The sequence below is a fragment of the Oncorhynchus gorbuscha genome, linkage group LG01, assembly GCF_021184085.1.
Source record: "Oncorhynchus gorbuscha isolate QuinsamMale2020 ecotype Even-year linkage group LG01, OgorEven_v1.0, whole genome shotgun sequence".
NCBI lineage: Eukaryota > Metazoa > Chordata > Actinopteri > Salmoniformes > Salmonidae > Oncorhynchus > Oncorhynchus gorbuscha.
Window position 1 is genome coordinate 29,196,357 of NC_060173.1, and position 144,179 is coordinate 29,340,535.

The window sequence follows — 144,179 nt, forward strand, 5'->3', positions numbered from 1 at the left end:
TTCCTTTTCAGTAGATGCTCTTATCCAGAGCAATTTACAGTAGTGAGTGCATACATTTTCATACTGGACCCCCATGGGAATAAAACCCACAAACCTAGCATTGTAAGCACCATGCTCTACCAACTGAGCCACATCATCACAAATCATACAAACTTAAATGACCAACCTATTTACATTAACGATTATAAGGATGGTCAATTAATACTGCACAAAACGTGGTGGTTGTCCATGTTTTTTTATTCAAGAAAAATATTTAATTTGATGTGGAAGTTTTGTATCTTTGCACCTTTTGATATAAATGTTTGAGGACAAGGTTTTGTTCTTTCTGGATTCCATTAGAATGACAATCACAGAGAAAGGGACAGGGCAACAACTCATACAATTCTAACTATTGAATCCTGCAAGATACTGTTCTTAACTATACAACCAAAAAGTATTTTGCCTGCTCTAGAGGTATATATATATAATAAATGTATTCTGATTTTTCAGGGGGTGCTGGCAATGGACATCCCCCAAACAAACGGACTCTGGGAGAATGAGTGCACAACTGCAAACAAGTCGACTATAAATATGTCAGTCAGGGGGATAGCCTCTGGCAGAGACTTCTATTGGCCGAAACTGGCAGTAACGTTGAAGGGCTCTGGTTAGTATCACTTAGCTTGCTAGGAGGAAATAAGAGGCTAACGTTAAACGAAGTCTAACTCAGCAAGAGCAAAAACTACACAACTAAGTTCTCGTAATAACTTTGCTTTACAGAGAGTAGGCTACTACAGAGACAGACAGTGGGCGATATGGCACTCAGTGGTGAGGCGGAGGCAGGCTGCAATGCATGCAGGAGGAACTAGAGGAGACAGAGACAGAGAGGAAGCAAGCAGAGAGAGGGTCAGAGAGGTTAGTGTAGTGGTTCCCAAACTTAGGGTTGGGGTCCCCTGAGAAAATCTGTACTAATCTTATCTCCACATGCAAAACCTGGACCTGTACAAATCAGCTGGGCTAGACAATCTGGACAATCTGGACGTGTAACACTGTGTTGTTGTATGTGTCGAACTGCTTTGCTTTATCTTGGCCAGGTCGCAGTTGTAAATAAGAACTTGTTCTCAACTAGCCTACCTGGTTAAATAAAGGTGAAATAAATAAATAATAAACATGGCATATCTTCTCTATAAGGCTACATTAAAATGCAATCAATACAGTTCTAAAAATGTAGTACATTTTAGTTTCGATGCTGATGCTACATGTCAGTGTGAATAATTTATCATGTTTCCCCCCTTTTCAGAGGTATAACATTACAATTGTATAGCTAATAGGCTGTGTTTGTAGATCGACTGAGGTGAATAAGCCTACAGCAGCCAAGGTGATAATGTCTGGGGTCATTTTTTCTTGTTTTTGCTATTCTCCAAATACCATTTTAAAGTTGTTTTAATTGTATAGAAATGCAGTAAATGAGCTTCAACTTAAAAAAAAAATATCCTCCTCCATCCCCTTCCCGGCCTCATTAAAACTGAAACCCTGGTTACGGCCCTGCACCTGTTGTCCACAATGGATGCCACGTGAGGAGGAGGCTGTCACACAGCTTCTCCAGTCAAAACAAACAGTACTCGTATTACTATCTACCCGTAGGAACTGATTTAGGATCAGTTTTCCCCTCTGGTCCTGATCTTCCCACTGTAAGCTTCACAATAGCACTGGCCCTTTTCCAGCAGCTCAGCACTATTTCCCGAAGCAGGGACACACTGGCCAACTAACTTTACTAGTTTTCCCAAATATTTGGAAAAAACTCCAGTAGTGTTAAGTATTGACCTAAAGCACTCAGACACAGTTATATTTACACACACTATTTAATTTAGTGATGTCTTAATTGCTTTTGCTGTTAAACTCTCTCTTTGATCCGGCCCAAAGCAGAGAGTAGAATGTGAGTCTTGAGTAGTTTTATGGAAGCAGTCTTGACAACACAGTAGGGGCAGTAGTGAGTTAGTGAGTTATATGGCGCCCCCAAGTGGCATAATATTGCCACACCACCACAAAGTTGGAGAAAGTGAAGTGAAAGATGATACATTTCTTCCATTGGAGAATAATCCTTGATTGGACTCTACACGCTTTCTTTATATCTTAACAAACCTGGATAGATTCAAACTCTAGAGATGTGATTTAACAACTAAGACATTTGATCTTACTAAGCTAGTCAAGATCAAATTGTTCCATTAAAGGAAAGATTTGTTGATCAAACTATGTTTTTATTTAAGGTGTGGATAAGGTAGTACTTGTGAATAAAAACAGTACAAAATGTCATTCAAACTGAAAAACACATATATGAGACATGTGAAACACACTTAAGTCCCACAAAAATTCAGCATTGTGAAAAGCATACTAATTCAATTTAAAGGCCATTCCAAGAAATATATCTTCGACCAAACTATAAACCTTTTCAAATAGAGCTGTTGTCCTTAGTAAAGCCAATGTGAGCTCAGTATCAGAGTCATTGTCAGTACTGTACTGTGCTGAGCTGAGAGAGCAGAGGGATGCAGGTGATTCTCTAACTGTCCATCAGAGGAAGTCAGAACACTGAGATAGCAAGTTCACACTTGGATTCCACAGCTTTTATGTTCCATTCTCCAGGTGACAGTTGGATGTAATCCAGCCCCCAGGGTCCTCTTTCCTAAACATAACAGAGGGAGACTTGTCACTGCACTCTAAGGAAGTCTTCACATCACAAGTTGGCTCAGCTCAGAAGAGCAGGGACCTGGAGGACAATCTCCATCTCTGCCTCAGCTCCTGTTTTGAGTGTTCCCCTCTCAGGAAACAATCCCAGACAGTGTGTGGCTTAGTCTAAGTGAGAGTTCCCCCTGCTGGGCTGGAGTGTGAGACACTGTGGCGTTTTCTGCAGAGCTGCCTTGGCCACGTGAGGACGCATAATGGCCGGCCTCCCTGGTGGTCTGCACAAGACAATTGGTTGAAGCCCATTGACAGACTGCACATAAGCTCCACCTGTTGGTGACCTGAGCCCTCTGACCAGTGGGCTGGAGGCTGGCCTGTGGGGCATGTGGTAAGTAGTCTTGGGCAGCAGAGGGACTTTAGGCCTCACAGCCTCCTGGAGCCCCTGGCTCTCCAAGATGCGGACTCCTGTGACCGTCTCTGAGTCTGTATGGTCTTCAGCAGGCCTTACAACAGCCCCAGCCACCCCACCACTGAGCCTCAGTCTGTGTGCCCGCAGCACTGACAGCCTCCGGCTACCAGGGGCTGATGTGGCACTTTGAGGGGGAGAGGGCGACAGAGTGCAGTCAGGGGACAGGGAGAGCCGGGCCACTTCAGGGGATTTGGCTTCTCTCGGAAACACATCTATAAATTAAACAGTTTATTAGAGAACATTTCAGACTGTGTTGTGGTAGTGTGATCTCAAGTTATTCTGTGTTCAAATCCCTGGATTTATATTTAGGTTTCTTGGTTTTATATTTTATATACTGAGTAGGTTTGGCATGTTTGATAGCCTTCTTAACTAGAGATGAGAGAGACTCGCCTGGAGAGGGGGACTGGGAAGAGGAGTCTGTCGAGTCAGTGTTTAACCAGTGACTCAAACCAGCGCTCTCTTTTTTTCCCTCTTCTTCCTCCTTGCCACTGAAAATGCTGAGACTTTCATCATCCTCCTCTTCATCACCATTGAGGATGGTCAGTATCTGAGGCCCATCCCTCTCCATGGCTAATAGACGTCTGGAACACAAAGCAATAGAAAACAGTGAAAAGTTGGTTCAGTAATCTCTCACACAGACAGTGAGAGGGTAAGTGAGTGAGTGAGTGAGTAGGTGGTCAGTACTTGTTATGCTGTTCCCTCCAGGCCCTGAGCTCAGAGAACACATCACTGCCCTGGCATCCTTCTTGCTCCTCAAGGTCATAGTTGTGCTCCGGAACATGGAGGGGCGGGGTGCTAGGAGTGGACACAGGGGAGGGGGCTGCATTCTGCATAAGGAAGCGGTAAGGGAATTTGATTAAGCTGGCCCGGGCGCCTAGGTAGGCGGACTTTGCACCGGTTGAAAAGTGATTGCATTCATTTTTGAACCAGGCTGCCTTCCGGGCATGAGCCAGGTGCCCCGTTATGGCTGGCGGCGAAGTCGGCTCAAAATAAAATTGACGTAGTTTAAGCACGTGGAGTAATCAGTAGCATTCTGTGTTTTCACATACAAAAGTTATTACTTTTCATGAAAATGTATTATCTGCATTCCCAATGAAAATAAGTTGAATTCTAACAGATATTTTATGCTGTACGTTTCTGGGCTAAACCTGGTTGAATTAACGTGGTTTCCACATCATTCACCCAAAAAATACAATGTGTTGGACGTTGAATCAATATGGAAAACTGATTGGATTTGCAAAAAGTCATCAAAGTAAGGGAATTTTTTATTTTTTTCAGATAACTTTTATCCTAAATCCAATGACATAGTGAATTATTTTGTTGATTTAACCTTGAATTCATGTTAGTTGACAACTCAACCAAATGTAAATCAAAACTAGATGTTGAACAGTGGGATGCTACCTTGTTGACCAAACGACAGAGATAACTGTTCGATTTCCGCAGGGTGCGCCTCCCTCACCGGCTTCGCCCGATCACGTGACGGTCATAGCCCGGGTCAACCCTGGCTAGCTTAATAAAATCCCCTCAGTAAGAGAGAAAGATGGATGAGGTTCACGATAGAAGAGGGATAGTGAGACGGAGGGAGCCAGAGACTAATAGAGGGATGAAGAGATAATACAGAGGGAGACAAAATACAGAGAAGATCTGAAAGAGAAATTAGGGATAAAGATTAAAGAGAGTGAATGACAGCTCAAGAGAGAGAAAAGTGTGACAGCAGTTTGAGAGTGAGTGACGGATGGCAGGTCTATAGAGATGACAAAGTGACAGATCGCCTGGCATTGGCAGTACTCCATCTGTCATGTCACTGGGGCAACAGCTGCATCCCTCTATCACCCTCCCCTCCTCTCTCTGACAATTATCTCCTTCAGTTCATCCTGACATCACATTAGAGAGACAGGGGGAGATGTCACGTCACCCAGTCATAATGGCCTGTCACAAAGAGGGGTAAACCTGCCGTTCTACCCTTGATCAAGTGTGAGAGAAAAAGTACATATTTACCTGATTTATTTGATATTAACGGTTAACAATTCATATTGAACTAATAGTAAGACATTTATGTCCTGCTAATGTGTGTTAAAAAAAAAAAGTCAGCTATATAAAGAACTCTGCATTTGTGTAAGGGTTAGGTTACTCGGTCCAACACTCAAGTGTTTTGGGTCAACCAGCCTCATTATTGCAATAATTAATCAATATTGAATAAAGATAATTGTTTGAAGAAATGACAAGGTCTCTCTCACTTGATTAGAATATTCCATGACACAGGGTAGTTGACCCCAACAACAACTGCTCCGCTGGTGACACGGTCATCGATTAAGGCAGCCCCCCGCACCTCTCTTGATTCAGAGGGGTTGGGTTAAATGCGGAAGACAAATTTCGGTTGAATGCATTCAGTTGTGCAACAGACTACATATCCCCTTTCCCCTACACATAACTACTCCCCTTCACTCTGGGTCATTTTCCCCTGAAGCTGGAAGACTGTCAAATCTCTGCTGTGGTCAATGTGCCAGAGAGGACTCAAGTTTGTCAAATAAGGATTGAGATGCTGCAGTTAATTAGTTTCATGCTAATGATGTGTCAACAAACCCTCATCTTCTGTCGCCTGGCTCTGAGGGCCTGGACAGGGCTCCCACAGAACAAGACCTTCCCTGCACCTGGAGAGAAACAAAACCATTTCATTACAATGGAGGATAGCCAATCAGCCAATTGTCACAATATAGGAATTTTGAAAAATAGGCATAGTATGCCTGAATTCTGAGGTTGGAAAATCAAAGATCTCTGATTTAAAAATACACAATGAATCTTCAGACACTGTTACAAGATGTCCTCATGGTGGCAGTGTTGCATAATTATACAGGTGAACAGTACTTATTCAAAAATTAGTAAAAAATAAATCAGAAACGGCTAATTAACACAAAAAGGATACAAAACAATAAGCCTGATTCATTATATGGACCTATTCAGGGACATAAACTGAAGCTTTATATTTGGAGACGGTAGGGCTTTCAGTGCCAAGGACACCAATAAAGTGTCTCACCGTGCGTCAGAACGCTAGCGTCTGGGTCCACAGAGACTAGATCTGCATCAGCAGAACCAGATCTGGACCCGGGAGGGGAGAGGGCTCTGTACCCAGCCGCTGATAAGGGTCGCGACCCAGAGAGGGGTCTGGAGCCGGCTGCTGAGAGGGGCCTGGCAGTGACTGGTCGGCTGGAGGGACGGGAACCGGAGAGGCTGCTAGCTAGGTGCTGGCCAGAGCTGGGTCTGGAGTAGACACACACACTGGCTGCTCTCTTCTCTATGGCCAGACATGGAAGAGGGAAAATATTGCATATCAAACACAGAGTAGAAGAACTGGCCTGGAACTGGCCTAGAAGAACTGTTCAGATACAGTGCATTTGGAAAGTATTCAGACCCCTTGACTTTTTCCACATTTTGTTATGTTACAGCCTTATTCTAAAATTGATTTAATTATTTTTTCCCCCTCATCAATCTACACACAATACATACCATAAGCAAAAGCAAAAACGTTATTTTAAATGTTTGCAACAAATGTATAAAAAAATAAAAAAAGATCACATTTACAGAAGTATTCAGAAGTATTCAGTATTATTCAGTACTTTGTTGATGCACCTTTGGCAGTGATTACATCCTTGAGTCTTCATGGGTATGATGCTACAAGCTTGGCACACCTGTATTTGGGGAGTTTCTCCCATTCTTCTCTGCACATCCTCTCAAGCTCTGTCAGGTTGGATGGGGAGCATCGCTGCACAGCTATTTTCAGGTCTCTCCAGAGATGTTCGATCGGGTTCAAGTCCGGGCTCTGGCTGGGCCACTCAAGGACATTCAAAGACTTGTCCCGAAGCCACTCCAGCGTTGTCTTGGCTGTGTGTTTAGGGTCGTTGTCCTGTTGGAAGGTGGAACTTCGCCCTAGTCTGAGGTCCATTCTGTACTTTGCCCCGTTCATCTTTCCTTTGATCCTGACTAGTCCCTAACGCTGAAAAACATCCCCACAGCATGATGCTGCCACCACCATGCTTCACCGTAGGGATGGTGCAAGGTTTCCTCCAGACGTGGTCAATTCAGGCTAAACAGGTCATTCAACAGAGAACCTTGTTTCTCATGGTCTGAGAGTCTTTAGGTGCCTTTCAGCAAACTGCAAGCGGGCTGTCATGTGTCTTTTACTGAGGAGTGGCTTCCCTCTGGCCACTCCACCATAAAGCCTGATTGGTGGTGTGCTGCAGAGATGGTTGTCCTTCTGCAAGGTTCTCCCATCTCCAGAGGAACTCTGGAGCTCTGTCAGAGTGACTATTGGGTTCTTGGTCACCTCCTTGACCAAGGACCTTCTCCCCCGATTGCTCAGTTCGGCCGGGCGGCCAGCTCTAGGAAGAGTCTTGGTGGTTCCAAACTTCTTCCATTTAAGAATGATTGAGGCGACTGTGTTCTTGGGGACGTTCCATGTTGCAGACATTTTTTGGTACCCTTTCCCAGATCTGTGCCTCGACACAATCCTGTCTTGGAGCTCTAAGGACAATTCCTTTCGACCTAAAGGCTTTGTTTTTGCTCTGACATGCACTGTCAACTGTGGAACCTTATGTGTGTGCCTTTCCAAATCATGTCCAATCAATTACATTTACCACAGGTGGACTCCAATCTAGTTGTAGAAACATCTCAATGAAGATCAAAGGAAACAGGATTCACCTGAGCTCAATTTTGAGTCTTATAGCAAAGGGTCTGAAAACTAAGAAAATAATATTTTTCAGTTTTTATTTTTCAATACATTTGCAAACATTTCTAAAAACCTGTGTTCGCTTTTTCATTATGGGGTATTCTATGTAGATTGATGAGGGAAAAATATAATTTACTCTATTTTAGAATAAGGCTGTAACGTAACAAAATGTGGAAAAAGTCAAGGGGTCTAAATACTGAACACAAATGCACTGTACACACACAGACAGATATGCACACAAGCAGATGCAAGCACATAGATCCACACACACACACACACACACACACACACACACACACACACACACACACACACACACACACACACACACACACACACACACACACACACACACACACACACACACACACACACACACACACACACACAGATGCACAGAAGCGCACACACACACCCTCAGCTGTCTCTGTAGAGCTGCAGTCTTTAAAAGACTCTCTGAGCAGGGCCCAGTCTTCCCCCATGGAGCTGCTACAGCGAGACCCCGCCTCCTCCCTGGCATGCATGTCGTCTAGGTAACGCAGCTGCGGGACCAGCTCCCTCACTGATGACCGGTAGCAGTACCCCTCCTCCTCCTCCTGGGAAAAGGAGAAGACAGCATACACAAAATAAAAAGGGGGGGGGGTTGGTTGTATCCGGAAGAGAGCCCAGCCCACACCTCATTGAACGAATCATGTTTCATATGAGCAGATGAGAAGTTGAATTAGGCTAAGTTTGATAAAACAGGGCCCACCTCTGGACGACTGTGATAAAGAATGATAGGTGATACAGTAATAGGACTGCATAAAAGGGTTCAAGGTTGTACCTTTAGTTGTGATTTGAATGGTTGTTAAAGGCCAAGGTAAGTCCAACCTTTCAAAGTTAGCCTTTCAATGCCAAACACACAACACTTAACACCAGTATACCATAACATAACACAGCATAACATAACATAGAGCTTTAAGGCACAATGAATGTGTAACTTCTGTTCAAAGGAGGAGACAAAGAACATGGTTCTGAGTGGGCAGATAACAGAGTACTAATAAAGGCAATAATCTGCACTTTGTACTGTGCTTTGATCATTTATAAGCACTGAGAGAAAGCTCAGAGAAGAAAGGGGAGAGAGAGAGACTATTCTGCTGCTGCTGAGAGATCAAACCCACAGAGAGAGGGAGTGAGATTTTAGAGAAGGGGGGGGAGAGGGGGTTAGAGAAGGGAGAGAGAAGAGAAACCCAAGGACCCCACTCTCAGTGCTTGGACCAGCCCTAATGCATATTCAGATCAGTCTTCCCTCCCTCACTGCCCCAGTTTCCTAAGTCCTGCTGCTGACTGGGTAGGTGAAAATAAACACATTCACTCTGTCCCAAAAACCCTACAAAGCACTCACAGCCTCACAGGCCAAGCTCCTGGGCTCTCCTAAAAACCCACAATTGGTAAACAAGATAATATGTGGCACAGGAACTAGACTAAAACATGGAATGATATGGACAGGAAGCATCGTTCAGTCATACCACTTCATCGTGTCATTGTGTGATAGTAAAATTTTAATAAACCACTTTAATATGGGCTCAATCCCATCACTCAAAACATATATGCTAAAACCTTACTACAGTATATTCTCCACCCTGCCCAGTTGAGCAAGGTTTATACTAACCATCACCACAGCTGGTACCTTCCCTACTTACACAAGCAAAACAAAGTTAAGCCTAAATGAAATACAGTGTCGGATAAGAAACCCCAGGTGCATAGGCTCCCTAGGCCTGGACTTTGTCAAATGAGAGTAGCCTGTTTTGGTGTTTGTTTTGCTTTGAACACCACTTCCCTGTTCCCTGCTCTCCAGTCCCACTCCATTCTGTCTGACAGACAGATAGACAGACAGGGACAGACACGGACAGACACACCGGTAGGTGTGTCAAACATTTGATAGTACTTAGCACCTCTGAACAGAGTGTCGGCAAACTCTTTTGTTTACACACAGCAAAGACCTTGAAAGTTGTCAGCCACTCAGCCTTGTTAAAATACTACAAACCAGAAGGTGGCAGTAGCGTTGTTTGGCAATGCATATCTGTGCATGGTCTAGATTCCAAGCTTTCTAAACTATTGTTTCTATTTTGTAGAAAGCCCTTGATGATACTAGTCAGATGGCCACAGCTAGTTAACTACCTAGCAAGAAGACAAGGGAACCATTTAATTCGTAATCCCATACTGCCAGTGCCAGCCCATAGCCAAAATGTTTAGCTAGATAGCTAAGGTTAGAATATTCGCTAGCGAGCAAAACAGAGCTAGCTAGCTAAGGACACTGCACTAACTCAGCAGCTAACACAGGAAACTATCTAACCCGTTGTGATTGAATTATTATGTTAACACTAGCTATAGTGGTTAGCTAGCTTGGGGGAAGTATTTTGTGTTGTGTGCATTGCGTCTGTGCACTTACAGTGCATTCGGAAAGTATTCAGAGCCCTTTCCTTTTTACACATTTTGTTACGTTACAGCCTTATTCTAAAATGGATAAAATAAAATACATTTCCCTCATCAATCTAAATTGAGCTCGAGCACTCGAAATTGAGCTCAGGTGCATCCTGTTTCCATTGATCATCTTTGAGATGTTTCTAGAACTTGATTCGAGTCCACCTGTGGTAGATGTTATTGATTGGGCATGTTTTGGAAAGGCACACACCTGTCTATATAAGGTCCCACAGTTGACAGTGCATGTCAGCGCAAAAACAAAGCCACGATGTCGAAGGAATTGTCCGTAGAGCTCCGAGACAGGACTGTGTTGAGGCACAGATCTGGAGAAGGGTGCTAAAACATTTCTGCAGCGTTGACGGTCCCCAAGAACACAGTGGCTTCCATCATTCTTAAATGGAAGAAGTTTGGAACCATCAAGACTATTTCTAGAGCTGGCCGCCTGGCCTACTGAGCAATTGGGGGAGGAGGGCCTTGGTCAGGGAGGTAACCAAGAACACGATGGTCACTCTGACAGAGCTTCAGAGTTCCTCTGTGGAGATGGGAGAACCGTCTCTGCAGCACTCCACCAATTAAGCCTTTAGGGTAGAGTGGCCAGACGGAAGCCACTCTTCAGTAAAAGGCATATGACAGCCCGCTTGGAGTTTGCCAAAAGGCATCTAAAAGATTCTCAGACCACGAGAAACATGATTCTCTGTTCTGATAAAACCAACTCTTTGGCCTGAATGCCAAACATCACGTCTGAAGGAAACCTGGCACCATCCCTACGGTGAAGCATGGCGGTGGCAGCATCATGCTGTGGGGATGTTTTTCAGTGGCATCGACTAGGAGACTAGTCTGGATCGAGGGAAAGATGAAGGGAGCAAAGTACAGAGAGATCCTTGATGAAAACCTGCTCCAGAGCACACAGGACCTCAGACTGGGGTGAAGGTACACCTTCCAATAGGACAACAACCATAAGCACACAGCCAAGACAACACAGGAGTGGCTTCAGGACAAGTCTTTGAATGTCCTTGAGTGGCCCTGGCAGAGCCCGGACTTCAACCCGATCGAACATCTCTGGAGAGACCTTAAAATAGCTGTGCAGCGATGCTCCCCATCCAACCTGACAGAGCTTGAGAGGATCTACAGAGAAGAATGGGAGAAACTCCCCAAATACAGGTGTGTCAAGCGTGTCGCGTCATACCCAAGAAGACTCAAGGCTGTAATCGCTGCCAAAGGTGCTTCAACAAAGTACTGAATAAAGAGTCTGAATACTTATGTAAATATGATATTTCCATTTTTTGTATAGACATTTGCAAAAAATGTTGAAAAACCTGTTTTTGCTTTGTCATTATGGGGTATTGTGTGTAGATTGATGAGGGGGAAAAAATGATTTAATCAATTTTAGAACAAGGCTGTAATGTAACATAATGTGAAAAAAGTAAAGGGGTCTGAATACTTCCGAATGCACCGTATCTAGCTACCATCCCATAGCCTGCATTGCATATGAAGTGTGACTAAACTAATCCGTGAACATACAGAGAAAATTACCATTTGTGCTCGCTGATTGGCTAAAAGTCAAGTTGTTGGCCACTGACAAGCATTGGTATATTCGTTGCTACTTTCGTTCTAGCAAGAGAAGGAACGGCTTCCCACTGTGATAAGTAGCTATCGGCAGTGAGATTCTTGGTGTATTTCATGCTTTAAAGCAGCCTGGGATCACAGCCAGACTCACTGCATTTTGGCCAATATCATCTGGGCCCATCGGAGAGAGCATGGCTCACAGCCAGAGCCCGGCATGGCTCACAGCCCCCCATACACACACATACACAACTTGAGTAACTATGAGGATTCAGTAATGAATGCAATAATATACATGATTGTGGAATTGTGGTGAGGGTTAGGGTAAGAAGATACAGTAGGAGTTTGTATAGGTACCTGTGTGGCGTTGGGGTGGGGGCACATACAGACGGGGTTTCCCTCCAGGGTAAGTGTGCGGAGCTGGGAGCAGAGGCCCAGGTACTGCACCTGCACCAGGTCATTCACATCATTCCCTTCCAGGTCCAACAGCTGTAGATTCTCCAGCATGCTCACCTGACTCAGGTCCGACACACTGTTGTAGGCCACATACAGCTCCTAGCGTAGGGAGGGAACATACCAACACAGGTTCAGATTTAGTGTCGCTCAACTGTTATTTGCACATAGTCAAATACATAAAACTTCCACTTTTGTTGAATTGTGAGATTTTCACAGGTGAGCAAGAAGGGTAAAAGCCAGGTGGATTAGGCAGGTGGAACAAGTCTATCCTCTAGTTCATGATGGTCCACTCCAAAAGTTTTCCAGTAGCAACTCTACCTTGAGAGAGGAGAAGGAGGGGATCCCATCCAGGTCTGCCAGGTTGCAGCGAGACATCCACAGCACCTGCAGAAGGGACAGCGTGGTTCCCAGGTCCCTGGGAGACATAGACAGCCATGATCCAGAAGCAAGGGTGGAATTGTACCAACAGAACATCAGGTGCTGCGACATATGGTTTATGAATTTATAAAATGTGAAATGCAAATCCAGGATGGAAAGAAAATAAATTGCCCTGTAACATGAGTCCTAACTTTTGAACGTGGCATTTTTTTTAAATGGTACACTACATGGCCGAAAGTATTCGGACACCTGCTCGTCGAACATCTCATTCCACAATCATGGGAATTAATATGGAGTTGGTCTTGTTGGAAAGGTGGCACGTTAAAAGCCGCTGAGCTCTTCAGTACAGGCCATTCTACTGCCAATGTTTGTCTATGGAGATTGCATGGCTGTGTGCTCGATTTTATACACCTGTCAGCAACAGGTGTGGCTGAAAAAGCCAAATCCACATACTATTGGCCATGTAGTGTATCAAGAGGCGGTGGTACAGCGAATCCTAATCAGACTTGCCCGAGCTCAGGGTTGGGTAGGTTACTTTCGAAATGTAATCCATTACAGTTACCTGTCCAAAATTGTAATCAGTAACGTAACTTTTGGATTACCCAAACTCCGTAATGTAATCTGATTATATTCAATTACTTTTAGATTACTTTCCACTTAAGAGGCATTAGAAGAAGACAAAAATGTATGTTACCAATTGAACAACATGTATTGCAGGATAAATCAATGTTAAAGTTTTCGTAGCTGGCCATATATGGATGTTAAATTGTACTTTATGGGCTGGTTATATGTAGGCTTCTTCTTAGTCATCGCTTTGTACCACATATAATAATATGATTAAATGATATATATTAATGTAAAGATAAATCACAAAATGGATGTAGCAACTACAGATTACCCCTTTAAGTCTATCAAAAGTTTACGAGTTTAAGCATGTGTCCATTAGGCCTATGGAACATTTTTATCAGCATGAATTAGTTTGAGCAATAAAAGCCTTACTTTTATTCCATAGTCTGGGATTTGCACTATGCAGCTTTTGCATTTTTTCACTGGCTGTCCACTGGTTTCAAAAACAATGATTGATTGGCAGCTTAAACTTCTTGAATTCAACCATTATTGTGTTCAAATACACATTTAGATTTGTGAACAGCCATCCACAACAACCACAATATGTAAGGTGCAAATAGCTAAATGAGAGAGCAGCAGTGTGATTCACATCAATGCACTATGTAGATATCAATAATAAGTGATATCTGTATCGCCGTAGACTACACCACTGCTGTCATCCTGACCTCCAAGCGTTTATTCAAATTGGATAATCTTTGGATGCCGACAGCAGTCGCACCATTGGAAGACATACAAAACGCATATTCTTGCTCTTTTCCCACGATCCATCAAACACATTTGGTGTGTCATCATAGTGGTCTCTGACTTGTGGTCAGACTCGCTAAGGTCGAACAAATTTAAACATGCACCTTTATACAATGCTGATTTTAATGTAATTGGGAAAACATTTTTTTTCTGCAAACATCCTTTCTGAATTTAAAAGTAATCCTCAAAGTAATCATCTAGGTTTTCAAAAGTATCTGTAATCTGAGTACAATATTTTAGCAGGTAACGTAACGGGTTACAGTTACCTTTTTTTAAGCCTTTACTGTACATGTAACGGATTAAATGTCATCCTACTGCCCCTTTTCCCAATGAATGTCCACACTTGTATTTTGTATTTATTATGGATCCCCATTAGCTGCTGCCAAAGCAGCAGCTACTCTTCCTGGGATTCAACCAAATTAAGGCAGTTTATTCCATTTTAAAACATTACAATACATTCACAGATTTCACAACACACTGTGTGCCCACAGAGGCCCCTACTCCACCACTACCACATATCTACATACTAAATCCATGTGTATGTATAGTGCGTATGTTATCGTATGTGTGTATGCATGTGTCTGTGCCAATGTGTGTGCTGCTTCAGTCCCCACTGTTCCATAAGGTGTTTTTTAATATGTTTTTGAAATCTAATTTTACTGCTTGCGTCAGTTACATGATGTGGAATAGAGTTCCATGAATTCATGGCTCTATGTAGTACTGTGCGCCTCCCATAGTCTGTTCTGGACTTGGGGACTATGAAGAGACCTCTTGTGGCATGTCTTGTGGGGTATGTATGGGTGTCAGAGCTGTGTAGTTTAGACAGACAGCTCGGATCATTCAACACCTCGCATAAATAAAAGTAGTGAAGTCAATCTCTCCTCCATTTTCAGCCAGGAGAGACTGACATGTATATTATTAATATTAGCTCTCTGTGTATATCCATGGGCCAGCCGTGCAGCCCTGTTCTGAGCCAATTGCAATTTTCCTAAGTCCTTTTTTTGTGTCACCTGACCACACAACTGAACAGTAGTCAAGGTGCGACAAAACTAGGGCCTGTAGGACCTGCCTTGTTGATAGTGTTGTTAAGAAGGCAGCGCATCGCTTTATTATAGACAGACTTCTCCCCATCTTAGCTACTACTGCATCAATATGTTTTGACCATGACAGTTTACAATCTAGTGTTACTCCAAGCAGTTTAGTCATCTCAACTTGCTCAATTTCTAAATTATTTATCACAAGATTTAGTTGAGGTTTAGGGTTTAGTTCCAAATACAATGCTTTTAGTTTTATAAATATTTAGGGCTAACTTATTCCTTGTCACCCACTCTGAAACTAACTGCAGCTCTTTGTTAATCGTTGCAGTCATTTCAGTTGCTGTAGTAGCTGACATGTATAGTGTTGAGTCATCCACATAAATAGATACTCTGGCTTTACTCCAAATCAGTCGCATGTCACTGGTAAAGATTGAAAAAAGCAAGGGGCCTAAAACAGCTACCCTTGGGGATTCCTGACTCTAACTGGATTATATTTGATAGTCTTCCATTAAAGAACACCCTCTGTGTTCTGTTAGACAGGTAACTCTTTATCCACATTAAAACAGGGGGTGTAAAGCCATAACACATACGTTTTTCCAGCAGCAGACTATGATAGATAATGTCAAAAGCTGCACTGAAGTCGAACAAGACAGCCACCACAATAATTTTATCATCCATTCCTCTCAGCCAATCATCAGTCATTTGTGTAAGTGCTGTGCTTGTTGAGTGTCCTTCCCTATAAGCATGCTGAAATTCTGATGTCAATTTGTTTACTGTAAAATATCATTGTATCTGGTCAAACACAATTTTTCACAGAAATTTACTAAGGGTTGGTAACAGGCTGATTGGTCGGCTATTTGAGCCAGTAAAGGGGGCTTTACTATTCTTGAATAGCGGAATGACTTTAGCTTCCCTCCAGGCCTGAGGGCACATGCTCTCTAGTAGGCTTAAATTGAAGATGTGGCAAATAGGAGTGGCAGTATTGTCTACTATTATCCTCAGTAATTTTCCATCCAAGTTGTCAGACCCTGGTGGCTTGTCATTGTTGATAGACAACAATACTTTTTTCACCTCTTCTACACTGATTTTACGGAATTCAAAAGTATAATTCTTGTCTTTCATAATTTGGTCCGATATACTCGGATGTGTCGTGTCAGCATTTGTTGCTGGCATGTCGTCCCTAAATTTGCTTATCTTGCTAATGAAGAAGTCATTAAAGTAGTTTGCAATATCAGTGGGCTTTGTGATGAATGAGCCATCTGATTCAATAAATGAAGGAGCCAAGTTGGCTATTTTCCCAAAAATTTCATTTAAGGTGCCCCAAAGCTTTTTACTATCATTCTTTATATAATTTATCGTTGTTTCATAGAGTAGTTTATATTTATTTTGATTTAGTTTAGTCACATGATTTCTTAATTTGCAGTACATTTGCCAATCAGTTGGGCTGCCAGACTTAATTGCCATACCTTTTGCCTCATCCCACTCAACCATACAATTTTTAAATTCCTCATCAATACAAGGGGATTTAACAGTTTTTACATTTTATTAATGGGTGCATGCTAATTAGTAACAGGAATAAGTAGTTTCATAAATGTGTCAAGTGCAGCGTCTGGATGCTCCTCATTACACACCACAGACCAGCAAATACTCTTTACATCATCAACATATGAATCACTACGACACTTCTTGTATGACCTCTTATACACTATATTAGGCCCAACCTTTGGAACTTTGGTTTTCCTAGATATGGCTACTATATTGTGATCACTACATCCTATGGATTTGGATACTGCTTTAAAGCAAATGTCTGCAGCGTTAGGAAAAATGTGATGAATACATGTTGATGATTTAATTCCTGTTGACCCCTCCATCTGCCACTATCCCATCTCTCTCTCCCCTGCACTCTCTTCCCGCTCTACCCAGCCTCTGTTATCAGTCCCCCTGGACCTCCACTCAGCACACTCCTCACAGTCCCCCCCCCCAACTGGCCTCCAGAACCCAGCCAGCACACGGCACTCTCAATAACCCCTCCAGCATTCCAATCCCAACTCTTCCCAGCCATCACATTCGCTCCCAGGGCCATAGATTACATTTCAATTGATCTATGACTTATGGTCAGCACCAAATTTCAGCATACTCTCAAAAGTGCCCCCCCCCCTCAACCTTAGCCTCAGGAAGCACACTCTCCACTTTCCCACCTGACTTCTCACAACACCAGCAGCCCCAGTATCCAGTTGTCCCTGACCACCATCCTCCCTCCCCAACACTCTCTCCTCCTCAGCCCCGCAGCTCAGAGCAGGAAATGCTATCAGGGGCTGTTCACGTCCGGCCGGCCCTTAGCTGCTCATCACAGGGTGGGTCACACAGTTCTCCATCTCCACTCTGCTCCTCTCCTCTCTTATCCCTTGTTCATGTAAAGCTCTATCTTCCCTCTCCTCTCTTATACTTCACTCCCTCTACAGGACTCCCAGGATGTGTTACACAGGTATATTTCTTCCCTCTGCTCCTGTCCTTTCCTCTTGCGTTCTCTGCTTCCTGTTCCCCAGATGCATCTGACTTCATCTTCATCCTACAACGACAGGCTTTGTCCAGTAGCACCTTGTCAGTCTTGCCTGGTTCCCCGATCTGTGTGCATTGTACCACTATACATACGAATGAAAAAGGTTCTGGCTAAAGCAAAAACTGTTCTGGCAACCAGACTACTGTCTGTCTGCTGTGCGATTTACAGGTGGGGTGCATCTGCTCCACAGACAGAGGACCTCAGTCAGATTTGCTGCTCCCTCTCGTCCTACTGTCACAGCTCCCTACATCCTGCCTAAGTGGAAATAAAGACTCTGCACATGTACTGTGTGATGTTCCCATCCCATGCCCAACCAACAGGGTGTCGGTCTTCAAAGCACAGCGCTTAACCATATCCCTGTCCTCTAGAGCCTCCTACTCCAGGGTGTTTCCTGATGCAGACAACCAGACCAGGGTGAAGCGTGACAGGGATCCCCATGGGGAGACACTAGCTCTGGTTCCAATTACGGCTCTCTTTGTGGGAGGCTGGGATTGTACCATCTGAGCCACTGGCTTAATCCTATTCTTTAACTTTTATTGTTGGTGACGCCTGCTGCTACAGTCTAGTTCCACCCTCAACTTCTGGACTTGACTCTGTACTACTGTGCTGTTTGTTGCTCTTTGGCTATCTGCCAAACTATTTGGTTTTTACTTTTAATACATTTTACCTATGTTTTTTCCTCACTAATTTTTTAATGAAACTTTTTCACCCCAGACGCTTTATCTAGACATGGACCTACAGGACTTCCACTAGGCGAAAAAGCTAAGTAGTAACATTAACACTATGCCATCTAATTGCAGTCGCTGTACTCATAATATACAGAACTATTGCCTTATGGTGAGAATAGCTGTGTTGCAAGCACAGCTTCATATGCAATCGTTAGGCAAGGGCAACTTAAGGGTAGGAAAGGATGAAACAGCGTCTGTGCCACCAGTAAATTCAGATTGTAGTATTAACCCCCCCACAGTCCCCGCAGCCGGAACATATTCTCTAGGCTTCTAGAAAGAAATGCTGTCGGCATTCTCAACCGGTGTTGCTCATTCAGCCGACAAACTTTCAACCGGTTCTCCCCATTAAGCAGCGAGTCGGAGGCCAAGCCTTCTCAGGTCTCTCCTCCACCTGTTACGGTGTCTGAGCTGTCGGAGCCTCCCACCATTAGCTCTGACAAATTGAAAACCTTAGTCTTTGGCAACTCCATTACCCACAATATTAGAATTTAAAATAATTATCCAGCGATCATACACAGGGGGCAGTGCTTCCCGACAAAAAGACTAATCTGAAGATGGTGCTGGCTAAGGCTATTGTAGAGAATATAGGGATATTGTTATCCACGTCGGCACCAACGGTGTTAGGATGAAACAGTCAGAGGTCACCAAGCGCAACATAGCGAGAAAGATGTGTCGGCATCGAGTAATTGTCACTTGCCCCCTCCCAGTTAGGGGGAGTGATGAGCTCTACAGCAGTCTCACAACTCAATTGCTGGTTGAAAACTGTTTTCTGCCCCTCCCAAAATATAGAATTTGTAGATAATTGGCCTTCGTTCTGGGACTCACCCACAAACAGGACCAAGCCTCACCTGCTGAGGAGTGGTGGACTCCGTCCTAGCTGGAGGAGTGCTCTCATCTTATCTATCAACATAGACAGGGCTCCACAATGAGATAGGGTGCAGGCCGCAATCTGTTAGCCAGCCTGCCAGCTTAGTGGAGTCTGCCACTAGCACAGTCAGTGTAGTCAGCTCAGCTATCCCCATTGAGATCGTGTCTGTGCCTCAATTTAGGTTGAGCAAAACTAATCATGGCGGTGTTCGCCGAAGAAATCTCACTGGAATAAAGACCTCCTCCGTTACTGTCATTATTGAAATAGATTGTGATATCTCACATCTCAAAATTGGGTGACTTAATGTTAGATCTCTCACATCCAATGCAGTCATAGTCAATGAACTAATCACTGATCATTATGGGGTGGCAGGGTAGCCTAGTGGTTAGAGCGTTGGACGAGTAACCTGAAGGTTGCAAGTTCAACCCCCGAGCAAGGTACAAATCTGTCGTTCTGCCCCTGAACAGGCAGTTAACCCACTGTTCCTAGGCCGTCATTGAAAATAAGAATTTTTTCTTAACTGACTTGCCTAGTTAAAGGTCAAATTAAAAATAAAAATACATTCTTGATGTGATTGGCCTGACTGAAACATGGCTCAAGCCTGATGAATTTACTGTGTTAAATGAGGCCTCTCCTCCTGGTTACACTATCCCATATCCCCCACGCATCCCACAAAGGTGGAGGTGTTGCTAACATTTACGACAGCAAAATACAAATAAATGACTGCGTTTTTGTATTTTGAGTTTCTAGTCATGAAATCTATGTAGCCTACTCAATCACCCTGTTAACAGGCCTGCTGGGCAGTCCAACATGTCTCCGGACCTACTCATTGCCACAGTCATACCCTGGATCTAGTTTTGTCCCGTGGAATAAACATTCTGGATCTAAATGTTTTTCCTCATAATCCTGGACTATCAGACCACCATTTTATTACGTTTGCAATCGCAACAAATAATCTGCTCAGACCCCGACCAAGGATCACCAAAAGCCGTGTTATAAATTCTCGGACAACCCAAAGATTCCTAGATGCCCTTCCAGACTCCCACCACCTATCCAAGGACAGAAAATACCCACGCCCTGACTAGCTTGGAAAGACAGTACCATGCAATATTAAAGAGGCCTCACCACTGCTCGATAATCCTATTTTTCCAGCCTAATTGAGGAGAATAAGAAAAATCCTAACATTTATTTTTGATACTGTTGCAAAGCTAACTAAAAAACAGCATTCAACAAGAGAGGATGGCTTTCACTTCAGCAGTGATGAATTCATGAACTTCTTCAATGAAAAAAGATACATTTGTTAATTAGAAAGCATTCACCTTATGACATCCAGTGGAACAGCCACTTTACAATAGTGCATCTAAATATTTTTTGAACCTAAGTATTCCTTAAAGAGGTGGGAAAGCAAATTAGAAAGCAAATTACGGACTCCTCTTTGAACCTGCGTATTTCTTAAAGCGCAGTTGTCCTGAGTCTGCACAGAACTGCCAGGACCTAGGATCAACGGAGACACAAGTTTTTTAAATCCTGTATATCGACACATTCATGAAAATAGTCATGGCCTCTAACCCGTCAAGCTGCATACTGGACCCTATTCCAACTAAACTACTGAAAGAGCTACTTCCTGTGCTTTGCCCTCCCTTGTTGAAGATAATAAATGGCTCCCTATCCACCGGATGTGTACCAAATTCACTAAAAGTGGCAGTAATAAAGCCTTTCTTGAAAAAGCCAAACTTTGACCCCTGAAATTTGTCAAAACTAAATAGGCCTATATCAAATCTCCCATTCCTCTCACATTTAGAAACATTTGAAAAAGCTGTTGCACAGCAACTCACTGCCTCCCTGAAGACAAATAATGTATATGAAATGCTTCAGTCTGGTTTTAGCACCGAGACTGCACCGAAGGTGGTAAATTACCTTGTAATGGCGTCAGACCAAGGCTCTGCATCTGTCCTCATGCTCCTAGATCTTAGTGCTGCTTTTGACACCATCGATCGCCACATTCTTTTGGAGAGATTAGAAACCCTAAATTGGTCTACACAGACAAGTTCTTGCCTGGTTTAGATCTTATCTGTCGGAAAGATATCAGTTTGTCTTTGTGGATTTTTTTTATTTGACTATTTCACCTTTATTTAACCAGGTAGGCTAGTTGAGAACAAGTTCTCATTTGCAACTGCGACCTGGCCAAGATAAAGCATAGCAGTGTGAACAGACAACAACACAGAGTTACACATGGAGTAAACAATAAACAAGTCAATAACACAGTATAATTTTTTTTTAAAGAGTCTATATACATTGTGTGCAAAAGGCATGAGGAGGTAGGTGAATAATTACAATTTAGCAGATTAACACTGGAGTGAAATAATCAAATGGTCATGTGCAGGTAGAGATACTGGTGTGCAAAAGAGCAGAAAAGTAAATAAATAAAAACAGTATGGGGATGAGGTAGGCAAATTGGGTGGGCTATTTACCGATGGACTATGTACAGCTGCAGCGATCAGTTAGCTGCTCAGATAGTAGATGTTTAAAGTTGGTAAGGGAGATAAAAGTCTCCAACTTCAACGATTTTTGCAATTCGTTCCAGTCACAGGCAGCAGAGAACTGGAAGGAAAGGAGGCCAAATTAGGTGTTGGCTTTAGGGATGGTCAGTGAGATATACCTGCTGGAGCGTGTGCTACGGGTGGGTGTTGCCATCGTGACCAGTGAACTGAGATAAGGCGGAGCTTTACCTAGCATGGACTTGTAGATGACCTGGAGCCAGTGGGTCTGGCGACGAATATGTAGCGGGGCCAGCCGACTAGAGCATACAGGTCGCAGTGGTGGGTGGGATAAGGTGCTTTAGTAACAAAACGGATTGCACTGTGATAAACTGCATCCAGTTTGCTGAGTAGAGTATTGGAAGCTATTTTGTAGATGACGGTCGCCGAAGTCGAGGATTGGTAGGATAATCAGTTTTACTAGGGTAAGTTTGGCGGCATGAGTGAAAGAGGCTTTGTTGCAGAATAGAAAGCCAACTCTAGATTTGATTTTAGATGTTTGATATGAGTCTGGAAGGAGAGTTTACAGTCTAGCCAGACACCTAGGTACTTATAGATGTCCACATATTCTAGGTCGGCACCATCCAGGGTGGTGATGCTAGTCGGGCGTGCGGGTGCAGGCAGCGAACAGTTGAAAAGCAGGCATTTGGTTTTACTAGCGTTTAAGAGCAGTTGGAGGCTACGGAAGGAGTGTTGTATGGCATTGAAGCTCGTTTGGAGGTTAGATAGCACAGTGTCCAAGGAAGGGCCAGAAGTATACAGAATGGTGTCGTCTGCGTAGAGGTGGATCAGGGAATCGCCCGCAGCAAGAGCAACATCATTGATATATACAGAGAAAAGAGTCGGCCCGAGAATTGAACCCTGTGGCACCCCCATAGAGACTGCCAGAGGACCGGACAACATGCCCTCCGATTTGACACACTGAACTCTGTCTGCAAAGTAATTGGTGAACCAGGCAAGGCAGTCATTAGAAAAACCGAGGCTACTGAGTCTGCCGATAAGAATATGGTGTTTAACAGAGTCAAAAGCCTTGGCCAGGTCGATGAAGATGGCTGCACAGTACTGTCTTTTATCGATGGCGGTTATGATATAGTTTAGTACCTTGAGCGTGGCTGAGGTGCACCCGTGACCGACTCGGAAACCAGATTGCACAGCGGAGAAGGTACAGTGGGATTCAAGATGGTCAGTGATCTGTTTGTTGTCTAGGCTTTCGAAGACCTTAGATAGGCAGGGCAGGATGGATATGCGGACGACACACAGCTGTACATTTCAATGAAACACGGTGAAGCCCCAAAATTGCCTACCCTCAAAGCCTGTGTTTCAGACATAAGGAAGTGGATGGCGGCAAATGTTTTACTTTTAAACTCGAACAAAACAGAGATGCTAGTTCTAGGTCCCAAGAAACAAAGAGATCTGCTGTTGGGATCTGATAATTAATCTTGATGGCTGTACAGTCGTCTCAAATAAAACTATGAAGGACTTCGGCGTTACTCTGGACCCTGATCTCTCTTTTGACGAACATATCAAGAATATTTCAAGGACAGCTTTTTTCCCCATCTTCGTAACATTCCAAAAACCTGCAACTTTTTGCCCAAAAATGATGCAGAAAAGCTCACCCATGCATTTGGCACTTCTAGATTAGACTACTGTAATGCTCTCCTCTCCGACTACCCGGATAAAGCACAAACTAAACAAGGCTGCTAGAATCTTGACTAAAACCCCCAAATTGTATCATATTACTCCAGTGCTAGCCTTCTCTACGCTGGCTTCCTGTTAACCTATGGGGGCGCTATGTCATTATTGGATAAAAAAACGTGCCCGTTTTAAGAGCAATATTCTGTCACGAAAAGGATGGTCGACTATGCATATAATTGGCAGCTTTGGAAAGAAAACACTGACGTTTTCAAAACTGCAAAGATATTATCTGTGAGTGCCCCAGAACTGATGCTACAGGCGAAACCAAGATGAAACCTCAAACATGAAATGAGCTGAATTTTTGAAGCTCTGTTATACTATCGTCTCCTTATATGGCTGTGAATGTGCCGTGAACGAGCTTATGCTCTCTGCCGTTCGTCCAAGATGTCTGCAGCATTGTGACGTATTTGTAGGCATATCATTGGAAGATTGGCCATAAGAGACTACATTTGCCAGGTGTCCGCCCGGTGTCCTTTGTCTAAATTGGTGCGCAATTGTCAGTGGCACGCATTTTACCATGCGATACAGAAGGAGAAGCACACTTCCAGGAACAACGTTTGGCCATGTTTCAGTCGATATTATGGAGTTATTTTGGAAAAAGTTTGGCGTTATAACTGAATTTTCATTTTTTTTTGGTAGCCAAACATGACGCAGAAAACAGAGCGATTTCTCCTGCACAAATAATCTTTCAGGAAAACTGAACATTTGCTATCTAACTGAGAGTCTCCTCATTGAAAACATCCGAAGTTCTTCAAAGGTAAATGATTTATTGAATGTTTTTGCTGGTTTTTGTGAAAATGTTGCCTGGTGATGCTAACGCTAAATGCTAATGCTAAATGCTAACGCTAAATGCTAAATTCTAGTTTTGCTATGGTAGAGAAAAATATTTTTGAAAATCTGAGATGACAGTGTTGTTAACAAAAGGCTAAGCATGAGAGCTAGCATATTGATTTCATTTCATTTGCGATTTTCATGAATAGTTAATGTTGCGTTATGCCAACCCGGATCCGGGTTGGCTCGACGCAAGAAGTTAAGGCTAGGGCTGATTTCAAGGTTTTACTGCTAACCAAAAAAAAGCATTACATGGGATTGCTCCTACCTCGCTCCCCACGATTTGGTCCTGCCGTACATACTAGGGATAAACAATATCAGTAATCAGTGAACATATCGGAATCGGACGAAATTAGCTAAAAATGCCAACATTGGTATCGGCACCGTAAGATGGCGCCGGAGAAGCCGATTGTGTTTTTTGTTTTGTTTATTTGCAACTTGTTTTTTAAACTTATTTTGTACATAATGTTGCCGCTACCGTCTCTGATGACCAAAAATAACTTCTAGACACCAGGACTGCAATTACTCACCATTGACAAGCAGAATTATTTTGACTCTGACATGACTCTGACGAGCCAGACACAAAGGATATACTGCTTCCTCAGGAACAGGCTCGATCCCCGTGATCTGCGTGAAGAGGAGGCGGAGAATGAGGGGTCGAAGGTCAGGCTGCCTTTTGATAATTCGTAGGTAATCGAATAAACCCCCATTTCCCTCCATTCTGCAAGCATACGCGCAATTTTAGGAGAATAAAATCGCTGAGTTACGCAGAAGATTAAACTACCAACGGGACATTAAAAACTAACATCTTATGCTTCATGGAGTTATGGCACAGCCAAGAGCTGTGCTACAGATTAGATAAACTACTTCTATGCCTCGCTTCGAGGCAAATAACACTGAAACGCATGAGAGCACCAGCTGTTCCGGAAGACTGTGTGATCATGTTCTCCGCAGCCGATGTAAGACCTTTAAACAGGTTAACATTCACAAGTCCGCAGGGCCAGATGGATTACTAGGACGTGTACTGCGAGCATGCGCTGACCAACTGGCAAGTGTCTTCACTGACATGTTCAACCTCTCTCTGTCCGAGTCTGTAATATCAACATGTTTAGGCAGACCATCATAGTCCCTGTGCCCAAGAACACTAAGGTAACCTGCTTAAATGACTACTGACCCATAGCACTCACATTTATAGACATGAAGTGCTTTGAAAGGCTGGCAATGGCTCACATCAACACCATCATCCCAGAAACCTTAGTGCCAAGTCTTTGTCCAAGAGGTAGAAGCCTCTAAACAGCTTCTACCCCCAAGCCATAAGACTCCTGAACATCTAGTCAAATGGCTACCCAGACTATTTGCAGTGCCCCCCCCCCTCCTCCTCTTTACACCAAGAGGCTTCTGGCTTCTTAACCTCTCTGACCTGTAAGGGATATTTCTGAAAGCAGTGAAGCGGTAGGGTGGGTCATTCCGGTGGTTGTTTGGTCAAAAAGGTTGTGATGTAGTGTATTAACCTCTCTGGGATATGTGGGACGAGCTTCATTTGTTGGAACTCCAATATGTTCCATAAACATCACAAATGGTCCTTTTGTTCGATTAATTCCATCAATATATCCAAAATGTCAATTTATTTGGCGCGTTGGATCCAGAAAAACACCGGTTCCAACTTGCGCAACGTGACTACAAAATATCTCAAAAGTTAACTGTAAACTTTGCCAAAACATTTCAAACTACTTTTGTAATACAACTTTAGATATTTGTTCAAGTAAATACTCTATAAAATTGAAGACGGGATGATCTGTGTTCAATACAGGAGTAAAACAAACTGTAGCTAGCTTTCTGGTCACGCGCCTCTTTCTAACAGTACACTTCAAGTGACCCTCGTTCAAGATGGCCGTACTTCCTCATTACACAAAGGAAAAACCTCAACCAATTTCTAAAGACTGTTGACATCCAGTGGAAACGATAGGAACTGCAAGAAGGTCCCTTAGAAATCTGGATACTCAATGAAAACACATTGAAAAGAGAGTGACCTCGAGAAAAAAAAAGAAATCTGAATGGTTTGTCCTCTGGGTTTCGCCTGCTAAATAACTTCTGTTATACTCACAGACATGATTCAAACAGATTTTGAACCTTCAAAGTGTTTTCTATCCAAAATCTACTAATAATATGCATATCTTATTTTCTGGGGATGGGTTGCAGGCAGTTGAATTTGGACATGCATTTCATCCGGACGTTAACATCATCTACCCTAAGCCAAAAAAAGCCTCCGGAACATCTAGTCGAATGGCTACCCAGACTATTTGCAGTGCCCCCGCCTCCCCACACCACTGCTACTCTCTGCTGTCATCTATGCATAGTCACTTTAATAACTCTACCTACATGTACATACTACTTCAACTAACCTGTGCCCCCGCACATTGACTCTGTATCGGTACCTACTGTATATAGTCTCGCTATTGTTATTTTACTGCTGCTCTTTAATTACTTGTTACTTTTATCTCTTATCCATATATATTTTAACTGCTGTTGTATTCAGCGTATGTGACAAATAAAATTTGATTTGATGTCTAGTTTAACGCCCCGATGTGCAAAACCGTGTCAAAGCTGACATGCATACTTATATAACTTAGGTCCATGATGTAATGACACCACGTAAAATGTTGCGCTATACGTGCAACACAGCATTCTAAAACTAGCCCACAATGTCTGCTGTGTGGATCGAGCAGTCATTTGAAACAGTAACAACATTTCAGCGAGACAACTTAAAGACAAAATCCATTAATGCCAAGATAATGGAATTCATGGCCCTTGACAATCAACCGTTCTCTGACGTGGGTGATGTTGGCTTTCGCCAACTTAGGAGCACCGGTGCACACTACCAAGTGCGCTATTTTTCAGATGTTGTCCTACCGGAGTTACACAATAATAGTGTCACTGCTATTAGCTTCACGACATACGAACTATGGAACGCCTCCAAGTCGATGAACAGCATTCTCACCTCCAGGTGGGTTCCTGAGATTGCAGCTGTGGACCTATTTGGGCGGTCAAATTGGAGTGGGTCTAGGGTGTCGTGGAGGTGATATGGTCCTTGACTAGTCTCTCAAGCACTTCTCAGCTAAAACAGCCCACAATTGCTGTTGGGAACAGGAACGAAAATGGTGGCCCTGACTTGAAGCATTGGGAACAGCAGACTGGCTGGTCTTTGCGTGTCAAAAAAGATACAGTAGCACTGTCAAAGCTGTACAAAAAAGTCTGCAAACAAGCAAACACAGGCCAGGAAGGATTTGTTTACAATACCGCGTTGGTAATAAAGCATAAACTTGTTCTACCGTCATTTCTGGCGTAGCTAGCTTTAGCTTGGTACCTAGCTAGAACCAAGACAACCAGCCTAAAAACAATGACCAGTAGAACATAGTGGCAACCTAGCCAATACTTACATACAAGGATTCCTAAATCATTGCTAAGAATAATGAAAATGACTAAATCAAATCAAATTTGATTTGATTTCGTAATTTTCATTATTCTTAGCAATGATTTAGGAATCCTTGTGTGTAAGTATTAGCTAGGTTGCCACTTGTTGTTCACCTATTGAAATTGAACTTCAGTTCATGAAAATAAATAGCTAGTCAGCAACTTAACCCTGGTGCCCAAAATTAACGTTATAAGCAGAGAACTAGCTTAATCTGGCCAGTGAGGCTCGACCACACCAGGTTATGTGGAACAGTGGAATTTGTCGTTTGCCTTCAAAATTAAAGTCTGTCATTGACAGTAATGCAAATTAACACAAATGGTAGAATTATGCCATACTTTTATTTTGAAGGCTAACCGCCAAGTCCACTATTGTGGCTAATCCTTATTGTGGTTAGCTTCATATAGATGGGTCCGACCACCATAAATCAAATAGGAACAGTCTTATAAATTAGGGTTATTTTAGATGATGACACCTAGCTATATAGTTAGCTAGCTAACTATAGCTACTGAAACAGATGTTGTGTTATTTGACGTGCATCTTTTAAGACACGCAAAGACTGAAACGGTGTTCCATAGAAATCCTGTTTGAGAATGAAACGACTGATCAACGAAACAGGTTTTGATGATGTTTTACTGGTTATGGGGACATACGTAAATGCCAACAAAGTGTGTGTGTGTGTGTAATCTTTGTTTAACTAGGCAAGTCAGTTAAGAACACATTCTTATTTACATCCTGGATGACGCTGGGCCAATTGTGCTCCGCACTATGGTTGGTGCTCCGCACCAATCACGGCCGGATGTGCAAAAACCTGGATTCAAACCATGCTCTAGACTGCTGTGTCCATGTGTGTGTGATAACTATTTAACTGTACTAGCTTTAAAGGCCGCTAAAATTGTAAATATCGGTTATCGATATCGTATTTTTTTGAAAAGGAAAATATTGGATATCGGTATTGGGCAAAAATGTCATATCGGTGCACCACCAGTACATACCTACACGTACGCTACGGTCACAAGACGCAGGCCTCCTTATTGTCCCTAGAATTTCTAAGCAAACTGCTGGAGGCAGGATTTTCTCCTATAAAGCTCAATTTCTATGGAATGGTCTACCTATCCATGTGAGAGACGCAGACTCGGTCTCAACCTTTAAGTCTTTACTTAATTAAGACTCATCTCTTCAGTAGATCCTATGATTGAGTGTAGTCTGGCACAGGGGTGTGAATGTGAACTGCAAGGCACTGGAGTGATGAACCACTCTTGCTGTCTCTGCCTGGCCGGCTCCCTCTCTCCACTGGGATTCTCTGCCTCTGACCCTGTTACGGGGGCTGAGTCAGTGGCTTACTGGTGCTCTTCCATGCCGTCCCTAGGAGGGATGCGTCATTTGAGTGGGTTGATTCACAGAAGTGATCTTCCAGTCTGGTTTTGCGCCCCCTCAGGCTAGTGCGGTGGAGGAGATCTTTGTGGGCTATACTCAGCCTTGTCTCAGGGTAGTAAGTTGGTCTGTTGATATCCCTCTAGTGGTGTGGGGGCTGTGCTTTGACAAAGTGGTTGGGGTTTTATCCTGCCTGGTTTGCCCTGTCCTGGGGTACCTGTCCGGAGATAGTGTCCTGTCTGAATTTAAGTATGCTTCCTCTAATTCCGATTAGAGCAATTAGGCAGCATTTAAGTACGCTTCCTCTTCCTCTGATTTTTCCAAGATGGTGCAGCAGTTTTGTTTTTGTCCCATGTAAATACTCTTTTTGGTAAATTTTGAATACATATTTCAATCTCTTTTTTCCATTTTCAAATTAAATATACCTTCCTGCAACCCTCACCCAATGTGGTACGGATCTGCTATTTTTTAGACCTTATCACTGGAACCTCCATTAGCTACTTAGTTATTGGCTAACACTGCTAGCGGTCTTTACCTTTAGCATGGACACCAGCCGCTTTAGCACGGATAGCCCAGATAATACCTGCCAGTCTGCACAGCGCGATATCAGCCCTGAGCATATCGGACTGCTTATTTTTTCCACTATATCACCGGATTCCTGCCGCAAGTTCTGGACCATTACACCGGATTGTCACAGCTAGCTAGCTGCTACCGAGTGGCTATTGTGGCTAACGCCCTTGTCCAGAAGCATGCACAAGTTAGCCTCGAGCTAGCCTCGAGCGAGGCCCATCTCCCTGCTAGCAAACAAAGTACACCAACTATAATACCTCTCTTGCCAATTTGGCCTGGACACTTTGTCAACACGGAGCCCCGCCGATCCATCACGACTGGTCTGCTTATCTTCTAATGTAATTCAACTGATGTGCTCTCAACCGGCCTGCGTTGTGGATGTTGTGAAGATCCATCTGCTATCCCCGGCCTTACAGCCTTTAGCAGTACCCTCATCCTACTCATCCTCTGTTCCTCTGGTGATGTAGAGGTTAACCCAGGCCCTGTGTGTCCCCAGGCGCTCTCATTGGCTGACCTCTGTAACCGTAATAACCTTGGTTTCATGCATGTTAACATCAGATGCCTCCTCCCTAAGTTTGCTTTATTCACTGCTTTAGCACACTCCGCCAACCCTGATGTTCTAGCCGTGTCTGAATCCTGGCTTAGGAAGGCCACCAAAAATTCAGAAATGTCCATCCCCAATTACAACATTTTCCGTCAAGACAGAACTGCTAAAGGGGGCGGAATTGCAATCTACTGTAGAGAAAGCCGAAAGAGTTCTGTCATACTATCCAGGTCTATGCCCAAAAAGTTTGAGCTTCTACTTTTAAAGATCCATCTCTCCAGAAATAAATCCCTCACTGTTGCTGCTTGTTATAGACCCCCCTCAGCCCCAGCTGTGCCCTGGACACCATATGTGAATTGATTGCCCCACATCTATCGTCAGAGATCGTAATGCTAGGTGTGCTAATTGGGATATGCTTAACACCACAGACGTCCTACAATCTAAGATCGATGCCCTCAATCTCACACAAATTATCAAAGAAACTACCAGGTACAATCCCAAATCCATAAACATGGGCAACCTCTTAGGATCTCAGCGATCACCGCCTCATTGCGTGCATCCGTTATGGATCCACGGTCAAACGACCACCACTCATCACTGTCAAACGCTCCCTAAAACACTTCTGCGAGCAGGCCTTTCTAATTGACCTGGCCCGGGTGTCCTGGAAGGATATTGACCTCATCCTGTAAGGAAAGGATACCTGGTTGTTCTTTCAAAGTGCTTTCCTCACCATCTTAAATAAGCATGCCCCTTTCAAATAATTTAGAACTAAGAACAGATGTAGCACTCGTTTCACTCCAGACTTGGCTGCCCTTGACCAGCACAAAAACACCATGTGGTGTACTGCACTAGCATCGAATAGTCCCCGCGACATGTAACTTTTCAGGGAAGTCAGGAACCAATACACACAGCCAGTTAGCAAAGCAAAGGCTAGTTTTATCAAACAGAAATTTGCATCCTGCAGCACTAATTCCAAAATGTTTTGGGACACTGTAAAGTCCATGGAGAATAAGACTACCTCCTCCCAGCTGCCCACTGCACTGAGACTTGGAAACATTGTCACCACTGATAAATCCATGATAATCGAGAATTTCAATAAGCAATTCTCTAAGACTGGCCATGCTTTCCACCTGGCTAACCAAACACTGGTCAACAGCTCTGCACCCCCTGCAGAAACTGGCCCAAGCCTCCCCCTGCTTCTCCTTCACCGAAATACAGATAGCTGATGTTTTGAAAGAGCTGCAAAACCTGGACCTGTACAAATCAGCTGGGCTAGACCATCTGGACCCTCTCTTCCTAAAATTATCCGCCGCCATTGTTGCAACCCGTATTACTAGTCCATTCAACCTCTCTTTCGTATCGTCTGAGATTCCGAAAGACTGGAACGCTGCTGCGGTCATCCCCCTCTTCAAAGGGGGAGACACTCTAGACCCAAGCTGTTATAGACCTATATCCATCCTGCCCTGCCTTTCTAAAATCTTTGAAAGCCAAGTGAACAAACAGATCACCAACCGTATCTTCTCCACTATGCAATCTGGTTTCTGAGCTGGTCACGGGTGCACATCAGCCATGCTCAAAGTCCTAAACGATATCATAACCGCCGTCGATAAAAGACAGTACTGTGCAGCCGTCTTCATCGACCTGGCCAAGGCTTTCGACTCTGTTAATCACCATATTCTTATTGGCAGACTCAACCCTCTTGGTTTCTCTAATGACTGCCGCGCCTGGTTCACTAACTACTTCTCAGAGTTCAGTGTGTCAAATCGGAGGGCCTGTTGTCCGGAACTCTGGCAGTCTCTATGGGGTGCCACAAGGTTCAATTCTCGGGTCGACTCTTTTCTCTGCATATATCAATGATGTCGCTCTTGCTGCAGGTAATTCTTTGATCCACCTCTACGCAGATGACACCATTCTGTATACATCTGGCCCTTCTTTGGACACTGTGTTAACAAACCTCCAAACGAGCTTAAATGCCATACAACACTCCTTCTGTGGCCTCCAACTGCTCTTAAATGCTAGTAAAATTAAATGCATGCTCTTCAATCGATCGCTGCCCACACCCACCTACCCGACTAGCATCACTACTCTGGACAGTTATGACTTAGAATATGTGGACAACTACAAATACCAAGGTATCTGGCTAGACTGTAAACTCTCCTTACAGACTCACATTAAACATCTCCAATCCAAAATGAAATCTAGAATTGGCTTCCTATTTCGCAACAAAGCCTCCATCACTAATGCTGCCAAACTTACCCTCGTAATACTGACTATCCTACCGATCCTTAACTTCGGCAATGTCATTTACAAATTAGCCTCCAACACTCTACTCAGCAAATGGGATGCAGTCTTTCACAGTGCTATCTGTTTCGTCATCAAAGCCCCATATACGATCCACCATTGCGACCTGTAAGCTCTCGTTGGCTGGTCCTCGCTACATATTCGTCGCCAAACTCACTGGCTCCAGGTCATCAAGTCTTTGCTAGGTATAGCTCGGCCTTATCTCAGCTCACTGGTCACCATAGCAATTACCCACCTGTAGCACATGATCCAGCAGGTATATTTCACTGGTCATCACCAAAGCCAACACCCGCTTTGGCCGCCTTTCCTTCCAGTTCTCTGCTGCCAATGACTGGAACGAATTGCCAAGATTACTGAAGTCTGATACATACATCTCCCTCACTAACTTTAAGTGTCAGCTGTCAGAGCATCTTACCGATCGCTACAGCTGTACAAAGCCCCTGTAAATAGCCCATTCAACCAACTACCTACCTCATCCCCATATTTGTTTTTCTGCTCTTTTGTACACCAGTATTTCTACTTGCACATCCTCATCTGCACATATATCACTCCATTGTAAATTGTAATTACTTTGCCACTATTGGTCTAGTTATTGCCTTACCGCCTTACTTCATTTGCACACACTGTGTACAGATTTTTCTATTGTGTTTTTGACTGTACGTTTGTTTATCACATGTGTAACTCGTTGTTTTTGTCACACTACTTTGCTTTATCTTGGCCAGGTCACAGATGTAAATGAGAACTTGTTCACAACTAGCCTACCTGGGTTAAATAAAGTGAACTAAAAAATAAATAAATAGGTCCTCCCCTCCCGGAGGACCTGAGACCTAGCATCATGCCTCAGGACTACCTGGCCTGATGACTTTTAGCTGTCCCCAGTCCACTTGGTCGTGCTGCTGCTCCAGTTTCAACTGTTCTGCCTGCGGCTATGGAACACTGACCTGTTCACCAGATGTGCTACCGAGTCCCAGAAGTGCTGTTTTCGACTTTCTCTCTCTACTGCAACTCCTGTCTCGACCTCTTGAATGCTTGGATATGAAAAGCCAACTGACACTTCCTCCTAAGGTACTGACCAGTTGCAGCCTCTACAACCACTGATTATTATTTGACCCTGCTGGTCATCCATAAACATTTGAACATCTTGAAGAACAATCTGGCCTTAATGGCCATGTACTTCTATAATTGCCACCTGGCACAGCCAGAAGAGGACTGGCCACCCCTCAGAGCCTGGTTCCTCTCTAGGTTTCTTCCTAGGTTCCTGCCTTCCTAGGGAGTGTTCCCTAGCCACCATGCTTCTACATATGCATTGCTTGCTGTTTGGGGTTTTAGGCTGGGTTTCTGTATAGCACTTTGTGGCATCTGCTGATGTAAAAAAAAGGCTTTATAAATACATTTGATTGATTGATAGGAAACCCATACACAGTGGGTCTGCTGCTTTGTCCCCTATCATAGAGACTGAGCATATATAATTGAAGTCGGAAGTTTACATACACTTAGGTTGGAGATGTTAAAACTTGTTTTTCAACCACTCCATACATTTCTTGTTTACAAACTATAGTTTTGGCAAGTCGGCTAGGACATCTTTGTGCATGACACAAGTAATTTTTCCAACAATTGTTTACAGAAGGATTATATCACTGTATCACAATTCCAGTGGGTCAGAAGTTTACATACACTAAGTTGACTGTGCCTTTAAACAGCTTGGAAATGCCCAGGGAATTGTGTCATGGTTTTAGAAGCTTCTGTAAGGCTAATTGACACCATTTGAGTCAATTGGAGGTGTACTTGTGGATGTATTTCAAGGCCTACCTTCAAACTCAGTGCCTCTTTGCTTGACATCATGGGAAAATCAAAAGAAATCAGCCAAGACCTCAGAAAAAAAATGTGGATCTCCACAAGTCTGGTTCATCTTTGGGAGCAATTTTCAAACACCTGACGGTACCACATTCATCTGTACAAACAATAGTATGCAAGTATAAACACCATGGGACCACACAGCCGTCATACCATTCAGGAGACACTTTCTGTCTCCTAGAGATGAACGTACTTTGGTGCGATAAGTGCAAATCAATCACAAAACAACAGCAAAGGACGTTGTGAAGATGCTGGAGGAAACAGGTACAAAAGTATATATATCCACAGTAAAACAAGTCCTATATCGACATAACCTGAAAGGACGCTCAGCAAGGAAGAAGTCACTGCTCCAAAACCGCCATAAAAAACAGACTACGGTTTGCAACTGCACAGGGGGACAAAGATCGTACTTTTTGGAGAAATGTCCTCTGATCTGATGAAACAAAAATAGAACTGTTAGGCCATAATGACCATCATTATGTTTGGAGGGAAAAGGAGGATGCTTGCAAGCCAAAGAACACCATCCCAACCGAGAAGCACAGGGGTGGCAGCATCATGTTGTGGGGGTGCTTTGCTGCAGGAGGGACTGGTGCACTTCACAAAATAGATGGCATCATGAGCAAAGAAAATTATGTGGATATATTGAAGCAACATCTCAAGACATCAGTCTGGAAGTTAAAGCTTGGTCGCAAATGGGTCTCCCAAATGGACTATGACCCCAAGCATACTTCCAAAGTTGTGGCAAAATGGCTTAAGGACAACACCGTCAAGGTATTGGAGTGGCCATCACAAAGCACTGACTTCAATCCTATAGAAAAGTTGTGGGCAGAACTGGAAAAGCGTGTGCGAGCAAGGAGGCCTACAAACCTGACTCTGTCAGGAGAAATGGGCCAAAATTCACCCAACTTATTGTGGGAAGCTTGTGGAAGGCTACCTGAAACGTTTGACCCAAGTTAAACAATTTAAAGGCAATGCTACCAAATACTAATTGAGTGTAGGTAAACTTATGGACCATGAAAGAAATAAAAGCTGAAATAAATAATTATCTCTACTATTATTCTGACATTTCACATTCGTAAAATAAAGTGGTGATCCTAACTGACCTAAGACAGGGCATTTTTACTCAGATTAAATGTCAGCAATTGTGAAAAACTGAGTTTAAATATATTTGGCTAAGGTGCATGTAAACTTCCGACTTCAACTGTACAGGGCTACCTGCCTTTTTACTGTGAAGTACTGCTAGCAGTAGTATTTGTAGTACTTGGAATGCAGAAAGTGCTTTGTTTTACCTAGTCAAAGAGAAGTAAAAAACTACAACACATAACTATAATAGACATACAGAGACAGAGCACTATAGTGGAACTTTCCACTTACCTCACTGACATTATTATACTGTTGTTCATTTTCAGCTGCACCAGCTTGGGCAAGTAGGCACCTGCAAGATGATAAGATAGAGAGATGTTCCTCACACGTCACAGAGGGCAGATGACTTGATTGGGTCTTAAACAGATGGCTGGCTCCCTCCCAGCCATGCCTCAACAGGCCTATAAACTCCATTCATTAGCAGAGAGATTGAGAGTGAGATGGACTCTGCTGCTAGTGCACAAGCCAGACACACGTGATTCACCCCTGTGCAGACAAACTTCAGTCATGCCTGCACACGTTGTGCAACTGAGGTGTTCCTAAGGACATAGGTGAGCATGATGGTGCGGTTCTTTCTGGCCTTATCTTTTAAACCAGTGAGAAGAGAGGGGGAGGGAGTTGTACCCAGTGAGAGAGCTTTGGTACAGTACAAACCTGAGGGTGAATTTGGCATATTCTGTTTTGTGTGTCACACAGCCACAGTGTTTTTGTCTGGTCTTTATCTGTGTCTGACAAGAAACCATGTCTGAAGAGATTGTGACGGTCTTCATGTATCTATGCTATAAGTCATTACATGAACTCATCAAATGTGAGTCGATCAACCCTGTACATTTCCACATTTGCAGTAGGTATGGCATAACGCCCACTTCGTGTTGGATTAAAAACGAGGATTCACATACAGTACTATTGATATACACTTCATATACAGTCCCCTATAAATTCAAATACTGCATGCAAAAACATGTATATATCTATTTGTAATATAATACAAATACAGTATGGGCCTACACATGTAGTGGACTGAAAGGGTAGTGCATGCTGCTTGACCAGTGATTGTCTCTCACCAAAGTTGCCCAGAGTGCTCTCCTGAGTGTCCACACACATTTCCAGGGAAGTGACCTGAACTAGGTCTTCTGTTCCCGACAAGGCTTTCTGTGGGGTCAGAGAGAAATATGTCATGGTCTTTATCAAATTGATTCTCTTAGCTGACATTATGTAACAGCACACTGGTTGAATTAATGTTGTTTCAACGTAATTTGTCATCCTATTGTGATGTGGAATCTACGTGGAAAGCATTTGGATTTGCAAAAAATTATCAACCAGTACTGTTTATCTCATTTCAACCAGTGCTGCAAACATTGAAATTAGTATAAAACTTAACTTAAATAACCTGACTAACAGGTTGTTACATCAATCTAATTTCAACATAGTCACCAGAACTATGTATACATTAAAAGTGCATAGAAAATTCCATGTAGAAAAGTAAACAATATTTTTCATCCTATATACAATATACTTTATATTGGTTGGTTTAATTTATGTAGAATTTCATATGATTATTTTTATGTTTACCTTGTTTCAATGTTGATAGTAAAATGATATGTTTGAATCAACATTATTGTTTCAACGTCATGCCATCAACCTAAATAAAAGAGGTGTATTGAAACAAAATTTGAAGCCACAGTCAAACGATTCCTGACTGAACAGTGACTTGTGCTGGTTTATGAGGGATAATGAACTTCATTGAGAACTAGTCTTCCATCCAGATGCCTACCTCTAAGTATAACCTGGTCTCAGTGCCTTTTTGTATTATTCTGTACGTAAATCTGAGACACTCGTTTTAGCATGATATGCTACTTTTCGTATGGTATGTATTAAAATTGTGGATGTCCATTATGCATTTGCATGATACAGTATTATACAAATTCTAGCTAGCTAGCTAACGTTAGCTACGTTAGGGGTTAGGTTAGGGTTAAGTTTAGGAGTTACAGTGCATTCGGAAAGTATTTAGACCCCTTGACTTTTTGCACATTTTGTTACGCTGCAGACCTTATTCTAAAATTGATTTTAGATTTTCCCTCATCAGTCTACACACAATACCCCACAATGACAAAGCAAAAACAGGTTGTTAGAATTTTTGGTAAATGTATATAAACAAAACTGAAATATAAAAATTTACATAAGTATTCAGACACTTTACAAATGCTTACTTACAAGCCCTTAACCAACAATGAAGTGAAGATAAACATACATAAAATAACAAATAATTAAAGAGCAGCAGGTAAATAACAATAGCGAGGCTATATACAGGGGTTATCGGTACAGTCATTGTGCAGGGGCACCGGTTAGTCGAGGTAATTGAGGTAATATGTACACGTAGGTAGAGTTATTAAAATGACTATGCAAGAAAAAGTATGGCAAGAAAAAGTATGTGAACCCTTTGGAAATATCTGGATTTCTGCATAAATTGGTCGTAAATTTTTTGCTGATCTTCATCTAGGTCACATCAACAGACAAGCAGTCTGCTTATACTAATAACACACAAACAATATGTTTAATTGTCTTTATTGAACACACTGTGTAAACATTCACAGTGCAGGGTGGAAAAATATGTGACCCCTTGGATTTAATAACTGGTTGACCCTCCTTTGGCAGCAATAACCTCAACCAAACGTTTTCTGTAGCTGTGGATCAGACCTGCACAGTGGTCAGGAGGAATTTTGGACTATTCCTCTTCAAAAAACTGTTTCAGATCAGCAATATATCAGCAATATTCTTGGGATGTCTGTTGTGAACTGCTCTCTTGAGGTCATGCCATAGCATCTCAATCGGGTTGAGGTCAGGACTCAGACTCCAGGAGGCGTATTTTCTTCTGTTGAATCCATTCTCTTGTTGATTTACTTGTGTTTTGGGTCATTGTCCTGTTGCATCACCCAACTTCTGTTGAGCTTCAATTGGCGGACAGAGAGCCTAACATTCTGCAAAATGTCTTGATAAACTTGGGAATTCATTGTTCCGTCAATGAGAGCAAGCTGTCCAGGCCCTGAGGCAGCAAAGCAGCTACAAACCATGATGCTCCCTCCACCATACTTTACAGTTGGGATGAGGTTTTGATGTTGGTGTGCTGTGCTGTGCCTTTTTCCCCTACACATAGTGTTGTGTGTTCCTTCCAAACAACTCAACTGTAGTTTCATCTGTCCACGGAATATATTTTGCCAGTAGCGCTGTTGAACATCCAGGTGCACATTTTCAAACTTCAGACGTGCAGCAATGTGTATTTTGGACAGCAGTGGCTTCTTCCATGGTGTCCTCCCATGAACACCATTCTTGTTTAGTGTTTTACGTATCGTAGACTCATCAACAGAGATGCTAGCATGTTCCAGATATTTCTGTAAGTCTTTAGCTGACACTCTAGGATTTTTATTCACCTCATTGAGCATTCTGCGCTGTGCTCTAGCAGTCATCTTTGCAGGTCGGCTACTCCTAGGGAGAGTAGCAACAGTACTGTACTTTCTCTATTTATAGACAATTTGTCCTACCGTGGACGATAAACATAAAGGCTTTAAGAAATACTTTTGTAACCATTTCCAGCTTTATGCGAGTCAACAATTCTTAGTCTTAGTTAGGTCTTCTGAGATCTCTTTTGTTTGAGGCATGGTTCACACCAGGCAATGCTTCTTGTGAATAGTACTCATAATTTAGTGAGTGTTTTTTATAGGGCAAGGCAGCTCTAACCAACATCTCCAATCTCATCTAATTGATTGGACTCCATGTTGACTCCTGACTCCAATGAGCTTTTGGACAAGTCATTAGCATAGAGGTTCACATACTTTCTTCAAACAACACTGTGAATGGTTAAATAATGATGTATTCAATATAGACAAGAAAAATACAATTTGTGTGTTATTAGTTTAAGCACACTATGTTTGTCTGTTGTTGTGACTTTGTTGAAGGCCAGCTCGAATTTGACAACCAATTAATGCAGTAATCGAGGTCATTCTAAAGGGTTCACACTTTTATTTGCCACTATAGATAATAAACAGAGAGTAGCAGCAGTGTAAAAGAGGGGGGGGGCAATGCAAATAGTCTGGGTAGCCATTTGACTAGATGTCTTATGGCTTGGGGGTAGAAGCTGTTTAGAAGCCTCTTGGACCTAGACTTGGCGCACCGATACCGCTTACCCTGCGGCAGCAGAGAGAACAGTGACCATAGTGCCTTGAGTCTTCGACCATTTTTAGGGCCTTCCTCGGACATCGCCTGGTATAGAGGTCCTGGATGGCAGGAAGCTTGGCCCCAGTGATGTACTGGGCCGTACGCACTATCTTCTGTAGTGCCTTGTGGTCGGAGGCCGAGCAGTTGCCATACCAGGCAGTGATGCAACCAGTCAGATTGCTCTCGATTGTGCAGCTGTCGAACCTTTTGAGGATCTGAGGACCCATGCCAAATATTTTCAGTCTCCTGAGGGAGAATAGGTTTTGTCTTGCCTTCTTCACAACTGTCTTGGTGTGCTTGGATCATGTTAGTTTGTTAGTGATGTAGACACCAAGGAACTTGAAGCTCTCAACCTGCTCCACTACAGCCCCGTCGATGAGAATGGGGGCGTGCTCGGTCCTCCTTTTCCTGTAGTCCACAATCATCTCCTTTGTCTTGATCACGTTGAGGGAGCGGTTGTTGTCCTGGAACCACATGGCCAGGTCTCTGACCTCCTCCCAATAGGCTGTCTCGTCATTGTCAGTGATCAGGCATACCACTGTTGTGTCATCAGCAAACTTAATGATGGTGTTGGTGTCGTGCCTGGCCATGTGTGAGTTAACAGGGAGTACAGGAGGGGACTAAGCACGCACCTGAGGAGCCCCCGTGTTGAGGATCAGCGTGGTGGATGTGTTGTTACCAACCCTTACCACCTGGGGCATGCCTGTCAGGAAGTCCAGGATCCAGTTGCAGAGAGAGGTGTTTAGTCACAGGGTCCTTAGCTTAGCGATGAGCTTTGAGGGTACTCTGGTGTTGAACGCTGCACTGTAGTCAATGAATAACGTTTTCACATAGGTGTTCTTTTTGTCCAGGTGTGAAAGGGCAGTGTGGAGTGCAAGAGATTGCGTCATCTGTGGATCTCTTTGGGTGGTATGCTAATTGGAGTGGGTCTAGGGTTTCTGGGATAATGGTGTGGATGTGAGCCATGATCAGCCTTTCAAAGCACTTCATGGCTACAGACCTGCGTGCTACAGGTCGGTAGTCATTAAGGCAGGTTACCTTGGTGTTCTTGAGCACAGGGACTATGGTGGTCTGCTTGAAACATGTTTGTAATACCGACTCAGACAGAGAGAGGTTGAAAATGTCAGTGAAGACACTTGCTAGTTGGTCAGCTCATGCTCGGAGTACACGTCCTAGTAACCCTTCTTGTGAATATTCAGGCTCCCGAGTGGCACAGCGGTCTAAGGCACTGCATCTCAGTGTTTGAGGCGTAGTCTTCACTGCTCTGCCCAGCAGCTAGCCAGCTAGCCAGCTAGCAAACGTCCACCGATTAGCAGCACTGTAGAAACTATTACACTCAACTGAACGACTTGATTAGTGTAGTGTTAGCTAGCTACATAGCTGTCTTTGCTGTCTTCGTATCCAAGATAATTGTGTAGTTTAGAGTGTGTTGTCTTAGAGTGATTATCTTAATTTACAGAGGTTAGCTAGCCAGCTATTTGTCGTCCTTAACGTAGGTGACTCTGCTAGCTAGCCAACAGCTAGCCAACGTCTTCCGAATAGAACTTTGCACTCAACAACCCGGTCGCATTCACAGGTAGTATCACATTTTCATTTCATTTCATTACAGTACAACGGTTTGATTTGTTTGATCGTAGCTAGCTACATAGCCGTCTTTGTATCAAAGATAATTGTGTAGTCTAGAGCGATTTTCTAGGTTAGCTAGACAGCTATTGTCGTTCTCTTAATGCAACATAACGTAAACAACACTGCTAGCTAGCCAGCTAGCCCCCGAATAGCAGCACTGAAGAAACTATTACACTCAACGGAACAACTTGATTAGTGTAGTGTCAACAACGCAGCCACTGCCAGCTAGCCTACAAAGTCAACAACGCAGCCACTGCCAGCTAGCCTACTTCAGCAGTACTGTATCATTTTAATAATTTTAGTCAATAAGATTCTTGCTACGTAAGCTTAACTTTCTGAACATATGAGACGTGTAGTCCACTTGTCATTCCAATCTCCTTTGCATTAGCGTAGCCTCTTCTGTAGCCTGTCAACTATGTGTCTGTCTATCCCTGTTCTCTCCTCTCTGCACAGACCATACAAACGCTCCACACCGCGTGGCCGCGGCCACCCTAATCTGGTGGTCCCTGCGCGCACAACCCACGTGGAGTTCCAGGTCTCCGGTAGCCTCTGGAACTGCCGATCTGCGTCCAACAAGGCAGAGTTCATCTCAGCCTATGCCTCCCTCCAGTCCCTCGACTTCTTGGCACTGACGGAAACATGGATCACCACAGACAACACTGCTACTCCTACTGCTCTCTCTTCGTCCGCCCACGTGTTCTCGCACACCCCGAGAGCTTCTGGTCAGCGGGGTGGTGGCACCGGGATCCTCATCTCTCCCAAGTGGTCATTCTCTCTTTCTCTCCTTACCCATCTGTCTATCGCCTCCTTTGAATTCCATGCTGTCACAGTTACCAGCCCTTTCAAGCTTAACATCCTTATCATTTATCGCCCTCCAGGTTCCCTCGGAGAGTTCATCAATGAGCTTGATGCCTTGATAAGCTCCTTTCCTGAGGACGGCTCACCTCTCACAGTTCTGGGCGACTTTAACCTCCCCACATCTACCTTTGACTCATTCCTCTCTGCCTCCTTCTTTCCACTCCTCTCCTCTTTTGACCTCACCCTCTCACCCTCCCCCCCTACTCACAAGGCAGGCAATACGCTCGACCTCATCTTTACTAGATGCTGTTCTTCCACTAACCTCATTGCAACTCCCCTCCAAGTCTCCGACCACTACCTTGTATCCTTTTCCCTCTCGCTCTCATCCAACACCTCCCACACTGCCCCTACTCGGATGGTATCGCGCCGTCCCAACCTTCGCTCTCTCTCCCCCGCTACTCTCTCCTCTTCCATCCTATCATCTCTTCCCTCTGCTCAAACCTTCTCCAACCTATCTCCTGATTCTGCCTCCTCAACCCTCCTCTCCTCCCTTTCTGCATCCTTTGACTCTCTATGTCCCCTATCCTCCAGGCCGGCTCGGTCCTCCCCTCCCGCTCCGTGGCTCGATGACTCATTGCGAGCTCACAGAACAGGGCTCCGGGCAGCCGAGCGGAAATGGAGGAAAACTCGCCTCCCTGCGGACCTGGCATCCTTTCACTCCCTCCTCTCTACATTTTCCTCCTCTGTCTCTGCTGCTAAAGCCACTTTCTACCACTCTAAATTCCAAGCATCCGCCTCTAACCCCAGGAAGTTCTTTGCCACCTTCTCCTCCCTCCTGAATCCTCCCCCCCCTCCTCCCTCTCTGCAGATGACTTCGTCAACCATTTTGAAAGAAGGTCGACGACATCCGATCCTCGTTTGCTAAGTCAAACGACACCGCTGGTTCCGCTCACACTGCCCTACCCTGTGCTCTGACCTCTTTCTCCTCTCTCTCTCCAGATGAAATCTCGCGTCTTGTGACGGCCGGCCGCCCAACAACCTGCCCGCTTGACCCTATCCCCTCCTCTCTTCTCCAGACCATTTCCGGAGACCTTCTCCCTTACCTCACCTCGCTCATCAACTCATCCCTGACCGCTGGCTACGTCCCTTCCGTCTTCAAGAGAGCGAGAGTTGCACCCCTTCTGAAAAAACCTACACTCGATCCCTCCGATGTCAACAACTACAGACCAGTATCCCTTCTTTCTTTTCTCTCCAAAACTCTTGAACGTGCCGTCCTTGGCCAGCTCTCCCGCTATCTCTCTCTGAATGACCTTCTTGATCCAAATCAGTCAGGTTTCAAGACAAGTCATTCAACTGAGACTGCTCTTCTCTGTATCACGGAGGCGCTCCGCACTGCTAAAGCTAACTCTCTCTCCTCTGCTCTCATCCTTCTAGACCTATCGGCTGCCTTCGATACTGTGAACCATCAGATCCTCCTCTCCACCCTCTCCGAGTTGGGCATCTCCGGCGCGGCCCACGCTTGGATTGCGTCCTACCTGACAGGTCGCTCCTACCAGGTGGCGTGGCGAGAATCTGTCTCCTCACCACGCGCTCTCACCACTGGTGTCCCCCAGGGCTCTGTTCTAGGCCCTCTCCTATTCTCGCTATACACCAAGTCACTTGGCTCTGTCATAACCTCACATGGTCTCTCCTATCATTGCTATGCAGACGACACACAATTAATCTTCTCCTTTCCCCCTTCTGATGACCAGGTGGCGAATCGCATCTCTGCATGTCTGGCAGACATATCAGTGTGGATGACGGATCACCACCTCAAGCTGAACCTCGGCAAGACGGAGCTGCTCTTCCTCCCGGGGAAGGACTGCCCGTTCCATGATCTCGCCATCACGGTTGACAACTCCATTGTGTCCTCCTCCCAGAGCGCTAAGAACCTTGGCGTGATCCTGGACAACACCCTGTCGTTCTCAACTAACATCAAGGCGGTGGCCCGTTCCTGTAGGTTCATGCTCTACAACATCCGCAGAGTACGACCCTGCCTCACACAGGAAGCGGCACAGGTCCTAATCCAGGCACTTGTCATCTCCCGTCTGGATTACTGCAACTCGCTGTTGGCTGGGCTCCCTGCCTGTGCCATTAAACCCCTACAACTCATCCAGAACGCCGCAGCCCGTCTGGTGTTCAACCTTCCCAAGTTCTCTCACGTCACCCCGCTCCTCCGCTCTCTCCACTGGCTTCCAGTTGAAGCTCGCATCCGCTACAAGACCATGGTGCTTGCCTACGGAGCTGTGAGGGGAACGGCACCTCAGTACCTCCAGGCTCTGATCAGGCCCTACACCCAAACAAGGGCACTGTGTTCATCCACCTCTGGCCTGCTCGCCTCCCTACCACTGAGGAAGTACAGTTCCCGCTCAGCCCAGTCAAAACTGTTCGCTGCTCTGGCCCCCCAATGGTGGAACAAACGCCCTCACGACGCCAGGACAGCGGAGTCAATCACCACCTTCCGGAGACACCTGAAACCCCACCTCTTTAAGGAATACCTAGGATAGGATAAGTAATCCTTCTCACCCCTCCCCCCTTTAAGATTTAGATGCACTATTGTAAAGTGACTGTTCCACTGGATGTCATAAGGTGAATGCACCAATTTGTAAGTCGCTCTGGATAAGAGCATCTGCTAAATGACTTAAATGTAAATGTAATGTAAATGTCACTACAGACACACTGGTTCGAATCAAGGCTGTATCACAACCGGCCGTGATTGGGAGTCCCATAGGTTGGTGCACAATTGGCCCAGCGTCGTCTGGGTTTGCCAAATAAGTATTTGTTCTTAACTGATTTGCCTAGATAAAGATTTTTTTTAAGTGTACTTGTTTATCAGGTCTTATTCACATTGGCTACAGAGAGCGTAATCAGACAGTTGTCCCGATCAGCTGATTCTCTCATGCATGCTCCATTGTTACTTACCTCGAAGCGAGCATAGAAGTCATTTAGCTGAATTGAAGCTTGGCCTGTTTGATGGTTTTCTGGAGGGCATAGCGGGATTTCTTAGAAGCTTCCGGGTTGGAGTCCCACTCCTTGAAAGCGGCAGCTCTAGCCTTTAGCTCAGTGCGGATGTTGCCTGTAATCCATGGCTTCTGGTTGGGGTATGTCACTGTGGGGACGACGTCATTGATGCACTTATTGATGAAGTCAGTGACTGATGTGGTGTACTCAATGCCATCGGAGGAATCCCGAAACATATTCCAGCCTGTGATAGCAAAACAGTCCTGTAGCTTCGCATCTGCTTCATCTGACCACATTCTTATTGACTGAGTCACTGGTGCTTCTTGCTTTAGTTTTTGTTGTTTGTAAGCAGGAATCAGGATAGAAATATAGTCCGATTTTCCAATTGGAGGGCGAAGGAGAGCTTTGTACACGTCCCTGTGTGTGGAGTAAAGGTGGTCTAGTGTTTTTTTCCCTCTGGTTACACTTGCTGGTAGAAATGAGGTAAAACAGACTTAAGTTTTCCTGCATTAAAATCCCTGGCCACCTCTGGTTGAGCGTTTCCCTGTTTACTTATGGCCGTATACAGCTCATTGAGTGCGGTCTTAGTGCCAGCATCGGTTTGTGGTGGTATGTAGACATCTACGAAAAATACAGATAAATTATCTTGGTAGATAGAGTATCTCATGATAAGCTGTAGACCACACTATCTCAAGTGAGCAAAACCTTGAGACTTCCTTAGATTTTGTGCACCAGCTGTTTTTACAAATATACATAGACCGTCACCCCTTGTCTTACCAGAGGCCGCTGTTCTATCCTACCGAAAAAGCTTAAAACCCACCAGCTATATATTATTCATGTCATTGTTCAGCCACAACTTGGTGAAACACAACATATCACAGTTTTTATGTTCCTTTGGTAGGATATACGTGATCGTATTTCATCTATTTTATTATCAACGATTGTACGTTGGAAAATAGGACCGATGGTAAAGGTAGATTACCTTCTCTGCGACGGATCCTATCAAGGCACCCTGATCTTCGTTCACGATGCCTCCGTCTCTTTCTTCTGCAAATTACGGGGATGAGGACCTTGTCGGGCGTCTGAAGTAAATCCTTCCCGTCCGACTCGTTGAAGAAAAAGTATTCCTCCAGTATGGGGTGAGTAATCGCTGTCCTGATATCTAGAAGCTCTTTTCTGTCATAAGACACGGTGGCAGAAACATTATGTACAAAACAACGTGAAAAAACATACACAATAGCACAATTGGTTACGGGATCGTAAAACGGCAGCAATCTCCTTCGGCGCCATTGCTTGATCTGGCGGCTTCTTGGGTTTGACGCTACAAATTTAGCACACCTGTATTTGGGGAGTTTCTCCCATTCTTCTCTGCACATCCTGTCCAGCTCTGTCAGGTTGGATGGGGAGTGTCGCTGCACAGCTATTTTCAGGTCTTTCCAGAGATGTTCAAGTCCGGACTCTGGCTGGGCCACTCAAGGACATTCAGAGACTTGTCCGGAAGCAACTCCTGCATTGTCTTGGCTGTGTGCTTAGGGTCGTTGTCTTGTTGGAAGGTGAACCTTCGCCCCAGTCTGAGGTCCTGAGTGCTCTGGGGCAGGTTTTCACCAAAGATCATTCTGTACTTTGCTCTGTTCATCTTTCCCTCAATACTGACTAGTTGCCCAGTCCCTGCCGCTGAAAAACATCCACCACCATGCTTCACCACAGGAATGGTGCCAGGTTTCCTCCAGACAAGCTAAATGCTTGGCATTTAGGCCAGAGTTAGTTCTTGGTTTCATCAGACCAGAGAATCTTGTTTCTCATGGTCTGAGAATCCTTTAGGTGCTTTTTGGTAAACTCCAAGCAGGCTGTCATGTGCCTTTTACTGAGGAGTGGTTTCTGTCTCGCCACTGATTGGTGGAGTGCTGAAGAGACGGTTTTCATTCTGGAAGTTTCTCCCATCTCCGCAGAGGAACTCTGGAGCTCTGTCAGAGTGACCATCAGGTCCTTGGTCACCTCCCTGACCAAGGCCCTTCTCCTCTTGTTCAGTTTGTCCGGGCAGCCAGCTCTAGGAACAGTCTTGGTGGGGGAAGGATTTAGCTAAAAGTGTTAGGGTTAGGGGAAGTGTTAGCTAACATGGTCAGTAGTTGCAAAATAGCTTTTTAAAAAGTAGCAAGTAGTTGGAAAGTTGATAATTAGCTAAAGTTGATGAGATTCGAACTCACAACCTTTGGAAACAAGCTGGGCTATCATGTCAACACATTTAGACATTGATCAGCTTTCATACTAATTTTTGTAGACCAGCTAAATAACATTAAATATTAATATTAAATAAGTAACTAACTTGCCTTAACAAGCTGTCTGTGAATGTAAATTCAGAGGGAAGCTGGGTTTATGTAGGCAACATTGACATCCGTTTCGCCCAAATGACACCATTTCAAAGAGTAGCTAGGTATACTATCATTCATTCATGGTTGATTGTATCTTTAGAAGTAATTATCATTAGACATATAAATAGGATGCCAAATTAATGATATTAATAATAAACTTTCACCTTTGGATATTGTCTTTTATATGAAGGATGGTTAGTTGACTTCAAATGGAAGTTAATAATTAAGAATAGGACTAAATCAAACTTATTTCAAGCACATTATTATTGCTATTCTTTAACTTCAATTTTTGGTTGAGAAGGAGACATGAATCCATCTTATCAATCAACTGGATATTGAATTGTGAACGCAACCAAATATCAACGCTTCATGCTTGGATAATATATTTATATATACACACTACCGTTCAAAAGATTGGGGTCACTTAGAAATGTCCTCGTTTTTGAAAGAAAAACACTTTCTGTCCATTAAAATAACATAAAATTGATTAGAAATACAGTGTAGACATTGTTAATGTTGTAAATGACTATTGAATCTGGAAGCGGATGATTTTGAATTGAATATCTACATAGGCATACAGAGTTCCATTATCAGCAACCATCACTCCTGTGTTCCAATGGTGGTTGTGATGGTTGTTAGCTTATCCAAATTTATAATTTTAAAAGGATAATTGATCATTAGAAAACCCTTTTGCAATTGTTAACACAGCTTTAAACTGTTGTTATGATTGGCCCCAGAAGCAATAAAATTGGCCTTCTTTAGACTAGTTGAGTATCTGGAGCATCAGCATTTGTGGGTTTGATTACAGGAAACAAAGAACTTTCTTCTGAAACTCGTCAGTCTATTCTTGTTCTGAGAAATGAATGCTTTTCCATGCGAGAAATTGCCAAGTAACTAAAGATCTCGTACAACGTTGTGTACTACTCCCTTCGCAGAACAGCGCAAACTGGCCCTTGGCCGAGTTGCAAAGAAAAAGCTCAGACTCAAGACTGTCAATAAAAATAATAGATTAAAAATGGGCAAAAGAACACAGACACTGGACAGAGGAACTCTGCCTAGAAGGCCAGCATCCCGGAGTCGCCTCTTCACTGTTGGCATTGAGACTGCGTGTACTATTTAATGAAGTTGCTTTTCTTTCAAAAACAAGGACATTTCTAAGTGACCCCAAACTTTTGAACGGTAGTGTACATATTTCTGATAATTATGCTGAAATGATGTTAATGTAACAAATCTGTAAGTCAGTTTAAGTCATTGTATATAAGTTGAAGTTTTACCCTAATTTAAAATGTTTATAACGCTGGTTGAAATGAGATGTAAACAATACTTGCTGACTTTTTGCAAATCCAAATGTGTTTTCCACATAGATTCCACGTCACAATAGGTTGACATACGAGGTTGAAACAACGTTGATTCGACCAGTGTGTGCCCAGTGGGAGTGTTGTGCAGTAATGACTCTTGCTTTTGGAGAAAAAGAAACCAGTGAAAGCTTAACTTCCACAGGCGTCGACAACATTCTAAATTCTACTCATGACTGTGTCTATTGTCGGTCTGTCGCTGGAGGAGGTTGCCAGGTTCTAGGTTAACACCACAGATGATTGTGGATGGGAGTGTTTGCACACCATGCCTTTTGGCTCAGCGTAATCAGAACGGTGCACAGACACCAGAGATAAATCAAAACCTCCCCAATAGCTTTAATGGCCACATCTCAGTAGGCACACCTATGTCTCCTCCCTCCCAGAGACCAATCTCACTGACAAGGCTAACAGCATTCCCAGAGAGGGAAGAGAGGGAGAAGAGTGTTAGTTTGCGCAGTGTTTGTTTTGATAAAATGCTAACCAACAAACTCTGTTTAAAAGTAACACTGCAAGGAAAGATTCTCCAGTGTGCCATTCATCAACCTCTGATGCAAGTGAGACTTTTATGAATGTCCCCCCATATGTCCACTCAGCAATCAAGATAATGGAGCATGTTAATAGCTGTCAGAACAGTGTCACGTCGGAGTCATAGCTCATTCGCTTAGTCACGTGTCTGTTCATTCAAGCATCTTTTAAATGTATAGGAATATAGGAATGTACAGGCGTGGACAAAAGTTGAGAATTACACAAATATTAATATTCAAAGTCTGCTGCCTCAGTTTGTATGATGGCAATTTGCATATACTCCAGAATGTTATGAAGAGTGATCAGATGAAATGCAATCAATTGCATAGTCCCTCTTAGCCATGTAAATGAACTGAATTCCCAAAAAACATTTCCACTGCATTTCAGCTCTGCCACAAAAGGACCAGCTGGCATCATGTCAGTGATTCTCTCGTTAACACAGGTGTGATCGTTGACGAGATCAAGGCTGGAGATCACTCTGTCATGCTGATTGAGTTCGAATAACAGACTGGAAGCATCAAAAGGAGGGTGGTGCTTGGAATCATTGTTCTTCCTCTGTCAACCATGGTTACCTGCAAGGAAACACGTGCTGTCATCATTGCTTTGCACAAAAAGGGCTTCACAGGCAAGGATATTGATGCCAGTAAGATTGCACCTAAATCAACCATTTATCAGATCATCAAGAACTTCAAGGAGAGCGGTTCAATTGTTGTGAAGAATGTTTCAGGGCGCCCAAGAAAGTCCAGCAAGCGCCAGGACCGTCTCCTAAAGTTGATTCAGCTGCGGGTTCGGGGCACCACCAGCACAGAACTTGCTCGGGAATGGCAGCAGGCAGGTGTGAGTGCATCTGCACGCACAGTGAGGCGAAGACCTTTGGAGGAAGGCCTGGTGTCAAGAAGGGCAGCAAAGAAGCCACTTCTCTCCAGGAAATACATCAGGGACGGACTGATATTCTGCAAAAGGTACAGGGATTGGACTGCTGAGGACTGGGGTAAAGTCATTTTCTCTGATGAATCCCCTTTCCAATTGTTTGGGGCATCTGGAAAAAAGCTTGTCCGGAGAAGACAAGGTGAGCGCTACCATCAGTCCTGTGTCATGCCAACAGTAAAGCATCCTGAGACCATTCATGTGTGGGGTTGCTTCTCAGCCAAGGGAGTGGGCTCACTCACAATTTTGCCTAAGAACACAGCCATGAATAAAGAATGGTACCAATACATCCTCCGAGAGTAACTTCTCCCAACCATCCAGGAACAGTTTTGTGACGAACAATGCATTTTCCAGCATGATGGAGCACCTTGCCACTTAATTATCCCTTTTTCCTTATGGCTCAGGGAACAAAACATTAAGATCATGGCCAGGAAAAAGGGATAATTAAGTGGCTCGGGGAACAAAACATTAAGATCATGGCCAGGAAAAAGGGATAATTAAGTGGCTCGGGGAACAAAACATTAAGATCATGGCCAGGAAAAAGGGATAATTAAGTGGCTCGGGGAACAAAACATTAAGATCATGGCCAGGAAACTCCCCAGACCTTAATCCCATTGAGAACTTGAGGTCAATCCTCAAGAGGCGGGTGGACAAACAAAAACCCACAAATTCTGACAAGCAAACTCCAAGCATTGATTATACAAGAATGGGCTGCCATCAGTCAGGATGTGGCCCAGAAGTTCATTGACAGCATGTCAGGGTGGATTGCAGAGGTCTTGAAAAAGAAGGGTCAACACTGCAAATATTGACTCTTTCCATCAACTTCATGTAATTGTCAATAAAAGCCTTTGACACTTTGACGCTTGTAATTATACTTCTGTATTCCACAGTAACATCTGACAAAAAAAATATCTAAAGACACCGAGGCAGCAGACTTTGTGAAAGTTTAGATTTGTGTCATTCTCAAAACTTTTGGCCACGACTGTATATAGCTTTTTGTCTTCAGCAATGTCGGCAATGCAGCCCATTTCGCAACCAATAGGTTTTCTGCCGAATACAAATTGGGCGATTCCATGCCAGCGTAGGCTAAAAATATATTGTTGGTATCTCAGATTGTCAAACATCCTACCAGAACATGCTTTTTACATTTGTATCAAACGTTTTTTAATAATTTATTTTTTATGATAGTGGAAATTTTAGACCTACAGCGCCTTCAGAAATTATTCACACTAAAGGTCGACCGATTCATCGGAATGGCCGATTAATTAGGGCCAATTTCAAGTTTTCATAACAATCGGTAATCGGCATTTTTGGACACCAATTATGGCCGATTACATTGCACTCCGAGGATATTGCTTGGCAGGCTGATGACCTGTTATGCGAGTGCAGCAAGGAGCTAGCTAGCAATACACTTATCTTATAAAAACAATCAATCTTAACATAATCACTAGTTAACTACACATGGTTGATGATATTACTAGTTTATCTAGATTGTCCTGCGTTGCATATAATCATTGCGGTGCCTGTTAATTTATCATCAAATAACAGCCTACTTCGTCAAATGGGTGATGATTTAACAAGCGCATTCGCAAAAAAAGCACTATAGTTGCACCAATGTGTACCTAACCATAAACATCAATGCCTTTCTTAAAATCAATACACAAGTATATATTTTTAAACTTGCATATATTAAGTTAATATTGCCTGCTAACATGAATTTATTTTCACTAGGGAAATTGTGTCACTTCTCTTGCGTTCTGTGCAAGCGGAGTCAGGGTATATGCAGCAGTTTGGGCTGCCTGGCTCGTTGCGAACTATGTGAAGACCATTTCTTCCAAACAAAGACTTGTACATTACATTACTTGTACAGTACATAATTATGACATAACATTGAAGGTTGTGCAATGTAACGGCAATATTTAGACTTAGGGATGCCACCCGTTAGATAAAATACGGAACGGTTCCGTATTTCACTGAAAGAATAAACGTTTTGTTTGTTGTTTGAAATAATAGTTTCCGAATTTGACCGTATTAATGACCTAAGGCTCGTATTTCTGTGTGTTATTATATTAAAATTAAGTCTATGATTTGATATTTAATAGAGCAGTTTAACTGAGCGATGGTAGGAGGTAGCCTTGTAAGCATTCATTCAAACAGCACTTTCCTACATTTGCCAGCAGCTCTTCAAGCATTGCACTGTTTATGACTTCAAGCCTATCAACTCCCGAGATTAGGCTGGCAATACTATAGTGCCTATAAGAACATCCAATAGTCAAAGGTATATGAAATACAAATGGTATAGAGAGAAATAGTCCTATAATTCATATAATAACTACAACCTAAAACGTCTTACCTGGGAATATTTTAGACTCATGTTAAAAGAAACCACCAGCTCTCATATGTTCTCATGTTCTGAGCAAGGAACTTAAACGTTAGATTTTTAACATGGCAAATATTGCACTTTTACACTTTGTTTTTGCATTATATAAACCAAATTGAACATGTTTCATCATTTATTTGAGACTAAATTGATTTTATTGATGTATTATATTTAGTTAAAATTAAGTGTTCATTCAGTATTGTTGTTACTAAAAATATATATATATATATTTTTTTAATAATCGGTATCGGCATTTTTCTGGTCCTCCAATAATCGGTATCGGCGTTGGAAAATCATAATCCGTCGACCTCTAATTCACACCCTTTAACTTTTTCCACATTTTGTTGTGTTACAGACTGAATTTAAAATAGATTACATTTAGATCCATTTGTCACTGGCCTACACACACACACACACACAATACCCCATAATATAAAAGTGTAATTATGGTTTTTGAAATGTTTACAAATTAAAAGCTGAAATGTGTTGAGTCAATAAGTATTCAACCACCTTTGTTATGGAAAGCCTAAATAAGTTGAGGAGTAAACATTTACTAAACAAGTCACATAAGTTGCATGGACTCTGTGTACAATAATAGTATTTAACCTGATTTTTGAATGACTACCTCGTCTCTGTACCCACACAATTATCTGTAAGGTCCCACAGTCGAGCAGTGAATTTCAAACAGATTCAACCACAAAGACCAGGGAGGTTTTGTAATGCCTCGCGAAGGGCACCTATTGGTAAATGGGTAACAAAAAAACAAAAAGAAAACATTGAATATCCATTTGAACAAGGTGAAGTTATTAATACACTTTGGATGGTGTATCAATACACCCAGTCACTACAAAGATACAGGCGTCCTTCCTAACTCAGTTGCCAGAAAGGAAGGAAACCACTCAGAGATTTCACCATGAGGCCAATGATGACTTTAAAACAGTTACAGAGTGGCTGTGATAGGAGAACACTGAGGATGGATCAACAACATTGTATTTACTCCACAACACTAACCTAATTGACAGAGTGAAAAGAAGGAAGCCTATAAAAAAATATTCCAAAACATGCATACTGTTTGCAACAAGGCACTAAAGTAATTCTGCAAAACATGTGGCAGATTGTTAACTCTTTGTCCTGAATACAAAGTGTTATGTTTGGGGCAAATCCAATACAACACAGTTCGAAGTACGACTCTCCATATTTTCAAGCACAGTGGTGGCTGCATCATGTTATGGGTATGCGTGTAATCGTTAAGCACTGGGCAGTTTTTCAGGATAAAAAATCAAATGGCATGGCAAAATCCTAGAGAAAAACCTGGTTCAGTCTGCTTTCCGCTAAACACCGAGATTAATTCACTTTTCAGCAGGACAATAACCTAAAACACAAGGCCACATCTACACTGGAGTTGCTTACCAAGAAGACAGTAAATGGCCGAGTTACAGTTTTAAAAACGTATGGCAAGATCTGAAAATGGCTGTCTATTAATAATCATCAACCAATTTGACAGAGCTTGAAAGATTCTGAAAAGTATAATGAGCAAAGGTTGCACAATCCAGGTGTGGAAAGGTCTTAGAGAATGAAAAATGTATGTACTCATTACTGTAACTTTCTCTGGATAAGAGTGTCTGCTAAATGACTAAAATGTTACCCAATGTTAATTTGTTAATAAATTTGCTAAAATTTCTAAAAAAGGTGTTCACTTTGTGATTATGGGGTATTACAGTATGTGTATATGGGTGTGGGGGGGAAACGATTTAATCCATTTTGAATTTAGGCTGTAATACAACAAAATGTGGAATAAGTCAAGAGGTATGAATACTTTCTGAAGGTACTGTACTTTATACATGACTCCTATAAGACCTTGTGGTCCATGAACTGTACATGATACAGACAACATATTTTTATTTATTTTTATTTTTATTTTACCTTTATTTAACCAGGCAAGTCAGTTAAGAACATATTCTTATTTTCAATGACGGCCTGGGAACAGTGGGTTAACTGCCTGTTCAGGGGCAGAACGACAGATTTGTACTGGTGTATTGGTGTCATTATACTCCTTATAGTGTGCTCTAGCATATGGAGTATGTATAGATTCTGAAATCGAAATATTCACATTAATTTATTCAACTTTAAAAATCTAAATACCCTTTTTGATTTGTTTCATTAAAAAAAAATATTGTTTGGAATAATAGGCCTATACACTACGATAACATAAAATGTCCAGAGTGGGCTCTCTGCTAATTCTGAAGTTATGATAAATGTTATGAGCACCACCAACACAGTGAATGGGAAAATTGATTCAAAGGGAACTACCTCTGCTGGTGATTTGCTGCATATGCAAACCTAAAGGAAGGCTGTGATTGGGTTAATGATCTATAGTGTCAATTTCTATGTATAAAATGGGTAATTTCATTAAAGAGCTCACTCTGGTAATTGTACGTGTTTGAAAAGTATATTGTTCAAAACAATCCGTCCAAAAATTGCCAATTCAAAAAGGGTACTTTTGAGATATTCATATTATAATTTTGTATATGGAATAAATTAATGTGAAAAATGTATTTCAGAATCTAGACATACTAGATATTTGAGTGCACACTAATAGGAGTAAAATGACACCAAGATGTTGTCTGTATCATGTAGGGTTCACAGATCATAGGTTCTTACAGGAAGCATGTATCGGTCTTAAAAGGGCCTAAAATGGTCACTTTCATCATGATTGTCTCATAAATGGTTTGTGATACAAATGTAAAAAGCATGTCAAACATATTCTTCCTCCAAATGAAATTTATGTTAGAATCAGAGATAGCAAAAATATTTTAGGGCTACGCTGGCATGGAATTGCCCAATTATAGAATTGTGTTGATGCACTAAATTCAGTCAAGCATGCTTCCACATCTATAATTAGCCTATAAAAAGGGCCACACCCCTCCCTTTACCAATAGGAGCCCCACCAGCTTTTCTGGAGAGAGGTAGAGCTCCACCTGCATGTCAGAATCCTCATAAGCAGCAGGGGTTGGGTTCATCTGACCAGACCCACTCAGCTCAGTCACCAGTACCCTCGCTGAGTCCTGGGAACAAATCATCACTCACAGACACCTGGAAGTGGTCAAATGATAATAGGTTAGTGAAAAAAGTAACATTCTGTGCAGGGGCAGACTGGCCCATCTGGCATTTACATGAAATGCCAGATGGGCCAGTCCAGTTTTGGCCCAGTGGGTCTGTCTAACCTGGGTTTTGCACAAAGGGATCGCTAATAATGGGGGCCTGGAGGAAAAAATTAAATACAAAAAAATAGGCCAGTGTGGGGGCCTCAAGGGGGAAAAAATAGAAATGCCAGGGCCAATTTCTGGTCCCAGTCTGCCCCTGATTCTCTGTGTCAGAAGGTTGGTAGCCTACGTGGAAATTCAGGGTGATGATGTAGCTCCTGTTTTTGCAATGGAAACCATGGAAGATTATAGCTAGCTTTATAAACTCAAAGCATAGAATATTTGGCTTATGGCTAGCTAGCTGTCATTATCAACTTCTGATTAACATACTGTATCTAACGTATGTTGTATCAATTCCTAAAGAAGACATTCTGAGGCACTGTCAGAAGAAGTAACTAATCTGGTTATCTGGATATTTGGTTAGTTAGCCTAGCTATCTAGTTAGCTAGCTGACATCCCACACTTAAAGCTAGGATATGAAAACAAGCGGTCTAACATCTCAATTGCATACAAGTTTGTTGACGTTTTGAATGGCTGCAGATAACAAATGACTGTAAAAGGCTAAATGTAAATCACAAATAACTCTTCATTGTGATGATTAAATATCCAATGTCGTATTTTTTCTTACCTTATGAAGTGAACATTCTTCAGAGCATTTACAAAGACACGCACAAGTTTGCTTGACAACGCACCCAACTTCCTGGATACGATGATAAAGTTGGCTTTGCCCCTTGGGATATGTAGTCAATATGTTATCGTATTGATCGATTACAACACAACGATCATACATGACCATACATGTTCGTTTCAAAGTTTATTGGTCGCAATTTAGCATATGTTATAGTTGGTGCAGCTGAATGCTTATGTTAGTATCTCCATTAAACTGTCAAAAAAGTAGGCCTACACACATATTCCAAATTACATTTGTATGTCATCTATGTATATATATATATATATATATATATATACACACACAGGATGAATTTACACAACATATAGGCCTATTAAGAATTATATGTAGGCTACAGCAGTAGGTATAGACTATTACAGTGAGCAATGGCAAGAGTCCAGTATATAAGTAAATATGTGGTGTGTATAAACAGTGCAATGTACAGTTGTGCAAATATTAGAATGAGATGTGTCGAGAATAAAGTAGGCCTATATAAAACACAGTTTCAAAACCCCATGGCAAATGGATAGAATTGCAAGAATTAGCTTCTAAACCAGAGTCTGGAATATAAAATGTACTGTATGTATATGAATGGTGTGTATAGACAGTATGTGTAAAGCAGTATTCATACTTCCACATTTTGTTGTTCCAGTCTGAATTTAAAATGGATTAAAGATACAAATTCACACAATGCACCATAATCATGATAACAACACCCAACAGTAGCACACGTTCCAGCAGGTATATCTCACTGATCATCCCCAAAGTCAACACCTCGTTTGGCCGCCCTTCCTTCCAGTTCTCTGCTGCCAGTGACTGGAACAAATTGCAAAAATCGGTTGGAGACTTATTTCCCTCACCAACTTTAACCTTCAACTATTTTCTACTGTGTCATTGACTTGTTTGTGTTATTGGCTTGTTTATTGTTTACTCCATGTGTAACTCTGTGTTGTTGTCAGTGTCACACTGCTTTGCTTTATCTTGGCCAGGTCACAGTTGCAAATGAGAACTTGTTCTCAACTAGCCTACCTCGTAAAATAAAGGTGAAATAAAAAAAATTAATGACAAAGTGAAAACAAGTTTAGATATTTTATTTTTAATACATTTGCATAAACATAAGTATCTCATTTACATTAGTATTCACACCCCTGAGTTATAATCAACTTTGGCAGCGATTACAGCTGTAATTCTTTCTTGGTAAATCTCTAAGAGCTTTGCACATCTGGATTGTACAATATTTGCACATCATTCTTTTTAAAATTCTTCAATCTCTGTCATGTTGGTTGTTGATCATTGCTAGACAGCCATTTAAGTTTTTGCAATAGATGTTCAAGCCGATTTAAGTCAAAACTGTAACTAGGCCACTCAAATCAAATTGTATTTGTCACATGTGCCAAATACAACCGTGAAATCTTAATTACGAGCCCTTGAACCAACAATGCAGAGTTTTTAAAAAGTAAGTAAGAAAAATATGTTAAATAAACAAAATGAAAAATAGTATACAATAAAAAATAACAAGGCTATATACACAAGTGATACTGGTACCAAGTCAATGTACAGGGGTACAGGGTAGTTGAGGTAATATGTACCTCAATTGTAGGTAGGGGTAAAGTACTATGCATAGATAATAAACAGAGGGTAGCAGCAGCATATGTGAAGATTGTGAAGGAATGTTAATGTGTGTGTGTGTGTTGGAGTATCAGTGTAATATGTGTGAGTGTGTGGTTAGAGTCCAATGAGTGTACATCAAGCCTGTGCAAGAGAATCAGTGTAAACAAATAAGAAAAAATACAAATAAAAAGGGGTAATTGCAAATTGTCCAGGTAGCCATTTGATTAACTGCTCAGCAGTCTTGGGGTAGCCCTGGTATAGACGTTCTTGATGGCAGAGAGCTCAGCCACAGTGATGTAAAGGGCCGTACGCACTAGCCTCTGCAGCGCCTTGCGGTCGAGCAGTTGCCATACCAAGTGTTGATGCAACCAGTCAGGATGCTCGCAATGGTGTTTACCACTCGGCTATGGGGAGCGTGATCGCACAGTCGCCCGGAATATCTGGAGCTCTCATGCATGGTTCAGTGTTGCCTGCCTCGAAGCAAACATAGAAGGCACTTAGCTCAGGAACATTCAATATAGTCTTGGTAAGCAACTCCAGTGTATATTTGGACTTGTTTGTATTTATTTTTTGCTGAAAGTGAACTTGTCTCCCAGTGTCCGTTGGAAAGCAGAATTAACCAAGATTTTCCTTTTTGCTTATGCTTAGCTCTATTCTCATAAAAAAAATTGGGTTACATTTTTGTTGTAATTTTTACCCCCTTTTCTCCCCAATTACTATCTTGTCTCATCGCTGCAACTCAACAATGGGCTTGGGAACGGCGAGTCATGCATTCTCCGAAACATGACCCGCCAAGCTGTGCTTCTTAACACCCGCTCGCTTAACCCAGAAGCCAGATGCACCAATCTGTCAGAGGAAACACCATTCAACTGACGACCGAAGTCAGCCTGCAGGCAACCTGCCCTACACAAGGAGTACTAGAGCGTGATGAGCGAAGTAAAGCCCCCCTGGCCAAACCCTCCCCTAACCTGGATGATGCTGGGCTAATTTTGCACCGCCCTATGGGACTTCCGTATTCCGCTTCCAGATGGTACTGGGGTGAACATGCTGTGACTTGGGTGGCTGAGGTCCTTGATGATCTACTTCTTGGCCTTCCTGTGACACCGGGTGCTGTAGATGTCCTGGAGGCCGGCTGCAACCATGTTTCAGATAATTTCATATTGTTCTGTACATAAATCTGAGACACTCCATTTAATATGACATGTTATGATTAGTTGGTAATGCATTAATTAGTGGATGTCCATCATCCATTTCATTCATTCATGTTACGATTTGTGCAAAAAGTATGATATGTTACAAATTCCAATTAGTTGTTGCTAACTTTGGCTAGGTGGCTAATGCTAATGTTAGCTAGCTGGCTAAAGGTAGCTAGGCTAGGAATTTGGGTTAGGAGTTACATTAAAGGGTTAGGAATAGCTAACATGCTAAGTAGTTGAAAAGTAAATAAAAAGTAGCAAGTAATTGCAAAGTTGCTAAAATGCTAAAGTTGTCCGTGATGAAATTCAAACACTCAACCTTCTCATTACACACCCACCCTCCTTTTGTTTTTTTCTTCAGTAACCTTCTGTCTTATGTAACCGTACCAAACATAATATACACTACACGACCAAAGTATTTGGAGACCTGCTAGTCAAACACCTCATTCCAAAATCATGGGCATTACTATGGTGTTGGTCCCCTCTTTGCTGCTATAATAGCCTCCACTTTTCTTGGAAGGCTTTCCACTAGATGTTGGAACATTGCGGCGGGGACTTGCATCCATTCAGCCACAAGAGCATTAGTGAGGTCAGGCACTGATGTTGGGCGATTAGGCCTCGCTCGCAGTCAGCGTTCCAATTCATCTCAAAGGTGTTTGATGGGGTTGATGTCAGGGCTCTGTGCAGGACAGTCAAGTTCTTCTACACCGATCTCGACAAACCCTTTCTGGATGGACCTTGCTTTGTCCTAAAACAGGAAAGGGCCTTCCTCTAACTGTTGCCACAAAGTTGGAAGCACAGGATCGGCTAGAATGTCATTGCATGCTGTAGCGTTAAGATTTCCCTTCACTGGAACTAAGGGGCCTAGCCCAAACCATGAAAAACAGTTCCAGACCATTATTCCACCTCCACCAAACTTAACAGTTGGACTATGCCTTCCGGGCAGATGGTGTTCTCCTGGCATCTGCTAAACCCAGATTCGTCTGTCGGGCTGAATGAAGCATGAGAACACGTTTCCACTGCACCAGAGTCCAATGGCGGTGAGATATAAACTCAATCAAATTTATTTATAAAGCCCTTTTCACCTAAGCTGTACAAAAACATTTTGAATGCACAAAGTGCTGTACAAAAACTCAGCCTAAAACCCCAAACAGCAAGCAATGCAGACGTAGAAGCATGGTGGCTAGCAAAAACTCCCTAGAAAGGACAGAACATAGGAACAAACCTAGAGATGAACCAGGCTCTGAGGGGTGGCCAGTCCTCTTCTGGCTGTGCCGCGTGGCAATAACAGAACATGGTCAAGATGTTCAAACGTTCATAGATGACCTGCTGGGTCAGATAATAATAATCAGTGGTTGTAGAGGGTGCAACAGGTCAGCACCTCAGGAGTAAATGTCAGTTGGCGTTTCATAGCTGATCATTCAGTCAGAGACAGCAGGTGCGGTAGAGAGAGGGTCCAAAACAGCAGGTCCGGGACAAGGTAGCACATCCAGTGCGCAGGTCAGGGTTCCATAGCCTTAGGCAGAACAGTTGAAACTGGAGCAGCAGCATGACCAGGTGGGCTTGGGACAGCAAGGAGTCATCAGGCCAGGTAGTCCTGAGGCATGTTCCAAGGGCTCAGGTCCTCCGTGAGAAGAGAAATAGAGAGTACACTTAAAATTCACATTTTTGGACAGAAAGTTTCTGAGTTTTGCAATGTTACGAAGATTGAAAAAAGCTGTCCTTGAAATATTCTTGATGTGTTCGTCAAAATAGAGATCAGGGTCCAGAGTAACGCCGAGATCCTTCACAGTTTTATTTGAGATGACTGTACAACCATCAAGATTAATTGTCAGATCCAACAGAAGATCTCATTGTTTCTTGGGACCTAGAACTAGCATCTCTGTTTTGTCCGAGTTTAAAAGTAAAGATTTGACGCTAACCACTTCTTTATGTCTGAAACACAGGCTTCCAGAGAGGGCAATTTTGAGGCTTCACCATGTTTCATCGAAATGTACAGCTGTGTATCGTCCGCATAGCAGTGAACATTAACATTATGTTTCCAAATAATATCACAAAGAGGTAGAATATACAGTGAAAACAATAGTGGTCCTAAACTGGGACCTTGAGGGACACCAAAATGTACAGTTGATTTGTCAGAAGACAAACCATCCACAGAGACAAACTGATATATTCCCGACAGCTAAGATCTAAACCAGGCTAGAACTTGTCCGTGTTGACCAATTTGGTTTTCCAATCTCTCCAAAATAATATGGTGATCGAGTATCAAAAGCAGCACTAAGGTCTACACCACTAGAACGCTTGGCAGTTCTTGTACTGACGTTGCTTCCAGAGTCAGTTTTGAACTCGGTAGTGAGTGTTGCAACTGAGGACAGACGATTTTTACTCGCTACACGCTTCAGCACTCAGAGGTCCCTTTCTATGAGCTTGTGTGGCCTACCACTTCACAGTTGAGCCTTTGTTGCTCCTAGATATTTCCACTACACAATAACAGCACTTACAGTTGACTGGGAAGCAGGGCAGAAATTTGACAAATGAACTTATTGGAAAGGTGGCATCTCATGACAGTGCCACATTGACATTGAAAGTCACTGAGCTCTTCAATAAGGCCATTCTACTACCAATGTTTCTCTATGGAGATTGCATGGCTGTGTGGTCGATTTTGTACACCTGTCAGCAACGGTTTGGGCTGAAATAGCCAAATCCACTCATTTGATTGGGTGTCCACATACACTATATATACAAAAGTATCATACTAATTTGAGTGTCCCGGATTTACGTTTACTATGTTATATCTAGACTATGAGACTAGGCTGGGAGGGTAGGCAGTGTGCCCGATGATGCGTTGGACTGACCGCACCACCACGATGGTGCAGCTGTTGAAGTTTGTGCTGGTCTAAAAGAGGATTTACACTCGAAATGCGATCCGGAGGCTCCGTAAAGTGAGTTTGCACTTGCAGAGCCTCCGGAGGCTTGCCAAGGGCAAATCAAGCTCTGTACCGCATCGCTGTGTGCATCCAAAATGTTTTAACAATGTGGAGGGCTCCGTATTGCCCCGGATTGACATGATTGGTTGATGGTAGATGAGGGTGGAAGGTCCTGTTAAATACAAATTTACTTCCTTGACAACTTCCTTCACAACAGCTCTACTCTGTTCACGAAAAAGTTTGAACGCTCTGGCTTCTGTGAAAGCCGCAGTACAGCACTGCAGAAGTCAGATTGACCATGCAGAGCCTTTAAGCCAATTTATGCCTGCTCCGTTTGCAATCCGGAGACTGTGCAGATGGTTAGACGCAATTGCATAGCCTCTAGAGGTTTGTGGAATCCAAATTGAACTCCGTACCGTATCACCATGCACCTCCTAAATTTTGTAACAATGTGGAGGGCTGGCCTGGCATTGACATGATTGGTTGGTGGTGGCGGGAGGTGCTGTATAAACACAAACTCACGTTCTTGACAACTTAATATATGCCAATATATAATATATATATGCCATTTAGAGGACAGCTCTACAAAGTGCAAAAGGTCTGAATGAACCCACTACCCCTACAAGCGCCATGCTCTACCAACTGAGCAGAAGGGCCATACACAGTAAACACTGTACAGCCACTGCAGAGCCTTTTAAAGGCGTTGCATAGTCAATCCGATTTCTGCATTGGCCATGCAGCCTTTTTGGGCATTCATACTTACTGCACTTCGCTGAGCAGCTCAGAGCTGTTGTGAAGGAATTTGTCAAGGAAATTAGTTTGTGTTTATACAGGACTTTCCACCCTCACCTACCATCAACCAATCATGTCAATGCGGAGTTATGGCGCCCTCTTCATTGTTACCAAATTTGAGAGGCACATGGTGATGCAGTATGGAGCTCAATTTGGTACGCCATCCATATGGTGCCTCTGACCACATTTTCAGATCAATCATAAATTGGCTCTTAGCATAGCCTCGGGAAGTAGGGGAGCTGAGGGTGCTGCAAAACACCCCCTGAAAAATCTGAATAATTATAATTTTAAAATCATTGTATTTCTTTCACAAAAGTTGTGCACTGGGCCTTTAATTGTCATGCATTAGCTGACTGACATACGATATGTAGAATGTATGAGCACATGCAAGTAAAACCTTTCAACCCCTCAGTCTGCCAAAAAAAATCGCGGCGCCCTCACCCCCCAACTACTTACTGTAGCGATGACTCTTACGGACCAAGCCAAATTTCTTCAGCCTTCTGAGGTTGAAGAGGGGTTATTTCTCCTTCTTCACAACGATCTCGGTGTGGGGTGACATTTTCATGTCCTCGGTGACGTGCACGCCGAAGAGGCACATGAAGCGTTTGACCCTCTCTACTGCGGCCCCATCAATGTGGATGGGGCGTGCTCTCTCTGTTGTCTCTTGTATAGTCCACGATCAGCTCCTTTGTTTTGTTGAGGGAGAGGTTTCATTTTGGTCTATACATTAGGCCTATATTAAAATTAAAACAAATCTACATTTCTAATTTAACTCCCAGGTTGACTTTATCTAGGATTATGCTAAATTTAGAGAATAAAAATGCATAAATCACGTGAAGATACTCCGGCATTTGTAATTGTACTGCGATATGCCCACACTGCCGCTTTATATTTTGCAGGCCTACCGACCAATGTAATAACGATGGTCAAAACAGGCAACTAAACAGCGGTTGTATTCATTACGGAAACCGTTTAGGAACGGAAACAAACAGGAAACGAGAGTTTTCTATTTAACAATTTCAGGTAAATCCCTCACCGTTTGGTTCTGATAGTTTCCGTTTAAGAAACGTTTTGTTACAGATTCGGCGGAATGAATACACCCCTGTGCTCACCGGGGCGGTTCATACAGGGCTGGGCGTGGGCTCCAACAGACTTGACTTCATCCTCTCGGTCTTCGAAGCACATTGTGCGCTATGACTTAACCTCGCGTACAACATTGAACGAATGCTGTAAAAATTGGGCTGAAAAGTATGAGTTCTGGAATAATAACATATTTATGTTGTCGAACACTGTTGTGAGACATTCGTTGAGAAAACGGGCCTACCATTTGTATTTCTATTCTTGGAACACTCAGAAGCTACTGAGTTGAAACATTGTTTCCAGTAGACCAAGTCACGCTCCTGATTATTGGGTAGAGCTCTGCTTGTTGTAAGTATTGCGTGCACGTTTTTCATCTATTACACAAATATAAGCTATTTGAACTGTCGCTCAATGTTGTGTGCTTGGTCCAGGGAACCCATACAGGGGACCAAAAGTAGTGTTTACAGCTCGAGCTCGTTCACACGGCCACTGCTGCGGCGCACCTTTTTATTTTTTTAGGACATTCACACGTACATCAGGCTGAATCTCGTTGGCAAGCACAACATCGGGAGGTGTAGCCTGACGTTTTGGCAGACAAACTGCTATTCGCGTGATCATTGACCCAAACCATAGGAATATTGGTAGGCCTATTGAATCAGTTTGTGCATATTATTTTCTCAAACATAGGAATTTAGTTCGTAGGCTAAATCCCCTGGTCAGCCCATAAACTTCACGGACAGGGGGTCATCTGCTGCTGATATATAGGCTAAGCTAAACCAGGGAAGGCATACTAGAAAATGAACCCCCTGATATTTTCATTGGCATTGTCAAGAAATTAAAGTATTAAGCTGTTGCCATTTTGTATGGCCAGGCTATTCGATGAGCGCTGCAATAGTGGCTGTAGCTTGAAGACCACACAAACAAGGGTGACGCCCCGTCTTGTAGGCTACACCGAATTGTAGCACTGCGGAAGTTGCATTTAATTACTAGGCAGTTGATTAAGAACCCGATTCTACACTGATATGATTGGTCAAGGACCAGGAATATATTATTTTTGTAGTCTTAGAGACAGCCGACTAGTGTCGCCTCACCAGACCACAACGTCGCAAGTTTGTCTATGTCGCATGCCTTACATTCGAAGCTGATGCTTGGAATAACATGCGATTTTGTTGTTGAGTAGCCTGAATTAAAAAATAAATAAAAATTAAATGCATGAGAGGCCTGGTATTTCCGGTAAGAGTATCTCCCATAAGGCTAAATACAAAGCTAATTCAACAGCGTTGCTATTTTATCTACCGATGCCTACCAAGGTGTAGCGACTCATTGCTCCTCAGTCGGCTATGACATCATACATGCGGTGTTGACCAAGAGACAGATCTATGACCCATGATGTAGCCTAAAAGCATAATATATTCTCAGTCTTTATATGCCTCCATTTCAGTCATTGCAGTTCAGTTTCACCTATCGTCAGTCATTAGGTGTTTTGATAACTTCATCTGAAGCATGATTCATGTGAACAATAGCCCATGAGAGCAATACCGTTTTATACAAAAAGTGATCTTGCTGATCAAGGTCTCTACAGATTTACACTCAAGCTAGATATACCATTGATTTGGACACTCTTAGATTTAGAAAGGGTTCTATTTGTGTAAAGGGTACGGTGGTGATATATAACACTTGATAATGGTTAGCTGAAGCTACATGAGGGACACGGCACTTCTCTAATTCTTGGGAAGAGTGGCTTTGCGTTGCGGATTGTTTACTAATAGATTCAATGGATGGTCTTCCAGTTGCTTTCTATTGTCATGGAGCTGAATAGAAATAGTCTTTGTCCACTGATGGTCCTGGCTGTATTGTGTGTGTGTGTGCTGTTTTGTCTGCAGGTCTCTTCTCAGCCTGTGTTCTTGGGGAGGACTATAGAGCAGAGGATCCTGGGTGGGTTCTTCCTTGTCCAGGAAGGCCTTTGTTTATGCAGCTCTCAGGGATGGCTCTGAATGTTGGTGGGGGTTGTCTGATGAATCATCTCACCTGATCTCTCTCACACACACACATACACAAAAACACACTTATTTACTCACCATGAAATGCTTAGTCAATGTCACAAACCTGAATGTTAACAATATATGTTTCTCATATTTCTTGATCAGTAGTTTTTTTTGGCTCTCATTTTATGTTGCATTGACACTTAAGTGGGCCCTTCCCGCTGCACAGCCTACATGCCAGTGGCCCACAGGTCTCAGAGGCTATCAGTTTGGCAGTGTTTAGTGTGGTCATCTGTCCTCTTCATCTTACCACCTGGCTCCATCACCTGATCCCTGGTTAACAACCTGAAAGGATGACCCAATGGAAAAATGTCACATTTTGCTAAGAGGCTGTTTTGAAGCTAGGGCCCTCACCTCCTCTCTCCCTCTGTCACTATTGGCGAGAGCAGAGGGAACACTGCACTTCCACCCTTCCTGCTTTCTGATAAGATGCTACATCTCGATTCCAAGTCTCTTAATTAGTTGATGAACTGTTTTGTTCTGTGATTCTATTCATATGATGTGCGGGCTTCTATCTTCACATTGTGTTCTGATGTATGAGCCATGGATGTAATGGGGTTAGTCCTGAAGGCCTCGGTATTTACCTTATCTTGTAAATGGATAGATTTTCTGATGCTGAATTGTGTCAAGGCTGGGCTACATTGTGTTGTAGCATTGCAACTGAGCCTCATGTAGTGATAGTGCACTGGGGGGCTTTTTCTAGGCGCCATGATGGTTTCTCAGTGTCCGATTGTGATCTTTCCCTAGAGAAGTTTCTCTTACCATCATCGCTCCATTAAAAATCTATCCCTGCTATGGGCTTGTGGCTCTGCCAATATGGATCCTTTAACCTATTAGTGTTTTAGTTGAGAGAGTGGCGACGCATGAAGTCCACTCTTAAGTTCTTTATCCTCGATAGAGGATGTGTGGGGCCGAGAGCAGGACAGTTATTTGTGTATTCAGGTGGAATGGTGGTCTACCTTTCCTCAAAGGTGTGGCAAGAGTAGCATACTACTAGCAAGTCAATGCTGAATACAATGAGTTGTGTTCTGCCCCAAGGTACAGTATACACTGAGTGTACAAAACATTAGGAACATCTGCTCTTTCAATGACTGACCAAGCGAAAACTATGATTCCATATTGATGTCACTTGTTAAATCCCCTTAAATCAGTGTAGATGAAGGGGGGGGGGACATGTTAAAGGATTTTTAATCCTTGAGGCAATTGAGACATGGATTGTGTATGTGTGCCGTTCAGTGGGTGAATGGGCAATACAAAAGATTTAAGTGCCTTTGAACAGGGTATGGTAGTAGGTGCACCGGTTTGAGTGTGCAAAGGAACTACAACGCTGCTGGGTTTTCCAGCCTGCGCCCTCAGTAGGATGTCATGTCAGATTATTCTCATGGTCCAGGCAGAGCTCTAGAGTTTCAAAAGGAACTGTTAATTCCCCTGCTCGAGGTGGCTGTGAGCTATATATAACCCTACACATGTTCATGTACCACCCCTTGAGAAAAAGGGCACAACCACACAGAGATTTAGTGGAGTAGGTCATCAGACAGGGCTGTGGCCGAAGACTGAGAGTGTTTAAGACTTTTTTAATATGCGTCACCATTTCAAAAGTGCTTACGCAAGGGGCTCCTCCATTCTTGACCTCTGTTATGTTAGAATTCTGGATCAATTCATTCATTTAAAAAAATCCAGACTGTGTGTTTACTGTAGTGGTGGGGTTTTGGAAACTGTGTATGACTGCTGTAGCTGTGTGGTGTGTGCGCTTTAACTGTATATGTGCACTGTAACAGTGTGTGTGTGTGTGTGTGTGTGTGTTTGTGTACACTTAAGGGGCTAATTAAGACTGGTAGAGAGACTCAATGTGCTCTGGCCCTAATTACCAAACAGAGTCAGAAAGAGAGGAGAGGGTATGGCTGGCACCGGGCACTGCCACAGGGAGAACTCTGCCGTTTGTGTGCATCCCATGTGATGGTGTCCTCCTTCAGTAGTAGCTAGACAAACACTACAGGACTGATCCCTACAGACAACAAGTGTTCCTGGAGTCAGCAGGCAGGGCTGCATCACATATTCATCTCCCTGTGTATGTCTGGATTATTAATCAGCCTCTGACAGTCTAGATTGTCAGTGAATGGCACAGCTATGTCTCCCCTCACCCATAGAGGAGTGTGTTAAAAAGCTCCTCTTACCAGTAACAATTCAAATCGGCCTAGACTGCCGCTATTGGCTCTTTCCAATGTGGGCACGTCTCAAGGAGATGTCATATGATGAGACTTACATGTAATGGCACATTAGAGTTGAACTGTTATTCTCATGATAATTCAACCATCCATGATACAATGTGGAAACTATGTACTGTACTTGGTGGTGCTGTTTGAAGCTATTGTCTCAAAGCATTCCTTTCTGTTGAACTCTGACGCCTTTCACTTTCACTTCTTCACCACAGAAACTAGTTTCCCTCCCTGGAATCCCAGGGGTTTTCTTTCAGACTGCTCCTACTCTCTTCTGCCCTTGGCTTTGTCAGAGGAAAAAATCACAGGAACTACATTGGTGTGATGTATATCTATCTTCTGAGATGCACAGCATAAGTAAAAAGATGTCCTAGAATGTGCCAATTGTAACTGTAAGATATTGGTTGATGGGCAGCTGGTGGGGAGACTGGAGAGTCTGGCTACAGGGTCATTCAGATTAGCGGTCGACCGAATATGATTTTAACGCCGATACCGATTATTGGAGGACCAAAAAAAGCAGATACCAATTAATCGGCCGATGTTTAATTTTTTTTTTTTAAACAAGAATATTTAAAAAATTATAATTCATAATAATTAATAAAAAATGTAAAAAATGTAATAATGGCAGTTAAAACAATACTGAATGAACACTTACTTTACTTTAACTTAATATAATACATAAATAAAATCAATTTAGCCTCAAATAAATAATGAAACATGTTCAATTTGGTTTAAATAACGCAAAAACAAAGTGTTGGAGAAGAAAGTAAAAGTGCAATACATGCCATGTAAAAAAGCTAACGTTTAAGTTCCTTGCTCAGAACATGAGAACATATGAAAGCTGGTGGTTCCTTTTAACATGAGTCTTCAATATTCCCAGGTAAGAAGTTTTAGGTTGTAGTTATTATATGACTATTTCCCTCTATATCATTTGTATTTCATTAACCTTTGACTATTGGATGTTCTTATAGGCACTTTAGTATTGCCAGTGTAACAGTATAGCCTCCGTCCGGACAACAGCCACCCTCGAAGCAGCGTTACCCATGCAGAGCAAGGGGAACAACCACTCCAAGTCTCAGAGCGAGTGACGTTTGAAACACTATTAGCGTGCACCCCGCTAACTAGCTAGCCATTTCACATCGGTTACACTAGCCTCATCTCGGGAGTTGATAGGCTTGAAGTCATAAACAGCGCAATGCTTGACGCACAACGAAGAGCTGCCGGCAAAATGCAAAAAAGGGCTGTTTGAATGCTTACGAGCCTGCCTAGTCAGATACGTGTATGCTCAGTCAGATTATATGCAACGCAGGACACGCTAAATAAACTAGTAATATCATCAACCGTGTGTAGTTAACTAGTGATTATGATTGATTGTTTTTTTATAAGATAAGTTTAATGCTAGCTAGCAACTTACCTTGGCTTACTTCATTTGCGTATCTCCTTGTGGAGTGCAACGAGAGGCAGGTGGTTATAGCGTTGGACTAGTTAACTGTAAGGTTGCAAGATTTGATCCCCCGAGCTGACAATGTGAAAATCTGTCGTTTGCCCCTGAACGAGGCAGTTAACCCACCGTTCTTAGGCCGTCATTGAAAATAAGAATGTGTTCTTTAACTGACTTGCCTCGTTAAATAAAGGTGCAAAAAAAATACAAAATTGGCCAAACCGGTGTCCTTAAATACCGATTTCCGATTGTTATGAAAACTTGATATCGGCCCTAATTAATCAGCCATTCCGATTAATCAATCAACCTCTAATTCAATAGATGGGCAGTGTAATGGGGGAGGGGAAACAGGTGAGGAGAGGAGGAGCACCAAGGGGCTGGGATGGTTTGGACAGGGGAGGAGTAATCGGCACTGTCTCCCGGATTGGCCCACCTTGAGCTGGGCGATATATCGTGGATACCGGTTTGCAGGTATGGATCCAAATCCCGTCTTTAATTCTATTTTGATACAGTGCTAAATTATAAGTTCTACAAATTGTACTACTTCACTGTCCGTTTATACTCAACCAAACTAGAACAAAGCCCTTTTAAACCACTTAGAACTAATTTGTTGCCATTCAAGGGTCATGCTCTATATATTTAGAACTTGAATTATTCAGTAGCAGAAAATACCGCCATACTGTCAAAACATTTGAGAAATCTTGTGATACCGCTTCGGCCCACCCTGTCCATTCTGTTGATTTGGTTGTGTCTCTCATTTCCTTTTACGTTGTCCACCTTTCTTCCAGGACACACAGCCCAGTAAAAATGATCTGCCTCCTACTACATCTCCATGTTGAAAAGTGTAACGGTTTTGACTTGAGGTTATTATTTATAGGGGTGCCAGGTAGGTTGTGCCTACCAGAGAAAACATTGGTTTCTCCTTTTAGTTTGGGTGGGAATGAGTCCCATCTGGTCCGTCAAGTCTACACCAATACAAAGGACTTATGTAAAAGTCAGGATGGAAACAAACTTTTCATAAACCCTTAAAACATTGGAAAGAACTTCAAAAACAACTATACTCTTTTGCGTGGGTCGTATTAACAACATCAATGATTACACACACATATAATAATATAACACAATGAGTTCTGGTTCCTCCAGAAATGTCCTGTACCTCGGGCCTAAAAAGAGTCCTGCCCGGTAGAGTTCAGGGAACTCAAGTGACTTCTGTCACTCAATGTTTATCTGTTCATTCCGTGTAGCGTAAACCCAGTATTAATCATACCATCAATAGAACAATACGTTTACCACAGAACTTTAAAGCGTATCAACTCTTAATAAGTCCTCAACTACAACTAACTACATAAATCACAGTATACATCACATCAAAACAAATGAAATACCGTATACAAAAAAGGTGGTAGTCAGTCGGTCAGGCAGACAATCCAATCCGCCAATAGATCTCCCGCAGAGAAAGGCCACGAAGAACGGAGAGGTGTAGTCCAGGGACGCAAAGAGTGGATCCGATCCTGGGTAAACTCTATTAGGCAACAAAACAACGGAATAGAGAAGCTTCGGAACTGAGGGTTGAACACATCCTCAGTCATGTCTCCATCACAACCCCACTTTCGCGCAGCTGATGCTGGCTATTTAATTGGGAATTAAAGGGAAAGCGCCCTATTGGAAGGAGCTGCACTGAGACGGTTCAGAAAAATTCAGGGCCGTCACAAAAGGCAGCAACGACCTGTGTGCAAAAAGTCATCTCCCCTGTTTACACAGAGGGATGGAGCAAAGCTGCAGCTTTTCTCTCTGGGCCAGACCTCCATCACTGTAGAATGTATCACTGCTTTCTATTCTGTTACAGCCTTCTGCTGCAGGAGATAACACTACAGTCGCCCAGGGTATGTCCAGGCTCAGCCAAGAGACACCTCAAAACATGACCTCCACCTCAGCTGCTCTATTAGCCAGACACTGGGCATATACTAGCTATGTTGGAGCACAGTGTGTGCATAAACGAGAAGTGTGTTTGTTTTTTTACTGAATTCATTTACTTGGAAGAAGGAAGCTAAATGTTTGCCCACATGATTGAGAGGTTGTGGTAATCCCCTCCTGCAGTGTTATAATTATAGCCATCGGGTTGTTTTTTGCAAGCCTGTGTGTTGACATTGGCGATGGTCTCGCCGATCTAGAGAGCTACCTGTTTCCATGAAACCCCCTGGCAGTCTGGTATAGAGCCTGTTGGAACAGCTGTGCAGGAGAAGCCTTGAGGGGTTTGGAGCGGTGGAGAACAGACCAGTGGACAGTTGCTCTGTCAGCAAGCAAGAAGCCTTCCTTCAATCATTAACATCAGTGACCCAACAGTCCACTCATCAACAAGGCACTCTGGTCTCACACACACACACACACACACACACACACACACACACACACACACACACACACACACACACACACACACACACACACACACACACACACAGGGGCTCTAGATTAGCAGAGGTGCATGATGTTCAATTAATACACTACCACATCGAGAGACAAATATAGGAGTTTACTTGGAGTGTTTCTGTTGCCTTTGACTCCCTGCCACTGCATTAGCCTTGTAAATGGGGTGTTGTTTTGATGGTGTGTATCCTGCTGTCATCAAACTGTCCAGAGTCCAGTTTGGTGTCACTAGTTACTCCTCTCGGAACACTGCAGCACCTGTGCAGGCATATTAGTGTGTGTGGACTGTACACACAGGGTGTGTGTGTGTACAGTTTTTTTTAGCACATTAAGGAGTAACAGGGCTTCATGGAGCTAAAATGGTAAAGGGGGACAGGAGTTTAGTGTAGGCTAGGGGATGCTGGGTTTGACTGTGTCAGGGAATACAAAAAGCACCTGACCTGTAACGGATATTTCGGAGAGCAGTGAAGAGGTAGGGTGGGTCAGTCCACTGGTTGTTTGGTCAAGAAGGTTGTGGTGTAGTGTATTAAAGGAGTAGGATGCTTATATCCGGTAGAAGATCCAGGGTCTGTTTGTTAGCAAGTCATCTGTGTGGGCAATGTTCCCTCATTTTATCCGGCACTGAGCAAATATCAGGTCCGCTAAGCGCAAACTTGAACATTGTGACAGTCGCCAAGTAGGTTGCTGTGCCTATTTGATCATGATGTAGGCCTACCAGAGATGCCTACCACAAACAATGGAGACGAATGCATCCCATAACATTTTAACATGGAAATAGCTGTTCTGTCAGTAGCAGCAAATGTGTGGTGTAAAATGTAAACCTTTATTCCATGAGACATTTGGAAAAAAACATGCAGGGATTGATATTAACTGGTTTATCCACTTGTCCTTCAGACAAGGAGACGACTGAAAATGTTGTGGTGGTTGATGCAAGAAATCACTTTACAAAAGAAAGTCGTTATTATTTGCATACCATTATTAGCTCATGCTGCTCGGCGACCTAAACTGGAACATGCTTAACACCCCAGCCATCCTACAATCTCAACTTGATGCCCTCAATCTCACACAAATTATCAATGAACCTACCAGGTACCTCCCCTCATAGATATCATCCTAACCAATCCTAACCAACTTGCCCTCTAAATACACCTCTGCTGTCTTCAACCAAGATCTCAGCGATCACTGCCTCATTGCCTGCATCCGTAATGGGTCAGCGGTCAAACGACCTCCACTCATCACTGTAAAACGCTTCCTGAAACACTTCAGCGAGCAGGCCTTTCTAATCGACCTGGCCGGGGTATCCTGGAAAGATATTGATCTCATCCCGTCAGTAGAGGATGCCTGGATATTTTTTTTAAATGCCTTCCTAACCATCTTAAATAAACATGCCCCATTCAAGAAATTTAGAACCAGGAACAGATATAGCCCTTGGTTCACCCCAGACCTGACTGCCCTTAACCAACACAAACATCCTATGGCGTTCTGCATTAGCATCGAACAGCCCACGTTATATGCAGCTGTTCAGGGAAGCTAGAAACCATTATACACAGGCAGTTAGAAAAGCCAAGGCTAGCTTTTTCAAGCAGAAATTTGCTTCCTGCAACACCAACTCAAAAAAGTTCCGGGACACTGTAATGTCCATGGAGAATAAGAACACCTCCTCCCAGCTGCCCACTGCACTGAAGACAGGAAACACTGTCAACACTGATAAATCCACCATAATTGAGAATTTCAATAAGCATTTTTCTACGGCTGGCCATGCTTTCCACCTGGCTACTCCTACCCCGGTCAACAGCACTGCACCCCCAACAGCAACTCGCCCAAGCCTTCCCCATTTCTCCTTCTCCCAAATCCGTTCAGCTGATGCTCTGAAAGAGCTGCAAAATCTGGACCCCTACAGATCAGCCAGGCTAGACGACCCTTTCTTTCTAAAATTATCTGCCGAAATTGTTGCTACCCCCATTACTAGCATGTTCAACCTCTCTTTCGTGTTGTCTGAGATTCCCAAAGATTGGAAAGCAGCTGCGGTCAACCCCCTCTTCAAAGGGGGGGATACTCTTGACCCAAACTGCTACAGACCTATATCTATCCTACCATGCCTTTCTAAGGTCTTCGAAAGCCAAGTCAACAAACAGATTACCGACCATTTCGAATCTCACCATACCTTCTCTGCAATCTGGTTTCAGAGCTGGTCATGGGTGCACCTCAGCCACGCTCAAGGTCCTAAACGATATCTTAACCGCCATCGATAAGAAACATTACTGTGTAGCCGTATTCATTGATCTGGCCAAGGCTTTCGACTCTTTCAATCACCACATCCTCATCGGCAGACTCGACAGCCTTGGTTTCTCAAATGATTGCCTCGCCTGGTACACCATCTACTTCTCTGATAGAGTTCAGTGTGTCAAATCGGAGGGTCTGCTGTCCAGACCTCTGGCAGTCTGGGGGTGCCACAGGGTTCAATTCTTGGACCGACTCTTCTCTGTATACATCAATGAGGTCGCTCTTGCTGCTGTTGAGTTTCTGATCCACCTCTACGCAGACGACACCATTCTGTATACTTCTGGCCCTTCTTTAGACACTAACTAACCTCCAGACGAGCTTCAATGCCATACAACTCTCCTTCCGTGGCCTCCAATTGCTCTTAAATACAAGTAAAACTAAATGCATGCTCTTCAACCGATCGCTACATGCACCTACCCGCCTGTCCAACATCACTACTCTGGACGGCTCTGACTTAGAATACGTGGACAACTACAAATACTTAGGTGTCTGGTTAGACTGTAAACTCTCCTTCCAGACCCATATCAAACATCTCCAATCCAAAGTTAAGTCTAGAATTGGCTTCCTATTTCGCAACAAAGCATCCTTCACTCATGCTGCCAAACATACCCTTGTAAAATTGACCATCCTACCAATCCTCGACTTTGGCGATGTCATTTACAAAATAGCCCCCAATACCCTACTCAACAAATTGGATGCAGTCTATCACAGTGCAATCCGTTTTGTCACCAAAGCCCCATATACTACCCACCATTGTGACCTGTACTCTCTCGTTGGCTGGCCCTCGCTTCATACTCGTCACCAAACCCACTGGCTCCATGTCATCTACAAGACCCTGCTAGGTAAAGTCCCCCCTGATCTCAGCTCGCTGGTCACCATAGCATCTCCCACCTGTAGCAAACGCTCCAGCAGGTATATCTCTCTAGTCACCCCCAAAATCAATTATTTCTTTGGCCGCCTCTCCTTCCAGTTCTCTGCTGCCAATGACTGGAACGAACTACAAAAATATCTGAAACTGGGAACACTTATCTCCCTCACTAGCTTTAAGCACCAACTATTAGAGCAGCTCACAGATTACTGCACCTGTACATAGCCCACCTATAATTTAGCCCAAACAACTACTTCTTTCCCAACTGTATTTAATTTATTTATTTATTTTGCTCCTTTGCACCCCATTATTTTTATTTCTACTTTGCACATTCTTCCATTGCAAAACTACCAGTCCAGTGTTTTACTTGCTATATTGTATTTACTTTGCCAACATGGCCTTTTTTGCCTTTACCTCCCTTCTCACCTCATTTGCTCACATTGTATATAGACTTGTTTCTACTGTATTATTGACTGTATGTTTGTTTTACTCCATGTGTAACTCTGTTGTTGTATGTGTCGAACTGCTTTGCTTTATCTTGGCCAGGTCGCAATTGTAAATGAGAACTTGTTCTCAACTTGCCTACCTGGTTAAATAAAGGTGAAATAATTTAAAAATTAGAGAGAAACAGACAAGTTATGCTACCCTCTGCCTATTGGCTACTTAGCTTATTTAAGACTGTCTCAATGCAACACTGCCCCTTTCAGACAAAAAAAGCTCTTTACCTATCAAAGATAGTTAGAAATGCACACATTTTGTGCTCCTGTTGGAAGCAACCAATTGTTGACAAGAAAATGGCTAACTGGACTAATAACTCACTAATTGGCAAACAATTTGAACAAATGTGCACAGGTGGCTACATTCAGCTCTCACTTTGATATCAATAAAGGTCATCTACTTGTGACCGCTAGTCCTTTAAATACAGTCCAGTTCAAAGTGAATGGCACAGATCCATATATGGCTATTTGCAAATAAGCCTACTACAGCTCTGATTGGTTATGGAGCACCGGTCTGTATAGAGTACTGCAATGCAATACACTCCTCCTCCAATGTGCTCCCTTGCACAGATAGTTTTGCATACTAAACCTTGTATAGTTTGTTTTCTTTTGGTATGTTACATTGAAAGTGGTTAATATTGTGTTGATACGAGCACAATTCCCACAGTAGATTGAAATGTTGATCGTCTTAACTAAAGTGGAAAATTCTAGAAAGTTGAGTGAAGTTCATTCTCGTGCTTTTCTGCATTGTCTGATATTTCTTCTGCACAGCAGTCTGAGGGGAGCTGTGCATGCGCGTAGCTTAGAGGAATGTGTGTGTGGGTACAGTAGAAGATAAAGGGTAGGGCAGATCCATACACTGGGTTGCAGTGGGAGGAGGTGTGAGTTGGTTGGCTGTCCCATATCTTTAAAAAAAAAAATGTGTCGAGCTATTGGACAAGGGAGGCTCTTCTATAAACCTGTCATGATAAATCACAGGGGCAAAGAATAGTCCTTATTGCGGTCAGTTTACCCCTTCACTGACTCTTCATCACGGTGTCCTGCCGTAGAGAAGTGGTCATGAGAAGGATATGTAGGCTACTGATGGTAAGCTGCTGAGTGTATACCAACAACATCGCCCTTATGACTCCCCACTGCTGCTGTTTGGCTCATGTCATTTCACGGGCCATTGTGTGTGCGTGATATGTATGGTTCGTGCAGCTTACTTGACAGTTGACACCCTGACCCAGCCTGTCAGCCACGAGAGCGAGAGTACAGTGGCTGGACTTCAGCTGAGTGTCTCTTTTAGCCACGCAACACTACCCAGTTCACTGGGGTAAGGGGTTTTAGCTTGTCAAATCAGAAGCCTACTGGTTGGCTTAGTTTACTGAGGCTGTACCTGTGATGCATGTGCTGAGATCGTATGGGAAAATTACAAGTTAATAGCTTTCTGTTAGCTGTTTTTGTTTTAGGGCACTGATGTCCTATGAGTGAACCACTGTAGTCTGACACTGTTCTGTAGGTTTAGGTGACACACTAACTGTGTGTTGTGACACATGGAGCAATACCATCACCATTATGTCCTCTGTGTCATCTAGGCTACATTCATATCTGATGATCTGTTGGAATAACTTAGTGTCCATGGTTATCTCTGTCAGACACGCTCCATTCTGCAATCTGTTGCAGTGAGAGACTGGATGTGTACATACCGTTCAACTCGACACCTTACTGTGTCAGGGTCTCAATACTCTTACATTGCTCCCTCCCTCTCCTTCATCACTGATCGGTGAATGGATTGGATACAGTAGATTTCCACCATATAGCTCTCACCTGTCATGTTCTGGCCTCTCGGATCAGTGGTCAAAACAGGCTGAAGGATGCATTCTGAAGGATTCACACACACCGCCTGTGTGTGTTGAGTCCCTCTCCAGTCATGTCAGATACGTGATTTTTATTATATTTACATGTAACCTTTATTTAGCTAGGCAAGTCCGTTATTTGCAATGACTGCCTACCCCGACCAGACCAGGATGATGCTGGGCCAATTGTGCGCCACCCTATGGGACTCCCAATCACGGCCAGGTGTGATACAGCCGGGATGGGATGAGGAAAGGATGTGTTCTGGAAGAGAACAGGACCTGGTCCAACTGGATCATATTCACTAGGAGACATGTATAAGCGGGCAGGAACAACGGGGAGGGACCTACCTTGTCCAATAACAAGTGCTCGGTTTTTGTTGAAAACATTTTCCATTGCAAAACTAATGAATACGGCCCGAGTTGTTTAATGAGAGCCCCTGATTTATGACAGAGTAGCCCTGTGTAATTTCTGCGCCGGACCCAACCACTGGGGGGGTGACGAGGTACACCTGGGAGTCCAAAAACCCTCTGACTGCACGGCTTCCCCTTCTCTGTCCTCTCCTCTGAACTCACTGATCCCAGTGGCTTTCACTGCTGCAGTGCCACAAAGTACACTCAACACGGTGTGCAGATATCTATATTCTATGGAACATATCAGAGAAATTACGAATGAGTTTTTGCATTCGTTTGCCATTATTTAATGCGTCTAGAATCTGTATTTTATTAGGATCCCTATTGGCTGCTGCAAAAGAACCAGCAACTCTTACTGGGGTTCATTGATGTCACCAGGTGTGGGCTTTCGGGGCTTTAACCCAATCGTTCTGATTGTGACATCATGTTGTAACATTTCTGTGTGAAAATGTTCCCAGTTCAATAATTGGACGTGCGTCTCTATGTGGATGGCTGAGCTCGTGTGGATGTTTCATGATTTTCAATCATGTTAGGTGCCTGTATTTGTACATATGCAAAACATAAATTTGTGGTCTAGGCTGACACCCTTTGGATTGTTTTGGAACTGCACAGTGCGCACAGCATTACAAGCTACACAAACGGGCACTCTTAAGGAGACAAAGCCATTTTATATATTTTGTATTGTAATTTGCTCGGATTGTATTTGACCTAGATATTGTCTGTATATATGAATATCTAGGCTGTGTGACATTTAAAATGTATGTAGTTCTGTCCTTGAGCTGTTCTTGTCTATTAATGTTCTGTATTATATAATGTTTCATATTTTGTGTGGATCCCAGCAGGGATGTCACAGAACCTCCGGGGCTCAGCCCTGAAGACCCGGGGCTGACTCTGGGGGGGGGGGGTTTGATCCCTGCGCGACCAAAATGAAGCCCCCCGCACTCTGCATCCGAGGCTAGCCATGAACTAGGCTTGCCATTTCCAGAAACAGAACAATATTGCATATCTCACTGCTTTCTTCCATGCACTGTGCTCTCCTGGTGCCAAATAAACAACACTTAATATTAATTGAATGGGTTGTGGTCAGTAAACCCATTTTAATAATATTTATAAAAATCTATTATATTAGCAAGTACAAAATACAAGTGCATAACTATATGGTAATTTTCAAGCCTCGTTGTCGGTCACATTACTGCTAACTAATGTGTAGTAAGGTGTTTTATCTGTTTTTATTGCTATCTTGTCTTACATGGGATGGCAGAGTTCCATGTAGTCATGGCTCTATTTAATACTGTGTGTTTCTCGGTCTGTTCTGGACCTGAAGAGACCTCTGGTTGCATGTGATGAGTGTCCAAACTGTGTGCTATATTTTTGAACAGACAGTTCAGTACCTTCGACACCCCGCACAAAGACCAATTTGAGATGCAGTCATTCTCTCCTCAACTTTGAGGCAGGAGAGGTTGAGATGCATGTCGAAGTGCAATACGTGCCGCTTTGTTACGGGCCAACTGCAAATGACCTATGTTCCTCTCCTGCACATGGCCACACAGCTGGGAAGCAGTCCAGGTGCAACAAAACTAAGTCCCGTAGGACCTGTCTGGTCGACTGAGATGTGAAGAAGGCAAAGCAAATGGGACAGACCTCGTCCCATTTTAGCAACCGCTGAGTCTATGTTTTTACCATGACAGCTTGCTATCTAGGGTTATACCCAGCAGTTTAGTCTCTTCAACTTGCTCAATCACAACATTTATTCAAGAATAAATTAGCTTGAGTGAGTGAATTGTCACAAAAACAATGCCTTATATTTTTTTTTTAAATAAATGTAGCACCAGCCTATTGCTAGTTACCCATTCTAAAACTTACTGGAGTTCTATGTTAAGGGTTTCAGTTATTTATTTTACTGTTGCAGCTGACGTGTGTATACTGTTGAGTCGTCAGCGTACATAGACGCCCAGGCTTTATTCAAGGTCAGTGGAAGGTCTTTAGTAAAAACAGAAAACAATAATGGCCCTAGCCAGCTGCCCTGTGGTACACTAGAACAATATTAAAATGTTCGTAATAAAAGCAAAACTAGCCAAGATTACCGTTTGTACAACAACTGCATTCTCACACATCATGCAACAGACGTCATCAGCATACGCAACAGATCAGTGTACAGTCATGGCCAAAAGTTTTGAATGACACATGAATTTCCATGAAGTTTGCTGCTTCAGTGTCTTTAGATATTTTTGTCAGATGTTACTATGGAACACTGAAGTATAATTACAAGCATTTCATAAGTGTCAAATGCTTTCAGTTAATATTTGCAGTGTTGACCCTTCTTTTTCAAGAACTCTGCAAACCTCCCTGGCATACTGTCAATTAACTGATGGCAACCCATTCTTGCATTATCAATGCTTGGAGTTTGTCAGAAATTGTGGGTTTTTGTTTGTCCACCTGCCTCTTGAGGATTGACCACAAGTTTTCCATGGGATTAAGGTCTGGGGAGTTTCCTGGCCATGGACCCAAAATATCGATGTTTTGTTCCCCGAGACACTTAGTTATCACTTTTGCCTTATGGCAAGGTGCTCCATCATGCTGGAAAAGGCATTGTTCATCACCAAACTCTTCCTGGATGGTTGGGAGAAGTTGCTCTCAGTGGATGTGTTGGTACCATTCTTTATTCTTCATTCTTTATTCATGGCTGTGTTCTTAACGAGAGAATCACTGACATGTCAGCTGGTCCTTTTGTGGCAGGGCTAGCAGGTCTGAAATGCAGTGGAAATGTTTTTTGGGATTCTGTTAATTTGCATGGCTAAGAGGGACTTTGCAATTAATTGCATTTCATCTGATCACTATTCATAACATTCTGGAGTATATGCAAATTGCAATCATACAAACTGAGGCAGCAGAAATTGAAAATTAATATTTGTGTCATGCTCACCTTTTGGCCACGACTATACTGTCTACATTCGGTCTGTTTTTAATAATTCTTATTTTTATTGATTTCATTCATGTCAACAACATCTTTAACCATTGGAATTTCTGATAGCTGAAGATTCCGCAACGCAGTTAGCTTTTTCAGCTGGACTGCATGTTTGTGTCCTGGATTCCTGCAAAAAAAACACAATAGTTAGCATAATTGCTAACTGCTAACAGAGGAAGTTAACGCTAGCAGTGCTAGAGTCAACACCAGTGGTATGTGTCTACGTCTGGGCTCAAATGTGCTAGGTGTGAGATCTATGCAAGAGAATCAAAATAAGGTGGAACTGATATATTTTGGAACAGATTATTTGTTAATTTATCATCAAGCAGATTTAGGAAGAGATTCTCTGGCTGCTAGCTGAGCTGCGGGAAAAACAAATGTACTTTGATGCAGACCAGGCACACACAATTTCAGTTCTGAATGCCTCCTACAGCCAAGGGGTCGATGAGTTGGGCAGTACTGACCTGCTCCAATCCACTGGACAGATGGTAAGCTCAACTCCGAGGCCAGTGGGAGACTGCACACTGGCAAGGTGGAGGTTGGGTAGGAGGCAGTCTGGTCGGCCTCCATATATTCTAGAAGGTCAGATCCCGCTATTGAACAGCTTTGCTCTGCTGGTGGTGGATATACCTGCTCCGGGAGTCAGTGCTGATCCTGGGAGTACACCAACAGCCAGCAGCCATCCAGGGGTGCTGACCAAAGGAAACAAGGTCCTTCATCTCCCCGATGATTCCGAAGCCATCCGCTGGTACATGTGCGGTGAAGCTGGCATGAGTCGAAGCACACCTCCTCCTCCTTGCCCGGGGCAGGCCCGTTCTGTTCCCCTTCTTCCTTCCCCATCGGATTCAATCACGACCACCATCGTTGTGGGCAGCTCAATGGTGTAATTAGTTGTTTTTTGGCCTGCTTGTGGGCCCACCAGGGTCTACTGTCACCCAGGTGCCCATGTCCAAGACATCAACTCCCTCCTGCCCTCAGTATTAAGACAACTATTCTAATATTGTCAACATTGTCAACCACGTTGGATTTAACGGCATTGGTTTTCGGAAATCTGAGGAACCAAAGGACTTAAACATTCTCTTGGACACCCTTGTTTGCACATGGAAGAGAACACTATAGTCTAACAAAAACGCTCCCAGAATCTTAATATCAATTTATTCCAGCCAATCATCAGTCCTTTGTGTCAGTGCCGAGCATGTTGAGTGCCCTTCCCTATAATCAATCATGCTGAGAATCGAATTAGTTTTCTATAAAATAACTGATCAAACACTATTTATTTCTGAAAGTTTGTTATGCACTTGCATCAGGCTGATTGGTTGGCTGTTTGAACCATTAAAGGGTGCTCTGCTATTCTTGGGTAGTGGAATGACCTTTGTCTCCCTCCATGTCTGAGGGCACACACTGTTTTTCGAGGCTTAAATTGAATATGTGGCAAACAGGAGTCACAATGTATTCCGCTACCAAACTCCGCAATTTACCATCCAGGTTGTTGGTTTCAGGTAGTTTTCACCTCTTCCACACCCACTTTGTGGAACTTGACTACAGTGCTCGTCTTTCGGTATTTGGTCCGTTATGCAGGAATATGAAGGCTCAGTATTTGTTGTTTGTATGTCATGCCTAGGGATTTTTTTTAAATTGTTGATAAGTTTGCTAAAGTGGTTGGCAATATGAAAGGGTTTTGTTATGAACAAGCCATCTGCCTCAATCACGGCAGTTGGAGCATAGTTAGGTTTTTTTTTCCTGGTGAAGTACTCCAGAGCGTTTTACAATCATTCTTTTATATAATTTACCTTTGTTCCATAGTATAGTTTCTTCTTATTTTTGTTTAGTTGCATGATTTCTCAATTTACTGTATGTTTGCCAGTCCTCTGTCAGACCTATTTGCTATTCCCTATGCATCATCCCTCTCAGCCATACAGTTTCAACTAGTCATCTATCCATGGGTGAATTTGGCAGTTCTAACAGTCAGGCTTGCGCCCATCAAGAAACTGTCAGTAACCAGAAGAAGCATCATACTCAACTGTCATTAAGGGGCTATTCAAATGCTCTGCTCACGCACTACACACATGCTTTCAGAGAAACGGCACCTCTATGCTGTATAAAAAAACATGAGGCTTCTGATTTGTGAGGTAGGCATCAATGAGGAGCACTCTGTCAAACCTCTCCCTCTCTCTCGTGTTGTGTGGGAGCGAATTGGAACATCGAGTACCTTCAGCACATTTAACATTCCTCTGATGGGGACTCAAACTCAGCCGCCCTACATACATCTCACCTCTGGGCAGAGGTGGTGGTAAACAAAATAGTGAGGTAGGGGTTCGGGAAGATTATGTCAAACAGAACACGTGCGAATGAATAGACATCTAATAACAGAAAACATTGAAATGTATGAACCTTTCTCTCCCCCTCCTATCTGCTGCTCTCTCCTCTCTCTCTCACAGCAGTGTGTGTGGGGAGCAGTGAGGATGACTGAGTACAAGTTGGTGGTGGTGGGGGCTGGAGGTGTGGGGAAGAGTGCACTCACCATCCAACTCATCCAGAACCACTTTGTGGATGAATACGACCCCACCATAGAGGTATGTACTGTTGATTTTTTAAAATTTTAACTCTGCAAGTCAGTTGAGAACAAATTCTTATTTACAATGACCGCCTAACCTGGCCAAACCCTATCCCAGACGACGCTGGGCCAATTTTGTGCCGCCCTATGGGACTTCCAATCACGGGCCTGTTGTGATACACCCTGAAATCAAACCAGGGTCTGTAGTAGGGATGCACCGACATTACATTTTTGCCCGATACGATATCAATATTCTCCTTGCCAAAAAAAACAATACCGGTAACCAATATTTCACATTTTTGCGACGATTTTAAGCATTATAGTACAGTTAAATTGTTGAAACACACACACTGACCAAAAAGTAATTTTGTTGGCATTTACATATGTCCCCATTACAAGTAAAACATAATCAAAACCGATTTCTTTCACTTACTTGCTGTGCTGTTTCGTTGTTCAGTCGTTTCATTCTCAACCAAGATTTCATCATACATGTCAAGCAGTGAAGTTTCAGCTCTGTCTGTCCGTGGTCTCGCTTCCCCGGTGCGCACTGTCACTGTCCGTTTTATCTTGTCCAGCTGTGTCTAACATTTCACGTAATCCCCGTTTCTTGTCTGCATCAAAGTAGCAGTCCTTGTACCCACCGACTCGCTTCTTCACAGCCTCTAGTCGATTACTTTCCAAGTTAACTGCCGACACAGACTGGGTCTTTGTTGAGCAGACGTTTCAATGCCATGACGGAGGGTATCACGCCTGCTGCAGACGCAGTTGAGTGGCTTATTTCTTGAGTCAGTTGTTCAAATAGCGCTAGGAGTGTGTTCATGTTTCCAGGTTTCAAACATGTTCTCAAATGCCATTGAAATGGCAGCAGCGGTATGAGAACCAGCACATTCTTGAGCAATACGACTTTCCTCAGTAGGAAATCCGCGTAGACCCACTGTGCTGTCAGACTCTGCATGCTCATGGAGCTGACGTCGCTCTTCCAAATGTCAGTCGGGAAGCTAATAGCAGTGACGCCCATAGCAAGTAGTTCAAGGATGTGCGTTTCTCCGGTAGGGCAACATCTGAAAGATAACGCCTACTTGGTAGTGTGTACGGCGAAAGCCAACATCATCCACGACAGAGGACTGTTTATCGTCGAGGGCAGAAATGTTCTTACTCTTTCAAATGACTGCTGGACTTGAACGTGTTTAGTTGTTGGAAGTGTGCACTTAGTTTGTTTTCTGCTTTTGTTCTAAGTAGTCGCTGAACGTCTGGGGATGATGCACTTTTAAATGAGTAATTCGGTTTGTGGTATTGAAAGATTTCACTTTCTCCCCTCTGGTAAGAACAGCAGCACAAACGTTGCATTTGGCCTTTTTGTTATCTTCCTTTGAAACTTCAAAATAGATCCACACAGCAGACATGGGCTAGGTTTGGAATGCTGTGTTGCACGTGTACTTCTGTATTGTTCGTGCCGTCATTGCGTTATATAGGTATGCACATCAGCTTTGACATCGGTTTTGCACGTTGACGTTAAATTAGACATCGGGCCGATGTTGGCATTTTTAGTTAATATCATCCTATTCCAATATGCTTACCGATATAGCGTGCATCCCTAGTCTAGTCTGACGCTAGTGGCACTGATATGCAGTGCCATAGACCACTGCGCTTCTCGGGAACCCAAGTGCGTTTCCAGAGCTTCTGTCCACATCTGTAGCTGATCACTGTGGTTGATGTCATGCGGATGTGGCCCCTCCCCTGGTCTGTAGTTAACGGAGTGGAGTAGGCTAGTGTGACTACTGGCTCACTGGAGAGACCACTTAACTACCAGATCTCATTACCAAACAGGCTACTCATTATCAATTAAATTCTCCAAATGTCAGGTTAAAAAATATGTATTTTTTTTTATTAAAAAATATTTTTTAACTACACCGCTTCTCCTAATTGAGTTCCTCTCAGTTCACTGTAAGATATTTTTAGAGACTGAGAGGGAACGTGTGCTTTCTCTTCCCTCCCTCTCTCTTTGTCACCACGCCTACCTCTGGCCAGACAATGTCCTTTTTGTGTGTGCATTCCTGGCCCCTATGCACTAGCACAGAAAGACCCTGCACCCTGTGTCTGTGTGTTGGGACGCTAAACCCTGCACTCTGCACCTTTTGATACCACTACCTCTTCTCTGGCCAGTCACACAGCATGGCCAGTCACATAGCATGGCCAGTCACACAGCACGCATGTGTGCCTGTGTGTGAGAGAGACTATCAATCAGGTCTCAGATCCAGACTCCTGCTTTAAGCCTAGTCAAGAGACATGTGTAAATGGTTGGTTAGTATACTGAACACGCATCAATGGATTTCAGCTTATACTTCATTAGCGCATTCATTACAGATTGTAGGGTGTTCACCCATAAAAGGATGAATTAATTCAAGGTTCATACAAATGTGTCCATTCCATAGAGAATTCAGAAAATAAATAATCCAAAACCCATGTCTACCTTATATGGTTCAAACATTACAGAAGATTTACTCTGAGAATATAGCATGTTTAGAGTGAATAGAATGTTATCACTGGAATGATCATGAAGTGCTGACTGCTCAATAGAACTCAAACATGCTGACCAGGCAATTTGTCCCCCCACACCAGACATAATCAGGACACCGGTTGAAATATCAAAACAAACTCTGAACCAATTATGTTAACTTGGGGACAGGTCGAAAAGCATTAAACATTTATGGCAATTTAGCTAGCTTGCTGTTGCTAGCTAGCTTGCTTGCTGTCTGAATTGGATATAAACATTGGGTTGTTATTTTACTTGAAATGCAGAAGGTCTTCAACTCTGACAATTAATCCACAGATAAAAGGTTCTATGTAATTTAGTTCTATGTAATTTATAATGACATTGGGCAAAGTAAAATATGTTTTGACATTCATTTCCTAGCACCCTCTTGAATTGCCCTGTTTTTCTCTACATTGTACAGCAGGTAGTGAATGCCCTACAGATGGTTTGTATGTTAATTTAGTGCACCAGGGGTTGAGTTTGTTAAATTGGTCCACAGCCACAGTTCCCTTTAACTTACACATCAAACCAATGTTTGTAAATCCTTAAACAGGAGTGAGCAAGTGCACACTTGGGTAGAGAATCATTCGGCAGTCTGTCTGTAGCAGTGTAACTGGAGGATGTCCCCCCCCCCCTTCAGGACTCATACAGGAAGCAGGTGGTGATTGATGGGGAGACGTGTCTGCTGGATATCCTGGACACTGCAGGTCAGGAGGAGTACAGCGCCATGAGGGACCAATACATGAGGACAGGGGAGGGCTTCCTCTGTGTCTTCGCCATCAACAACACAAAGTCCTTTGAGGACATCCACCAGTACAGGTGTGTGTTTGTGTCTGACCGGCCAGTGGGCTGTATGTGACGGTGGGGGGTCATGGCTGTCTTGTGTGAAAGCTCTCTGCAGCAGCTAGCTGGGTGACGTCATGCCTTAGCATTTAACACAGCAATAGAAAGCTTAGCCTTCCGCCTTGGAGTGATTACAGCACGCTGCCAATGAGATCGATCCTGCCTCAAAATAGACCAGAGGAGAGAAGAGCAGAAGAGGAACTCTTCCCAATGACATGGAGGGAGGGAGGGAGGAGAGTAGAGCAGAGGAGGAACACTCCCAATGACATGGAGGGAGGAGAGTAGAGCAGAGGAGGAACACTCCCAATGACATGGAGGGAGGGAGGAGAGTAGAGCAGAGGAGGAACACTCCCAATGACATGGAGGGAGGGAGGAGAGTAGAGCAGAGGAGGAACACTCCCAGTGACATGGAGGGAGGGAGGAGAGCAGAGCAGAGGAGGAACACTCTCAGTGACATGGAGGAGGCAAGAATTCCAGACGGAGATGATGGTAATCTATTGTCTCCACTCCATTTCTCCACTCCCCGCCTCTACTCCCCGTCTCTTTCTCTCCACTCCCCGCCTCTACTCCCCGTCTCTCTCCATTTCTCCACTAGGCTTGCATTGGGTATTACTGCTAGGTGGTGACGGTGAATTGAGGGGTTGATGTATAGACCTGACCCAGTCCATTTGGTCCGGTCACACAGTCATCTGACTGGCTGCTTGCTTAAGTGATTAGCTCATTCTGTTTGCTGCCTTCCCATCCATATCCTCATATACACAGCCATAGACATTGGGCATGCACATGCCAGGCACAACAACCTGGAATGCCACCGCTAGAAATCATCTAACCGGTTAACTGTCCTGCTTGTGACTGTGCTGAGCTCCAAACAGATCTGACCCTCTCCCCTCACACTCACAATTCCCCTGGCCTGCTGGCTAGATGGATGCTGGAGAGATGAGATCATACTGTTTGCTGCCCCATCCCTCCTCCAGCAGTACAGCACAGCCATTAGTGTCTGACTGTGGTGTTGTTTATGGAGAGAAGGGGAGGGAGGTAGGATCCTAATACATAAGGCTGAAATGACCCACAAACACCCTGTTCCTTCATTGGGAATTGATCGTGGCAACACTTTACAAAATGCATTAGTTGTGGTATGATGGTGTAACAGGTGGATATGTGCAGAGAAAGCTTATTATAGTTTGTTTTTATTTACATAAATTTTCTGATTGTTATTTGAAGTTAATTTGTGTTTCCATTAGTTTTCAGACCTGATTTGCTTGTTTTTATTTAGTTGTATAGCAATATTTCTATGTTGTTTTACTGTTTGGGACAGAAAGCATGTGAGGGAGACTAGGAACCATTTGTGCTGTATTGTTTTTTGGGATGTTACTTCTTGCAACTGGGGGGTAGTAATGCATAAAGTGCAAATGGGTCAGGCTATAGGTTAGGTTTAATTTATACATTAAACCATCTCAATGTGACTTGGATTTAAAAGGAATAGCGCTGAGACTTGTACAAAAAATATGGTGGAAAGAAATGATCTTGTCCAGGATTACTCCAATGCTTTTAAAAAAAAAATTGTGCAAGAATTAAGCTAGATACCTAGCCAATTTTTCAATTTAGCTAGTGATGGTGATGCACAAACTAGGCCTATTTGAAACATCACCACCCGCCAGATTCAGGATCTTGAAAGCCCCCTCCAAAGGCTTGAGAATCCCATTTAGTTTTTTAAATCATGTTGTTTTTTATTTTATTTTGGCTAGTTTTGGAGTCAGAGATAATAGTTTTAGTTTTTTTTCAAATGTTTGTAAATTATTTTATTTCAGTTAACTGAATTGTTTGTTCATGATTTGTTTCATTTTACTATAATAAACTTGGTGTAGTGGAGGGTAAATGCACTTTGCGGGAAAATTCATTGAAACTATAGTGAGCGTAACTTTTTTTCACAGCGATCAGAGTTTACCCACCTATTTTCACCACCACATCACTGGGTATGTGTACAAGCAGTTACTACTACAGTTACTCCAAATGATAGTTACTGTAGTTTCAGGCCCATGTAATGTCGAGTATGGTCCTCATATTTGAAGAAACGGGTTAAACCAAGCAGGGAACTGACCAGTGTCTTTCTGTCCTCCTGTAGGGAACAGATCAAGCGTGTGAAAGACTCTGACGACGTGCCCATGGTCCTGGTGGGTAATAAATGTGACCTTCCATCGCGTACCGTGGACACGCGGCAAGCACAGGAACTGGCCCGCAGCTACGGAATTCCCTACATCGAGACCTCTGCCAAGACACGACAGGTACTCTTACACACACACACACACACACACACACACACACACACACACACACACACACACACACACACACACACACACACACACACACACACACACACACAGAGATCAGTACGTGTCCCTCAGTGCTATGTGTGTGTGTGTGTGTCTATGTATGTATGTCTATATGTGTGTGTGTGTGCTTCTGGAGAGTTTGCTGCACTGAAAGTAAAGGGGCTGAATCATTTTGCACGCCCAATTTTTCAGTTTTTGATTTGTTAAAAAAAGTTTGAAATATCCAATAAATGTCGTTCCACTTCATGATTTTGTCCCACTTGTTGTTGATTCTTCACAAAAAAATACAGTTTTATATCTTTGTTTGAAACCTGAAATGTGGCAAAAGGTCAAGTTCAAGGGGGCCGAATACTTTCGCAAGGCACAGTGTGTGTGTGTGTGTGTATGTATGTGTGTGCAGTGCTGGGAACATTTTCTGCAAAAACACAGAAGTTATATTGTTGATGGCCATCAAGTTTACGAACTTGTAAATATGTAATGCCCACCTTTTTGCAGATTGTTCTGACTGTGTGTTTGGTTTATTTGCAGGGGGTAGAGGACGCCTTCTACACGCTAGTGAGAGAGATCAGGCAGCACAAGCTGAGGAAGCTCAACCCTCCGGACGAGAGTGGACAGGACTGCATGAGCTGCCGCTGTGTGGTGTCGTGATGGAGGTCGTTCAGAAACTCAGCCCATTATCAACTTTATCCCAAGCATAATCAACAACATGGTTCACAGCAGAGAGACACTGAATCCTTACACAATGTCTTAATCATTTCTGCTTCTCTCCCACAGGTTACCAGTTCGGGGTGAGGAGTGGACCTAGTGGCAGAATGGACTTAAAGAATGATGGTGGAGGATGAAACAACAACTAACTTTGAAACTGAAGTACAGTCTAAGAAAAGCAGACCAGGCTGACTGTACCATAGACATTTGGGAGAGGGGGGGATCTTGCCCCTGCCAGGCCAGGCCATACCAGGCTAGACTAGGCTGTCTGTCCCCTCTTTGAGTCCGTCTGCCAGAGCAACACCACTAATGACTGTTTCTCACCAGTGTGATCATGCTGGGCAGCTCCAATGAGTTCCTGCTAAGTTATTGTTTTACAGTCTCAACACTGGTCTTAAAGGGAGGTGTCACCGATCCAATCCCTGGTGAGTCCCCTTCACCAACACTTCAAAACCCTGATTATTATTATTTTTTTTTACATTTGACCCCCTGGAAAGACTGGACAGTAGTAGCCTAAATCCCCATCCCTAATTTAACCTCCCCCAGCCTCCTTGTTCCTCTCTAGAGGGGCTCTGCAGTAACCTCATTATTACGGATACAAGTATGGGGATGGAGCATGACAAAAGACACGCCAGATAGGATTTCTTTTTTTTACGGTTAGTTTAGCTGTCAAACCTAACTTTTTTTTTTTTTAAAGAGACTTTTTTTGTGATCGAAGGTTTTGAAGGTGATCATACTCGGCACTGTAAAGTAAGCCAGGATGTTTATTTTGTGTGATGGGCTGTTGCTATTTTAAGACCTGTCACCGTGAGGAAGTCCTTAATTGGGGCCCTTACGTGGGCATGGCTGTGGATCAGACCGATGGATGAACTCATTTTCCCAGAGTGCCATTGCCTTCCCCCACAGAAGTCTGTGTTTGCACATGTCAGTGTGCTAAAGAGTTCTCTTTGTGGAGTAATATAGTACTAGATATTGTAGGTTCTGGTGCAATAGCAATGTTTACTGTCTTACTAGGTTTAAGAATTGGGAATAAACTATCTCTCTCATCCCTATTTATTATTTGCTTGTATTTCTTGGGTGGAGAAGGGAGGGGTACATGAGTGATGTTTTACTTGCTGTTGCCTTCAAGGTTTGGCTGAATGATAGTTGGAAGGATGGGAGACTAACGTCATTCCTTGGTCCATGCAGTGCCATTATTTACCATGGGATGGTTATGTAGTGAAAGATTATTCGTGCACAGCCTTTCAGGGAAGTGGAACAAAATACCCTTTGAGATTGTGCTATTTTAAGACACTGGTGGCATCCATTTCTTTCCTATTCCTTTGCTTAGACAACAGTATGTTGTTTAGTATAGTTTGACATTTCTAGATTGCAAGTATCGGTCCTCACTGTGTTTTTAAGGCTCAGGAAACGGGAATGTCTAGAAATGTCTCGCCTTTGTATCTTATGTTCCAGGATTAAATCTGTGAAATTGAAATTCTAATGCACAAGACCTGCCTTAAATTACTGGTAATATGTGGGATAAAACTGTTTTGGCCTCATAAAATAACCTCTCATTCTACTCGCTACTGCCTCCTCAGTTGGATCTTTGGCTCCCTGAGAATATAATTTAATTCAAGCTGGTCATGTACGAGCCAACTTCATTTGCAAGAAAAGTCAGAGGAAAACGTTCTTCACTATAGGGGTTCGCTTGTGATATTTCTCAATTACATTTTAATCATTTAGCAGACGCTCTTATCCAGATATGTCTGGATATTGAATGGTGTAGATAGACCTACTACCTTTTGCGCTCTCTACAACACTAACCGCAGCATAGGGCTGCCAATACAAATGAACACTGCTTGGTCCTGTTTAACTTGCCTTAATATTTGTTAGCTAGTACTTCATGCCTTAGAGTAGTAAGTTTGCCTGAAGCAGGTGTTTCTGTGGTGGTCTGTCTGCTTTCCTCTGTGGATAACTGTTGTGAATCACTGGTGGTGATTGGAGATCTGCTCCTTCTGGGATTTGTTTCTTTCCCTTGACTAACAGACATGAGGAAAAACGAACTCTGAAACAGTCCAACCAGATGAGATTCTGTACAGCATGCCCCGTCTGATTAGCTAATGGTTTTGTGTGTGTTAGTCCAAACTAAGTTTGCCATAATTAAACAATCTTAATTCAATAAGTGTTCTTTTTACCTTATAAGAGCAACTGGCTTTTTCTCCCCCTCCTGTTTTTGAAAGTACTTACCCCCACAGTGACCCATATACTGTAGTACATTGTGATGCCTCATTAGACTTCAGTCAACACCTTGACCTCTTGTCTAGAAGATCGACTTTAACATTGGAAAATAATCAATTTATTCAGTTGCTAGAAACGCTTAATTTCACTGACTTTTTGCTGCTATCATACATTTGAGTGGTGTTCCTTAGTATACGTACAGTACGTGCTCTTGTATGTGGTTTTCCAGGAGCTGCCCCACTCCAACAAACACTCTTCTGAATTACCCCATCTTACCTGAACACAATTACACCAGTTGGCATGTAAGAGATTTTTTGACCTGCTCCCTCCACCACGAGGGCCCTGCAGTCAGACAATACTCTCCAAGATCATCTCACCTTTCCTGGGTTGCTACCCTTCATATGTTGGACCCAGGGGATGAAGGGGTCTGAATATGAAGACACTGCACACAGGCTTGACCGTTACCTCTGACAACAGCCACTATACCTCTTCTGTCTGGGTGGAACACCTCTACTGTGTTGTGTGGACCACAGATTATATTCTGGAGCTCTGAGGGATTCAGGGAGATGTTGGTCTTCTGTTTTATTCTCAATTTATTGTTGATGATTTTGGAGTCTTAACTGTGAAAGTGTGTTTAACAGAAAATATTATTTGTGTTGTATTAGTATAGGGCACTCCATAACCATAAAGTAAAGCTACTCTGTACCTTAAATAAATAGCCAATCTTAAACAAATGTAGATCTTTGTCCCCATAATGATCTACTGTGTAATGTTAAACAAATCAGACCTGCTATGTAACTTGTTTATCAAGTAGACCTCTGGTGTTAGATGTGAACTGTACAGTTGGCTGTTATATTCTACATCTCACACAATGTCCCTTGTCTGTCTATACTCTGTGCTTTGACTGGCTGGCAGTTGAGCACACATCTAAAGGTAAATGCTTAGAAATTGGACATCAGTTGTCATTGAGGAATACAAGGCCAGCAGGCCATGTCTGAAGGGAGGGGAGACTTTTGGGGTCAAAAACATGGGGAAAACCCCCCAATGTCCAAGGACTGAAACCAAAAAGGGCTTGCTTCTCCCTTGTAAAACTGTAGTGTGAACATGTGAGAGAGGATGTGGGTTTGGAAGTTTGATTGTGAAAATAAACTATAAGATGTATTTACTCTTTAACAAAATGGCAAATGTGCAGCAGGGCAGGAATAAAGGTGTCAAGATGAACTTATTCACCTGACTGACTGCAGTTATTTTAGCTACCATCTCTCACTCAGTCCAGCCCTCTCCAGGCTAAAACATGAATGAATACTAACAACCCTACATGATTTATTTGAGCAGTTAATATAACATTAATCCTTTTAACTACTTATCCAGATAAGTGAGAATGTTTAGTGTTCAGCAGATGCAAATCACAGTAACAAACTGAATTGATGGCAAAGTTTATATTTAAAATGCACAAACATATACTACACCATCAAAAAAGATATGTCAACTAGATAAATTAAACTCAATCACCTATGACCACGATATTTCTCCACAAGAGGGCACAGAAGCGGCAATCAGAACGACAATTTATACACATTGGCTACAACTGTTTCAGAATATTTCATTTCTACAAAACTATCCATTTACATTGGTTTATTGACTATGATCAGCAGTGATGCATTGCATCGAATGGATTTTCAGTGAAAGAGTTTATTTTACTTCTCATTGAACACAGACAACTTAAGAATTGATGGAAGAAAATGAGTTAGGAACAGTGACTTCTTTATCCATTTCTTCCACAGAGGGCCCTTTACCAAAAGAAAGAACATGTCTAACATTTTGTTTTCATTATAGTTCTACAAATAGACTAAATGTTGAGTGACTTAAATTAAAAAGGCAACAAAAGAAACCAATCCACAAGAGTATTGAACTCGACCTAATTAATTGTATAACAAAAAATTGAATATTGTTATAGTACATTTCAGTGTCGCAAATAACTGCCTGTCCAATTGAGTGAAAATGTAAATAAAAGTGTAAAGCCAACAACAATCTCCTGGAGAGACACCTGTTCCATGGAACATGCGAGACACAACCCTCCATTGGAATCCATTTGATGTATTTGAAGTGCTGAATGTTACGAGGAAAGTCGTACATTCTATACTTGTCCCAATGGAAGATGTTCTGGACCTGCTGGTGATCCTGGGCCTGGCTCTCTGGCATGGTTCTGTGGAACAGGTTGTGAACCGTCCTGTAAACCAGCATCCCAGGAGGAACCTCCAGCATGGAAAAGGGGTTCCCTTGACTCAGGGTCCACATCGGTGGGTATGGTAGCTGAAATTCTGCATAGGATCCACCTCAAGACTGGGGAGGGTTACCTGTCCAACTGGGAGTGTCCTAGGATATTCACATTGTCTTGTTAACACTAAAATTGATTTTCACATCTCAAGGCAATGAAAATCAAAGACTGTATGAAGAACATCCACATTGAAATCCAATGCAACATGTAACGGACTGCATGCTTGTACCTGAGGTGTTGTCTTAGGGAGTCTGGCGAGCGGAAGGTGGGTTTGCATCTGATGCAGTGGGTGGAGTCTGATGAAGTTTCTCTCTGTAAGCATCTTGAGATTTACACAGGCCCAGTCTTTACCCAGCCAGCAGCTGTCCTGACCCTTACTAAGACAGTCCAGCATGAGCTCAAGGTTCTCCTAGGTGGTACAGGGGAGGAGGATGAAGTCAGCCCCAAACCACAGATCTAGAAACAGATTTCCCTAGCCCTGAATTTAATCAGACATTTGCTTAAATAGCTGATCCAGTATCTGTTATTAGAGTCAATCTACTCCGAAGGAGTCATAGGTCACTTCAAAGGTCAGGACATGTTCTAGCAATCCATTTCATCCATCAGAGGTCATCAAGGAAAGGAGGAGAGGAAAGCCATCTACAGACTGAGGGCTAAGAACAACTTCTCTAAACAAATGAAAATATCTTTGTCAAATTTGAGACTGCCAGTAGGCTTTCACTTCCTCACACCAAACATGAAGTAAAATCCCCACAGTTTGGTGGGTGGGATACTTCTCCATAGGCTTCCCAGCCATAGTCAGATTCCCAGAAGCGCCACTGTGTTGGGAAGTGAGGGTTCAGCTCTGGGCCAGTGGTGTTGGACAGCCTCCTGACTTGGCTGTACACAGTGGAATTCTCCACCATCAGTGAGACAAAGTTCAGGCAGAGTTGGTCCTTGAGAGTCCTAGAAGAAGAGCTGTCTGAGGGAGTAGTTATTTTCATTCAAATGTGAATGATTATTAAGAGAGGAAAAACTTACATTACTTCACATAATATTACCATTAACCATCAGACCTGGGTCAAATACTTCAGCTACCCATTTTAAAAGGAACAAATGGAATAATCCTAAAGCTGCAAGCTCCAACCTCAAGTAATTAACCCAAGTCTTAACTATACCCACTCTGATAAGGCAGAAGTTGCCCCTTACCATTGATACAGGGTCAGACATTTTCTCATGGTTAGAAATCGGGATATAGGCCAGGGTCATCTGAAGTTCTGTGGTGGGGGGCAACATCTACGTCGTGCCACTCACTCACCCATGTGTCAGGTTGACCCTTTCCTTATCAGGGTCACAGAACCAACGTTCTGCTTTCAGCTGGGAGCTGGGTTCCAGGCTGACCCATTCCGGGATGTCAGTCCTCTTCACCTGCCAGTGGAAGGGGTACCTCATGTGGTACAGGTGGCACCTCTCCCTCTTGGGGCAGTACCCCAGCAGGGGGGGGGGGTATCATGGGGGCATGTACCAGGTGTTGTGCTGGAATTTAGGTTGGCAGTTTTGGGCGAATTAGATTTAGGTGGAATGGAAGGCTTAGGTTTGGTTGAAGGGCAGGTGGGAGTCTTGGTGGAGGATCGAGTTTTAATGGAATAGGGCTGTGGACACTGGGCCTGTGGCTGGTGTCTGTGCTGGGACCATGTATATGGTCTCTGGGGCTGGGATCTCAGTTGGAGCTTGACATTAATGGTCACGGGTTGGACAGAGCCCCCAGGCTTGGGTACTCTGGGCTGCTTCTGCTGGGCACAGGAGGATTTAAGGCATTTAACCTTATGTGCACTGGAAGCCCTCTGGTTCTGGGTTTTAGGGGTCTCCTGGGACAAGCTCTAGTCTTAGGATGGTGGGGTGTCCTGCTTTGGGTATGGAGCCATGTGCTGTGCTGGTGGGAGTTGCCTGGCTGAGGGAGGACAGACGAGGATCTGGGGTTTGACCGATGGGCTATGGTCCTCCCCTTCCTTGGCAGATCACCTGATTGATGGTCTTCCATTAGGCCTGCTTCAATAAGAAACACACTGTCAAAATAGAAAATCATGCAATGGCGGTCATGAAGAATTCATTTCATTTAGTCACATTGTTTTATTAAAATACAAAACTAAATTGAGAAAATTGCACTGTCAAAACAGGGATAGCTGTAGCTTTATGACGCACATCCATAAACACACATCCTCATCAAATAAATGAATCGTTGTTCCTTGGCTACCTCAAATAACACCACAATTAAATAGATGAGTAAGAACGCTAGCAAGCTTAACGTTACCTGACACGTTATCTACGCATAAACAATAAGTAGTAGCACAACAGCATCCATGCGCATTAATATTCACTCAATTCTAGCTACTGGGGGAAATTGTTTTGTTTACATAATATTGAGCGATGTCGTGTAGGCTAAAGTAGCCTACTACATAAAACAATACCACAAACAAATTATAGACATATTACAAAAAACAACCTTCACCCAACTTGTATCAATCAACATCACGTGTCTGTCTTTCGGGCAGGTGTTATCAAAAAGACGATATCCTTTTTGGGGGGTTGAAACGGCGGGAAATTGTCGCAAACATGGTTGCCATTTCGGCAGTTTTTCTGAAATTGGGATACTTTGAAAACATTGTCGCGATTGAAAATGTATTGGTTGCGGCCTACTTCTAAGTCACATCACGGCCACCATAGCATTTAACATAAAATATATATATATATTTCACCGTGACTGTCTGCTGCGGACTATCACGCACTGAGGCAGGCTGTTGCTAAGAGAGCGAGTGGTGGGGCGAGCCTACGCCTGCAGTTTATGTCGACCAGGTAGCAGGTCGGAAGTTTCCTTGTTCTGACAAGCATTTGAACGCTGCAAGAGTCCACTATTTGGTCACGTGAGTGAGGCGATAGCGATGCACGCGTGCAGGTCTTGGCAACTTTTAAACATTTTTGGCAGGTGATTCTGCAACTTCGGGCTCTTTGGCCCTGCATGCTTTGATTTGTCTAGAAATCATTTTTGATAATGGCTGCGATCGTACTATTCAGGAATGTATATATTTTTCTCAGACAGCAGTGTTAGTTAAATGAAATATCATACAATTAATTTATAACACGTCTTATACATTTGTACATTAACTTGCATTGAGTATTATTTTAGTGCTTTTTAATTTTTTTCTAAAATTAATAATTCAACACAACGCTTGAATGTATAAACTTGCCTTTGTGACAGCTGAAAACATTTATTTATCATACAAAATAAGATATTTCCACCCAACCTTTTTGAGCGATTATGATAACAACAATATGATTTCCCTATCTAAAATAAATCAATCAATGTAAATGATACATAATATACTAATTATACATAATATACTAATTTACCTAAAAAAATATGGGTGTGGCGGAAATGTCAAGGTGTGGTGGAAATTACATTTATGTATAAAAAAAAGCGTATGAAAACAATATTTTATTGCAAACATTTTGAACAACAACCATTGTTAAACATTTCATTAATTAAAGACAAAGTAAAATTCCGAAAGTAGCCGATGGGCAGAGCTCACGGTAGGTTAAGGTTTTTGAGAGAGGTGTCATCCGTCCACATTGCAGAGGGGTCATCTGCATAGAAGAGCTCAGAGAGCGGCGTCATTTGTGGTATACCCAACTCAGGTGTGGAGGGTCACCTGCTTGTGAGAATCACCAAAGTGCAACTTTATTATAATTTGTTTTATTCAGTCAGATAAACACTCCAAATAGCCTATCCGAACACTCGGAGGCGTCTTCATGGTCCTAAAGCACAACTTTGCACTATTTTGTAGCACATTCCAATGATAAAACTGGAGGGGAAGAAAAAGGGAATTTCAGAATGTGGGGGAGACATCCCCAGCGAAAGTTGCACCCGAGTTCTCTGCAAAGTCAATATGCACGATGATCTCCTCTTTCTGCAGAATCTCTTTTAATTCTCTCAGTTTGGAGTATTGGTGTCGAATGTTGTACATGTGTTTCCCCAACTTCTCTTTCAATCCTTTGGAGAAGTCCTCCAATAGAATATGCAGTGTGTCACACCTTTTCACCGTCAAATGTACAGTGAACTTTGCCACGTTTCCCTCTTTGTTTTCCCTTCTCTCTCTTCAGCTTCGTTTTTCCACTCAAACCACCAAATCCTTCTCAAGTTCTTCGGAGTTCCCTTCATTTTCTGTTATGTATTTGTCTTTGGGGAATATTGTCTCTCCATTTTCTTCATCTGTTGATCATACCTTTTTTTGTATTTCTCAGTTTTCCGTTAAGCTTTATCAAGTTTGACATTTGTCACGCAAAGATCCCTGTTTTTAAGTGACTTCTTCCAACCTTTTTCCTTCCAACAAGTATTCGACTTCTCATTCCTGTTGCAGATGATGAGGAAGGGGTAACCGGACATGCATCAGGGGCAGTTATGTTAGGGGCAGGTATGATGGCCTCATGTTCTGGCTGCAAGTCCTCTGGTGACTAAGGTGGTGTGTTGCCTGATAGGTAGGCCTCATGTTCTGGCTGCAAGTCCTCTGGTGACTAAGGTGGTGTGTTGCCTGTGGTAGGTGTTCTTGCAAGTCCTCCTGTTGCCTGATAGGTAGGCCTCATGTTCTGGCTGCAAGTCCTCTGGTGACTAAGGTGGTGTGTTGCCTGATAGGTAGGCCTCATGTTCTGGCTGCAAGTCCTCTGGTGACTAAGGTGGTGTGTTGCCTGATAGGTAGGCCTCATGTTCTGGCTGCAAGTCCTCTGGTGACTAAGGTGGTGTGTTGCCTGATAGGTAGGCCTCATGTTCTGGCTGCAAGTCCTCTGGTGACTGAGGTGGTGTGTTGCCTGATAGGTAGGTCTCCATTGCAACTGTTCTCTTTAAAGTCTGTCTTCTATTCCATTGGTTGCATTTCCATTGCCATCTCTTGCTTATTTGTTCTCGCTTTGTAAGCTCAGAGAGATTTCACTTCTCCCTTCTCCCAGTATCTTTCCCTGAACTTTTTGCAGATGTTCCTGGTATCGTATAGGATCATGTTTTATTTTGTTTCTGTCTGTGACCTCTGTGCTGTTTCATGTGGCATCTTCTAAAAACAAAGAAAAATACTACTTAAGTTTTCCAATTGTGCACACCTTGGAACATTTTCTAGATTAAATTAATTTAAAACATGATTAAATAAGCCTAAAGTTGAAAAAAAAAAAAAATGTAAAGTAAAAAGTAATAACATAATGGATTTTTGTCATTTCCATCATGTTCTGTTATTTCCACCACAGTGACCGGGATGGAAATGACACTTCTATTGTTTATGGAGAAAAATGACAGACTGCTTAGCATGCTTTGGCTAGTATTACAGCTAGCATATAGTTTACACTAAGTACATAAAATATATTTAAAAAATCTAAATTCTACCACAAATTAAATAAATTATAGACTGTTTGGAAATTACTGATAATAAATATATTCTCTACACAAACAATATTTACCTAGAATTTTCTTCAATTTCTGGACATCACTTAACAGTAACAACTGTCTGCTTCAGCCATGTGCTTCAGTGTCACAATAAGTTTCCATGGTAACTAAATTAACATTCTCTTGACAAAACTTTATTAATGAGGAATTTGTCCTCAGTGGTGGAAATGACACCAATACCAAAGGACAGGTATGTTTTGTGTAAATAACAATATAAAGGGCATACTCACAAATATTGATATGGATTTTATTTCATTTACTATTTCTCTAGAATATAACATCACAATGTGTAATTATTAATGTTTTCTCATAGAAAAACATAGTAGAACCTCAAAAGTCTGGGTCAGGCACAAGGGTAAAACAGTGAAATTGAGGTATAAAATCCATCTGAAAAGTATCAAAAATACTTGATAGAGAGCTGTTATAAAATCTTGGGTGATTGTTGTGTGAACATAACATATAAAGAATAAAAACATATATTTTTTTATAAAATCCCCAAAATTGACCCTGAGGACATAGAAGTTCACACAGTTGCAGAATCACCCAGCTACGCTATTATCAAATCAAATTGTATTTGTCACATACGCCGAATATAACCTTACAGTGAAATGCTTACTTACGAGCCCATAATCAACAATGCAGTTTAAATAAAATATGGATAAGAATAAGAGATAAAAGTAAAAACTAATTAAAATGGAGGCATTGCAAATAGTTTGGGTAGCCATTTGACTAGATGTTCAGGAGTCTTATGGCTTGGGGGTAGAAGCTGTTCAGAAGCCTCTTGGACCTAGACTTGGTGCTCCGGTACCGCTTGCCATGCGGTAGCAGAGACAATAGTCTATGACTAGGGTGGCTGGAGTCTTTGACAACTTTTAGGGCCTTCCTCTGACACTGCCTGGTATAGAGGTCCTGGATAGCAGGAAGCTTGGCCCCAGAGATGTACTGGGCTGTACTCACTACCTTCTGTAGTGCCTTGCGGTCGGAAGCCGTGCAGTTGCCATACCAGGCAGTGATGCAACCAGTAAGGATTCATTCGATGGTGCAGCTGTAGAACCTTTTGAGGATCTGAGGCCCATGCCAAATATTTTCAGACTCCTGAGGGGGAATAGGTTTTGTTGTGCGCTCTTCACGGCTGTTTTGGTGTGATTGGACCATGTTAGTTTGTTGGTGATGTGGAAACCAAGGAATTTGAAGCTCTCAACCTGCATGGACAGAATGGATGTGCTAAGTCCTCCTTTTCCTGTAGTCCACAATCATCTCCTTTGTCTTGATCGCGTTGAGGGAGAGGTTGTTGTCCTGGCACCACACGGCTAGGTCTCTGACATCCTCCCTATAGGCTGTCTCATTGTTGTCGGTGATCAGGCTTACTACTGTTGTGTCATCGGCAAATGTAATGATGGTGTTGGAGTCGTGCCTGGCCATGCAGGTAAACGGGTTGTACAGGAGGGTACTGAGTGCACACACACCTGAGGGGCCCCTGTGTTGAGGATTAGCATGGTGGATGTGTTGTTACCTACCTTTACAACCCGGGGGCAGCCCGTCAGGAAGTCCAGGATCCAGTTGCAGAGGGAGGTGTTTAGTCACCGGGTCCTTAGCTTATTGATGAACTTTGAGGGCACTATGGTGTTGAATGCTGAGCTGTAGTCAATGAATAGCGTTCTCACATAGGTATTACTTTGTCCTTTTGGTGTGAAAGGGCAGTGTGGAGTGCAATAGAGATCGAATCATCTGTAGTTCTGTTGGGGCGGTATGCAAATTATGATGGGTCTAGGGTTTCTGGGATAATGGTGTTGATGTGAGCCATGACCAGCCTTTCAACGCATTTCTTGGCTACAGACATCACTTTCTAGGGAGTTTTTCCTAGCCACCGTGCTTCTACACCTGTATTGCTTGCTGTTTGGGGTTTTAGGCTGGGTTTCTGTACAGCCCTTTGAGATATCAGCTGATGTACGAAGGGCTATATAAATACATTTGATTTGATTTGACCAGTGCTGCGGGTCGGTAGTCATTTAGGCAGGTTACCTTAGTGTTCTTGGGCACAGGAATTATGGTGGTCTGCTTAAAACATGTTGGTATTACAGACTCGGACAGAGAGAGGTTGGAAATGTCAGTGAAGACACTTGCCAGTTGGTAAGGGCATGCTCGCAGTGTACGTCCTGGTAATCCATCTGGCCCTGTGGCCTTATAAATGGTAACCTGTTTAGAGGTCTTTCACACGTCGGCTGCGGAGAGTGTGATCACAAAGTCTTCCGGAACAGCTGATGCTCTCTTGCATGTTTCAGTGTTATTTGCCTCGAAGCGAGCATAGAAGTAGTTTAGCTCGTCTGGTAGGTTCATGTCACTGGGCAGCTCTGGGCTGTGCTTCCCTTTGTAGTCTGTAATGGTTTGCAAGCCCTGCAGCATCTGACGAGCGTCAGAGCCGGTGTAGTACGATCCGATCTTAGTCCTGTATTTATGCTTTGCCTGTTTGATGGTTCGTCGGGGGAACATTGCGGGACTTCTTATCAGCTTCCGGGTTAGGGTCCCGCTCCTTGAAAGAGACAGCTCAAGCCTTTAGCTCAGTGCGGATGCTGCCTGTAATGCCTGTAATCCATGGCTTCTAGTTGGGGTATGTACGTACGGTCACTGTGGGGACGACGTCATCGATGATGAAGCCAATGACTGCTACAGTCCTGTAGCTTTTCATCTGCTTCCTCTGACCCCTTTTTTATTGATCTAGTCACTGGTGCTTCCTGCTTTAATTTTTGCTTGTAAACTGGAATCAGGAGGATAGAATTATGGTCAGATTTGCCAAATGGAGGGTGAGGGAGAGCTTTGTATGCCTCTTTGTGTGTGGAGTAAAGGTGGTCCAGAGATATTTATCCTCTGGTTGCATATTGAACATGCTGATAGGATTTAAGTTTCCCTGCATTAATGTCCCCGGCTACTAGGAGCGCCGCCTCTGGGTGAGTGTTTTCTTGTTTGCTTCTGGCGGAATACAGCTCATTCAATGCTGTCTTAGTGCCAGCCTCGGACTGTAGTGGTATGTAAACAGCGACAAAGAATACAGATGAAAACTCTCTCAGCAGGTAGTGTGGTCTCAAATCAAATCTTATTGGTCACATACATATGGTTAGCAGATGTTAATGTGAGTGTAGCAAAATTCTTGTGCTTCTAGGTCCGACTATGCAGTAATATCTAAGTAATCTAACAAATTCACAACAACTACCTTATACACACAATGTAAAGGGATGAATAAGAATATGTGCATATAAATATATGGATGAGCGATGGCGTGCGGCACAGGCAAGATGCAGTAGATGGTGTAGAATACAGTATATACAGTGGGGAGAACAAGTATTTGATACACTGCCGATTTTGCAAGTTTTCCTACTTACAAAGCATGTAGAGGTCTATAATGTTTATCATAGGTACACTTCAACTGTGAGAGGCCAAAAATCCAGAAAATCACATTGTGTGATTTTTAAGTAATTAATTTGCATTTTATTACATGACATAAGTATTTGATACATCAGAAAAGCAGAACTTAATATTTGTTATTGAAACCTTTGTTTGCAATTACAGAGATCATACGTTTCCTGTAGTTCTTGACCAGGTTTGCACACACTGCAGCAGGGATTTTGGCCCACTCCTCCATACAGACCTTCTCCAGATCCTTCAGGTTTCGGGGTTGTCACTGGGCAATACAGACTTTCAGCTCCCTCCAAAGATTTTCTATTGGGTTCAGGTCTGGAGACTGGCTAGGCCACTCCAGGACCTTGAGATGCTTCTTACGGAGCCACTCCTTAGTTGCCCTGGCTGTGTGTTTCGGGTCGTTGTCATGCTGGAAGACCCAGCCACGACCCATCTTCAATGCTCTTACTGAGGAAGGAGGTTGTTGGCCAAGATCTCGCGATACATTGCCCCAACCATCCTCCCCTCAATACGGTGCAGTCGTCCTGTCCCCTTTGCAGAAAAGCATCCTGAAAGAATTCTGTTTCCACCTCCATGCTTCACTGTTGGGATGGTGTTCTTGGGGTTCTACTCATCCTTCTTCTTCCTCCAAATATGTCGAGTGGAGTTTAGACCAAAAAGCTCTATTTTTGTCTCATCAGACCGCATGACCTTCTCCCATTCCTCCTCTGGATCATCCAGATGGTCATTGGCAAACTTCAGACGGGCCTGGACATGCGCTGGCTTGAGCAGGGGGACCTTGCATGCCCTGCAGGATTTTAATCCATGACGGCGTAATGTGTTACTAATGGTTTTCTTTGAGACTGTGGTCCCAGCTCTCTTCAGGTCATTGACCAGGTCCTGCTGTGTAGTTCTGGTCTGATCCCTCACCTTCCTCATGATCATTGATGCCCCACGAGGCAAGATCTTGCATGGAGCCCCAGACCGAGGCTGATTGACCGTCATCTTGAACTTCTTCCATTTTTGAATAATTGCGCCAACAGTTGTTGCCTTCTCACCAAGCTGCTTGCCTATTGTCCTGTAGCCCATCCCAGCCTTGTGCAGGTCTACAATTTTAACCCTGATGTCCTTACACCCTCTCTGGTCTTGGCCATTGTGGAGAAGTTGGAGTCTGTTTGATTGAGTGTGTGGACAGGTGTCTTTTATACAGGTAACAACTTCAAGCAGGTGCAGTTAACACAGGTAATGAGTGGAGAACAGGAGGGCTTCTTAAAGAAAAACTAACAGGTCTGTGAGAGCCGGAGTTCTTACTGGTTGGTAGGTGATCAAATACTTATGTTATGCAATAAAATGCAAATTAATTACTTAAAAATCATACAATGTGATTTTCTGGATTTTTATTTTAGATTCCGTCTCTCACAGTTGAAGTGTACCTATGATAACAAATTACAGACCTCTACATTCTTTGTAAGTAGGAAAACCTGCAAAATCGGCAGTGTATCAAATACTTGTTCTCCCCATTGATATATGAGATGAGTAATGTAGGATATGTAAACATTCTTTTAAAGTGGTGTTATTTAAAGTGACTAGTGATACCTTTATTAAGTCTGTTTATTTAAGTGGCCAGAGATTTGAGTCTGTATGTTGGCAGCAGCCTCTCTATGTTAGTGATGACTGTTTTTCAGTCTCTCGGTCCCAGCTTTGATGCACCTGTACTGACCTCGCCTTCTGGATGATAGTGGGGTGAACAGGCAGTGGCTCGGGTGGTTGTTGTCCTTGATTATCTTTTTGGCCTTACTGTGACATCGGGTGGTGTATTGCCGTACCAGGCGGTGATACAGCCTGACAGGATGCTCTCGATTGTGCATCTGTTTTAGATGACGAGCCACATTTCTTCAGCCTCCTGAGGTTGAAGTGGCGCTGTTACGCCTTCTTCACCACGTTCAATTTGTCCGTGATTTCAGTTCGTCCGTGATGTGTATGCCGAGGAACTTATAACTTTCCACCTTCTCCACTACTGTCCCATTGATGTGGATGGGGGGTGCTCCCTCTGTTCTTTCCTTAAGTCCACAATCATCTCCTTTGTTTTGTTGATGTTGAGTGCGTGGTTATTTTCCTGACACCACACTCCGAGGTCCGGCTGCCAAACTAACCCTGATTCAGATGACCATCTTACCCATGATAGATTACGGAGACGTAATTTATAGATTGGCAGGTAAGTGTGCTCTCGACCGGCTAGATGTTCTTTACCATTCGGCAATCAGATTTGCCTCCAATGCTCCTTATAGGACACATCACTGTACTCTATACTCCTCTGTAAGCTGGTCATCTCTGTATACCCGTTGCAAGACCCACTGGTTGATGCTTATTTATAAAACCCTTTTAGGCCTCACTCTCCCCGTTCTGAGATATCTACTGCAGCCTTCAACCTTCTCACACAACATCCGTTCTGCCAGTCACATTCTGTTAAAAAGTCCCCAAAGCACACACATCCCTGGGTCGCTCGTCTTTTCAATTCGCTGCATCTAGCGACTGAAACAAGCTGCAACAAACACTCAAACTGGACAGTTTTATCTCAAACTCCTCATTCAAAGACTCAATCATGGACACCCTTACTGACAGTTGTGGTTGCTTTGCGTAATGTATTGTTGTCTCTACCTTCTAGCCCTTTGTGCTGTTGTCTGCCCAATAATGTTTGTAACCTTTTTTGTGCTGCTACAATGTTGTTGTTAGGTTGTGTTGCTACCATGCTGTGTTGTCATATGTTGCTGCATTGTCTTAGGTCTCTCTTTATGTAGTGTTGTCTCTCTTGTCGGGATGTGTGTTTTGTCCTATATTTTTATTTAATTTATGTATATTTTTAATCCCAGCCCCCGCAGGAGGCCTTTTGGTAGGCCATCATTGAAAATAATAATTTGTTCTTAACTGAATTGCCTTGTTGACTTGTCTGATATACCACTGCTGTCAGCCAATCATCATTCAGTCCTCTTCTCCTCCAGTCCTAAAGTGTTAAAGGGTGTGCAGGTTTTTGTTTTATCCCAGCACTAACACACCTTGATTCAACTAATCATCAAGACTTGGGACAATATTGTTCTATCTATCTAATACATTATCTGGCTTGTCTGACTATTCAAGAAAATGAGATGCTGCTGAACCGGAAGCAAATAGCACCACGCTGTGGTTGTGTAGCAAATGGCAGTGATTGAATCTGTATCTTACTTTTATTTAACTAGGCAAGTCAGTTAAGAACAAATTCTTTGCCCATTTTTCCCAGTGAGCCCACCACTACTCCGTCAGAGGGTTGAAGGGATACGAAGACACAGGGTTCTTTGCTAAGGTGATTGTGGGTAAAAACCTGCTTAGGCAGGATGGACTATGTCCGTCCCCCTCGAATCTGACACCGAACCAGGTCAGGATGGGATCACTATGATTCCTGTATTATTTTTGTTGTGTATGAGAGCAGCCAGTGCAATCCTTCTACTAAATCATCAAGTAGTAAGTCCAGGCAAACAATGACAGTGCTGTGTGAAGGGCCTAGAAAACAACCAGGACTAGTTTATGAGGGCACATACAATATATATACAAAGTATGTGGGCGCCCCTTCAAATGAGTTGATTCGGCTATTTCAGCAACACCCATTACTGACAAGTTTATACAATGGAGCACACAGCCATGCAATCTCCATAGATAAACATTGGCAGTACAATGATCTCAGGATTCCACCTTTCCAACAAGAGAGTTCGTAAGATTTCTGCCCTGCTGTTATTGCTGTTATTGTAAAGTGGAAACGTCTAGGAGCATCAATGGCTCAGCCGCGAAGTGTTAGGCCACACAAGTTTACAGAACGGGCCGCCGAGTGCTGAAGCGTGTAGTCGAGTGCTGAAGTGTCTACTGTCCTGTAGGTTTTCAGTCCAAGGATGGTAGATCTCCAGGAAGAGGGTTGGGCAGCCCTGGTGTAGCGGGTAAAAATCGTCTGTCCTGGGTTGCAACACTCATTACCAAGTTCCAAACTGCCTCTGGAAGCAACATCAGCACAATAACTGTTTGTTGGGAGCTTCATGAAATGATCAACAGCCTCCATTTGACTCTGGAGCAGTGGAAACGTGTTCTCTAGAGTAATGGATCACGCTTCACCATCTAGCAGTCCGATGGACAAATCTAGGTTTGGTGGATGCCAGGAGAACACTACCTGCCCGAATGCATAGTGCCAATTGTAAAGTTTGGTGGATGAGGAATAATGGTCTGGGGCTCTTTTTCATGGTTCAGGCCAGGCCCCTTAGTTCCAGTGAAGGGAAATCTTAACGCTACAGCATACATTCTAGACAATTCTGTGCTCCCAACTTTGAGGCAACAGTTAGGGGAAGGCCCTTTCCTGTTTTAGCATGACAATGCCACCATGCACAAAGCCAGGTCCATACAGAAGTGGTTTGTCAGGATCGGTGTGGAAGAACTTGACTGGCCTGCACAGAGCCCTGACCTCAACCTCATAGAACACCTGTGGGATGAATTGGAACAGCTGCTGCGAGCCAGGCCTAATCGCCCAACATCAGTGCCCGACCTCACCAATGCTCTTGTGGCTGAATGGAAGCAAATCCCTGCAGCAATGTTCAAACATGTAGTGGAAAGCCTTCCCAGAAGAGTAGAGGCTGTCATAACAGCTCCATATTAATGACCATGATTTTGAAATGTTCCACGAACAGGTGTCCACATTCTTTTGGTCATGTAGTGTATGAGATGGAGCATCTAGTTTAATTCACTTGTTATTTTCTGCCACACTAGAAGATGCAAGGGATAATCAACTAGGGGCTATTTGTTCTGTGTAAAATAATAAACGTCGTGGAAGATGTGTTCCATAACTCCCTAGCGGAGTGAGCTAACCTTCCACTGCATTGCATTTTTTTTCAGAGAATACATAGCGCCCCAAATTGATTATCCCTTTTATTCCGTGGCTATAACTTAGCACATTTACCAGTAGAAATGTGTTCATTTGCCGGTAGAAATATGTTCCAGATTCACTGAAGCAGCTAGTAAATTTAGTCGACAGCGACAGTAGTTGCCTTGGTAAACAAACAAACAGACTTGCTAGTTTAGCTAACCAAACCATTTGTACTAGCTTGCTATTATGAAAGTCGAATTCAGCAATGCCAGTAATATTTTCAAGTCGACTTTTGCTTTCAAAAGCAGCTAAACATAGAACATGTAAGAATGAACTACAGCCATTGAATTCTACTGTACAAATATAACGTTTAATTATAGGGAAATAATGCACGTTTTAAAATGCCATTCAAGTCAATCAGAAACGAGTATACAACAACGCCATGGTATAAACTCAATTAATTATACTGTAATTGTAATAATGTATAACAAACTCTGGCACATTTAGCACCAAGTCCAAATGTTCAATCTTTTAAACTACATTTTCCTGAACCTAAAACTAAATATATTCTGAAAAGAATTAATCAATGCCTTGAGTAAGATACATTTTCTTGGTATGAGGAAGACAGAGATAAAGAGGCCAAACTGAGTTTAACACCGGTTGAGATGCTAACTGCTCAGTTCCTTGCACCATTTCTGTTAACTTGTGTCTGTGTTCAATGAGAAGTAATAATCTTCTGAGTCTTTGTTTAATTTAGTGTGCTTTTCCTACAAAAATACTGGCTCTTCTGCATAACATTCTAATTATGTAGGGTATAACGATCCATTCCTGTTACAGTCAATGGCCAGTAGGAAGATAAAAGTTCTAGATTAAAATATGAATTTAAGTTGTCATAGAAAGATGGTTAGAAATATTGAGTTGTGAATTCAATGTAGTCAACAGTTACCATTTTGGAGAGTGCATAATCTATTGCTCTCATCTGCCTCCAGCTATAAGGGAATTAGTGAATATGGACAGGAAAACAAACCATCAACATAAATCAGTACAACTTTTTTCAATAATAGCTCAAAATAGAATTTAATACATCTCAATCCTATTTGAAAGAGAAGTGGCACACTGGGTAGGAAAACAAGGTAATGTTATGTAAAGGCAGTAGGATAGAAGAATAACGCAAGGTGACAGGAAGCCAATGTAATAGGCGGAGTGAGAAAGGGCTGGTCACATTAACCACTTAGATTTACAAAACCTCAAAGAAGGCAGGGATAGGCTACAATAAAATGACACTATTTGGAAAATGACTGTCCCTTTGCTTAAGTGAAGAATACTTCTCTCCTGTAATAGTCCATTTATTTTCTCTATGGCAAGTACCACAGTTTGAGTGTCCTCTTTATACAAACTCAAACCATGCCAATGTGTAGGCCTATGCATACAGTGCACTCGGAAAGTATTCAGACCCCTTCCCTTTTTCCACATTTTGTGGAAAATGTCCGCATCAATCTATACACAAAAACAGACACTTTTGATAATATATTCTACATAAGGTCCCACAGCTGACAGTGCACGTCTGAGCAAAAACCAAGCCATGAGGTTGAAGGAATTGTCCGTAGAACTCTGAGACAGGATTGTGTCAAGGCACAGATCTGGAGCGTTGATGTGACTGTCCCCAAGAACACAGCGGCCTCATTCTTAAAGGGAAGAAGTTTGAAACCACCAAGATTCTTCCTAGAGCTGACCGCCTGGCCAAATTGAGCAATCGGGGACACGATGGTCACTCTGACAGAGCTCCAGGGTTCCTCTGCAGAGATGGGATAAACTTCCAGAAGGACAACCATCTCTGCAGCACTCCACCAATCAGGCCTTAATGGTGGCCAGACCAAAGTCACTCCTCAGTATAAGGCACATGACAACCTGCTTGGAGTTTGCTAAAAGGCACCTAAAGGACTCTCAGGCCATGAGAAACAAGATTCTCTGGTCTGATGAAACCAAGATTGAACTCTTTGGCCTGAATGCCAATAATCATGTCTGAAGGAAACCTTGTACCATCCCTACAGTGAAGCATGATAGTGGCAGCATCATGCTGCGGGGATGTTTTTCAACAGCAGGGACTGGGAGAGTAGTCTGGATCGAGGGAAAGATGAACGGAGCAAAGTACAGAGAGATCCTTGATGAAAACCTGCTCCAGAGCACTCATGTACTCAGATTGGGGTGAAGGTTCACCTTCCAACAGGACAACGACCCTAAGCAGACAGCCAAGACAATGCAGGAGTGGCTTCGTGACAAGTCTCTGAATGACCTTGATTAGCCCAGCCAGAGCCCGGACTTGAACCCCATCGAATATCTCTGGAGAGAAAATAGCTGAGCAGCAACTCTCCCCATCCAACCCAACAGAGCCTGAGAGAATCTGCAGAGAAGAATGGGAGAAACTCCCCACATACAGGTGTGCCAAGCTTGTAGCGATTACAGACTCGAGGCTGTAGGTGCTTCAACAAAGTACTGAGTAAAGGGTCTGAATACTTATGTAAATGTCATATTTCAGTTGTTTTTTAATACATTTTTTAAACGTTCTAAAAACCTGTTTTTGTTTTGTCATTATGGAGTATTGTGTGTAGATTGATTAGAGAAAAAAACTTTTTCATCAATTTTAGAACAAGGCAGTAACATAACAAAATGTTTAAAAAGTCAAGGGGTCTTAATACTTTCCAAATGTACTGTATATATAAAATATATACATATCTGACTGTACAACACTGTCGTATGTACTGCCACTGTGTCATATGTCCTATTTACAGGCCCCAATGCTCCCAACCACTCCCACAAGCATCTCCAGATTCAGGCCTAACATGTCCCAACTGCGGCAGGACATGTGCCTCCTGGATTGGGCTTCACAACCACCTACAACCGCACCCCCGCCAAGAGTGGTAGCCATATCTATCCTATAAATCATCCCTGGAAGCGATGTTATCTTTGGAAACGATGTATTGCAAGTATGTGTGTATGTTGTTATGTGTATAATATCATTCATTATTTATATAGCTAGGCTTTACTCATATGTGTGCTGCTCCTCATGCTTGCTGTCTTGACCCTTGCCCTCAGGTGACCTCCCTTCCCTCAAAACCCTCTTCTTTAACCCCTATCCTCTACCCTCCAACATCTTTTGCCTCAACCCCTTCCCAGGCCCCTGCACCCCTACAGTCACACTGTGAGTGTCGGCCCCCAGTGTGTTCTCAGCCACACAGGTGTACAGACCCGAATCCCGGGATGTCACCATGACAATCTCCAATGTTCCCTCTGGCAGGAGCCGGTAGGCAGGGGAGGAAAGGAGGGGGGGAGAGGAAGGGGTGAGGCTGGAAAAGAGGACAGAGGCATTACCAGATGCTGGGCTGGGTAAGTGTGAATGGTAAGAGGAGTAGTTTGATGTCTGGCTGGATGCAGGCTTGGAGTTGAGGCTGGAGATAGGCTTGGAGTAGGGTCTGGATCCAGGCTTGGAGTAGGGTCTGGATCCAGGCTTGGAGTAGGGTCTGGATCCAGGCTTGGAGTTGAGGCTGGATCCAGGCTTGGAGTAGGGTCTGGATCCAGGCTTGGAGTAGGGTCTGGATCTAGGCTTGGAGTTGAGGCTGGAGATAGGCTTGGAGTAGGGTCTGGATCCAGGCTTGGAGTAGGGTCTGGATGCAGGCTTGGAGTAGTGTCTGGATGCAGGCTTGTGGCTGTGGGTGTTGTTGGATGATCCCAGTCTCTGTCCAGAAGGAGTGACCCAGTAGATTGTGGGCTGAGGCTCTGCCAGGGCGCGACAGTGCAGGGCCAGCCTCTCCCCCTCTCTCACCCACACGTAGGGGGGGAGGATGCCAGGGGGGATGAGGGGGAGGCAGGAGGCTGACATCTCTGTGATTGACACCTCCCTCACCCTGCGAGCCCTCAGCTCTGGAGGCTCAGAACACAATGTGGCCTGGGGCTGGATAAACCTCACAGCCTGTGGCATCTGTGTATCTGTGTGTGCGTCAGCATCTGTGTGAGGGTGCTCCTCAGCCACCCAGCGAAACAGGCAGTCACAGCGGAGGGGGTTGGAGTGCAGGCTGACCTCCCTCAGTCTGGGCAGAGACAGGACAGTGTGTTGGTGCAGAGCAGTCAGAGCGTTGGAGTTCAGCATCAGGCTCTCGAGCCTGCCCAGCTGGAAGAAGGCCTGGGGGTGGATGTAGGACAGCCGGGGGTTGTTGGTGATCTCCAGCTTGGTGAGCTCAGGCAGGTTCTCCATGGCTGCCCTCTCGATGGCCACCAGCTCCTCCATGTTGTTCAGACCCAGCTCTGTCAGGTGGACCAGGTCCCTGAAGTCCCCTGTCTGAACCAGACTCAGACGGTTCTTATTCAAGTCCAGGAACTTCAGGCCTGGGAGCCTCCTCAGAGCCTGTGTGGGGACAGTGGTGAGGAGGTTGTCGTAGAAGGACAGGCTCTCCAGGCTGTCCAGCCCCTCCAGGGCCCTCTCAGGCAACCCTTTCAGCCCCATGCCCCCCAGCACCAGGCTGCGTAGAGATGCCAGCGCCTGGAAGCCCCGTTCAGGGAGGACCTCCACTGGGTTTCCCCCCAGCATCAGCACCTGGAGGCAGGGCAGGGTGGTGAACCAGAAGGGGTCAATTGAGGTCAGCTGGTTGTTGTTGAGGTGCAGGCGCAGCAGAGAGCCCAAGCCAGAGAAGGCTCTAGGAGCCAGGGAGGCCAGCTGGTTGTGGCTGAGGAAGAGCTCCTGTAGGGCAGGCAGGGAAGAGAAGGCGGCAGGGGGCAGGGACCGGAGCTGATTCTCCTCCATGTGCAAGGAGAGTAGGGAGCGCAGGGAGGGAGTCTGGGGCTGGGTTGAGGTTAGTGTCCTAACACTGCTGAAGCGGTTCTGAGACAGATCCAGCTCTGTGAGGTTGGGGAGTGTCTGTATCAGTGGTGTCTCCAAGGCAGACAGCAGGTTACTCTGCAGACAGAGGGTGTGTGTGTCTAGGGGGAGAGGGGAGGGGAGCTGGGTCAGGAACAGGTTGTTACAGTCCACAGTTGGAACCTCGCAGGACAATGACTGGGGGGAAAACCAGGGCTTGATCTGACACACACACCCTGCCGGGCAGGAGACGCTCCATGGCAGGGAATGGACCACTAGTGCACTGGACACACACACCCACACACACAGGACCAGCTGCCTCTGCAGTAGGACCATTGACACCCTCAGCATCCTCACAGCAGAGAGGAGTTGATTCAGAGGTGGCAATTCGATTGAGGTGACTCAGTGTTGTTGCCAAGTTACAGCACTGTAGGTATCTGCTGTTGCCAGGTTACAGTGCCATAGGAATCTAAAGTGTTGTGGACTGTCTAGGTGATGTCTCCGTGGTCAGACGGTCGCTGTCACATTGTGGCGACAGGTGTACTGGGTATGGCTCTGTACACACTAAGGAGACCTGGCAGAGAGAGAGAAGGAGTGAACGAGAGCGGTGGAGAGAGACGGGGAAGATAATGTGTTAAGGACAGGTTTTGTAACACATTTAGATAGCCAGAGGACAGGTTGAGAGAGTACCTCCTGTTCTTTCAACTCTCAACCATTCCATTTGATTTGATTTCCAGTCTATTTTCATATGCAATGGATTACATTTGATTTGATTTTTGTCCCTCTTTTCTTATTTACTTGAATTATATTTTGATTGAATGAAAATATTTGTGTGTGTGAAGTGTGCACTGATGACGACCAGTCACCACCTGGTGGCAGTGATTACCAGTTAAGATAACAGAGGAAGTCTGAAATAAAACACATACACACACTCACACAATGGAAAGAAAGGGGTAGAGAGACTACTAGACCATGTGTCAAGGAAATGAGAGGAAGAGGAATATATCAAAAGGAGATAGAGGAGATGAGGATACCTAGTCAGTTGTCCAAATGAATGTATTCAACTGAAATGTGTCTTCTGCATTTAACCCAACTCCTCTGAATCAGAGAGGTGTGAGGGGCTGCCTTAATTGACATCCACATCTTCGGCGCCCAGGGAACAGTGGGTTAACTGCCTTGTTCATGGGCAGAACGACACATTTTTACTTTGTCAGCTCGGGGATTCAATTCAACAACCTTTTGAATACTGATCCAACACTCTATCCACACCTGCTGGTGGGAGAGGAGGAAAGGAGGAAGAGGAGGAAAGGTGGGAGAGGAGGAAAGGTGGGAGAGGAAGAAAGGTGTGAGAGGATGAAAGTGGGAGAGGAGGAAAGGTGGGAGAGGAGGAAAGGAGAAGACTAGAGGAGGTTGTCTGGCTGTAGCTGAGACTGCAGTAGGAGGGGTGAAGGAGTAATCTGCAGTGGAACTAAGCTATCTGTACTAACAGACAGAGGGAGATGGAGGTATGGGAGAGAGTGAGAGCAAAGAAAATGGAATGACAGGGATAAAAGAGAGGGAGGGTTAGAGAGAGGGTGCTGGATGCTGACGCTTCAATACACACAAACATGCGGGCACACACACACACACACAAAAACACGACAGAGTCTGAGCAGTTAGCACAAATGAGATGACACCACTGTGGCACATCACAGATGGCACTCTTCTCCTTCTACTGCTCTGATTCTGTGTGTGTGTGTGTGTGTGTGTGTGTGTGTGTGTGTGTGTGTGTGTGTGTGTGTGTGTGTGTGTGTGTGTGTGTGTGTGTGTGTGTGTGTGTGTGTGTGTGTGTGTGTGTGTGTGTGTGTGTGTGTGTGTGTGTGTGTGTGTGTGTGTGTGTGTGTGTGTTTACCTCAGTGCCAGTGTATCTATGTCTAACCCAGACATATGTCCAAGCGAACACAAACACACACATTTGCATCGCACAAAAAAATTATCCTTACCATCGAATGAACAATAATCCTTACCATCGAATGAGTACGGTTGACTGCATGCATCTCTCGATCCGTCCTCTTTCCTTCTGTCCCTCTTTTCCTATCCTACAATCTTTTCAGAGTTGATTTTCTCCAGCAATGTTCAGTCAGCTTGTCAATGGCTTGCTCCACAATAAATCATCCTTCCTCTCTCTCCCCTTAAAACATATGTGTTTCCCATTCTGTATTTCTCTCTTTTTAAAATATTCCTCCTTTTCTCCCTCTGAGGCTGTGGGGAGATCTCTACAGGATGAATCTGCACTCTCCCCAACCCCACTGTAGTCAGTATGTGTGAGCCTCTCTCTCTCTCTCTCTCTCTCTCTCTCTCTCTCTCTCTCTCTCTCTCTCTCTCTCTCTCTCTCTCTCTCTCTCTCTCTCTCTCTCTCTCTGTCTCTCTGTCTCTCTTTCTCTCAGTAGCCAGTTGTCTTGAGCAGGAAAGCCAGAGATTATTTAATCTGAGTTTCTGTCCCTCTCTACTCCCCCCCCCTCTCAAAATAAAAAAATAATTTAATACCTCTGAATTGCAGGCTCAGTGAGTTTCCATTTGGCTCACTGGTTTGCTTTTTAAATGCTGTCTAGTGGAGCATAGTGCTGGCTACATAGAGAATGAACTATTAAAACCAAAAAAGCTTTCAGAGACATCAGCATCTCTTCTGTGCAGAGGAAGAATCCTGGTAGCTATTGTATAAACTTTAATGCAGTGTGTGTGTGTGTGTGTGTGTGTGTGTGTGTGTGTGTGTGTGTGTGTGTGTGTGTGTGTGTGTGTGTGTGTGTGTGTGTGTGTGTGTGTGTGTGTGTGTGTGTGTGTGTGTGTGTGTGTGTGTAAAGCGGCGGATTCCATCTCCCCTTTCTCTCCAACCGTTCCACATCTCCCTCTCTCCCTATATCTCCTCCCTCTCCCTTCTGCATGTGTATAAAATAAAATGACTGTGTGTTTGTGTCACTGTGTTTATGCCCTCAGCCATTCCTGTGCCACTGTTGACAATTGAGAAGAAAAGACAAAAGGATTGCACAAAAGTTTCCATTCTCTCCCAACAAACCCTAACAAGTCACCTGTCTACATAGTTCAACACAGCTCTGAGTTTGAGCAGCAAAGCCTTGTTGAACTATGTACGGTAGGTGTGTGAGTATCTATTGTATGATAGAGCTGCAAATCTATAAATACAAATCAAGATATATATATTTATTTTAATCATCTAACCTAAATCCTAACCCATCTAACCCTAATCCAAGTCAGGATTGAATGTCATGTTTAGTGTTAAATGTTTAATTTTACCTAGTCTTACCTAATCACATAACGCACAATATGGACAGCAGAGAGAGAAAGAGAGAGAGAGAGAGAAGATTGGAAGCACTCTGAGGAGAAGTGTAACCATTCCTGTTAGGCAAAGTGAGGGGGTTATGGGATCTGAGCAACTAAGTTTCAGAAAAGCATGTCTCAGAGACACACACTCATGCACGCGCTCTGCAGGCTGAAAGGTAGTGAGAAGGAGGGATGAGAGGTAGCACAATGAAAAGAATCTAGAGGAGAGGTCGTCATAGCAACATTGGGAGTGAAAACATTTGAGAGAGAAAACAAGCACTGCTTCCTGTTCTCTCATATATTTCTCCTGCGTCTTTCCTTTCTTCATGTCTCTCCTCTCTTCACATCTGCTCTCCTTCATATTTTTAATTCTCGTATCCTTCCCTCTAGTGGTTAGAGCATTGGGCCAGTAACCGAAAGGTTGCTGGATCGAATCCCCAAACTGACAAGGTGTCACGACTTCCGCTGAAGTTGGTCCCTCTCCTTGTTCGAGCGGTGTTGGGCGGTCGACTCCACTGAAGTTGGTCCCTCTCCTTGTTCGAGCGGTGTTGGGCGGTCGACTCCGCTGAAGTTGGTCCCTCTCCTTGTTCGAGCGGTGTTCGGCGGTCGACTCCGCTGAAGTTGGTCCCTCTCCTTGTTCGAGCGGTGTTCGGCGGTCGACTCCGCTGAAGTTGGTCCCTCTCCTTGTTCGAGCGGTGTTGGGCGGTCGAGTTGGTCCCTTCCGCTGAAATTGGTCCCTCTCCTTGTTCGAGCGGTGTACGGCGGTCGACTCCGCTGAAGTTGGTCCCTCTCCTTGTTCGAGCGGTGTTCGGCGGTCGACTCTGCTGAAGTTGGTCCCTCTCCTTGTTCGAGCGGTGTTGGGCGGTCGACTTCCGCTGAAGTTGGTCCCTCTCCTTGTTCGAGCGGTGTTCGGCGGTCGACTCCGCTGAAGTTGGTCCCTCTCCTTGTTCGAGCGGTGTTCGGCGGTCGACTCCGCTGAAGTTGGTCCCTCTCCTTGTTCGAGCGGTGTTGGGCGGTCGACTTCCGCTGAAATTGGTCCCTCTCCTTGTTCGAGCGGTGTACGGCGGTCGACTCCGCTGAAGTTGGTCCCTCTCCTTGTTCGAGCGGTGTTGGGCGGTCGACTCCGCTGAAGTTGGTCCCTCTCCTTGTTCGAGCGGTGTTGGGCGGTCGACTCCGCTGAAGTTGGTCCCTCTCCTTGTTCGAGCGGTGTTCGGCGGTCGACTCCGCTGAAGTTGGTCCCTCTCCTTGTTCGAGCGGTGTTCGGCGGTCGACTCCGCTGAAGTTGGTCCCTCTCCTTGTTCGAGCGGTGTTGGGCGGTCGACTTCCGCTGAAGTTGGTCCCTCTCCTTGTTCGAGCGGTGTTCGGCGGTGGACTCCGCTGAAGTTGGTCCCTCTCCTTGTTCGAGCGGTGTTCGGCGGTCGACTCCGCTGACCTAGCCATCGCTGATCCATTTTTCATTTTCCATTGGTTTTGTCTTGTCTTCCATCACACCTGGTTCCAATCCCATCAATTCCATGTTGTGTATTTAACCCTCTGTTTCCCCTCATGTCCTTGTCGGTGATTGTTTATTATAAGTGTATGTGTACATCTGTACTGGTGTGTATTTAACCCTCTGTTTCCCCTCATGTCCTTGTCGGTGATTGTTTATTATAAGTGTATGTGTACGTCTGTACTGGTGTGCGGCAGGTTGTTACCCATGGATTTTTATTCTGTTTTCCGGTGGGTTTTTGGTAAATAAACTGCGTCGTTGGAAACACAATTATCTCTCTCCTGCGTCTGACTTCTCTGCCACCAGTTCACACCCTTACACAAGGTAAAAATATGTTGTGCCCCTGAGCAAGGCAGTTAACCCACTGATCCCCGGGTGTCGAAGATGTGGATGTTGAATAAGGCAGCCCCCCGCACCTCTCTGATTCAGAGGGGTTGGGTTAAATGCGGAAGACACATTTCAGTTGAAGGCATTCAGTTGTACAACTGACTAGGTATCCCCCTTTCCCCTCTCTGTGTATGTGTGTGGTCTACTCACACTGAGTCATGGTTGTGAATCATATGCACTGTTATGATAACCCTCAGTTAGGGCTGAGGTGAAGCATGTTGCAGTGTCACATCCAGGGAATGATTAGAGTCATATGTCAGGGTTAAGCATTAAAGCAAACACATACACACACGTCTGACTTTCTAGGGTTTAATTTCAGTGTAAGCAAACTGTACGTCAGCATCAGCCAAAAGACAATGCATCTCATATTAATGAATGATATGATACAATGACATGATTGATACCATGATCTGATAATGTAGAATCATGATGGGTCTTTCTCACTCTGTTCTTTATATCCCTGTTTCTCTCTATCTCTGTCTCTCTTTCTATGTCTCTCACTTTCTATCTGTGTGTCTCTCAATCTTTCTATTCATGTGTGTCTGTCTCTGTGTGTGTGTCTGCCTCTCTCTCTCTCTGTATTTCTCTGTCTCTCTAGCTCTCTCTCGGTGTCTCACTCCCTCTGTGTTTCTCTGTCTCTCTAGCTCTCTCTCTCTCTGTTTCTCTGTCTCTCTAGCTCTCTCTCTCTCTATGTATATCTCTGTCTCTCTCTCTCTCTGTCTCTCTCTCGCTTTCTCTGCCTCTGTCTCTCTCTATGTATATCTCTGCCTCTCTCTCTCTGTATTTCTCTGTCTCTCTAGCTCTCTCTCGGTGTCTCACTCCCTCTGTGTTTCTCTGTCTCTCTAGCTCTCTCTCTCTGTATATCTCTGCCTCTCTCTCTCTCTGTGTTTCTCTGTTTCTCTAGCTCTCTCTCTCTCTCTATGTATATCTCTGTCTCTCTCTCTCTCTGTCTCTCGCTTTCTCTGCCTCTGTCTCTCTCTTTGTGTGTGTCTGCCTCTCTCTCTGTGTTTCTCTTTTTCTCTAGCTCTCTCTCGGTGTCTCACTCCCTCTGTGTTTCTCTGTCTCTCTAGCTCTCTCTCTCTGTATATCTCTGCCTCTCTCTCTCTCTGTGTTTCTCTGTTTCTCTAGCTCTCTCTCTCTATGTATATCTCTGTCTCTCTCTCTCTCTGTCTCTCGCTTTCTCTGCCTCTGTCTCTCTCTTTGTGTGTGTCTGCCTCTCTCTCTGTGTTTCTCTTTTTCTCTAGCTCTCTCTCGGTGTCTCACTCCCTCTGTGTTTCTCTGTCTCTCTCTCTCTAGCTCTCTCTCTCTATGTATATCTCTGTCTCTCTCTCTCGCTTTCTCTGCCTCTGTCTCTCTCTTTCTGTGTGTCTGTCTCTCTGTGTGTGTGTCTGCCTCTCTCTCTCTCTTTCTCTGTCTCTCTAGCTCTCTCTCGGTGTCTCACTCCCTCTGTGTTTCTCTGTCTCTCTCTCTCTAGCTCTCTCTCTCTATGTATATCTCTGTCTCTCTCTCTCGCTTTCTCTGCCTCTGTCTCTCTCTTTCTGTGTGTCTGTCTCTCTGTGTGTGTGTCTGCCTCTCTCTCTCTCTTTCTCTGTCTCTCTAGCTCTCTCTCGGTGTCTCACTTCGTCTGTGTTTCTCTAGCTCTCTCTCTCTCTATGTATTTCTCTCTCTCTAGCTCTCTCTCTCTCTATGTATATCTCTGTCTCTCTCTCTCTCACTTTCTCTGCCTCTGTCTCTCTCTTTCTGTGTGTCTGTCTCTGTGTGTGTGTGTGTGTGTGTGTGTCTCATTTGAATTCTGTACACAACAGGTGTTCGCTGGACCGGGGAAAGCTCAAGGACTTATGAAACGCTCGCCACAGCACAGCTAAATGGTGCGGTGTGTGTGTGTGTTGTAACGCTGCAGAGAGAGTGAGAATCTGCTGCCATGGCGACAGGCCCAGCAGTATCTTATAGCAACAGGTAGCTAGGCAGCCTGCATTGTTAGATGAGTTGGAAGCTTTTGTGTGTGCATTTGCATGTGTGAGTTTTGTAACAGATTGTTGAGTTCAGAGGAGTAAATCAAACGCATCAAGTTACATTGAGTTCTCTTTGGCCTTGTAGATTATGGCTGTTGATGCTATTTGACACAGCATTAAATCCTGTAAGGTTTTAATGTCCATAACATTGCAATGGTAGATTTTTCTCTTTAATCTTTTAATCTGAAACCTTAAACTTTAAACCCTCAGACTGTTGACAGCAAGCCAACCTCAGAAACGTTACAATCGGGTTACTTATATTTGCTTGTTGTTTTCTAGAATTAGAATGACATTATTCCATTTACTCTATATTTTTTTCAGTGACAGACAACAATGACCATGTTGCTATAGAAACAAAGTGACTTCATCAGCCAGCAGCAACAGGTAATTGAACAGGTGTTGCTGTAGCTACAGAGTAGGAGAGTTCAGGCTAGTGTGAGAGGGGTGTTACTGTGCAGCAACATGGAGATGAGGTACCCAGGCTTCAAGCCTCGCCTGCAGCATCGTCTGGTCCTGCAGGGCCCTCCGAGAGGTACCGCCCACAAAGCCCAGGTCACCAACTCATTGGCCACTCCCAGGGAAATATTCTACTTGCCCCTCCCACCTACCCAACCTCGACTGGAGTTCTTGCACTGGGTGCAAGTGGAGAACAGCGAAGAGCAGGAGAAGAGGTGGAGGGATAGGGCTGAGAGGGAGCAGCGTAAGCCCCAGAGGGAGGCCAGCCTGCCTCGCCTATCTCTACCTCCTCCTTCCAGAATGGGCCCCCATACCTTGGCACGCTTCTTCTTCCAGTGGAGGGGGAGACCCAGGCAAGTTCAGCCCCATCCAAAAACAGCCCCTACCCATAGGCACTTCTTGTAGTAGTCAGGGGTAGGGGTTGTTTTTGGATAGTTCCTTCAAGTTTATTTGCCAGTTGTTATAAATACATTGGAAATCTCAATGATGAGCTTTCACATAAAAAGAGTGCAGGACAAATATAGGTGTACATCCACAGGAACTGGAGCGGGGCCAGGGGGAGCCGAGCAGACTCACCCCAGGATGTGGACCCTGAGTGGGGGGAGAGAGAGAGGCTGCTCTGGCTCAGTCACCTGAGGGCTCCACCCCTGGACAGCCAGGGCAACATACTGCCCCCTAGTGGCTTTAAACGGTAATCTTTGTAGAGATGTACAGTATATGCTGTTGTATATGCGTGGTTCAGACATGCTCAGTCTTAAAACAGTGAATAATTGTAGAATAGTGACAAATTCCTTTCTATGTATGTGACTGAGCGGATCGATTCAGTCTTATTTAGCAAAATTAGAAATAGTGTTTTTTACAATGGATAAAAGAAGAGACTCAGAGCTAGAATATGGTACATCGTACGCTATGGTTGAGGAACAATAGGAAAGTAATTCTGCTTTGAAATTTGTAAACTTGTATCCTCACTTTTGAGAAATGTCCGTTGAATGTTTTGGTACCTACTGGAGAGCTCTTCTTTGTCTACACCCATTCAGCAACGTTCACAACCTCTTAAGCTTTAGCCCCACCCATCTCTTTAAGGGTTATACCCGAGCGTTCTGTCCTAACAACAGCAGTCAAGCACCCAAGCTAACTGGCTAATGTTGGCTAGCTTGCTAGCTAATTCCAGACATAAATGAGAGAACAGCTCACTGACCATTTTACTCACCCTATTGAAATGGATACTTGTGTTACGCCCCTGAAAACAGGGGAGAAATAATCACGACAGTGATACGGTGTTGTAGTCTCAATTCAATGTTTAGTGTTTCACAAAAGTAACACATTACAAAACAACAGAAAACCCATTATACAAATAACACAGCAAAATATCTTATTAACAACGCACATGTTCATTCACAATCGGCATAAGATGGCAGCTACTCTCAGTACGATGCTATTCTTCACTTCAACCGAGCAGGGCTAATATTACTCTCTTCAAACTTAAAAACCTTAAACACTCTTGTTGTTAGCGAGTTATAACATTTAAATGACTATTTTTTATCATCAATAAAGTACCTGAAAACAGGGGAGAAATAATCACGACAGTGATATGGTGTTGTATTCTCAAGTCAACGTTTAGTTCAATGAGAAAAGACCGCGATTTTCCCCAGGTATATGGGTGGAGACCAGAGCAATCGATCTCCGGCTCATAGATTAAGAGCATTTCATAGATCACAGATTAACACTTTTAGGCACCACAAAATAAAGTAATCAATATAACGTTTACACATTACTCTCACAATTCGTACCCTTTGACAAATTTGAACTTTAACACAATTATATGAATGTTATCAATCTCTATCAACTAATACTGAATGCATCTTTTTAACCTTAGATGTTTTAAGATCCTCACATACTATGAACTTACTAATACTTTTTAATGTATAACAGGCTATGAATATTTCCTTTAACCTGTCACACTTGCATAGTGGAGTATTTTGTTAAGACATGTAGCTAGCTAGCTAAACAATGAACCATAATCCCAACTCATGAAGTTACAACCCTGCATGAATCTGCAGGTAGGTTCAACGTTAGCTAGCTAACATTAGGCTATAACTAGCAAAGAAAATGGCTCTGATATAGAAGTAATATTACTACACAGATCACACACATAACATTAGCTAGCTAGCTAATAGTACACTTTAACTTGAAATGAAAACAACTTTCTGTCAAAATTAGAAATGTGTAATAACTGAAAATGTAGCTAGCTAGTCTATCTTACCCATATAGATGGAATGGATGCTTCTCCCTGTCATGGATGCCATGGTTGCCCTTACTTAGTTTGAAGATGTAATCCGGAGACAGGTGTTATCTCCATCTCCTCGGCAGGGTAGCCTAGTGGTTAGAGCGGTGGACTAGTAACCGGAAGGTTACGAGTTCAAACCCCTGAGCTGACAAGGTACAAATCTGTTGTTCTGCCCCTGAACAGGCAGTTAACCCACTGTTCCCAGGCCGTCATTGAAAATAAGAATTTGTTCTTAACTGACTTGCCTGGTTAAATAAAGGTAAAATAAAAATAAAATAAAATATCATACTCTAATTCTACTGATTTCAAAACATGGTCCTCCAGAAAGTGGAGAGCAACACTTATCTACTACACAATATATATATATATATATATATATAAACACCTGCGTTAGACAGGATTACCTACACATACTGACCAGCTCAAATAGACAGAAGCTGCTACATGGCAGACCAATCCGAACTCATCTCTCGACATGTCCATTATCTCAGCCAATAATGGCTATCGGGAAGGTTGCTCCCCCTTTTTCTGTGGCTAAACCAACTAGGCTCGTAATTGAACAATTGTATTTGTATTTCAAATCAAATTGTATTAGTCACATGGGCCGAATACAGTGAAATGCTTACTTACGAGCCCCTAATTAACAATGCAGTTTAAAAAAAATACAGATAAGAATAAGAAATAAAAGTAACAAGTAATTAAAGAACAACAGTAAAATAACAATTGCCCATTTACAGATGGCATACAAGTTTGTTGTTAAGGCACATGAAAGTTCACATGTTCAAGAAGGCATTTCTGCCAAAAAACAAATTTTTATAAAAATGTAAAAGTTTATGTTCCCCTGTGAAGTAGTGACGCGCGACATACGCCTAGTTTCCTGGAACAAGTCACATATGTGTTCGCGTGTGTGTTTGTGTGTTGAAGGTGTGGACGATATGGGCCGCAGACAGAGGACCCTCAGACAGGAATGACACACACCTCCACCACCCAAAGCCTGCCCCTGCCGCCTCTCCTCATGCTCCGCAGACACACCCTCTGCTACCGGTTACCTCGGAAACGACCCCCGGAGCATCTGATTTGCCCCATGAAGGGCAGAGCAAAGACTTCCTGAACACTCACCCTGACAGTAAAGACTACTGACTATCTTCATCATTGTCTGTGTTGCAACCTTCTTTTTGTTTAATAGATGGCAGTCCAGTGAACCTTTTCACTGGACTGCCATCCAGTGAGGGCTTGTTCAATGGAAGTTTCAATGGAAATTCAATGGAAGTTACAAAATAAATGTTTGGGCTGTGGGCCTAAATCCTTCATGTGGATGTGATCTGCCTCTCTGTGTGGCTATCACGACTACAGGGTTTACTGTAAACACATGTCATTGTGCCTTTTTCTTTGTGTGTTATGTTTTGAAAATGAACACATACTGGCAGAGTGAAATGAGTCATCAGGGTCACAAACATAGACAGTCAAAGCTGTCTTCATTTTGGAATGTGGAAGGTCATCATTTTCAAAGTCACCATAGTCATCACTTTGGGATGTGGAAGGTATGTGGGTACTTAGCATACTGGACAGACCATACCTCTGCTCAGACCAGCCCTTACCTATGTTTTTTTCATACTTTCAAAAGAAGAGGTTATTTAGTTCAGTCACCAAAACACCAGTCCAGTTATGGCAGAGAAATCTGAACAGACTGATGCTCCTTCTCCATATAAAGACCTAACCTTACCGGTCATGTTTCCCATACTGCACACAGAAGATGAGGGTGGTGCTACTACCTTCTCATCGTCGACATGCAACCCCAACCTGTGGAATATGTTGCATGCAGCCGAGACCAGATGGAGCGAGCAGTCTCAACCGTCCAACGGAAACGGGGCCGAGGTGTCCGTTGGGGCGGGAGAGACAGTGATCGACGCGCTAAATATGGAGAGGGTGAGGATAAATCAATTACCTAGACTCGTGTCTTATCCTACTTTTACTATGGGGGTATGGGTTTTAACTTCAGTAGGCTAGTACATGTGCTAGAAGGCGCATTCAACAGTTTGAGTTGGCTCAATCAATGCAGCTTTAGTTGGATAGTGTCCTACCATCTTGGCTGTGACAGCGAATCAATGTGTGATGCGTCAAGGTTTGAAAGATGAAGGCAGTATCTGCTCATAATGTTGATTTAAAAAAATGTCGCGACCGCATGTTTCTGCAATGAGGCGCGCAGATCCGAACGGAGCGTCTGTAAATCTTGATGGCACTGTGACTGAAGCACATATAAACGCGTTTAATATATGTAGGGGGTTAGTTAGGCTATTGCTGGGACTAGAATACAAGGCTGTATACCTGGAGTTTCTAAAGTTATGACCCAAAAGGAACCAATCCACCTTGTGAAATATAGCTTGCAACCTAGTCTCAGCTAATTTAATAATTGTTCTGTACAAAAATCCGAGATACTCCAGTATGATTTTATACGTTTCGTATTGGTATGTATTATTTTGTGGATTTTCATCACCATCATTTCGTATGATGTCTTACGAATGACAATTTGTATTATATGTTACAAATTAGCAAAACATACAATATGTTACACATTTTCTAAACTATATATTATGAATTATAGCTATACCATTAATGTTAGCTAGCTCTATAATGGAAGCTAGGCTAGGGGTTAGGGTTAAGTTTAGGGCTAAATTTAGGAGTTAGATTAAAGGTTTAGGGAAGGGTTAGCTAACATGGTAAGTAGTTGCAAAGTAACAAGTAGTTGAAAAGTTGCTAATTAGCGAAAGTTGTCTGTGATGAGATTCAAACTCACAACCTTTGGGTTGTTAGACATTTGTGTCATAAGCCCATCCATCTAACCCAACCAGATCTAATTTAGTTTTTGCCTTAAGTAACCATCTGTCTTATGTACAGTGCCTTGCGAAAGTATTCGGCCCCCTTGAACTTTGCGACCTTTTGCCACATTTCAGGCTTCAAACATAAAACTGTATTTTTTTGTGAAGAATCAACAACAAGTGGGACACAATCGTGAAGTGGAACGACATTTATTGGATATTTCAAACTTTTTTAACAAATCAAAAATGGATGGAGAGCATTTGAACAGCAGTTTTCAGTTCTTTCCACAGATGCTCGATTGGATTCAGGTCTGGACTTTGACTTGGCCATTCTAACACCTGGATATGTTTATTTTTGAACCATTCCATTGTATATTTTGCTTTATGTTTTGGATCATTGTCATGTTGGAAGACAAATCTCTGTCCCAGTCTCAGGTCTTTTGCAGACTCCATCAGGTTTTCTTCCAGAATGGTCCTGTATTTGGCTCCATCCATCTTCCCATCATATTTAACCATCTTCCCTGTCCCTGCTGAAGAAAAGCAGGCCCAAACCATGATGCTGCCACCACCATGTCATGATGCTGCCACCACCATGTTTGACAGTGGGGATGTTGTGTTCAGGGTGATGAGCTGTGTTGCTTTTACGCCAAACATAACATTTTGCATTGTTGCCAAAAAGTTCAATTTTGGTTTCATCTGACCAGAGCACCTTCTTCCACATGTTTGGTGTGTCTTTCAGGTGGCTTGTGGCAAACTTTAAACGACACTTTTTATCGATATCTTTAAGAAATGGCTTTCTTCTTGCCACTCTTCCATAAAGGCCAGATTTGTGCAATATACAACTGATTGTTGTCCTGGACAGAGTCTCCCACCTCAGCTGTACATCTCTGCAGTTCATCCAGAGTGATCATGGGCCTCTTGGCTGCATCTCTGATCAGTCTTCTCCTTGTATGAGCTGAAAGTTTAGAGGGACGGCCAGGTCTTGGTAGATTTGCAGTGGTCTGATACTCCTTCCATTTCAATATTATCGCTTGCACAGTGCTCCTTGGGATGTTTAAAGCTTGGGAAATCTTTTTGTATCCAAATCCGGCTTTAAACTTCTTCACAACAGTATCTCGGACCTGCCTGGTGTGTTCCTTGTTCTTCATGATGCTCTCTGCGCTTTTAACGGACCTCTGAGACTATCACAGTGCAGGTGCATTTATACGGAGACTTGATTACACACAGGTGGATTGTATTTATCATCATTAGTCATTTAGGTCAACATTGGATCTTTCAGAGATCCTCACTGAACTTCTGGAGAGAGTTTGTAAAAGTGAAGGGGCTGAATAATTTTGCACGCCCAATTTTTCAGTTTTTGATTTGTTAGAAAAGTTTGAAATATCCAATAAATGTCGTTGCACTTCATGATTGTGTCCCACTTGTTGTTGATTCTTCACAGAAAAATACAGTTTTATATCTTTATGTTTGAAGCCTGAAATGTGGCAAAAGGTTGCAAAGTTCAAGGGGGCCGAATACTCTCGCAAGGCACTGTAACCTTACCGAACATAACATATCATATTAAATGGAGAATCTCGGCTTTATGTACAGAATAATATGAAATGCTCAGAGACCAGGTTGGTATCAAGAATATTATGAATGGGGTGACCAAGGTGGGGCACAGAACCAGTTTAGCGGGCCCATAACATTTGGAACCTTACAAAATTTGAGAGAAATAAGCTTTTTGTGTGTATGGAACATTTCTGGGATCTTTTATTTCAGCTCATGAACCATGGGACCTACACTGCATGTTGGGTTTATATTTTTGTTCAGTGTAGCAAATATTTGATTTAATTTATTTTATTTGACCTTTATTTAACTAGGCAACCTTTAACTAGGCAAGTCAATCTATGGGGGACATACATTTTTAAGCCTATATTAATTATAATCCTTCAATGAGAGGCAAGGTGATGTTGAAACAGAGAATATTCATAAACTGTCATAGAAAGGTTGTTTAAAGGTTGTGAACATGTACTAGGTTAGTTTGGTGACATTCAGAGGGTGCGAGAGTGACCAACTTCATGAGGTAAACACACCACACCCACACTTCATTAGGTAAACTATACTGAGAGCTCATAATAATAATAATGGCTGGAACAGAGCAAATGGAATGGCATCAAACCATAGCTGTGTTTGAATACTCATACTAACCGTACTATTTGTGACGTAAATGGAGTAAATAGTATGCTTATTGGTCAATGTATGGGTATAGTTAGTATGGCAAAAGTTCCCAGATGTCGTACTGCATTAGCCAAAGTACGAAGTATACGAGCAGTGGATACTATTTCCATGCTTTTAGGGCCCATAATGCAATTCTTCAGAAAGTGGGCGTGGCTTCATATCATTTTCAGATTTGAAGAAAATGGCAGAAAATATGCAGCCGAAGTCCAACAAGAGCGGATACAAATTCATTGCTTTAACTAATTATGACAAATGTTAAGAAAATGTTGAGCAATGTAATGACTTTTCAAGTAAGTTACCTTACACGTTATGTTGGCTGACAATTTGTTAGCTATGCTATCCTTACGAACTACATAACATATCATTACAGCAGTATGTACCCGTATGTTAGCTATCTACCTAACGTTAGTTGGCTACTAATACATCAAACTTGACACTATATTAACCTGTTGCGACGAGCAATCCCGTATCCGGGATCTTAAGTATAGCCTCAAGCTCATTAGCATAAGCAACGTTAACTATTCATGAAAATCGCAAATTAAATGAAATAAATATATTGGCTCTCAAGCTTAGCCTTTTGTTAACAACACTGTCATCTCAGATTTTCTAAATATGCTTTTCAACCATAGCAAAACAAGCATTTGTGTAAGAGTATTGATAGCTAGCATAGCATTAAGCCTAGCATTCAGCAGGCAACATTTTCACAAAAACAAGAAAAGCATTCAAATAAAATAATTTACCTTTGAAGAACTTCGGATGTTTTCAATGAGGAGACTCTCAGTTAGATAGCAAATGTTCAATTTTTCCAAAAAGATGATTTGTGTAGGAGAAATCGCTCCGTTTTGTTCATCACGTTTGGCTAAGAAAAGAACCCGTATCCGGGAGTGTAATTATAGCTTCAAGCTCATTAGCATAACGCAACGTTAACTATTCATGAAAATCATAAATGAAATGAAATAAATATATTGGCTCTCAAGCTTAGCCTTTTGTTAACAACACTGTCATCTCAGATTTTCTAAATATGCTTTTCAACCATAGCAAAACAAGCATTTGTGTAAGAGTATTGATAGCTAGCATAGCATTAAGCCTAGCATTCAGCAGGCAACATTTTCACAAAAACAAGAAAAGCATTCAAATAAAATCATTTACCTTTGAAGAACTTCGGATGTTTTCAATGAGGAGACTCTCAGTTAGATAGCAAATGTTCAGTTTTTCCAAAAATATTATTTGTGTAGGAGAAATCACTCTGCTTTGTTCATCACGTTTGGCTGAGAAAAAAACCTGAAAATTCAGTCATCAAAACGCCAAACTTTTTTCCAAATTAACTCCATAATATCGACAGAAACATGGCAAACGTTGTTTAGAATCAATGCTCAAGGTGTTTTTCACTATCTATTCGATGATAAGTCATTCGTGGCAGTTTAGTTTCTCCTCTGAATCACATGGGAAAATACATGCAGCTGGAGATTACGCACCAATTTCGACGGAGGACACCAGGCGGACACCTGGTAAATGTAGTCTCTTATGGTCAATCTTCCAATGATATGCCTACAAATACGTCACAATGCTGCAGACACCTTGGGGAAATGACAAAGTGTAGGCTCATTCCTGGCGCATTCACAGCCATATAAGGAGACATTGGAACACAGCGCCTCAAAAATCTGGCTCACTTCCTGTTTGAAGTTGCATCTTGGTTTCACCTGTAGCATTAGTTCTGAGGCACTCACATACAATATCTTTGCAGTTTTGGAAACGTCAGAGTGTTTTCTTTCCAAAGCTGTCAATTACATGCATAGTCGAGCATCTTTTCGTGACACAATATCTTGTTTAAAATGGGAATGTTTTTTTATCCATAAAATAAAAGAGCGCCCCCTATATCCAAGAAGTTAAGTACAGTGGCAAGAAAAGTAAGTGAACCCTTTGGAATTACTTGGATTTCTGCATAAATTGGTCATCAAATTTGTTCTGATCTTCAACATATCACAACAATAGACAAACATAGTGTGCTTAAACTAACAACAAATATTATTGTATTTTTCTTGTCTATATTGAATACATAATTTAAACATTCACCGTGTAGGTGGGAAAAAGTATGTGAACCCCTAGGCTAATAACTTCTCCAAAAGCGAATTGGTCAAGAGTCAGCTAACCTGGAGTCCATCAATGAGACAAGATTGGAGATGTTGGTTAGAGCTGCCGTGCCCTATAAAAAACTCACTAAATTTGAGTTTACTATTCACAAGAAGCATTGCCTGATGTGAACCATGCCTCAAACAAAAGAGATCTCAGAAGACCTAAGATTAATAATTGAAGACTTGGATAAAGCTGGAAAGGGTTACAAAAGTATCTATAAAAGCATTACTGTTCATCAGTCCACAGTAAGACAAATTGTCTATAAATGGAGAAAGTTCAGCACTGTTGCTACTCTCCCTAGGAGTGGCCGTTCTGAAAAGATGACTGCAAGAGCACAGTGCGGAATGCTCAATGAGGTTAAGAAGAATCCTAGTGTCAGCTAAAGACTTGCAGAAATATCTGGAAAATGCTAATATCTCTGTTGATGAGTCTATGATACATAAAACACTAAACAAGAATGGTGTTCATGGGAGGACACCACGGAAGAAGCTACTGCTGTCCAAAAAAGACATTGCTGCACATCTGAAGTTTGCAAAAGTTCTGGATGTTCCACAGTGCTACTGGCAAAATATTCGGTGGACAGATGAAACTACAGTTGAGTTGTTTGGAAGGAACACACAACACTATGTGTGGAGAAAAAAGGCACATCACACCAACATCAAAACCTCATGCCAACGGTAAAGTATGGTGGAAGGAGCATCATGGTTTGGGGCTGCTTTGCTGCCTCAGGGCCTGGACAGCTTGCTATCATCGATGGAAAAATGAATTCCCAAGTTTATTAAAACATTTTGCAGGAGAATGTTAGGCTGTCTGCCAATTGAAACTCAACAGAAGTTGGGTGATGCAACAGGACAACGACCCAAAACACAGAAGTAAATCTTCAAGAGAATGGCTTCAACAGAAGAAAATACGCCTTCTGGAGTGGTCCAATCAGAGTCCTGACCTCAACCTGATTGAGATGCTGTGGCATGACCTCAACAGAGCAGTTCACACCAGACATCCCAATAATATTACTGAACTGAAACAGTTTTGTAAAGAGGAATGGTCCAAAATTCCTTCTGACTGTTGTGCAGGTCTGATCTGCAACTAACATAAAAAGTTAATTTGAAGTTATTGCTTCCGAAAGGTGGGTCACAAGTTATTAAATCCAAGGGTTCACATATTTTTCCCACCCTGCACTGTGAATGTTTACACGGTGTGTTCAATAAAGACATTGAAGATGTCTAATTGTTTGTGTGTTATTTGTTTAAACAGACTGTGTTGTCTATTGTTGTGACCTAGATGAAGATCAGATCAAATTTTATGAACAATCTATGCAGAAATCCAGGTATTTCCAAAGGGTTCACATACTTTTTCTTGCCACTCTATATGCTATCTAGCTAACTATCCAATGTGTATTGACCTCATTAACCCCGTAATTCTTAGTTTATCTAAGTGGTATAGTCGTTGTGTGTTCTCAATGGACATTCTGTTGCTTTCGTAAATTTGCTATGGCTATCTACTCCGATTTCAGAGCACTCTCGTCTGAGTGTACTAGAGCGCAGAATAATTGATGAATTTATGAACACTCAACACCCGTTGAATATGGCCGGTGTCAGAAATCATCAGCATAATAAAGTAATTAAATTGTTGCCAGCAGCACAGTTAGTCACCAACGCTCTGGATAACATGAAAACCATCTCTGCTAGGGCGAGTAAAATGGTAAGAGTGAGGTGTTCTCTTATTTGTGTCTGGAAGTAGGTAGGCAACGTTAGCCTGTTAGCTTGGGTGCTTGACTGCCGTTGTGCGGTCCAGTGTGTGCTCTGAACGCTCCGAGAGCGAAACGCTCTGAATTTACAAATGGACAATCTGACAATGCTCTGAATTTACGAATGCCTAGAGGGCCTTGTGGTACTCCAGATTAAGAACACACCCAAAGTCATAAAATCTCTAGCTAGTCATTTGTTATGCTAAAAGCTATAAGTATAAGTAATCCCTCTCACCCCCCCCCCCTTTAAGATTTAGATGCACTATTGTAAAGTGACTGTTACACTCGATGTCCAACGGTGAATGCACCAATTTGTAAGTGGCTCTGGATAAGAGCGTCTGCTAAATGACTTAAATGTAAATGTAAATGTAAAGCTAGCAAGAGGTTTCATAGCGACAGCATCAACTTCTGGTAGACAGGCGAAGCTCTAGTACGCTCAACTGAAAGGATACAGTTTGTTTACAGTATACTAAAATGTATTAGTATATAGTATGTAATATATTCTCATTAAGTATGTAGTATACAGAATGTTAGTATTGGTATTCGAACACAGCTCTACTGTTTGATGTATTTGATACCATTCCACCTATTCCGCTCCAGCCTTTACCACGAGCCCGTCCTCCCCAATTAAGGTGCCACCAACCTCCTGTGATTTTCATACCCTTATTCTGTTCATCATCGCCCTGCCAGTAGCCAGTGTTGTATATATACCAGGTTGTACCTTTCGTACCGCATGGCTAACTTTAGTTGTATGCACAAAACATCATGGGAGTTTTGTGTTTAAATGATCAGGTTCATATAAATGGTTGAACTGAATTCCTCTTTCCCTTCTCATCATTACTGAATTGTTATAAAGACGTGGCTATGAAACCCACAAGACATAACAAAATATTGGCAACAAATAAGTGAACCGACAGTGGTTATTCTGTCCAGAAGAAGTCGGTTTTAACATGTTTAAAACTATTTTTTTTATGCGGTACAGTCTAGACTAGTGTTAGCACCGTGTATCGCTAGCAGATGCAAGTTCATGCATAATCAAGCTAGCTAAGAGAGAGAGTTAGCATCGTCAGGGACGGCAGAAAATCACTTGAGACGAGCGTTGGAGCGAGAAAACAACGTGCTTAGAAAGGGAGGAATATACAGTGGGTAAAGGAAAGGACATTTATTCAACTTTGAAGATGAACTTTGGAATTAAAAACTGGTAAACAAGCAAACTTGAGGAGGAAATGTCAGTGAGTGAAGTGAATGCATATCACGTGACTGAGGAAAATGTTGCTGTGGCAGAACAGAACGTTGCCGTGGTTGAGGACAATATTAAAGTGAGTGACAATCAGGAAGGAGCCTATTGAGAAACAAAAAATGTCTGGAATTGTTGGAAACATTGTACAGTTGGATGAAAGCATTGAACACCGGAACTTATTTCAAGAACGGTTGGAATATTTTGTTCTTGCAAATTACATTGATGAGGACAAAATTGTGCCAAATTTGTTTTGTGTAATGGGGTCGAAGGCATTTAATTTATTAGTAGCCTGCTACAGACAGGCCAGGTAATAAGACATATGGGGACATCGTAGAAATACTGAAAGGACACTTTTCACCAAAACCACTAGTTATTGCTGAAAGGTTAACGTTCCACAGAATAAATCAGGAAGAGGGAAAATCAGTGACAATGTTTGCTGACAGAGCACTGTGAGTTTAATGATGTCCTAAATGACACCATTAGAGACAGACTAGTATGTAGGCTACGCAGTGAAGTTACACAAAAGAGACTATTGACTGAAAGTAAACTTACCTTGGCAAAGGTCATTGAATTCAGCGTGTGCAAAGGGTATTGAATTCAGTGCCTTCAGAAGGTATTCATACCCCTTGACTTATTCCACATGTTGTTGAGTTACAGCTTGATTTCAAAATAGGTAATAAGAAAATACAAAAGTTATCCAGCTATACACATTACCCCATAATGACAAAGTCATGTTTTTAAAATTTTAGAAAATGTATTGAAAATTAAATACAGAAATACTTCATTTACATAAGTGTTGACACTGCTATTTCAATACTTTGTAGAAGCACCTTTGGTGATTATTACAGATTTGAGTTGTTTTGGGGATTTTCTCCCATTCTTCCTAGATTTTCTCAAACTGTTAAATTAGATGGGGAGTGGTGGTGAACAGTAATCTTCAAGGCTTTCCACAGATTTTCAATGGGATTCAAGTCTGGGCTTTGGCTGGGCTACTCAAGGACTTTACCATTCTTGTTCTGAAGCCATTCCAGCATTGCTTTGGCTGTATGCTTAGGATCGTTTTCCTGTTGGAACATAAATCTTCACCCCCAGTCTAAGGTCGTTTGCACTAAAAAGCAGATTCTCATAAAGGATTTGCATGTATTTGGTTCCATTCATTGTTCCTCCGCTGAAAAGCATCCCCATAGCATGATGCTCCACCGCCCTGTTTCACGTTAGGGATGGTGTTAGATGGGTGATTAGCTGTGCCTGGTTTTCTCAGGCCAAAGAGTTTAATTTTGTCTCATCAGATCACAGAATCTTTTGTCTTATGTTCTCGGAGTCGTTCACATGCATTTTTTCAAACTCCAGGCATGCTGTCATGTGCCTTTTTCTCAGGAGTGGCTTCCATCTGGCCACTCTCCCATGAATCCCAGATTGGTGAGGTGCTGTAGAGACTGTTGTCCTGCTGTCAGGTTCTCCCATCTCAGCCAAGGAACTCTGTAGTTCTGTCAAGAGTGGTCATTGGGTTATTGGTAACCTCCCAATGTCCTTCTTGCTTGGTTGCTCAGTTTGGACGGCCAGCTGGGTAATTCCATATTTTTTCAATTTCCCAATGATGGAGACCACTGTGCTCTTGGAAACTCTCAACATAAATTGTTTTATACCCTTCCCCAGATACTGTACTTTGGGGGGGAAAAGTATTTAGTCAGACACAAATTGTGCAAGTTCTCCCACTTAAAAAGATGAGAGAGGCCTGTAATTTTCATCATAGGTACACTTCAACTATGACAGACAAAATGAGGGGAAAAAATCCAGAAAATCATATTGTAGGATTTTTAATGAATTAATTGCACATTTTGGTGTCCATAAATCCATAAATCCATAAATGTAGCCTATCATTCTTGTGCGATTTATACCGATAGGCCACATTGAAGTGTTTTGTTTAATTATTTTAGCATTAGTGTGTAAACCTAAGCTTTAGGGCCTAACTGTAAGCGTGCCAAATAGCTACACGCAAATCGGCAAATTATTTTTGGAATGGCCAGAAATCCATGGATATCTATCCATGGAGCCAAATATGACAGAGTATAATTCATATATGTCAGAGTTGAATTCAATAAGACAAAATCTGCTAAATGGAGAGTTGAAAATAAAGAGAGCACTCCCTGTCAAATCATTCTACCTTCCCCGACTAGCCTACAGCACATTTTCTGTATTAGCGGGTTAAAGTCGAGTGCAGGCCTCAGATTTTCACTTTATCACATATAGGCCTAGTAAGCAGTTGTTGGTGGGTTGTTAGCAATTCCGGGCGGTTGCGGGTGTACAAACAGCTGACCCACACACCACTAATCTCTTGTGTAAGACACAGTCTTACACTGAAACACCGACTTCAGCCAGTCCACATCGTGTTAAAGACTTACACAGGTTAATCTGTCACTGTGAGTGGCATCACTGATGTCACAGTTCAGTTAAATGGACAAACGGAAAAGCTGCCACTATGTTGTGAAAGGAGACTATCCATCACTACGGGGACGTTTGTGGCTGGAGAAAAATCACACTAAACATCAGTGCGTACAATGACATATGAAGACACAGGTCTACCCGCCAAGAAACATGGAGATGTATTTAATGGAGTGCTGGGTAGCGTGAAAGACATTACAGTGAAGCAAACTAACATTTCTGAAAGCACGACTCGTACCTTATGGTATCGGACCAAAGGTCGAGGCTGACTTGGACACTTTAGTCAAGAACAAAGTCCTGGAGCCCATCAGTATGGGTGAATGGGCAACACTCATCGTACGAAGGATGGTGGAATCAGGATATGTGGAGACTTTAATTACACAGTTAACCCTGTGTTGTCCGCTGAGCAGTATCTTCTACCACACGTCATTGACCTTTTCCGGGTTTAGCTGGGGGTCAAAGTTCAGCAAAATCAACCTCTGTCAAGCCTACTTGCAGATGTATGTGGATGAAAAGTCAAAGGAGTACCATGCTACCTTAATGACATCCTCGTTACTGGAAAGGACGAAGAGGACCAGCTCCTGAACTTGGATGTGACCTTACAGAGACTTAAGGACTATGGACTGCGAGTTTGTAAGGACAAATGTGCATTCTTCTAATCATTGGTTGAATACCTCGGACACGTCATCGATGCCACGGGCCTTCACAGGCCTCCGTCCAAGGTCAAGGCTATCTTGGACGCCCCAGCTCCACAGAACATGAGCAAACTACCTTTTTTTCCTGGGGTTACTGATTTTCAACGGACGCTTTCTCCCAAACTTAGCAACAAAGCTGAAGCTGCTGCATCAGTTGCTTTGTCAGGACAAAACATGGAAATCAACAGAACAATGTGAGGAAGCATTTTTGGAAACCAAGGAAACTCCTAAAATCTGAGCCACTAACGCACTTTGAACCGTCATTGCCCATCCAACTACCTTGTGATGCTAGTCCATATGGTGTAGGTGCAGTCGTGTACCATATCATGCCTTCCGGTGTAGAGATACCGACCAATTTCTCATCATGGACATTACATTTACATTTACATTTAAGTCATTTAGCAGACGCTCTTATCCAGAGCGACTTACAAATTGGTGCATTCACCTTATGACATCCAGTGGAACAGTCACTTTACAATAGTGCATCTAAATCTTAAGGGGGGGGGGTGAGAGGGATTACTTATCCTATCCTAGGTATTCCTTAAAGAGGTGGGGTTTCAGGTGTCTCCGGAAGGTGGTGATTGACTCCGCTGTCCTGGCGTCGTGAGGGAGTTTGTTCCACCATTGGGGGGCCAGAGCAGCGAACAGTTTTGACTGGGCTGAGCGGGAGCTGTACTTCCTCAGTGGTAGGGAGGCGAGCAGGCCAGAGGTTGATGAACGCAGTGCCCTTGTTTGGGTGTAGGGCCTGATCAGAGCCTGGAGGTACTGAGGTGCCGTTCCCCTCACAGCTCCGTAGGCAAGCACCATGGTCTTGTAGCGGATGCGAGCTTCAACTGGAAGCCAGTGGAGAGAACGGAGGAGCGGGGTGACGTGAGAGAACTTGGGAAGGTTGAACACCAGACGGGCTGCGGCGTTCTGGATGAGTTGAAGGGGTTTAATGGCACAGGCAGGGAGCCCAGCCAACAGCGAGTTGCAGTAATCCAGACGGGAGATGACAAGTGCCTGGATTAGGACCTGCACCGCTTCCTGTGTGAGGCAGGGTCGTACTCTGCGGATGTTGTAGAGCATGAACCTACAGGAACGGGCGACCGCCTTGATGTTGGTTGAGAATGACAGGGTGTTGTCCAGGATCACGCCAAGGTTCTTAGCACTCTGGGAGGAGGACACAATGGAGTTGTCAACCGTGATGGCGAGATCATGGAACGGGCAGTCCTTCCCCGGGAGGAAGAGCAGCTCCGTCTTGCCGAGGTTCAGCTTGAGGTGGTGATCCGTCATCCACACTGATATGTCTGCCAGACATGAAGAGATGCGATTCGCCACCTGGTCATCAGAAGGGGGAAAGGAGAAGATTAATTGTGTGTCGTCTGCATAGCAATGATAGGAGAGACCATGTGAGGTTATGACAGAGCCAAGTGACTTGGTGTATAGCGAGAATAGGAGAGGGCCTAGAACAGAGCCCTGGGGGACACCAGTGGTGAGAGCGCGTGGTGAGGAGACAGATTCTTGCCACGCCACCTGGTAGGAGCGACCTGTCAGGTAGGACGCAATCCAAGCGTGGGCCGCGCCGGAGATGCCCAACTCGGAGAGGGTGGAGAGGAGGATCTGATGGTTCACAGTATCGAAGGCAGCCGATAGATCTAGAAGGATGAGAGCAGAGGAGAGAGAGTTAGCTTTAGCAGTGCGGAGCGCCTCCGTGATACAGAGGAGAGCAGTCTCAGTTGAATGACTAGTCTTGAAACCTGACTGATTTGGATCAAGAAGGTAATTCAGAGAGAGATAGCGGGAGAGCTGGCCAAGGATGGCACGTTCAAGAGTTTTGGAGAGAAAAGAAAGAAGGGATACTGGTCTGTAATTGTTGACATCGGAGGGATCGAGTGTAGGTTTTTTCAGAAGGGGTGCAACTCTCGCTCTCTTGAAGACGGAGGGGACGTAGCCAGCGGTCAGGGATGAGTTGATGAGCGAGGTGAGGTAAGGGAGAAGGTCTCCGGAAATGGTCTGGAGAAGAGAGGAGGGGATAGGGTCAAGCGGGCAGGTTGTTGGGCGGCCGGCCTTCACAAGACGCGAGATTTCATCTGGAGAGAGAGGGGAGAAAGAGGTCAGAGCACAGGGTAGGGCAGTGTGAGCAGAACCAGCGGTGTCGTTTGACTTAGCAAACGAGGATCGGATGTCGTCGACCTTCTTTTCAAAATGGTTGACGAAGTCATCTGCAGAGAGGGAGGAGGGGGAGGAGGATTCAGGAGGGAGGAGAAGGTGGCAAAGAGCTTCCTAGGGTTAGAGGCAGATGCTTGGAATTTAGAGTGGTAGAAAGTGGCTTTAGCAGCAGAGACAGAGGAGGAAAATGTAGAGAGGAGGGAGTGAAAGGATGCCAGGTCCGCAGGGAGGCGAGTTTTCCTCCATTTCCGCTCGGCTGCCCGGAGCCCTGTTCTGTGAGCTCGCAATGAGTCATCGAGCCACGGAGCGGGAGGGAGGACCGAGCCGGCCTGGAGGATAGGGGACATAGAGAGTCAAAGGATGCAGAGAGGGAGGAGAGGAGGGTTGAGGAGGCAGAGTCAGGAGATAGGTTGGAGAAGGTTTGAGCAGAGGGAAGAGATGATAGGATGGAAGAGGAGAGAGTAGCGGGGGAGAGAGAGCGAAGGTTGGGACGGCGCGATACCATCCAGTAGGGGCAGTGTGGGAGGTGTTGGATGAGAGCGAGAGGGAAAAGGATACAAGGTAGTGGTCGGAGACTTGGAGGGGAGTTGCAGTGAGGTTAGTGGAAGAACAGCATCTAGTAAAGATGAGGTCGAGCGTATTGCCTGCCTTGTGAGTAGGGGGAAGGTGAGAGGGTGAGGTCAAAAGAGGAGAGGAGTGGAAAGAAGGAGGCAGAGAGGAATGAGTCAAAGGTAGACGTGGGGAGGTTAAAGTCGCCCAGAACTGTGAGAGGTGAGCCGTCCTCAGGAAAGGAGCTTATCAAGGCATCAAGCTCATTGATGAACTCTCCGAGGGAACCTGGAGGGCGATAAATGATAAGGATGTTAAGCTTGAAAGGGCTGGTAACTGTGACAGCATGGAATTCAAAGGAGGCGATAGACAGATGGGTAAGGGGAGAAAGAGAGAATGACCACTTGGGAGAGATGAGGATCCCGGTGCCACCACCCCGCTGACCAGAAGCTCTCGGGGTGTGCGAGAACACGTGGGCGGACGAAGAGAGAGCAGTAGGAGTAGCAGTGTTGTCTGTGGTGATCCATGTTTCCGTCAGTGCCAAGAAGTCGAGGGACTGGAGGGAGGCATAGGCTGAGATGAACTCTGCCTTGTTGACCGCAGATCGGCAGTTCCAGAGGCTACCGGAGACCTGGAACTCCACGTGGGTCGTGCGCGCTGGGACCACCAGAGTAGGGTGGCCGCAGCCACGCGGTGTGGAGCGTTTGTATGGTCTGTGCAGAGAGGAGAGAACAGGGATAGACAGACACATAGTTGACAGGCTACAGAAGAGGCTACGCTAATGCAAAGGAGATTGGAATGACAAGTGGACTACACGTCTCGAATGTTCAGAAAGTTAAGCTTACGTAGCAAGAATCTTATTGACTAAAATGATTAAAATATACAGTACTGCTGAAGTAGGCTAGCTGGCAGTGGGTGCGTTGTTGACACTACACTAATCAAGTCGTTCCGTTGAGTGTAATATTTTCTGCAGTGCTGCTATTCGGGGGCTAGCTGGCTAGCTAGCAGTGTTGTTTACGTTACGTTGCGTTAAAATAACGACAATAGCTGGCTAGCTAACCTAGAAAATCGCTCTAGACTACACAATTATCTTTGATACAAAGACGGCTATGTAGCTAGCTATGTAGCAAGCTACGATCAAACAAATCAAACCGTTGTACTGTAATGAAATGAAATGAAAATGTGATACTACCTGTGAATGCGACCGGGTTGTGCTGTTGGCTAGCTAGCAGAGTCTCCTACGTTAAGGACGACAAATAGCTGGATAGCTAACCTCGGTAAATTAAGATAATCACTCCAAGAATACACACTCTAAACTACACAATTATCTTGGATACGAAGACAGCAAAGACAGCTATGTAGCTAGCTATGTAGCTAGCTAACACTACACTAATCAAGTGTTCAGTTGAGTGTAATAGTTTCTCCAGTGCAGCTAATCAGTGGACGTTAGCTAGCTGGCTGGCTAGTGAAGACTGCGTTAGGACGGCGAAATACGATAATTACGCAATTATCTTTGATACAAAGACGGCTATGTAGCTAGCTAAGAAGAAATTGCTAAGATTAGACAAATCAAACCGTTGTGCTATAATGAAATGTAATGAAATGTAATGAAAAAGTTATACTACCTGCGGGAGCGAAGTGCCGATGCGACCACTCGCTCCAAACCGGAAGTTTTTGTTACAAAGGAAAAAGTAACTAAGCACAGACAGATCGGAAAGTCCTAGACGTTGTTTTTGTAGTGCGTAAAATTTGCCAGTATCTGTACGGGAGGATGTTCATCCTTTTTCCAGATCATCGTCTGCTGACAAGCATAATATATAATATAATAATATATGCCATTTAGCAGACGCTTTTATCCAAAGCGACTTACAGTCATGTGTGCATACATTCTACGTATCTTTGGACTGCATACTGTGATTCCGTCACTTGCTGCAAGCAGGATGCAAAGTTCCTCATGTCAGAAGGTTCCCAATATACCTCAACTTGCACCTCTTTATCAGTGGGATTGGCCGGAGGAGGCATGGTAACGCATACACTGTTTCTTGTGGTTGTGGATGTACATAGCAAGTGTCCAGAGGTTTCCATCGTAAGGTCTGCTACTGTCGGTTCGGATTGCCACTCCAACTCGTTAGTGACAATGGTCCGCAGCTTGTGCCACAAGAAATGGCCACGTTGCTAAAGGTGAAAGGCGTACAGCACATCAGATCCCAGCAGATTTCCCCGTGGGGCTCACAGTCACCTTCTCAGGACTCTTGTTCATAATGGGGAAAATGAATGTAAGAGGAGATGTACATTAAGGTTAAACCTTTCGCACCTCCTTACTTACCTTAGTTGTATGAGCAAAGCATCATGGAAATTATGTGTGTAGATGGTTGAATTCTTGGGAGAGAGAGTTTTGAGTAAAAACATTTTTTATTATGTATGCACACATGACTGTAAGTCGCTTTGGATAAAAGCGTCTGCTAAATGGCATATATTATTATTATATTATTATATTATTTATTGAGTCTGGGAACCCACAACACAATAAACACTCAAACAAGCAAAAACATGGTTAAACATCAATTAAACACACAACACCAAATCTTCCTCTACAGTAACTGAACACAACAGCCTCTGAATACCCCATATACTCATAAACAGCCCAATGCTATTAACCATTTTGTAATAGGCGAACTCAAACCTCAGTCTCGCTGCCAACATCCCCTCCAGCAATCCCACCACATCCACAGACCCATGTCTCCGAATACTGTTCTTTCGTGTCTTCCAAATTGCTAATTTAACTGCCCCTGACACAAAGTCAAGCAAGAGAACTATTCCCCTTTGACTAAAATCAAATCAAATCAAATCAAATCAAATTTATTTATATAGCCCTTCGTACATCAGCTGATATCTCAAAGTGCTGTACAGAAACCCAGCCTAAAACCCCAAACAGCAAACAATGCAGGTGTAAACCTGTACTTTGGCCCAAATATAAACAATTGGGAAGAGAAAACTTCTCCCAGAGCTGAGAACCAACTAGTGATCAGGTCAATCATCCCAACCAACCTGGGACACTCTAATAATAGATGTGCCAGAGTTTCAGACTCAGCACAGAATGAAAACCCAAATCAAATCGAATTTTATTTGTCACATACACATGGTTAGCAGATGTTAATGCGAGTGGAGCAAAATGCTTGTGCGTCTAGTTCCGACAATGCAGTAATAACCAACAAGTAATCTAGCTAACAATTACAAAACTACTACCTTATAGACACAATTGTAAGGGGATAAAGAATATGTACATAAAGATATATGAATGAGTGATGGTACAGAGCGGCATCGGCAAGATACAGTAGATGGTATCGAGTACAGTATATACATATGAGATGAGTATGTAAACAAAGTGGCATAGTTTAAAGTGGCTAGTGATACATGTATTACATAAGGATGCAGTAGATGATATAGAGTACAGTATATACATATACATATGAGATGAATAATGTAGGGTATGTAAACATTATATTAGGTAGCATTGTTTAAAGTGGCTAGTGATATATTTGACATCATTTCCCATCAATTCCCATTATTAAAGTGGCTGGAGTTGAGTCAGTGTTTTGGCAGCAGCCACTCATTGTTAGTGGTGGCTGTTTAACAGTCTGATGGCCTTGAGATAGAAGCTGTTTTTCAGTCTCTCGGCCCAGCTTTGATGCACCTGTACTGACCTCGCCTTCTGGATGATAGCGGGGTGAACAGGCAGTGGCTCGGGTGGTTGTTGTCCTTGATGATCTTTATGGCCTTCCTGTGACATCGGGTGGTGTAGGTGTCCTGGAGGGCAGGTAGTTTGCCCCCGGTGACGCGTTGTGCAGACCTCACTACCCTCTGGAGAGCCTTACGGTTGTAGGCGGAGCAGTTGCCATACCAGGCGGTGATACAGCCCGACAGGATGCTCTCGATTGTGCATCTGTAGAAGTTTGTGAGTGCTTTTGGTGACAAGCCGAATTTCTTCAGCCTCCTGAGGTTGAAGAGGTGCTGCTGCGCCTTCTTCACGATGCTGTCTGTGTGGGTGGACCAATTCAGTTTGTCTGTGATGTGTACGCCGAGGAACTTAAAACTTACTACCCTCTCCACTACTGTTCCATCGATGTGGATAGGGGGGTGTTCCCTCTGCTGTTTCCTGAAGTCCACAATAATCTCCTTAGTTTTGTTGACGTTGTGTGTGAGGTTATTTTCCTGACACCACACTCCGAGGGCCCTCACCTCCTCCCTGTAGGTAGGCCGTCTCGTCGTTGTTGGTAATCAAGCCTACCACTGTTGTGTCGTCCGCAAACTTGATGATTGAGTTGGAGGCGTGCGTGGCCACGCATTCGTGGGTGAACAGGGAGTACAGGAGAGGGCTCAGAACGCACCCTTGTGGGGCCCCAGTGTTGATGATCAGCGGGGTGGAGATGTTGTTGCCTACACTCACCACCTGGGGACCTAGCTTCAGTTACCTTAGCTTTCTTGGGAACAGGAACAATGGTGTCCCTCTTGAAGCATGTGGGAACAACAGACTGGGATAGGGATTGATTGAATATGTCCGTAAACACACCAGCCAGCTGGTCTGCGCATGCTCTGAGGGCGCGGCTGGGGATGCCGTCTGGGCCTGCAGCCTTGCGAGGGTTGACACGTTTAAATGTTTTTCCTCACGTCGGCTGCAGTGAAGGAGAGTCCGCATGTTTTAGTTGCGGGCCGTGTCAGTGGCACTGTATTGTCCTCAAACCGGGCAAAAAAGTTATTTAGTCTGCCTGGGAGCAAGACATCCTGGTCCGTGACGGGGCTGGTTTTCTTTTTGTAATCCGTGATTGTCTGTAGACCTTGCCACATACCTCTTGTGTCTGAGCCGTTGAATTGAGATTCTACTTTGTCTCTATACTGACGCTTAGCTTGTTTGATTGCCTTGCGGAGGGAATAGTTACACTGTTTGCC

The 144,179-nt window shown here is 43.4% G+C and overlaps 4 protein-coding genes and 1 long non-coding RNA gene across 14 annotated transcripts in view; 2 read left to right on the forward strand and 3 right to left on the reverse strand.

Moving 5' to 3' along the window:
* Window positions 1-252: 252 nt before the first annotated feature.
* On the reverse strand, window positions 253-64,074 carry lrrc56 (leucine rich repeat containing 56). 6 transcript variants are annotated; one of them, XM_046349484.1, is made up of 12 exons: window positions 56,613-56,678; window positions 55,730-55,874; window positions 36,654-36,741; window positions 35,821-35,881; window positions 12,648-12,744; window positions 12,231-12,428; window positions 8,263-8,443; window positions 6,159-6,416; window positions 5,708-5,775; window positions 3,809-3,951; window positions 3,515-3,705; window positions 253-3,336 (listed from the first exon to the last, which is right to left on the reverse strand). In XM_046349484.1, the coding sequence occupies exons 2-12, from the start codon at window positions 55,859-55,861 to the stop codon at window positions 2,822-2,824; spliced, it is 1,932 nt and encodes a 643-aa protein (XP_046205440.1). In that variant the 5' UTR covers window positions 55,862-55,874; window positions 56,613-56,678; the 3' UTR covers window positions 253-2,821. The 6 variants fall into 6 exon arrangements, with proteins under 6 accessions (XP_046205440.1, XP_046205431.1, XP_046205459.1 ...); XM_046349475.1 differs by having other exon boundaries at window positions 55,715-55,874; XM_046349503.1 differs by lacking the exons at window positions 55,730-55,874; window positions 56,613-56,678 and adding an exon at window positions 63,637-64,074 and having other exon boundaries at window positions 254-3,336.
* Window positions 64,075-64,334: 260 nt separating this feature from the next.
* LOC124035796 (GTPase HRas) lies at window positions 64,335-92,377 on the forward strand. Of its 2 annotated transcripts, none has more exons than XM_046349544.1 (6): window positions 64,335-64,608; window positions 83,690-83,821; window positions 86,976-87,154; window positions 89,301-89,460; window positions 90,040-90,164; window positions 90,286-92,377. In XM_046349544.1, exons 2-5 carry the CDS (start codon window positions 83,711-83,713, stop codon window positions 90,157-90,159), a joined length of 570 nt encoding a protein of 189 aa, XP_046205500.1. In that variant the 5' UTR covers window positions 64,335-64,608; window positions 83,690-83,710; the 3' UTR covers window positions 90,160-90,164; window positions 90,286-92,377. The 2 variants fall into 2 exon arrangements, with proteins under 2 accessions (XP_046205500.1, XP_046205492.1); XM_046349536.1 differs by having other exon boundaries at window positions 64,336-64,608; window positions 83,687-83,821.
* A 1,523-nt stretch (window positions 92,378-93,900) lies between these two features.
* LOC124003434 lies at window positions 93,901-97,493 on the reverse strand. 2 transcript variants are annotated; one of them, XR_006833225.1, is made up of 3 exons: window positions 97,208-97,493; window positions 94,944-96,742; window positions 93,901-94,812 (listed from the first exon to the last, which is right to left on the reverse strand). It is a non-coding gene; the product is annotated as an uncharacterized LOC124003434 (long non-coding RNA). The 2 variants fall into 2 exon arrangements; XR_006833230.1 differs by having other exon boundaries at window positions 97,197-97,493.
* Window positions 97,494-111,055: 13,562 nt separating this feature from the next.
* LOC124003508 (leucine-rich repeat neuronal protein 2-like) lies at window positions 111,056-115,566 on the reverse strand. The gene is made up of 2 exons (XM_046311848.1): window positions 115,300-115,566; window positions 111,056-113,867 (listed from the first exon to the last, which is right to left on the reverse strand). The coding sequence occupies exon 2, from the start codon at window positions 113,642-113,644 to the stop codon at window positions 111,575-111,577; it is 2,070 nt and encodes a 689-aa protein (XP_046167804.1). The 5' UTR covers window positions 113,645-113,867; window positions 115,300-115,566; the 3' UTR covers window positions 111,056-111,574.
* A 5,927-nt stretch (window positions 115,567-121,493) lies between these two features.
* Window positions 121,494-144,179, forward strand: part of LOC124035801 (putative adenosylhomocysteinase 3) — a 46,458-nt gene continuing 23,772 nt past the window's right edge. Inside the window, exons 1-3 of one of the 3 annotated variants that reach the window (XM_046349569.1) lie at window positions 121,494-121,643; window positions 124,164-124,365; window positions 124,990-125,165. In XM_046349569.1, coding sequence (XP_046205525.1) covers window positions 125,049-125,165 — 117 coding nt within the window. In that variant the 5' untranslated portion in view covers window positions 121,494-121,643; window positions 124,164-124,365; window positions 124,990-125,048. Of the gene's footprint in view, window positions 121,644-124,163; window positions 124,366-124,877; window positions 125,166-133,221; window positions 133,475-144,179 lie in introns of those variants that run through there. The other 2 variants (XM_046349560.1, XM_046349577.1) reach the window with 2 other exon arrangements.

What these genes read in the sequence shown, in the direction of transcription:
- lrrc56 (XM_046349475.1), bottom strand. Translation starts at nt 55,861, where the DNA reads ATGATTTGTTCCCAGGACTCAGCGAGGGTACTGGTGACTGAGCTGAGT. An exon ending in CGCTAGCGTTCTGACGCACG is followed by an intron (nt 5,776 to 6,158) that starts GTGAGACACTTT and finishes GTTTCTCTCCAG; the next exon opens with GTGCAGGGAAGGTCTTGTTC. An exon ending in TGGAGGGAACAGCATAACAA is followed by an intron (nt 3,706 to 3,808) that starts GTACTGACCACC and finishes TTTGTGTTCCAG; the next exon opens with ACGTCTATTAGCCATGGAGA.
- LOC124003508 (XM_046311848.1), bottom strand. Translation starts at nt 113,644, where the DNA reads ATGCTGAGGGTGTCAATGGTCCTACTGCAGAGGCAGCTGGTCCTGTGT.
- LOC124035796 (XM_046349544.1), top strand. Translation starts at nt 83,711, where the DNA reads ATGACTGAGTACAAGTTGGTGGTGGTGGGGGCTGGAGGTGTGGGGAAG. An exon ending in GAGGACATCCACCAGTACAG is followed by an intron (nt 87,155 to 89,300) that starts GTGTGTGTTTGT and finishes GTCCTCCTGTAG; the next exon opens with GGAACAGATCAAGCGTGTGA. An exon ending in CCTCTGCCAAGACACGACAG is followed by an intron (nt 89,461 to 90,039) that starts GTACTCTTACAC and finishes GTTTATTTGCAG; the next exon opens with GGGGTAGAGGACGCCTTCTA.